This window comes from Tasmannia lanceolata, unplaced genomic scaffold, assembly GCF_043159265.1.
Source record: "Tasmannia lanceolata isolate RefF3 unplaced genomic scaffold, GAP_Taslan_0.1 ptg000016l, whole genome shotgun sequence".
NCBI lineage: Eukaryota > Viridiplantae > Streptophyta > Magnoliopsida > Canellales > Winteraceae > Tasmannia > Tasmannia lanceolata.
The window spans coordinates 7,001,633-7,145,811 of NW_027518693.1; the positions used below are offsets into that span (position 1 = coordinate 7,001,633).

General features: G+C 37.8%; 7 protein-coding genes, 3 long non-coding RNA genes and 2 pseudogenes across 13 annotated transcripts; 6 read left to right on the plus strand and 6 right to left on the minus strand.

The window, feature by feature from the left end:
- Nucleotides 1-1,419: 1,419 nt before the first annotated feature.
- Nucleotides 1,420-2,582, minus strand: LOC143849190 (uncharacterized). The gene is made up of 3 exons (XR_013235584.1): nucleotides 2,291-2,582; nucleotides 2,142-2,185; nucleotides 1,420-1,784 (listed from the first exon to the last, which is right to left on the minus strand). It is a non-coding gene; the product is annotated as an uncharacterized LOC143849190 (long non-coding RNA).
- Nucleotides 2,583-4,216: 1,634 nt separating this feature from the next.
- On the plus strand, nucleotides 4,217-39,184 carry SEC6. Its single transcript, XM_077357077.1, has 25 exons — nucleotides 4,217-4,542; nucleotides 5,035-5,073; nucleotides 8,338-8,426; nucleotides 8,674-8,764; nucleotides 10,662-10,751; nucleotides 10,880-10,959; nucleotides 13,712-13,804; nucleotides 14,807-14,833; nucleotides 18,057-18,164; nucleotides 19,305-19,443; nucleotides 19,565-19,609; nucleotides 20,971-21,026; nucleotides 23,746-23,854; nucleotides 24,021-24,161; nucleotides 24,480-24,659; nucleotides 25,802-25,885; nucleotides 26,014-26,100; nucleotides 26,279-26,323; nucleotides 31,662-31,740; nucleotides 32,736-32,805; nucleotides 35,252-35,339; nucleotides 35,456-35,545; nucleotides 37,342-37,458; nucleotides 37,690-37,752; nucleotides 38,914-39,184. The coding sequence occupies exons 1-25, from the start codon at nucleotides 4,417-4,419 to the stop codon at nucleotides 39,043-39,045; spliced, it is 2,268 nt and encodes a 755-aa protein (XP_077213192.1). The 5' UTR covers nucleotides 4,217-4,416; the 3' UTR covers nucleotides 39,046-39,184.
- Nucleotides 5,250-5,368, plus strand: LOC143849230 (5S ribosomal RNA; annotated as a pseudogene).
- A 1,754-nt stretch (nucleotides 39,185-40,938) lies between the features above and the next one.
- On the minus strand, nucleotides 40,939-42,433 carry LOC143848985 (protein MIZU-KUSSEI 1-like). The gene is made up of 2 exons (XM_077358027.1): nucleotides 41,838-42,433; nucleotides 40,939-41,637 (listed from the first exon to the last, which is right to left on the minus strand). The coding sequence occupies exons 1-2, from the start codon at nucleotides 42,350-42,352 to the stop codon at nucleotides 41,394-41,396; spliced, it is 759 nt and encodes a 252-aa protein (XP_077214142.1). The 5' UTR covers nucleotides 42,353-42,433; the 3' UTR covers nucleotides 40,939-41,393.
- A 6,440-nt stretch (nucleotides 42,434-48,873) lies between these two features.
- Nucleotides 48,874-49,487, plus strand: LOC143848016 (uncharacterized). Its single transcript, XR_013235274.1, has 2 exons — nucleotides 48,874-49,052; nucleotides 49,207-49,487. It is a non-coding gene; the product is annotated as an uncharacterized LOC143848016 (long non-coding RNA).
- A 10,588-nt stretch (nucleotides 49,488-60,075) lies between these two features.
- LOC143848783 (protein HEAT INTOLERANT 4-like) lies at nucleotides 60,076-81,595 on the plus strand. The gene is made up of 14 exons (XM_077357844.1): nucleotides 60,076-60,406; nucleotides 64,259-64,297; nucleotides 64,572-64,625; nucleotides 64,831-64,894; nucleotides 65,252-65,310; nucleotides 66,456-66,580; nucleotides 66,716-66,775; nucleotides 72,781-72,839; nucleotides 76,875-76,954; nucleotides 78,523-78,561; nucleotides 79,748-79,810; nucleotides 79,892-79,939; nucleotides 80,049-80,177; nucleotides 81,165-81,595. Exons 1-14 carry the CDS (start codon nucleotides 60,242-60,244, stop codon nucleotides 81,210-81,212), a joined length of 1,032 nt encoding a protein of 343 aa, XP_077213959.1. The 5' UTR covers nucleotides 60,076-60,241; the 3' UTR covers nucleotides 81,213-81,595.
- On the minus strand, nucleotides 76,786-86,896 carry LOC143848784 (uncharacterized). Of its 4 annotated transcripts, none has more exons than XR_013235475.1 (7): nucleotides 86,514-86,896; nucleotides 86,067-86,359; nucleotides 84,038-84,211; nucleotides 83,725-83,818; nucleotides 81,941-83,584; nucleotides 81,752-81,825; nucleotides 76,789-78,442 (listed from the first exon to the last, which is right to left on the minus strand). It is a non-coding gene; the product is annotated as an uncharacterized LOC143848784 (long non-coding RNA). The 4 variants fall into 4 exon arrangements; XR_013235473.1 differs by having other exon boundaries at nucleotides 86,067-86,400; XR_013235472.1 differs by having other exon boundaries at nucleotides 76,786-78,442; nucleotides 86,067-86,896.
- A 1,403-nt stretch (nucleotides 86,897-88,299) lies between these two features.
- Nucleotides 88,300-92,208, plus strand: LOC143848405 (phenolic glucoside malonyltransferase 2-like). The gene is made up of 3 exons (XM_077357348.1): nucleotides 88,300-88,811; nucleotides 89,725-89,952; nucleotides 91,437-92,208. Exons 1-3 carry the CDS (start codon nucleotides 88,329-88,331, stop codon nucleotides 92,088-92,090), a joined length of 1,365 nt encoding a protein of 454 aa, XP_077213463.1. The 5' UTR covers nucleotides 88,300-88,328; the 3' UTR covers nucleotides 92,091-92,208.
- Nucleotides 92,209-95,289: 3,081 nt separating this feature from the next.
- On the minus strand, nucleotides 95,290-96,224 carry LOC143848529 (nuclear transcription factor Y subunit B-3 pseudogene; annotated as a pseudogene).
- A 5,268-nt stretch (nucleotides 96,225-101,492) lies between these two features.
- Nucleotides 101,493-110,459, minus strand: CARB (carbamoyl phosphate synthetase B). Its single transcript, XM_077356824.1, has 3 exons — nucleotides 108,746-110,459; nucleotides 104,141-104,833; nucleotides 101,493-103,366 (listed from the first exon to the last, which is right to left on the minus strand). Exons 1-3 carry the CDS (start codon nucleotides 110,084-110,086, stop codon nucleotides 101,813-101,815), a joined length of 3,588 nt encoding a protein of 1,195 aa, XP_077212939.1. The 5' UTR covers nucleotides 110,087-110,459; the 3' UTR covers nucleotides 101,493-101,812.
- A 4,648-nt stretch (nucleotides 110,460-115,107) lies between these two features.
- Nucleotides 115,108-121,561, minus strand: LOC143849034 (RNA-binding CRS1 / YhbY (CRM) domain-containing protein). The gene is made up of 5 exons (XM_077358086.1): nucleotides 120,867-121,561; nucleotides 119,022-119,149; nucleotides 116,266-116,491; nucleotides 116,056-116,183; nucleotides 115,108-115,630 (listed from the first exon to the last, which is right to left on the minus strand). The coding sequence occupies exons 1-5, from the start codon at nucleotides 121,435-121,437 to the stop codon at nucleotides 115,406-115,408; spliced, it is 1,278 nt and encodes a 425-aa protein (XP_077214201.1). The 5' UTR covers nucleotides 121,438-121,561; the 3' UTR covers nucleotides 115,108-115,405.
- Nucleotides 121,562-124,356: 2,795 nt separating this feature from the next.
- On the plus strand, nucleotides 124,357-140,383 carry ATH13 (ABC2 homolog 13). The gene is made up of 20 exons (XM_077356962.1): nucleotides 124,357-124,935; nucleotides 127,671-127,806; nucleotides 131,659-131,825; nucleotides 133,508-133,628; nucleotides 133,763-133,863; nucleotides 134,365-134,463; nucleotides 136,001-136,111; nucleotides 136,203-136,282; nucleotides 136,435-136,504; nucleotides 136,864-136,937; nucleotides 137,372-137,441; nucleotides 138,162-138,250; nucleotides 138,341-138,465; nucleotides 138,869-138,949; nucleotides 139,033-139,093; nucleotides 139,176-139,230; nucleotides 139,326-139,424; nucleotides 139,547-139,636; nucleotides 139,901-139,960; nucleotides 140,062-140,383. Exons 1-20 carry the CDS (start codon nucleotides 124,474-124,476, stop codon nucleotides 140,176-140,178), a joined length of 2,268 nt encoding a protein of 755 aa, XP_077213077.1. The 5' UTR covers nucleotides 124,357-124,473; the 3' UTR covers nucleotides 140,179-140,383.
- The last annotated feature ends 3,796 nt before the right edge of the window (nucleotides 140,384-144,179 follow it).

A 144,179-nucleotide genomic window follows, 5' to 3' on the forward strand; every position in this document is an offset into this window, starting at 1 on the left:
GTTAGTGCCCTATTATGAGAATGAACTTCATCAATTAGGGGTGCAAGTTTGGCCCTGTCAGCCCTGACCCACCCTGAGCCTAAACAGGGTCAGAGCTAGATTTTTCAACCCTGAGGGCGGGTCAGGGTTCATTTTTTTATACCCTAACTCAGGTCGGGTCGGGTTCTGGGTTAATGCCTAGGGTAACCTAACTCGGCCCGACCCTAAGTTTTCTATTATAGAATTGAACAATCTCTACATGTTTCTTTTGCTAATGTTTTCTATTATCTTGGGTTGGTGTTTCTTTAGATTATTATTATTAATTGTCTCTGTTGCCTGTCATGTTGTTGAATTCATATTGTCTTATTTTGTTCACTTTCTCTTTTTATTGATCATTTTGTTCTATATGATAAGTGGTTGCTTTTTTTTTTGGCACTCTTACCAGGTATTTGCACTAGGGTCAATTAGGGCCGGCCCTACCCAATCAGGGCGGGCCAAGGCCAGCATTGAGCCCTGTAGGGCGGGCCATGATTGAGGTTTTTCGGCCCTGACTCAGGGTCAGGGCCGAGATAATGGGATCCAGGGTTGGGCTAGGGTTTTGAAAAACCCGACCCAACCGGACCTTGTTGCAGCCCTAGCATGAATCATATGAAAAAAGGGAAGCAATTTATTCGCCCCCTTCCCGCCCCCACATCTAGTGTATTCATGAATCATGATTCATGATTACCCTTTTACCCTACAAGAGGGTGGCTCATGGAAGAAAAAAAGGGTGAGTATATCATTTCCCAAAATTCATGCTGAATAGATCAGATGAAACAAGTGGGCCCACTCGCATTTTTGCAGGGCAATGTATTTCCTGTGATTATAGCCAGAAAATCACTTCTACAATCAATGATCTAGAAGGTAATTTTGCCTCAATGTTCAAGTATAAATGATTAAATAACACCAGCTCTAACATCTTAAGCTTAAGTGACCCACAAGGCCATGGCCCTCATCTCGAACAGACATCTCATGTGTAAGATAAAGGACTAAAATATCAACGGTTTAGCTTAGCTTTTCATGGTGAAACCCAAAATGAGGCTTGATGGATTATGGACCGTGGATTATCCAATCAGGGTTCACTAACGGTTGCCTTTCGGATCAACGGATCCAATCACGTAAACGAGGCAGGAGTGGGACCCAATACCTACCTTTTGGAAGAGCGTGAAATTAAGTTATTTTCTTTTTATCATTATAGTTAGAAAGGTGACTTAATTAATGGCTTTTAAAGTGGCCTTAATATCTAATTTGTAAATAAGATTAGCTTAAACAAATTTAATTGCTATTAATTAAAGATTAAACATAGTGGCCTAAGAGGCCCATACAATAATACATGTGCACTTACCGTATGCGAGTTCTAGGAAATGAAACAAATGGGAATTAGGAAATCTGAGATTTTGCAAATATCCACACATACTTTCATTTCTTATCATCCAAAACCAGATACAAATGAACAATACAAATCAAATTAAGTATCAAACAGCAAGACATAATTCATAGACCTACAAGTCTAATGACACTCCTCTGTTTATTACACTTTTTATGATGGGATGTTGGAGCTCATTGGGAACTATAACAGCCTTCAACAGGTAATTAGAAAATTATAAACTAAAGAGAGGAGTGTATTAATATATCAAATGGAGGAGTGCCAGTATCAATTCTCTGAAAGGCCAATTTAGTCACCTTCAATGGTGTTGAGGAGGAGTGCCTCGGGGTCTGCCTGCTCCCTTTAGTGCCCTAGATGCCGTGACATAAATCTCTCTATCCTGAAATCCCATAAGAAGGAGGATAACTGATCTTGGATTTGGCTCATTTATGTTACAGTAAGTCGGATCTGACGGTTGGATAGTTAGATGAGAGTGGATAAGATTAAGTAGTTAGGATTATTTTCACTAATCTGAGTTGATCACATTAACCATAGCATGTGCTTATATAAAGCACTTAAAGAGATAACAATGATAAGATAGAGATAAAATCAATGAAGAATAATCTTAACTGCTTAATCTTACCCAACTCTCATCTAATGATCCAACGGCCAGATCTGATTTACTCTAACAATTTATATCACCTGAACTAATCCCATTTACATCCATGAAAAAGAAAGAAAGAAGGAAAATTATCACCTGAACTACTGATTTCGACTTGGTTTCTCTACCATCCTTGTTACCTAAATTATAGTGTAGATGAAAATTAACAGACATAATCAAAGTATTTTTATAGTATGATCTGTGGGAACATCATGAGAGGAAGAGAAGGTTAGTTCTCTACTTACCTTTGTCTTTTGAATTGCCATTTTTGCAAGCTTTGATACCTTGGATGAAGTTGTAAAACCTTTTCTTCATCACTTTGGAGAGTGTCTCCATGGATCTGTCTGCAAAAAAGTAGAATGCTTTTTTCTTTTCTTTTAGGCATTAATATAATGGGGAGGATTGAATCAAGAGCACATGCTTACACTGTCATCATTATCTGGCCCAAAATTCCACATCTCGTTTGGATTTTGGGAATTGGTTTTGAGTCCAAAACTGATTATAGGACTCTAATTTATATTGAACACAAAATCAATTCTCAAAGAGCCCAAGAGCCCAAATAAATTTGTCCCTTAGAAGTCCCATGTTCGCCCACCTTATGCCAAATTACAGGTAGCTCTCGAAGCCTACAACCCGTACACAACCATTACCCTAGGTTGGGGCCTACAATCGAATGTTTTGAATCTTAAGGTAGGTGTCACTGTTTTTTTTTTTTTTTTTTTTTTTTAAATGTGCACCACATCAGACACCTTATAAGTGTATAACGCGCATTTTTTAAATAATCACTTGATCTTCCAACGTAAATAGGCCGTTCTACAATATTCAAAACATCTACGAATCGGAGGTTTAGGATCGTCCTATGGAGATGATTTTTGAAGAAAGCTCTATTTACGTTTGGGCCATCAAATGATCCGTTGGATCTTCGTGCAAGGTAAGCCCCAATGAATTTTCTAATAAATATGCATTATATGATGTATGTATCATGTATGTAAGTGTCTTTATTAGAAAATTTATTTGGGCCTTCCTTGTTCGGAGATCCAGACCACCAATTTGTTGAGCCCCATTATTTTTGGCCAGACTAACAGTGGAAGGAGATTCCCTCAACGTTACAAGGTGGATGGAAGATGCTTGAGCTCAGCCTAGGAGGTTGTGTTGCTAATTGATTTAAGTTTGGGATCATAGGGAGGGTTTTTGGGTTCGCCTTCAACACATGAAGTACGATGAGCCTCTCTCCCTCACATCTTTGTTCTTATTTTTCCTTTTCTTTTTGGGATTTCCTCTATATTGCGCCGGCCAACTCGGTGCATGTTCATTCCCATGCTTCAAAAGCAACCTTCTTATGTTAATTTTTGGAGAAATTTTCTATTATTTCCCGACCGATTTCATTGACTATAACAAGTGCTTAAATAAAGCAATTACAGATAAACATTGAAAGATAAAAGATAAAGGTAAGATTTGATACGATCATCCTAATCTAACCTAACTACCTAATCTTCCACCATGCAATCCAACGGTCAGATCCACTTCATATCTTAACATCTTAGCTATGCTGAAACTCATTTCTTTCGTCAAACTTCATCTATCGTTTCTTGCAAGAACAAGAAATGTCTTGAAACAATCTTTTTTCACTTTCATTAAATTCCTAATCTCGGTTACTTCGTGCCCCTTGCAAAGAACGTGTCTCTGACCAATCCAGAGAGTGCTTTCACACGGGCCCAAAATGAAAGGACTATCTACCAGCCATTGATCAAATGGACCAGGTCATCGGTCCTACCAAATGAAGAGTCTGGATCTTACTAATGTCATAGTCGCCACATATTAGACTCCTTATTTTGAGAAATTATTATACGATGAAAGGACCTATGAACACGTAAAGGTGGTACCACCCTTGATATTTGATCCAACAACACCTCCTCAAAATGTTAGCTGCCGTTGGATCAAATATGAAGGATGGAATGATGGGTACTTACATTATTTTACGGGCGATGATAAATTCGCACCCACTTTAGGATAATTCGTACCCTTTTAAACGAGGGTATGTGCCATGTGGCAGACATTAACGCTTTTAACGTCGATTCAATTCCTGTTAAAGTGGCGTGAATTATCCTACAAGGGGTGTGAATTTATCATTGTCTTATTTTATTCCCCGAGAAATAAATCCGCAATGCTCTTATTTTGATAATGGAACTCTCCTCCCTCGTTTAACTTTCCGACCCCCGCCCTCCCTGCAACGGAAGAAAAATTCCACATCTTTCACCTCCAAGATCTCCCTCTCATCTAATTACAATCTCTGTAAAAAGAACCCCCCTTTTTTCAATTCCCACCCCTTTGAAACTCTGTTTTATTCTTCATCAGATCGTGGAACGCCATAATGATGCAAGATCTTGGCATCGAAGCTAAAGAAGCCGCAGTTCGGGAAGTGGCGAAGCTTCTTCCTCTTCCTGAGCTTCTCTCATCGATCTCTTCAATAAAATCCGATTACGTTCAACGCCAACAGGTTTTGATTTAAATCTCTGCAACTTTCGTTTTAATTACATTGAACACAATGATATCTGTGATTTCTTTTTAATTCTATTCTTTTTTGAGATTTTTTTGTTGTTGTTTATGGTTTGCATTAGGGTTGTAAACTTATTCAAATTTTGTTCTAATTGTAGTAAAAAATTGTGTTCGAGAGTTTTTTTAGGTTTTTTCTTTACTCTTCCTTTAAGATTATATAGTCAGGATAGAAATCTCGTATAATTCGTTCAAATTATAGTGGGAAGAAATTGTATCAGATTTTTTTAGGGTTTATTGTAAGAGACTCTTGTACATATGGAAATACGTGCGATTTTCGTTATAATTAGAGTGAAATAAGTTGTAAATTTTCGTTCTAATTATAGGGATTTTTGTTCTTTATTTTTTTTTTTGAATTTAGTAGAGATAATGGTTGAATAGTGTTATGGATTCTAAATTTGAAACAATTTTTCATGTTATTGTTCTATGATGTCAGGCGAATGATGCACAACTCAGTACCATGGTTGCAGAGCAGGTAAGACTATCCTTATTTTTCATATAATTGCTAGTGGCTGCTTGTTTGATTAGACTCAGTCAATTTGAGGCGGGTAGACTCTTTCACCTTATTCATGAAAATTTTCTAAAGGATTCATTAGCCGACCCCAACTAGTTTGAGGGAGCAACTAGATGAAAAAGTTACAGATTAGAAAAGAATGCGATCGTAATAGCATAAATCCAATGGATCCCATTCAAACTCCAAAGTTAAACATGTTTGAGCAAGAGTAGTATTAGGATGGGTGACCTCCTGGGAAGTTCTCGTGTTGCACCCCTGCCTTCTGGGAAGTCTCTGTACTTCTCATGAATACAAATTGAAAAGAAGAGAGAATTATCCCCAAGGCCATGCTTGTTAGACTTGCCATTGTTTTGAATGGTACTGGTTAGACTTGCCATTCGAATAATAGAATAGTCCAATCCCAATTTAAGACCAGTGCAGTCTTAAGTGCAATGGAATTGTAGCAGAGTTGTGTAGGATTGAGTGAGTTACACGATTTTACAAATCCAATCACAGGAGCGAGCATAATTATAAGATTTGCTGAAAGGTACATTCGGTGGTTTTAAATTTCGACCGAAATGTTTCGGCTGAAATTTTGGATTTCCACCAAGACCGAAACAAAATTCGCATGGAATTGCTTTTTACGGGATTTTGCTGAATTTTCCTTTTTAGAAGATTTTCACTGAAATTTTGGAAAGGGAGATGATATTTTCACTCCCCCCTACATTACGCATGCGCTCCCCTTATAACGTGATTTGACGTGAAAAGTGGGCAACTTTAACATTTTTTGGCGTCCAATCACGTTATCAGGGGGGTGCATGCGTAATGCTGAGGGGGTGAAAATATCATCGCCCTTTTGGAAATTTCCACTCAAATTTTAGAGAAACCAAAATCTTCCACGAAATTTACAAGATTTTGGCCAAAATTTCCACCGAAACCGAAATATTTCGATTTCCATTGTGGCTGAACCCGAAACTGAAATTTAAAACCTTGATTCTGTGGTGTTTCTCATCTTTTATCCTATTTATTTTTTCAAATTTTTTATTCAAAGCTTATATGAGGGCATGTGAACCATAATGTTGACACATAATTCCTTTTAATTTTGTTTATGTGAGAGAGTGGTGTTTTTTATTTATTTGTAACCATTAATGGATTCCAAATTCATCTGTTTGGAGAGAGAGAGAGAGAGAGAGAGAGAGAGAGAGAGAGAGAGAGAGAGAGAGAGAGAGAGAGAGAGTTATGGGCACATCATGATTTTAATTTCTATACAAAAGTTAGTGTGTTCCCAATCCATTTGTTCAAGAAGGTGATTCTACCACTTTGTCTTGGTCTACTCATGCATTTTCTTTTTGCACAGTATGAATGCTTGTTGAAGGGACGATTGATAGATACAATGAGACACTATAATTGTAAAATTATAATAGTTGATAACTTTTATTGGGCCTGATTTCTGTATGACTGATTGAGACACTAAAATGATAACATTACTTTTGTTGGGTCTGATTTCTGTATGACTGTTGCAGACTTTTGAATTGATAAGCATGCAACTTCCTTTTGAATTTTATTCAAATATTTATAATTATTATTAATTAAATAATTGAAAAATAATTATCATTGATTTACCTTTTTAAAGCATTTCATAATTTTATCTTTTTAGTTTTATTGCATTTTTAAATTAGTCCAGCTGAATCAATAATTTCTGAGCTGATTCTATGATTCAGTTCGATTGTGGTTCTTTTTGTGACGACTGTCGCCATGATCTCATAAATCCTTTTGGAGTAAAACCCTAACCAATATATTATATACGCTTCTTGTCAGGCTAATCAGTTTGGTGTCCGGCAAGTCCTCAATCCCTTCCTTTGCCACCAAAGTAATAAGAGTAGAGTTCATACCCTTGAAAAACCTTCCTATTTTTTACAACTTTGAGACCACTTTGACCGCATACCAAAGCTCTAGATGAAAGGAAATTTGAAGCCATTGGAGCCAGGGGTTTTATCCTTTACAAGCTTGGCACCTCCCTACTTGATTTGCTTCTTCCCAAATCTACTTTCTATCCAAGAAACTTCATCTCTCGGATTTCGATGTTTAGGAAATTCCTTCATTCCTACCAAAACAAATAAAATTTTTTGAAAAAAAAACTAGTTACAATGCTTTTCTTGTTTTTCCATTTTGTCCCTAAAATATGAGTTTTTTAAATTCTTTTGAGGGGCTTTTGATGTCATTTACACTTCTTAATCAAATGGGAGGGTAAAACACATCAAAACGTCATTTACCCTTCTCAATCAAATGGAAGGGTAAAACACATCAAAACCCCCTATTTTGCACACATTTGGGTTTTCTCAACTACCTCCAATGGAACATAAATTCTATGCCACAGCTATCTTCTATGTCCATTTCTCATACCTTGGTATCATAGTGGGGGCAGTTTAGGCTATGCGTAGGCATGAAAACCCAAACAACTAGATCTGTACAAGAGACTCCAAAATTAGCTGAAATATAGCCTTGAGAGTTTCCTTCACAATGTATATGAGTGTCTTCAATAGACATCAAGATTTCTTTAATTTCCAAAAGTATCTTCTCAATCTCCAAGGTTGACAAGAGCCTTTTTTAGCCATCTAACAGTGAGGGAATAACCTCCAATCCAAACTCCAATTCTCCCCAAAGTCTCCAACTGTCTGCTATCACACCAGACAACCCTAACCTAAAATTCAATAGCATGACTAATCTCACCAGGAATTGCTAAAGTGAACACAATTTTATCATCAGGGTATGGGATAATCCATGCCAGCTTTATGGATCTAAGTATCTGACATAGTCAAGAATAGGGACTTTGCTGCTCCCAGTAAAATTGAGTTCAAGCCTATCTGAGGGAGCTATCCAAAGTCAGGAGATATCAAAATTGGTTACTTTGATTTTACTTGTTAACTTACCAACTTCTCCAAAAGCTTAAGCTGTTGGACAAAGACGTTATTTATATCTTTTATACTTTAACACTCCCCTCACGTGTGGCCCTCTTGGCAAACACATGGCACATGTGGTCCCACTTTGGGCCGACCATCGCATGTGGATTTTTGCTATCTGGGAGGTTTGAACTCGTGAGCTTTGGCTCTGACACCATGTTAACTTTCCAACTTCTCCAAAAGCTCCAAAAGCTTAAGCTGTTGGAGAAAGGCGTTATTTATCTTTTATACTTTACAATTACATAATGATTAAATCTGTATTTAGCAATTTATTACACCCATGCAGGTTGAACAGGCACAAACTGGGTTAGAAGCGCTGGCCTTATGTCAAAAGACAATAAACCATCTCCGCGAGAACTTTTTGTCCATTGAGAAGTAAGTACTAGTGCATTATGGATTGAGATTTTGTAACAAATTATAAGTAGAAAGATATATCATAACAAATCAGTTTAGATTTCTACAGTTGTCTCTGATATATAAAATGCGGAAGTGATATGATTTTCACTTAGTTTTCTTGTGATTTTAAAGTAATAATTTTTTTCGCATCCTCTTTAGACAATATCTGTTTCTTTGATTTGTTTGTACTGATTACGTTTTCTTGCATGACAACTTGATGCATCAGGTTGTGTCAGGAATGTCAAACACTGATAGAGAACCATGATCAGATAAAACTCCTTAGCAATGCAAGGAACAACTTGAACACAACTCTAAAGGTTGGTTTGGACTTCCTCTTTCGAACTTAAATATCTATCTATAAGTATTTGCTAGCGTTCATCGCAGAAGGCATTTCGCCGATGGTCTGTTGCATGTGAGCGCAGCCACCTCATGAATGAAGACAAGATCTGCTGAAAAATGAGCCTGTGTGGCTGCTCTCACATGCAACAGACCATCCGTGAAATGCCTTCTGCGATGGACGCTAGCAAATCCCCCATCTATCTATGTATAATATATTCTAAGCATGTTTCATTCTATTTTCATTCGCTTTCTTTCCAAGAAATCTTTTTTATTGGAAAACCTTTTATTCATACCGCATGTTTTGTTTTGTAGGGTGGGGCCTAACACTTTGGACCCAAGCATAGCATGGGCATGGGTGGGGGGCCACTATTTTACACTTGCTCTGGTGGGCCCACTATTGTACACCTCATGCTATGATGGCGTCGGGCCCAACATTTTATAACCATGCCATTCTACACCTCATGTTTTGATCTGGTGGGCCCACCTTCTCCACCCAAACCCATGCATAGCGTGGGGTCTACCATCTTACATCTCATGTTATTAATGGGATGGGACGAACGGTATACACCTCATGTCTTTTTTGGGATGGGGCCTACCATTCTACACCTCAAGTTTTGGTGTGTGGGGCCCACCATCAGCCCGCCATCTTTACCCTAACCTATGCATAGGGTGGAGCCCACCATGTTGCCCCTAATGTTATTCGTGATGTGGGGTCCACCATCTCTATCCAAACATATGCATTAGGGTGGGCCCCACCATTTTACACATCGTATTTTGATAGTGTGGGCCCCATCATTTTACACCATGCATAGCATGGGGCCATAATACTAGTTGTCTAATATTCAGGTTTACTCTCTGTAGAATAATGTGCTGTTTCATAGCTGTAATAACTTTTATCTAAATATTTGTTCCCGCACATGCTTTTGACAATTGTGGTTGTAGAGATCTCAAGTGTGTGCCAGTATTTTGGCTTTGCTAGGAGAGGAACCCTAGAGTTATATATCTCAATACGGATAGTGTCTTTGATACAGTAAGGATCATGTATGAGGATCACCCGAACCCCAAAATCTTAGGATATGGGTACGACAATGATTCAAAATTCTTTTATATCATATGTAGAAGGATCCCGAAAGCCTAAGGTAATGGGCATACATTTCTAATAGTAAATTAGCAAAAAAAATTTCATTGCCACTTTCAAACTTAATCTATCAAATTATAGCAAGCACTAATAAAGCCAATGAGGAATATTTAATTAATCTGACCAGGCATGAGTACTAGTATTGTAACTACGTATAATAAAAACAGTACTATAACATTCTATGACCTAAATACAAAGAACAGTAGTGTCTGCCTTAATCACAAGTGAGGTTGCAGGCTACTGCAGCCAACCAATAGGGTCGACTTAGTTATTCACTCATTAGTTTAGGGCCTTTGGGCCACTGATTTGTTTAGGTAGGAACATAGTATTCTCAAAACCATGTTGAGACTAAAAACACAATTCCTTGAGTTCCTTTTCTTTTCTTTTCTTGTTTTTTTTTTTTTTTGGAAAGAGGCAGAAGGATCTGGTGTGTCACATATACTGTCAGAATAGAAGAATCTGAAATGAGTACCCATCGGGTGACGACTTATCTAAGAATACATTTGTTCCTACAGACTTCACCCAAGCAATAAAAGTTGTCAAACTGTGAATTGAACCATATCTGAATCATCTGAAAAAGCAAAAATAAAATAGGATACAGATTAGGAGTATCCAAGTCGTATCTCATACCCTTATCCAAGTATCCTTATCTGATACTTGGATACTTAAATGTTTTTTATGGATCCAAGTATTAGCCTATGTTTTTTTTATTAAGGTAACTAGTGCATTTTATGCAGGATGTAGAGGGTATGATGTCCATTTCAGTTGAAGCAGCTGAAGCACGCGATTCTCTGAGTGACGATAAAGAACTGATCCACACATTCGAGGTATCTATTTGCTGTATAATTTTGTGTTTTAACTCTAGAAACTTATTTTTATATTTTTTCACTTTAACGGAACACACTCCTAAGTTGTATGTAGTTGCTAATTCTTTATCTTTTGATGTTTGAGATAGAGGTTAACTGCACTTGATGGGAAGAGGAGGTTTGCACTAGCGGCTGCGGCATCTCACAAGGAAGAGGTTGGCAGGCTAAGGTTAGTATATGATTTCTTGCTCACTTGTTTTTATGTCCCTCTTTGTTATGCATTCATTGTCAAACTTTTTTCAAAATGGCATTTGCAAATTTCTTAAAGTTATTTTGAAGTTGGGGCTTTTCCTTTTGCTTTTTATTATATGGTTTCTTGGTGTGTTTTGAACACCAGAATGGACATGTTATACCCAGTGGGACTAGGAACAGACTCTTCAACTGTGGGATGGTCCAGTCCCTAAACAAAACATCTACTGTTAACCTGAAAATCTAGCCAACTTGCTGAGAATTCACTCAAAACAGGATCATACACATGGTCAAAATCTTGATGCATTAAATGGACATTATACTATACTACCCCCATGACTTAAGGATTAGACCAGGTTTTAAATTGAAACAATTTTTTTAAAACTCTGTTCCTCCGTGCTTGCTTTATCACATTCAAGCCCGTGAGCGTATACTACCAAATTGAACTGTACACTTCACTATGCCTCAATACACCTTACTGTGTAAGCCTCAATTGTGCCTCATATGCCTCCAAAAATAGTGCATAATGTTTAGCCAAGAGCGCAACTTGTAAATACGTGGTCTTTTGAACACAAATTCTTCCCAAGCATATGTCAAGCAATTAATTAGAAAAACAGACAAAGTCCTGATTAACGTGAATGGTCATAATTGATGTAAATCAAGTGGGCCCGCAAATTCTGGCAGCTCCAAAAGGTCTTGGCAAAAAGAGAACAACAAAAAGAGGTGAAAACAGGGCATAGGCCCAACTAGTGAGGTCATCACGACATATATGCTAGCGTTTGGCAAGAATCTTAGGATAGAACTCTTGAACATCTCTACAAACTAGAAGTCCTAGTCAAACCCAATAGATAGGGGACCCATGGACACATATGAGCTAATTTTAATAAGGACTGATTATATTTAGTAAGTGCGAACTTACTATTTTTAGTAATCCCGAACTTACTATTTTTAATAACGAACTTCCTTTTTTTAGAAAATATGAATTTGCTAGATTTAATAAATACAAACATACTATATTTAGTAAGTTTGATAAGGACACCCGAAGAGTACTTTAATGCTCCCCCTTAATTGGTATTGACACCCCTTCTATAACTTACACTTAAAATTAAACTATAGGCCCTAGGGTGATCCCCATAAAAAATACTAATATATAAATGGAAAATCTTGAAATCCTTAACTTGACAGTTCATTTTTGGTCCAGTCCCTTTCCCTTTAGGTCTTAATCTAATGAATTCTTAATTGAGAGGAGAGGTTTCCATGGATTAGATTCTTAATTGAGATTGCTAAGAAGTCACCCTTTAATATCTTAGTGCTCCTGTCAGGGTTGAACACATGCAATATTCTCTTCAATTATTTGTAGTTAATTTTCTCTTCAATTATTGCCAGATGACTTCAAATTTTGCATTCTTCCATGGGAAATTGCTTACGAATGTTACCTCGGCACTTTCACGGATGCCAAGTTTTAGACTGAAGCCTCCTCTAGTATTGGCATGGTTAGCTCAAAAATCTAAGCACAAGTCACTTCCATACAAAGATAAATATGTTTTAATAAGTAAAATAAAAATAAGAGAAAATAAAACAGAAATACCAAGTTACACACACACACACACATAGAGAGAGAGAGAGAGAGAGAGAGAGAGAGAGAGAGAGAGAGAGAGAGAGATACATATATATAATTCCAGTCATTCTAATTCAAACCAATATCACTAAACAAATTACTATGTATAATCAACTGCAAGAAATATTAACATCTCGCTTTAAGTATGTTAAAAAAAAATACCCATCATAAAGTCATGCGATGGATATCGATTACTTCTTAGAAAATTATATGAAACTCCTAAAAAACAGAAACAAATAAGAGCAATGAGAATTGCGGTTCTTTCAAGCGCATCCTTTGGTCCCTTTAACAACAGAACAAGAAAGCAAATTAAACCAAAATTCATTTCAGAATAGTTTCTTTAGAACTAAGAGAGTGGAGATTTTTTTAACTTTGTTGTATTTGCTTTGCAGATTCAATTTTGCCTTCCTTTTTCATTCTCATAGTATGTAACTATGAGAAATTACATATAGTTCAACTCTGGGAAGGTGTGAGCTGACATTGTTTACAATCGTATCCCGCACTTACCCTTTGATTTTCTTCTGATTCTTGAACTAAGTTTGCATCTCATTACTTGTTTTTTGAGCATGCAGAAATGCAAGTACTTTTTCTTATAAAATTATTGAGTGACTTCTTGGAGGATTTTCCCCTCAATCCATTAGACCTTTAAGGAAGTATGAATTACATTTTGTATTCTTTTTCCTGGAATATGCATAATCTTCAAGATTTTTTTTAGAAAATTTCTTTTATAGGTGTTTAGTTTTCCATGGAAATTTCATCTAATCTACCAAGTCGTGCTTCTATTACTAGTGAATGAACGATTTGCTTGAGTGCTTTCTTTTCAATACCTGTTTCACCATTTGATGTTTGGTGAGAATAGTCAAACTGATATTGTCAGGATTAGATGGAGGACTTGTTAATTTTCTCGAGTATATGTCATCCATCCTTTTTGGATGCCTTTTTTTAATGGGTAATCCTTGTAGCAGCTATTATTTTGGTTTTTCAATGTGGGGAGCTTTAATATTTATTACTGTTTCATTTCATGTTGAAATCTATTGTGCACAATGCTTGCAATATCATGTTCCTTAACATAAATCTTCTATTGATAGTCCTCTATTGTGGAACCTTTTCCTAGAGAATACTTTGAAGATGTAGACCGCACGTGGGAGACATTTGAAAAGACACTGTGGGGCCATATTTCCAACTTCTTTAAACTTGCCATAGAAAGGTATTAACTGTTTACATTGAGAGTACCATTGTTGCAATTTAAGTCTTGTCATCCTGGCATGCAACTTCTTAACTTGTTTTCATGGTTCCTTTTCTGACATTATTTTGAGACACCCCTCTATTTAATCATATTAGTCGGGGAAGGACTTGAAATCAAATGAAATACTAGCATTATTCAAGTGTTCTTGTGGTGTGAAAAGGTTGCAAGCTTGGGAGGATTCATTGGAGGCGCTTATCATCTCTCTTCTGTGTCATCACCTGATTATAATTGTTTTGCACCTTCAATTATTCAAATGCTACTAAACACCTTGCACACAAGGGTTAGTGGGTCATACCTTATGTACAGTTGTACACAACCCAAAAGCTGAGTCAGGATCTTGGCTTGATGTTATGAGCCCGTTGATACCGCCGTCAATCCGGTAACGATCTTGAATTGATGCTTGCTTCCATTTACGCCCTTTGTCTCATTGTATGTCGCATGAGTGGCTAGTATAGTCGCTCTCTTTACCTTTAAAAAAAAAGTATAGTCGCTCCCTTGTTCTTCACGATCACAAATCCAAGAGCCTACGGATGATGGCTCTAGAGAGAGTCTAAAGAGAGAGGGAAGCTTGAGAGATTGAACGTCTCATTATTCTCTCTTCTAGAGAATTTGACTACATTTATAGTAATAGTAGTCTAGGAGTCTAGGATGCTAAGGCTCCCACTCGACATAGGAATCTAGGAATCCCACTCAATGGGACATATCAAATATACTTTCGTGCATGTATCTCCATACAAGCAAGATGTGTATTTTCTTACATAACATAATGGCAGCTAATCATTCCCCATAGACTTCTCTTTTGTGTAGATTATGGTGTCCATGCTGCATTTGTACACATTAATTGTTGGTTTGTTTTGCATGTACACATAAATATAGGGATTTACAACCTTTTGGTTTGTTTTCATTTCTACTGTTTATATGGTGCTTCTGATATTTGGTATTGTTGTTTGATCTGTTTTGTAGCCCACAGACATTGGTCCGTGCTATAAGGTATGTCCCCCCATCCCATAAGTGTTCAAACTATTTTCTTCTCTTGTTTGTGTCTTATATTTCTTGATTGTCTTAATTGAATTCAAGCTTTTGCTGTTTCATTTTGGCTCTGCGGGACTGTTTTTGAACCATTCGGTGTAACTTATAAGTGTCTACTGAACCTAAATTAAATCCTAACATTTATAGTTAATTGATGATCAGTCATGATAAACAACACCAATGTGGGCTAGACATTGATCCACGTTAATAGGATTCACACATCCTCCAACCCCACCAACAAAGTTCTTTTAGCAACCTTTTGAAGATTTTGGGTAGAGTTACAGTGAGTTTTTGTTCACTGTTTAATTGCAATTAGTATTTAATTTTTAAACAGCTGAACCCGAAAAAAGGTGAATAAAGCAAAAATTGAAAAAGGTTCAAAATAATTTATGTCGCTACTTTACTGTAAAATAAACTGTTCCCATTGTGATGAGAAAGTATTGCGGTGGATATTTAGTTTTTTATTAATTTGCTCAAGGGTGGTATGCAAATGTTCAAGTGCTATGCAAATATGACTATGCTTCTTTGAGGTTTAGTGGGTCTGTGGGTGTCTCAAGTAATGTGGTTTGTGTGTGGTTCTTGCTTCTCTTAGTGAGGAGGGCAAAATACTTGAGAAAATTGCTCCCTTGGCAATTTTATGGGGTATCTTGAAAGATCAGAATAATCAAATTTTCAAAGTGAAATCCTCTTCTCCTAGTATGGTCACATTGAGAATTAAGTCATGCATCATCACATGGATGTTATCTCGTATGGGTAAAGGTGGTTTATGTTTACGTGATTATTAGAGGAAGTGCTATGAGGTTGCTCCTTGCAAAACTGCAAAACTAATAAGAAGAGATGTGTGTCCAACTGGCCCAACCTCTGCCTATTTCATTAAATTAAACTCTGATGGCAGCTCTAGAAGCAGTCCGAGTCCTGTGGGCATTGATGGTATGATTATAGATGACCATCACTCCACAATCAAGGGTTTCTACTTTCCAGTACATATTGTTGTGGCAGATTCTAATGGAGTGGAGGTTTGAGCATTGCTGGAAAGATGAAGGATATTCAGTGTTAATCCAAATATTTCACTGTAGGTGGGAGGGAATGGGTTAAACTATAGGTTTGGCCTTTGATAAATGTTTAGGCCCATGGTGCCCTGATGAATGCTTTATCGCAGATTAGATATATTTATAGATTTAGCAACATATCCATTTCGCATGCCCCCTTTTCAAAAAAAAAAAATCAATTTTGCATACCAACAGTCTGTCAACGAACTTGTTGATGGCTTGGCTAGTGAGAGGGTGAATCGGGAGGTTTTATGGTGTAACCGCCCGGATTTGGGGCAAAAATTTTTTATACGATTTTTTTTTTCAAATTCCAAAATCCCAAAAATCCGAATTGTTACCCCAAAAGGGAAACAAGCGGACTAAAAAAAAACCAACACAACTCACAAAGTAAAGGTACTTTGCCTGACAAGGCCATATGGGCAAACACACTTTCCTCGATCCCTTTAAACTCCCATATTTTGTGTTCATGTCATCATGTCAACCTACAAGAACTGTAGTAACTGAGTCAGGAGCCGAGGGCGGCAGCAGACCCTTCCCAACTCCACAGGCAGTTTACAGATTATCACCCGCTGGAGTTTACTGGGATAGGAGACCCTTTGTTAGCAGATCATTGGATCGTGGAAGTAGAGCGCATCTTTGCGGTAATAGGGTGTACCAACGCGCAGAAAACTCATCTTGCTACCTTTCTGTTAAAGGAGCAAGCTGGTGCTTGGTGGAGGACAGTAGAGCGGAATTATCTAGGAGCCAGAAATGAGACTTGGGAGCAATTCAAGACACGGTTCAGCAATCACTATTTCCCTAGACATGTTAAAAACGAATTGGCATCTCAGTTTTCTTCGCTGAAGCATGGGAGATGAAGGTACTGACCAAGGGAGATAGGGGGTGTGTACATGCAAGAGTTTTTGGGCATCTTGGCATAGGTTTGATGGTGAAGATTGGAGATGAAAGAGGGTTGGTGCTGCTGTGTTATGGGCTGTTGGGGTTTAAAATGGCAGGGAGTGGAATTATCAATTGTAAAACAAGGGTTACCATTATCAATTTAATTAAAGTAAGAATTTAGGGAAAGAAAAATTAGTGGTCGTTACATATGGGCTTGGGAAACAGTATACCTGCTATGTAATATGTGCATTGGTCATCTTTTTTCCTTTGTTTTTCCTGTTTGAGGGATCAGCTCGATGCCCATAATGCTCTTTTTATTTACGGATTTGCTAGCATCCATCGCAGAAGGCATTTCACGGATGGCCTGTTGCATGTGAGAGAACTAGGGGTGTAAACGAGCCGAGCCGAGCCGAGCCGAGCTTGGCCAAGCTCGGCTCGGGTCGTTAAGCTCGGCTTGGGCTCGAACCAGGCTCAGGCTTGCAAGCCTTATTGAGCTTGGGTTATATTAAGTTTACACCCCTTATCTTCCCTCGACAGCCCTATCTAGTGTAATTTGACTACTCTTTTTACACTACGGGGGGTGGTCCAAGTAACAAATGTGGTCCAAAAAAGAAGTGACATATTTTGCCTCCCCCTTTCACTCCCTAGACAACCCTTTTAGTGTATATATTAATATATAATATATATTTTTAAATATATTAAACTCTTAACGAGCCAAGTCGAGCCGAGCCTGGCCTAGCTCGGGCTCAGCTCGTTAAGCTTAACGAGCCTGGCCAGCCGGCTCGGCTCGGCTCGTTAAGGATTCGAGCCGAGCATTTTCCGAGCTGAGCTCGAGCGAGCTTCCGAGCCCGAGCCAAAATTGACACCCTTAGAGAGAACCCACACCGGATCACTTTTCAGCAGATTTTGTCTTCATTCATGATGTGGCTGCTCACACACTCAACAGGCCATTCGCGAAATGGCTTCTGCGATGGACCCTAGCAAATCCCTTTTATTTAAGAATAAAAATATAATATTAACCTAATTTGTTGTTTAGGCATGACCTTGTCAAACTAAGTTGAAAGTATTGATTTCATGGTCGGTTTTTCTTCGACACGATTTTGATATTTACACATTCTTGCCAATGCTTCATGTTAACATCCTACATATAGTAATATTTGCATTCCTGGAATTAGATCCAATTGTTAAGGCAGGTTCAGTCATTCTGGTTTAATTGTTAAGCTGTTGATCTAATATTTGAGACTTCTTTCTGGCAGGGTAATTGAAATGCAAGAGATCCTTGATCAACAACTGGCTGAGGAAGCAGCCGAGGCGGAGGGAGGTGGTGCCATGGCATCGATCGCAAATCCTCGTAGATCTGCCAAGTAATTCTCTATAAGCGATTTTCATTATACATACATATGTATTCATGTATGTGCATATGCCGAGATTTGATGCTCGTCTTCTTCTTCTTCTTTTGCCACTCTGGATACATCTGATAACAGAGCATCATATCAGATGAATCATTATCTTTAATTATCATCAATTCACATGAACTTGCAACTGTCCTGGAAACAAGGTTTGAAATTTCGGTGGCAATTTCGGTTTCAGTGGAAATTTCAGTAAAAATCTTATAATTTCGGTCCTGGCAGAAAGCCGAAATTTTGGTCAAAATTTTGGTATTTTGGCCGAAATTTAAACCATGCCTGGAAATTAGAGTTAGAGGACACAATAGAAAGCTTTCAATCGTTATGTATGATCTGCACTATTCATCCGATGAAATTCTATAGGACCTCTCGGCCTCCAGTGAAAATATTTGCAACATACTTTGAATGTGACTCTTACATTAACTAAATTTACTTGTCATTCTATGTGTTTCTCAGTAGTGCCTGTAAAATAGCTAATAATGACCCTGAATGATTACTAAATGAGAGAAACCTTTGATGCATGGAGGGATCATAGAGGGCTAATATATACTGCCTTGAACAGTTTTTGCCGTTGTATCAGAATATATCTTCCATTATTCATGGACCAAGTCCTCATTTGTTAGTTCTTATGTAATTTGACATATCATGATTTTTTGGAATTTAATCATCCTCATAGAGTCTCATATCTTTTACTCATTTGGAATTCTTCCTAATAATGGTAGGGAAATTGATCCCTGATCATACTTGAACCACTACATGTCTGTACCATGAACGGGAGGGTATAGTTTACCAATGAATGAGCCCTCTAGGCTATGCAAAGAAGTCTTGCGTATTTTAGATTCTCTGGATATGTAGCTACTTTTTACATCTTTATGTTTTACATGTCATAAGTTTTTGACTCTTTACTCCCTGACTGGTGATTTCAAAAATTGTGATCCATCTGTTCATGGGATAAATCTAGTATTATTTGTTTCTCTGTTTGTACCTTTTCCCTATGACGTCTTAACCTTTTTATGATCGCTGAGTTTGGGCTTCTTGTTATTTAAGTCTCTGAAGTGTTGCATCATATGTTGGTGAATGGTCTGCTACAATCTGCAGAAAATCTCCAGTTTCAACGGCTTCTCCTACATACTTAAGAGAAGAAAAATCGAAGGGTCACGGGAAAGGTTATAAAGACAAATGCTATGAGCAAATTAGGAAAACAGTTGAAGGGAAGTTCGATAAGCTGTTGTCAGAGGTAATTTCTTTTTGTCAATAGGATGGATCGTTGTCTTTTGTGCTGTTATAGAGTCGAGAGTAGTCAATATGATTGAATTTTTTATTACATGTCATTTTCAAACAGTAATCTGTTTATGCAGCTTGTTTTAGAAGATCTAAAAGCTGCTTTAGAGGAAGCCCGAACGGTATGCATAGTTGTTATCTACAAGCAATTAGATTTCCTTTGTTGGATGTTGGCATGCACAGTTCTCTACAAGCAATCCACTTTCCTTTGTTGGACGTTCTTTACTTGGATTATGGATAGGAAATTCTGTTGATTTCGTTTAATGTTTATTTTCAAGGTTTAGAACCCACGACTCAGATTTGACTCAATATGGTTTCAGGTCCAAATAGACTCGATACTTGACCAAATTTTAATTTGTTTTCCAGGAAGCTCTATAAATAATCCCCAAAAGGATAATCATAGATAAATGATATGGTAATTTATGTTTAAAACAATATATACACATTTCCGATAATGACTTGAAAGGTAACTGTGTTACTTGGATGTGACCATGTGCGTTGATGGACACGGGCCTTAGGTGTTTGATGGTAACACCAGGAAATTTGGTTCAACTTCATTCAATCAACTGCCTTGAATGCAATGTATCCCCGATTTTGAAAACGAATGAAAGAAAGTCAAAAAGATGTCCTCAGCTACAAACACTATCTAATTTCAGAAAAAAGATAGTGTTTGTAGCATCTACTTTACTGCATAACCTGATCTCCGAAAACATAGACCAACTAGCATGTGATAAAAATGACGCTAACCTTCCTTAACAGCAAGGCTACATTATTTCTGTTTTACTTTTCTATAAAATTAATGCAAGATACATCGTGACACATTAATATAATTTAAGTAAATAGGATTTTAAACAATGTCCAATGAATGTAAACCAACGTCCAATAACTCTGTCCACATGCTTTTCTGGATAGCTAGTAGTTCCTGACAGGCTTCCCTGTGTTATGGTGAATCAGAAATTCTTTGGTATACTGAGAATTCGGAGTTTCACCATCCTAAGAACGTAAAACTTATAATGGGATTCCCATTTTGTTGATTTGATGTTTCACTTGGATGGAACGATTGTTAGCACATTATTATTCCCATCAATTACAAACAGCTGCTGTTTTCTTGTTTCAACTTGACACAGCTAGACATTCAGATTAAACACAATGCTCATATTTGCTCTGTAAAAAAAAAAGAAATCATATTATGTCAGAGACTGTATGGGTAAAGAAATATTGCAAAGAACTAATAAAGGCCTTCCTTGTCCTTTGATACTTCCAATTTGGTTATCAGGATTTAGTTTGCTACTTTTTTTTTTGAATGGTAATCATTTCTCTACTTTGCTAATAATGTTAATTTGGATGATTATATCTTTGTTTCTCCAAATATTTGATTTGAAATTTGTTACGTAGCTCTATTGTGAACTAATATTAATAGAATTCTTCATGGGAAATAATTTATAGTCCCCTTTAATGTCCTGATCTTGGATTTTTTTTTTAGATTGGTGAAGAGCTTGGGGATATTTATGACTATGTGGCTCCTTGTTTTCCACCAAGGTTAGTCCTTTAGATCATGACTAGTGGATACTTTTGATGCTAAAATTAAGTTGGTTTCTTCACTCTTTAAGCGATTCTTTCTACTTAAGTTGGTTTCATAACTGTAGTAGCTACTCTTTCTATTCTATTTAAAATCTCTAACTGTCTCTCTGATTTGAATTTGAAAGCTGAAATGTTTCACATGGTTTCAATTATCATCTATTTATGAAATTTGTATGCATTTGTGCTCTCTTCCATGTATGTTATATTGGGCCCAAATCTTTCATCTCATCACTCGTGTCTTCCCTAGTTTGCTTTTGGATATTTTCTTGTACCCATTCCAGATATCAAAACTCAAAAGGCATGAAAATTTTTTATAGCGTTGTTGGGTGAACCAAGGCAGCTTCTTTAGCTTTTATTAGTGATATTTTTTATGGCTCTAGATGTTGTGCCCTTAAAATATGTTCTGTGTTATCTTTTGTTCTCTCCACAAGTTTATAAATATCATTTGTTTAATTTTGTTTAGTGACACCATTTATTGAATTCTAAAACAATGTAAAACCAAATTAGGACCCGAGGAATAAGGTTTTAGGTTACTGTTTCGATATGTGTTTCGGTCATTATGGAAATGGAAATATGTTGGTTTCGGATGGAAATCTTGTCAATTTACAGAAACGTAACATATGAAAATGATGAAAATTTAAGATTAAACTTCAAAAAAGCATCTCAAGGAGGATATCTGAAATGGAAAATAAAAACCTGTTGAAGCTGGTAACAGAAGAAATTGAAAATGCATTGTTCGGTATGTCTGTTGATATCGCTCCTGGGCCTGATGGATTTTATGGGATATTTTTCACTCACTGTTGAGTTGGGATATAATCAAAAGAGATGTGGTTAACATTATCAAAGAATTCTTTTGGTTCTCTTCCCAAATCCTTCTCCTCCACCTTCATCACCATTTTTTCCTAAGGAGAATCCTCGAGGAATGTGGGACTATCACCCTATAAAAATAAGTTATAAAATCATGTCCAAGTTGACAACTAATCACATGACTGAAATTATCCAAAAAGTTTATTTCCATGGAACAAAGTGCTTTTGTTCAGGGCAGGAATATTATAGAAGATGTCAACATTGTGCAAGAGATGGTTCAAAACATGGATAGAAAGGCTAAAGGGGTAATATCATGTTGAAGCTATATATGTCCAAAGCATATGACTAAGTCAGATGGGATTTTCTCTTTGAAGCTCTTGGTAAGTTCAGTTTTTGTAGCTCGACTGAGTCAGATGGGATTTTCACTTTGAAGTTCTTGGTAAGTTCAGTTTTTGTAGCACTTTTAGACACTTGATTAAAAATAATATTTCAAACAATTGGTTCCCTATATGTATTCATGGAGAACCGAAAAACTTTTTCAAATCTACGAGGCGTCTTTTCCAAGGAGTAGCCTCTATCCCCATATCTCTTAATAATTGCTGAAGAGGTGTTGAGCAGGGGCCTTACAATGTTGTTCCAGGATAAGGTGACTCGTTCCAAATTGATGGTGTAAAAAGAGGTAGGGGCAGACCGAAAACAACTTGGGTAGAAACAGTGAGGAAAGACTTGATAGCTAGGAACATAACAGAGAACATGACCTTGGATAGGATAGAATTGAAGAAAATGATCCACGTAGAAGAACCCAACTAGAGCCATGATTAGAACCGGGTAGATTCCTTTCACCACCTTCATGAAATTTTTCTAAAGGATTCATTTAGCCGACCCCAACTAGTTTGGGACAAAGGCTTTGTTGAGTTGAGTTGAGTTGAGGTTGTATTCCCATTTCACATTCTTTTTGAAGATGATGCAATTATTTTTTCTAATGTCAGAAAGAGATCGGTTGACAATATTATGAGTTTTTTGGTGTCTTATGAATTAGCTTTTGGCCAATTGATTAATAAGGACAAAAATAGCTTCTTTTGCTTTGATAATACTTTGTTTGCTAGAAGGTCTAATAAAGACAACAACGACTTTTCAATTTAAAAGATTTCCTATGGAGTTCCTGGATGCACCCATGTGTAAAGGAGACCTTAACACGAAGTTTTTGAAGGATTTCTGTAGTACTTTCAGAGTCTTCCCTAGTTTGCTTTTGGATCTTTTCTTGTACCCATTTTATGTGTGATTTTTCCTTCTATTTTCTTGATTTCATTTCTAAACTTTTGACGAATTTCACATAATTTCTCAACTCATTCAACTGAATTATGAATTGACTAATTAACTTTGCGCCCCCCCCCCCCCCCCCCCCGCTCTCTTTCCTTGTTAGGCATGGATCTTAACACAACTTAATGTGCAGATCCTTTCTACCTAAAATGTGTTCAACGATATCGGTCTAAATTTTTGGTTGCAGTTCGCATCTCAAGAATTGGGACTAGATGCCTGCAGAGTCACTAGAGCTTATTGAGAGATACATATCCCTAGCAAATAAGCCCTTTGCGCACAAAATCTATTAGTGAAACAGTCAGTGTGATTTATCATCTCCATTCATGATACACTAGACAGAAAATATATTATCTTATAATCAAAATGGCTGGAGATTACTTAGTTCTTGGATAATATTTGAATGTTTTTTCCATCTTCTCAGTTGAGCTTCTCTGACTCGATGTTGCTATCTGTGCTACAGTTTAAACCTGGTAGTTATGTCGAACTGTAAATGTTTCTTCTTGGTTTATTATGTTTCTATGCCTTAACCATCCATTTCTCTTGTGCACAGATACGAAATTTTCCAGCTCATGGTTAATCTCTATACTGAGAGGTTTATTCAGATGCTTAGATTGCTCAGTGACAGGGCAAATGCGCTGTCTAATATCGAAATTCTAAAGGTATAGTTGTCTAGGTTATTTTCCAATCATTCTCATCGTAAGAAATTCTGTTAAATATATTCTCTTGAGCATGTGGTCATGATTGAATGTAGATTATTGGTTGAGTATTTGAATACCTAGCTAGTGTTGATTTGTTCTCTTTATTATTCTTATTTTTTTAATGTAGGTTACTGGTTGGGTAGTTGAATACCAAGAAAATTTGATTGGGCTTGGTGTTGATGAGTCTTTAGCTCAAGTTTGTTCAGAGAGTGGCGCAATGGATCCTCTTATGAATGCATATGTTGAACGGATGCAAGCAACAACACAGGTAACTTTGACATTGTTATGACTTATCATATGCTCCTACTTGATGACAAGCAAAGTTTAAAATTTCGGTTTGAGTTTCAGACATAGCCGAAACTGAAATGTTGGCCGAAATTCGGTAAAAAAAAAGAAGCGAATTCCCGAAATTTCGGAAAAAAATTTAAAAAATTACATTTTCCCGAAATTTCGGCCAAAATTTTGGTGGTTTCAGTGTCGGTCCCAACCGAAATCCTTCGGTATTTCAGCCGGAAATTAAAACCATGATGACAAGAAACTAGTATTTAAATTAGTTGTTCCCCCCTTGATGTTTTCTTTTTTCTAGAAATGGTACACAAATATTCTGGAGGCTGATAAGGTACAACCGCCAAAGAAAACAGATGATGGAAAGCTATATACACCGGCTGCTGTTGATTTATTTAGGATTTTGGGGGAGCAAGTACAAATTGTCAGGGATAATAGCACTGATGTCATGCTATACCGAATAGCTCTAGCTATTATTCAGGCAGGTGCTATTTTATTATGGTTGATGGATATTGTTAAATGACGATGCTCCGACTTTATGCCATCTCTTTTGCTGTTGAAGTGTTTTTACCTTCCTTCAAATATTCATACTTGATTGTAAATATATCAATACAATCTATTTTTATTTTCTTAATTGGTTGCATCCCATACTGTATATGGTTGTTTTTTTGTTCTGTAACGAGTTCATTCCTTCAAGTGAATTAGAAATTGATGCATGGAATGTGGGACGAGCCTTCTATTTTTTGTGATGAGTCCTATGAATCTTTGGATGATGAAATTTTGTATATTTATATCCCTCAGGATTTCTTGTGACAAAGAAAGTTGATGGTCGTATATATTCGTTACTAAGTTTCAACAGATGTGTGGAGGATGAAGTTTACCGGTGGCTAGCTATTGTGTTTTCGTACCGTAATGAAATTGATGCATTCACTCACCCATATCGAACAATTTTGGATAATTCGCCAATAATCAGTGATTACCTAGTGAGACAGCTCTTTTTTTTGTTGTTGTTGTTGAAATGGGCCTAGTGTGACAGTTTAGGAAAGATTTCTTCACTTTTGTAGATTTGAAGCAACCATTTTTTGTTGTTTTATTACTAAAAATGTGATCCAAATCGATAGGATGTTTTGTTAAGAATATCTTTTCTTTATGAAAACAACTTGATTGGTAATGCAAATAAACCTAGTTTTGCATTTTTTTTTGTCACGGAGCTGTTCCTTCTCCATGGGTGAGTTGGATTGAATGTGCCTCCTGACAATAAGGATGCTTGGCTGATAATCTGTCAAGTGTCGACAATATGCTTTGACATTGGGTTGTCCGTCGTGGCTTAGTTTTTAGTCGAAACAAAGTGCTAGACAGCAGACAATTCCTTCAAAAATATAATTTATTTATTTACTTGATAAATCAGAGATACTTATAATTAACTTTTTAACATTTTTAACCTTTTTGTCAGGCTTAAAAATTTGAGTGCCATTGGTCTATTTTACCATCTCTTAATATTGTAATCTCTTTTTTTTAAGCTGTTCACTGACTGGTATATATGTTTTTCTAGTTTAAATGTCTTTCTTATCATTTTAGGTTTACCATGTAATTTTATATCTCTCATTCCTTATATTTCTCCAGGTAATGGTCGATTTTCAAGCAGCTGAAAGACAGAGACTCGAGGAGCCAGCTTCTGACATTGGCTTGGAACCTTTGTGTGCAATGGTTTGTGGCTCTTCGGAACTATAGGAAAGATGCAAAAGATTTTTTGCAATCATATTTATTTATATCACTATTTTTTTTAATGATATTTATTTATATTGCTATTGTTTGTTCACATTCTTTCATATTAGGTCAACAACAATCTGCGCTGCTATGAGCTTGCAATGGAACTTAGTAACAGCACCATTGAAGCTCTTCCACCAAACTATGCTGAGCAGGTTGTGCTATATAAGTTCCCTTTTCTAAAATTTCTTGTAGTTCGATGGTGGAATTCATATATCTTAAAGGCTTACTTTTTTTTGTCCATTCTCTTGTTTGGGGATACGTAGATACTCCTTGAAGTGTAAACCATTTGCATCCCTTGTTGTTTTAAATCGATTTTTATTTATTTTTCAGGTTAATTTTGAGGATACTTGCAAAGGTTTCCTTGAGGTTGCAAAGGTTTGTAAGATTTCTATATTTTTTTCTGTTTTGCTGGGTAACCAAGTAGCTGTCTTGAGAAAGGCGACCAATTATTAATAAGGAAAGAAATTGCAACACGTGCACACGTTCCATTTGCATCATGTACCAAGGCTTTAAATTTTGGTTTCAGTTTTGGTTTTGACCCCACGAAAACGGAAACATTTTAGTTTCGGTTGGAAATTTCTATGGAAATCCTGTAAAATTACGGAATTGTATAGAAACATATGCCTAATGATAGAGTTTTAAGATACCATTAAAAAATGCTAGAAATTTAAGATGAAACTTAAGTAATACTAGAATAAGCACAATCACACACTTATAAACCATCACACAAGCAAAACAACCATCCATAATGGTTTGATAACATCGGACACCTAGTGACATGCATTGTAGCACATGTCTAATAATTTAGCACATACCACATTTTACATGCATTCATATAAATATTTATACATAATGCATACCCCACCTTTCATATTCAATTTATATAGATATAATTTAGTAAAATCGACTGATATAGTATACCACTAATCCATTTACAATTTTGGTTTCAATCGTAAAAGAAAAATCCTATCGTTGATCATTGTGCACTTTGCTTTGAGGCAGGGGAATTTGTGGGTCATCTTCTCATTCATTGTAAAATGTCAAGGGATATATGGACTAAAGTGCTGAGTAGGTTTGGCTTCGGTTGGGCCTTTCCCGCTAATCTCTTGGACCTCCTTCAAGGCTGGTCAGCAGCGCCGTGGAAGAGAAGATGAAAAGTTTTATGGAATGTTTGTTTCCTAGCTATTATTTGGGTGATATGGAAGGAAAGAAATGTGAGAGTATTTAAAGGGAACCCTAAAAACTCAGCTTTCCTCTTTACCAAAGTTATTGCATTAATGATTTCATGGGTCAAATCTCTTCCTTGCTTCAGGTTTGTTTCTACCGGTGCGAAAGGTGGAAGGACGTTTGTGATAGTATAGAGGTCAAGCAGAAAATTGTTCTAGTATGGACCCCACCCGTGGCTGGTTTTGTAGAACTCAACTTTGATGGATCTAGCTTGGGGAATCTGGGCCCGAGATTGGCGGAGTTCTGAAAAATGAAAGTGGGGAAGTTGTATGGGCTTTTGCGGGTCTTATTGGAGTAGCGAATACCTATGAAGCAGAGGTGCATGATGTACATCGAGGTTTGAGGCTCTTACCAAGTGATGGCATTTATAACGCCGTGGTAGAAGGGGTGTCATTGAATATGATTCGTTGGCTCAATGGTCTCCAAAAGTCTCCATGGTGATTTGATAGTTTGTTCGCTGAAATGTTTGATTTGATGAGATCTTCCACAGTAGCATTTCAGCTTGTGCGCCGCTCCACTAATAAAGTGGCGGATAGTCTTACTCATGGTTACCAGGGTGGGAAACGAAACGTGAAACGGAAACAGGAAATGCATGAAAAAAAATATAGGGGAAACGAGAAACAAGAAAACGATAGAAAATCATAGAAAAACACACATGAATCACAAGGAAAACACGAAATATGTGGTTTTGTAGATTTAGATTTTGTTAATTTCCAATTTCAATTTCAATTTTTCTTATTTTTATTTTTATGAATATAAATGCTATTGCTTTCTTTTTTAATATCTATTCCACAATTTTTTATGTGTTTTTTCCAAAATGATTTTCGTAAGTTCCACACATGTTTCCTACATATTTCACATGCATTTTCTACAAGTGTTGCATACGTTCGTCATGCGTTTCACACATGATTTACATAAGTTTCTCATATATTTCCCATGCATTTTGGAAACATTTGTCCATTTTTTTATCATGTTTCGGAAACATTTCCGAAACACGTGAAATGTGTTTTAGGGGAAACAAGCTTTCCACCCGCGAGAAACGCTTTTTAGGGGAAACGGGTTTCCCACCCGCCCAAGGAGTTTCCGGCAACTATGGTCTTGCTGGAGCGGGTGTCTCCATGCCTTCCATGGAGTCTCTGGCTCTTTATGACTTCCTCCATGATTATCCCCACTTTGTATTTCCTTATTATTTTTGTTTTGTCTATCCTTGTACAGACCATCTCGGTCTTCTTCACTTTTCTTAATAAAATTGGCTACCTCTTTAAAAAAAAAAACACATTTCTGTGGAGATATAAATAGAAACATTTTGGTTGTTTCATGTGGGTTTCGGTGAAATTTTGAAACCGTGTCCTGGAGTACATGATAGAAGGAAACATCAATAGTGGTGCAAAGATTGAAAATCTCTTTCATGCACTTATCTCAATGCTACCATTGCTCCTGCTACGAGCTCACTCTTTCATGTTCACAGAATCACCTTCCACCCACAGTTCCCACAACTCAGCTTTGAACACGTGCACGCAACTCAAAAGCACACTTGCCTCCACCCCAGTCGAATCACAAAATCCCAGTAGACCTAGAAAAATTAAAAAGTCCCATCCCCCGCCCCTGCCCCCAACCCCCACCCCTCAGCTCCAGAAAACAGTAAAGCTAAGCATTAATATGGGACTTTGAGAATTAATATAATCTTGTGTCTTTTATTATTTGGAGCATAAATTTGGATGAGAAATAGAAGATTAGTATGTGACAGTTTGTTAGCAAACAATTCGTATTATGATATTGAATAGCTAATCATGTTAGTTTCTATTTAAATTAATGACTTTTGATGAAAAATGAATAATTTTCGATTTTATTATTCTCTAATTTGTTTATGATTTGTTTATATTATTTATATTTCTATCGCTATACATAAATCCGAATGAATCTTACGATTTACGATCTGATACGATTTGACCCCTATTAAGATTTATAATTTAATCTGGGTCTCCCTTTGGGGCTGAGGAGACCAAATAAATCTTTGTGGGAACCTGTGGTAGAGAGAATTGAAAGGAGGTTGGAGTCGTGGAAAAGGAATCTTGTTTCTAGACGTGGTACACTTGTGTTGGTTAAGGTGGTTTTGGCCAATATTCTCATATATTTTTTGTCGTTGTTCAAATGCCCGGAAAGTGTAGTATTGCGTATTGAACAAATTCAACGTAGGTTCTTATGGGGAGGCAATGATAAGAAGAAGAGCATTCCTTTGGTGAGCTGGCAGAAAGTGTGCCTTCCTATAAAGAAAGGTGGTTTGGGTATTAGGAGAGTGAAAGAATTTAACCATGCCTTGTTGGGAAAATGGCTATGGAGGTTTGGGGAGGATCAATCTCATATGTGGGTTAGGGTGATTGGGAGTAAATGTGGGTACAAACCGGGGAAGTGGGAATCTGATAACCATTTCAAGTTTAAAGGTATGACCGTTTGGCGTGACATATTGAAAATGTCACATGCATTTGACATGAGTGTTAGGTTTAGAGTTTATTTGGGGGATTAGATTAAATTTTGATGTGTGGTGTGCAGATGAGCCTCTTATGTATTTATTCCCGGACTTATATAATGTAGCTGTTGAGAAAGAGAGTTTTGTTTGTGATTGTTTTGACCGAAATGGGGGTAGTTTAGCTTGGTACCCTAAGTTTAAAAGGATTTCCTTTAATCAGGAGTTAGAGTCGGTTTTTCAATTTCTTAAGCTTTTAGAGGGATGTTATATTAAGAGGAACAGTATGGATAAAGATTACGGACTGCGGAATCTTCTGGTATTTTCTCAAACAAATCTTTCTATTTCAGCTTGTTGCCTTGTGGTGTATCCTCTATCTCAGCCAAGGTATGGAAATTTTATTGCCCGCCTAGAGTTGGTATCTTCGGGTGGGCGGTTTGTCGCAATCGGATTCAAACGATTAACTTCCTTTGAAAGCGTGGTATGATGCTTATTGACTATTGCCCTTTATGCTTGGATGATGGTGAATCTGTGGGTCATCTTTTCATGCATGGATCCTTCTTGCATCAGATATGGAGTTTTATATTTCTAAGATTTGGTATTAGTTGGATTTTTTCATTTTCTATTCCGGAGTTGATGCATCATTGGGACTTTGTGCCGTGGAAGAAGAAAGGCAAAGTCTTGTGGAATATTTGTCTACTTGCAATATGGTGGGTGATTTGGAAAGAGAGAAACTCTCGAGTCTTTGAGGGGGTTGCAAAATCTCCGCATTGGCTATATATGAAAATTATTGCTCTATCTATTTTATGGGAGAGAAGTCTTCCGGCTTTCCGTTTTGTCTCGGCCTTTGACTTATGGGAGGGTTGGAAGGAAGTTTGCTTTAGTAGGGAGATTCGGCCTTGGATCGCCCAGAGATGGGAGGCCCCGCCTAATGTTTAAAATTAACTTTGATGGGTCAAGTTTTGGGAACCCGGGCCCGGCCGGGGTTGGTGGATTGTGTCGAGATGCTTGTAGCGATGTTGTTTGGGCTTATTCCGGCCCTCTTAGAGTATGTGATGCCTTGGAGGCCGAGGTGAAGGCGGTATATCATGGCATAAAAAGGCTTAATAAAGATAGCTTAATAGCATCATGGCATAAAAAGGCTTAATAAAGATAGCTTAATAGCACTATAGTGGAGGGTGATTGAATGAATGTGATTCGATGGTCGAGGGCGTTGGTGTTGCCTCCTTGGAGATTTTCTTCTATTTTTGATGAAATAGGTGATTTAATCGCGAGCTCTTCTATAGTTTTCAACCATGTGAGGAGATCTCCAAATGGGGAGGCTGACTCTTTGGCTAAGGTTGGGGTTTGTCGGTTTGAGTTGGAGTGGTTCGATTTTCTTCCTCCTTGAGAGTTGTCTTGTTTATATTGTTGTACTTGGTTGTTTTGTTTCTTTTAATTTTGGAAGTGGTCCATCTCAGACCGCTCCTTTCTTAATGAAATTATCCTGCCATTTCAAAAAAAAAAGATTTATAATTTAATTTGGATTTCCCAAACATTCCCCAATTATGATTTATAATTTAACTCGAATTTTCCAAACATTGCCCATGGTACGTGGAAACTAGCCAATGGGGTTTTCAAATAATTGAGCTTAATAGAGATTAAAAATGTAGGTCAGAGTCTTCAGACATATTCCTAGAGGTGCAATAGGGTTAGCAATAAAGAGTCAGGTTTCCTCTTTTATAGAACAACTATTATAGAACAACTATTATAGAATAATGTAATTTGTAGTATTTGACTTGTTTATGATTGTTTGTGAGTGTGGCTGGGTCTATATCGATTGCCATGTGATCACTTTGAACCAGACATTGTTATTGTATGAATAAAGTCTGGCTAAAAAAGATTGCTTTCATAACTGGGTGGTTTGTTACATTTCATGTGCAAAGATGTTATTGATGGACATTTTTATCATTTAGCATCTCCTTGTCACCTTTGAGGTTGTGAGTCTTGTTTTCATTTGTTCGATTTGTTTCTCCATGGCAGGAAGCTGTTTTCCTAACTGTTAATCTTATCTTTGAAGATCCCGGAGTGCAAGAGTTACTTGCCAAACTTTACCTTAAAGGTAGTTTTTTACTTTTATCACCTCGTATGTGTTGAGATGCTTTGTTTTTATTATCTCTTATTCTAGGGAGAAAACTTCTCTTGCACAAGTATCTCATGGCACCTTAGATGATGGATAATATACGGGAAGGTACCTAATGCATTAGAAATTTTGTACATAAGGGCATGCGTGGTTTGGCAAGAAAATGGCGGACAGGAAAAAAAAATTTAATGGCAGTGGAAAGGAAAATATTTTCCAAATTTTTACTATTTTCTGTTGTTTGGTTTACGAAGAAAAGGATTTTTGAGTAGATAGATTTTCCAAGCTGGAAAGAAGCCGCCATATTTTCATCAATTGAATTCCATACTAAGAAATTTAAACGCTTTCCATTTTTCGTCATATACCATTGGTAGGAAAAAAGTTGAAATATTTAATCAGAGAAATAGCAACAATTTATTCATAAATAAAAATAAAATAAAATCTATACATTTCTAGTCTTTGTGGACTATTTATTGTGGGTGAAAGGGGATTCTACAATACCGTTGCTTAGGAAGCTAACAAATGCCTGGGACCGTGGTGCCTTTCCAGTATGCTGTCACGAAATAGAGACCTCCCTAGGAACTTATTACCCTTCTCACACATCCCACATAATGCTAATGGGATTGCATATGAGTTGGCTAGAAAGGGTATTGATGGCGAGGTGGTGATTGTAGGGTTAAAACCTCCCTTTATTGTAATTTTGTATAGTTTGTTGGTGTTTTATTTTTATTTTTAAAATTGTGTTTGTTGACATTTTGATCCGTGCATGCAACATTTGGTCATTCTATTTTGTGATTTTCCTTTTCTTTTTTGAAATTCATTGCACCTGGTTATAGGTTTACCCGCCATCCCCCATATCATAGTAGTTGGTTGCGAATTTGTATTAGCTATTGTCAAATTGATTCTAAGTTCATAATTTTGTTACCAGCTCAATTTTATTGGCTTCTGAGTGGGGCTTTCTCTTTTATAAATTTCAGAATGGTATGAAGGATTGGTTACTGAGTATCTAGTTGCTACATTTGGTGATTATTTCGGCGATGTGAAGATGTAAGTTTTTATGTCCTTCATAATCAATGAGGACAAGACATTGGATTGTCAATTCTTTTGACTCTTGTGCAATATCAAGTTAATGCATGTCATTTCTTGGTAAGCTACTGAATATGTTTTCAGTCATTATTTTGAGTTCATATCCCACCCTGAATGTTCTAAATAAGTTCTTCTATTTTTATTTATTATTGCTTGGTGAGTTCTCTCTATTTGATCTCTTATAATCCAGGATGTTTCTACCCTTTGACTTCATTAGGAGTTAATTGTAGTCTTTATAGAAGCATTTTATGAGTTGAAACTACGCTTGGTCTACAAGATTAGTAATGGAAATGTCTTATTATCTCGTTATTGCAACCAGTTTTAAATTTCTACCAAAACCGACATGAAACAAAGGGAATGTTTCTGTTTCCATCCCCACTGAAACCAAAACGACCGAAATGCATAAACCCAAACGGTAAGTTTAATAGTGTTATACTATATTAGTATGTATTACATAATTATATTTATATGAATTGCATGCAGAATGTGGTGCATGTATTATGTATAAATATTTATATGAATTACATGTGAAATTTCGTGTCCACTAAATTATTAGACTTGTGCGACAGTGCATTTCACTAGGTGTTCAATGCTTTTTAACCAGTATGCATGGTTGTCTTGCTTATGTTTATGGTTTCTAAGTGTGTATTTGTGCTTATTCTAGCATTTCCTGAAGTTCCATCTTTCGATTCTATGACTTGCATATGTTTTCTTGATTTTACAGTTTTTTCACTGAAATTTCCAACCGAAACCAAAACTTTTTTGTTTCTGTGGCAATCGAAACCAAAACTGAAACCAAAATTTAGAATACTGATCGCAACCACATTCAAATAGCCTGAAACTTCCTAATTGTCCCAATGCTATTCTTTGTTCTGTTTATAATCTTTTATAATCATTTTACATTTCTCAATTTGTGTGTGTCAGGGGGCCATGCTCATATTTCTCATTTTTACATGATTTCTAATATTTCATTCATGTACTAAGTCAATATTGTCGCCTATAAATTGGTGAATACATTCTTCTGCAAATTTATGAGTAGATACTATGTCCTATCTCATTAGTGAAGCATGGCATTTTCGTAGGTAAGCTAGGACCGAACCTCTGACTTCAAGGTGGAAGGCCAAAGCCTTTACCATTGAGCTAGAGGCTCAGTCACATTATCAATATTTCCTTGTCCTAAATGTTAAAGCCTTTCATTTCACCCGCTTTCGTTTTCCAGCCTCCACTAAAAAACTATTAACATTTTTGCCTCCAGTCAAAAGCTTTCAACATTTCTCACCAAGGTTTTGGTTTCAGTTTCGTTCGCCATGGAAATGGAAACATTTCAGTTTCGGTTAGAAATTTTGGTGGAAATCCTATAAAATATCGAAAACATATGGAAACATATGTAAATGATAGAATTCAAAGATGAAATTTTATGAAATGTTAGAATAAGCACAAATACAAGCATAGAAACCATCACATAAGCTGTTTTCCAAAAAAAAAACATCACATAAGCAAGAAAACCATCCATAATGGTTTAAAAACATCCAACACCTAGTTACATGTACTGTCGCGCATTTCTGATAATGATAATTCATATAAATATTCATGCATAATACATGGTTTAAAAACATCGAACGCCTAGTGACATGTACTGTTGCGCATGTCCGATAATTTAGTGCATACGAAATTTCACATGTTATTCATATAAATATTCATACATAATACATGCACCATATTTCTCTTGCAATTCATATAAATATATTTATGTCGCACATACTACTATAGTATACCATTATTACACTTATGATTTTGGTTTATGCATTTCAGTCGTTTTGGAATGGAAGCGGAAACATTTCAGTCGTTTTGTGTCAATTTCAGTGGAAATTTAAAACCATGTTTCCCACCAATATCAATACTTTGCCAAGCATCTCATCTTTCTTTGCGTGAGGTTTCTGCCTACGAGCTCCATATAAATCATAAGATATTTCACATTTCAGTTGCACCTAAAATATCCTTCCTCATATTTAACTTAATATTTAAGTTAAAAACTGTTGATGTTCCAAATCATATCCATTGGTGTAGGCTGACAAAATAAAATGTTTATCGAGTTGAAATGAATCAATCAATCGATAATAACCCAACGAAAGGCTCCAACATGATGCATTCTCCAATTGGTTTCATTTCATGGAACGCAATGTCCTTTCCTACATGTCCTATGAGTTTCGTTATTACAAATTGAAATTAACAGATATCAGTTAACTTGTGTTAAACTTCTTAATGGTGTACTGTATAATCATTGCATATTTACTATGGAGCCATAAGTGCTACTTAGATATTGCATGCAGTTTAGCCTTATTTTATGTTAAACTTATCGCAACTACATATTTGTTTATTGATGCTTGCCTACTGATATTTCCTCAAGGTACATTGAAGAAAGATCATTCAGAAGGTTTGTTGAAGCTTGCCTAGAGGAAACAGTTGTTCTTTATGTTGACCATCTCCTTTCTCAGGTTTATTTTTTAATGATTCCCTACAGTTCTTTTCTGGTAAAATATTCCTTCTGAGCATCTTTTATAACTGTGTATTTCTTTTATGACACATTCATGTCTTTAACTCCTATTGTTAGAGGAACTACATCAAAGAAGAAACCATTGAACGGATGAGGCTTGACGAAGAGGTTGTCATGGATTTTTTTAGGGAGTATATCAATGTATCAGTAAGTGACACTCCTTGCTTTAGAGAACTGTCTTCAAGAGCGTGTTGTTGCGTTCAAATGTTTGTAATGTTGTAAATATTGATCAATATTGCTAAAAAATTGCTAGTTTACATGAACCAATATGTTTTAATGTGTATTGGTTCAGAGGCAATATGTTTTAATTGATATTGGTTCAGAGCAAATATGTTCTATTGCATCTAAGTATTTATCAGCCCATATGGAAACTTGTGTTTCAGCCTCCTGATCTCATTTAATGTGGGTTATGTTTATTTATTCCTTGTGCATGTAATTTGGCATCATCATAAATTGATGAAAGGAACCAAATATGATTTCCTTTTCTCATAACTCATAACCTATTGATTAATACTTCTATTGGTTTATTTTAGAAGCAGGCTACTGAGCACTGGGCCACTTGTTGTAGAGTCCAACATGAGTTGCTTAAGGAGGCCTAAAATGAAGTCCTAATGGTTCTGAACTAACATTGCTTGGACCTAACCAATTTATCTCGGTCTTTCAAATGAAATAAGTTATGGTGGCTTCTAGTATTGTAAATTTTGCAACAAAAAGTTGTTTCATCACCAAATATTTCTCTTTTTTTATAATGAATTGGCACAATCAGTGTACATATATCAATTAATCTTCAAACTATGAGGTCATGTGCATTGGGAGTTGTTGTGTGTGTGTGTGTCTATATATATATATATATATATATATATATATATATATATATATATATATATATATATATATATATATATATATATATATATATATACGGCTAAAATGTAGCCCATGTGTTGTACTTTGTCACTATGTCATTCAAGTCCAAACATGTCATCGAGTTAGCAGCGGACAAGATGAAAGAACAAATCTTATCTAAACACGCAAGCATTGCCAAAACAACACGAATGGAAAATAAATACAATAGATTGAGAATGTTGTGGGGGAGATCATTAGAAGATTACTGTAGTATGAACGAAAATACTACTGCTTGGTAGTAAGTCACAAAAGAACCACAAAATATTTCTGTGCACAACGAGTATTTTGGTAGTTATTTACTTTTTTTTACTAAAGGTAGCCTATATTTTCTTAGGCTCTTGAATAATTTTACTCGAGTGCTATCACTATGTTTTAGGTGCACATTATTCCATGTGGTTTAAGTGTATTTTGTCAGTTAAGTTGTAGGGAATTTTTATTGATTTTATGGGGGCTTTAGGGTCACGGTAAAAAAAAAAATTTACATTTTTTCCTTTTTTTTTTTTTTTTTTTTTATGAACTGGCAAGAATTGTTATTAACAAAATCAAACAATGATAAGGGCTAGGATCAAGATGGTTCGATGAAAGAAACAAAAAGATTTGTTTTACTGATACATATATGTCTGTCTATTTGTTTTACATTTGTAGTAGAGAATGTGTCAAAAGGAAGAGTGTTGATCTATATGTTGTTGTAGGAAATAAAAAAAGGTGGCCTCATAAATAAATAAAAATTGAGCATTAAAAATCTGCAGAAAACTAATAAAAATGGAGCTAAAATTGTCCTTGATCCTCGTGAACAAACATATAATGTGTCAAATGCTTTATATGAATTTTTTTTCAAGATTATATAACTCTTTGCCTATACTGAACATGACTAACATCTTTCCCTTTTCATCTTTTTTATTGTGATCATTCTTGTTTAGACCTCAGTGTAAATTTTACTGCAGAAATTTGAACAGCGTAGCTTGTTTCCTTTTTCGTCCATTTTGTTTGTCATGGTTTTTATTTAGAACCTAACTTTGTCAGAATTTTTACTTCAGAAAGTTGAAAACAGAGTGAGGGTTCTGAGTGATTTAAGGGAGCTCGCCTCGGCCGAGAGCCTGGACACCTTCACACTCATCTACACAAATATTCTAGAGCATCATCCCGACTGCCCGGTGAGTAGAGCATCAGCTAATACAATTGTTCATTAATGTTCCTTGTGGCCTTGAGCTGAAATAGTGACTGTTTACCATAGTTTAGAATATCAATCAATATGAATCACATTAGGATTTCGTTAGTTTTTTACAACTTTGTCTTGTATGGTCATGGCATAGCTCATCATTAAGTTGATTGTACCATACTGTGGACTAATCATTTTAAGTTCTGACTTATACCTTGATATACAGCCTGAGGTTGTCGAGAAACTTGTGGGATTGCGAGAAGGCATTCCGCGAAAAGATGCCAAGGAGGTAATTACATCTTTCATTTTCTATTTAAAATTATGATAAGAACTCCATTTATTCAAAATTTACTGAAGCAACCCAACAGAATGACAGATACACTCCTGAAATTCTCCGGTTTTTTGTCATTTTTAAGGGGCACATACCACCCTGAATTTTATAATAACAGCCATCGGCCATTACAATGGTTTCGGTTTTTGCTGTTCGATGGTTAAATTGCTTTCGTTGTCTTTTAAGTTGTTCCTAGAAAATGACCATTAAAGGTTACATTACCTTTAAAGAGGGGCTACTGTTCAATGGTGAAATTGCTGGTATAATGACAGTCAACATAATACATTAAGAAGTCATCCAATGGCTGCAATTTTGGGCATTGGCTCATCAACATGGTCACTCACCAGATCAACGGTCTCTGTCACCTTATTCATCAGTCATTCTTGTCATGGGGATGGTGTCTCAGTGCACTATGACTCACTCAAGTCATAGTAACATTTTCCTTTGAAAATCTTTTAAAAGAAAGAAAAAATAGAACATAGTGGTTGACACATTGTTTTGAAACAGGGAGATATGGGTAAATTCACCCTTCTCTCACCTTCTCAATTTAATTCATTTTTTCCCTGATACAAATGGCGTCTCTTTCTGTTTTGGGGTGATCATCAGACATTGGCCTGTTGAATTTGGATTGTTGTTATTTTTGAGTGATTGTACCGGCTTTCCTTTAAATTTTTAAAACTAGAAAAAATTTAAAATAATATTTCAACATTTCCAATGGTTCACTATGACTGAGGAGATTACATCTGCCTTCTCTTATTTTAATACCGGCAATCCTCCCTCCATGTTGAACTTCCCTGATTGGCTGTTGTTTATTTTTTTTTATTTTTTGAATTGCAACAACTAATGAGAACAGTGTTAAGATAAAGAGAAGAATGTCAATATAAAAAAAACAAGGGAGTGTCGATATCATCTATCCTATGACATATTTTCCATTCTAAAGGTCATGTTTCCAAACTTTCCCATCTGTGTTTATTTCACTTCCCTATTATTATTCTTATTAGTTACAAATTGGAACTGTTTTGTCATGTTTTTTTCGTTTTGTTTTTTGAATGGCAGAAATTGGGACTGTTTGGAGAAGGTTTTCAATGTTAAATTTGTTTTCTTGTTGTTTCGCAACAGGTTGTGCTGGAGTGCAAGGAAATATACGAGAATTCTCTTGTAGGTGGGAACCCCACCAAGGGAGGTTTTGTCTTTGGAAAACTGAAATGTATCTCACAATCCAAAGCCTCTTTATGGAGGAAGCTGACTTAACTTCACCTGAGAATTTTTACTGCAAGAAAAAAAGAACTGAAGGACTGTACCATCTTTTAATATTTTCTTAAGTGATCTTTTTGCCTTGTATTTGCATAAATATATATTTCATTTTAGGCAATTTATTGTAATTTTTCTACGTATTATCTAAGGGTCTCTTTGGTACCTCTAAAGATTATCTACATATAATTTTAAAGAAAAGTGTTCCTGCGCAGCTGCGCAGGGAATTACCTGCACATTAGTAGCTTTTCGATTGGTTCGTATGGCGGGTGCACCTTTGCGGGGTCCACAAAAAGCGACCAATCGGTGACTTTTTAAGCCACTAATGAGCAGGTAAGTCCCTCTGCGCAGGAACACTTATCTCATAATTTTATTTGAAAATGATTTTGAACTTAAAATGTGATTGGAGTTGATAATCTGCAAACCCTTTTTCCAATAAAGGTACTCTTGATTTTATGCTTTTGTTGTTAGCTTTGAAAGGTTGTTTAAATTCCCAAGATCTAATTAGTGCAGTGGTTTGGATCATCACATCAGAGAATTTTTTGGCTGCCTTTGATTTGAAAGATCCATCTATAATGGAACTGACTTTGGATTGACAACTTGAGTATTGATGATTGAATGATCTTAATCACAAGATGAATGGAGATTTTGTTTATTTTGCTGAAGACCATCCAAGTAATGGAGATTTTGTTTATTTTGGTCATTGTCACTTCGTCTCCTACCTGCCCATCTTTTTCCAAGGCAAATTATGTTCATGCATAGTATAATGATTGTTGTTCAATGATCCAAACCATTTATCTGCTGGCCCTTTCTTATGAATGGTCATGCCCTTAAAATCTCCTCCATCAAATTACTACAACATTTCACCCCATTTAGATTAATCAATAAAATATGATTGATGGTCCCTAATAAATCCCTTGTAAAGTAATCCTTCTGAAATCTGCGAACCCTAGATTGCTTTTTAACCCTCTCATTAACCATGAATTACAAATGATCGATATTTCTTATTCTCGTTATTCTTTCTCCACCAATTGATGATTATGATCACCTTGGCCCATGCATGGCCGATCACAATCTCTAACATAAATTCGTCTGTCAAAGGTGACCAATATTCATGTCGAAAAAGTGAAGAAAAATAAATCTAAAACAAACTTATGCAGAACATGATCTATCTCCGGCCATGACCACAGGATTCAATATTCTCAATAATAAACTCAATCTCCCTGTTGAAACGCTCTCGTCATGCAATCACCATCCATAGATGGAAGGATCATCTAATCTAAGCGAAAGGTATGCACATATTAATGGAATCACAAGCTCACTCTTGTTAGATCTGAGCCTCCAGTTAAACTAATTAAACTAGAATTTCTTAATGGGATTAATAAAATTGATTATTTAAACACCAGTTAACTAAAACCCTAAATATGACCCTTAAGAGACTAAAGTGACAATGTGAGCCATGCCCAGTCGAGAGAGAGAGGCGAGAACAATGCAGAATGAAATGGGAGCAGACACTTGTTTTGCTAGGCTGTGTTAAGAACTGTTATATGATGGATGCGTGCAGAAGTACCAGTGAGAGCAACTTGTTTAATGATCCAAACCATTTTTTGCTAGGCCTTGCTAAGGATCGGCCATGCAGCTAACTTCTTTTCCACCCATAGCAAGGCATAGAAGATCAACTATTTGGAACATTGAATATATAACCCTCACTTGATACTTCTGCCAATGTATATTTTTCCCATGGGAAAGCATATCCATTGTGTAATAGCCCTAAATCTAAAAGTCTAAGATGTAATGAAATGGGTAAGCATTCAATACTTAAATCCCACCTCTCATTGCCGAAGTATAGGTTGTTAACACCTTCATCATTGATTAAATGGATCGAAACATCAATAGAAGAAGAAACCATACATGTTTAGGGGTGGAGGTTTTATTACAAACGGTTCGAGAGGGTTCCCCTCTTCCCTTTCTCATAAAGGAACTCAATCCCCATGAGAAATTAGGGGTCGAGAGGGATCTTGTCATTCATGAATGTCAAATAACTTTCAGTTGAAATGAAACATGAAATTGTGATGCTACCCATGTCCCTATTTCTACTAGATCACAAAAGAGAATTCATCTGTACATTTTAGAGGAAAATGCTGCATTCAAAGGACTAAAGCACCATATTGTTATGTCTAGAGTACACTTAACTGGATTCCTTGAGGCAAGGCATCACTCTCTCCTCCCACAAAATTACCCCACTTTGGATATCCCATCTCCATGAGGCAAGATGCAAGATATCATAAATTCCATGAACTTGTTTGCAGGACGCAGATGATCGCCATTTGTCAAGCATTTTACACAAATTATAACCTTACAAAAAAGATGCTGAGCTCAGGTCCATTGTTCCCATCCGGGCTAAGCATGTAGAGAGTCTCGGAGTCTCTCGAACCTATGACGCGTTCGAAATGCGCCCTCATGTATGCCAATTCGCCATCTGCTCCCTCGGCATCGGAATTCCCTGGGAGAACACCGGCACCCATAGAGACCGCCTTGAGAAGCTCCATGACACCGAGATCCTCCTCTGTTGCATCCCTTTTAACTCCGTACCTGTTGAAGTATAAATAATTAAATAACACCATATCTAACATCTTAATCTTTTGGAGTAATGGTTGTTTCACATAGTATTAGAACTATTGCCTCACGGCAGGTCCTGGGTTCAAAACCCAACGACTCCTTGGTATTAAATAATTAAATAACATCAACTTTAACAGTTTAAGCTTTTGGAGTAATTGGTTGTTTTACAGTACCCGCTCTTCTTCCCATTGCAATACATTGTCCATAGGGGCTCGTCTAAGAGCTTCATCCTCTCTTTCTCTGATCTCTTCTCGCACTCTAGTGCAATTCTAACCATGCCACTCCCCATCTCCTTTTGCAAAACATTGGTTTGCATTGCTAGCTCCACCACCACTGTTGGTTGGCACCGCGGGTTCTCTTGGATTGACAAGCTCACCCTCCCCTTTCTGTAGCCGAATAAAGTTCCGGTCACCTTAGACCCCGTCAAGTTCCGTCGGCTTTCAGGCACGCCACTTGGCAGCGTCGGGAGCTTACATGGGGGCGTCAAAATGGGGAAAGATCGGAAAACAGATCGAAATAGCCGAAAAACCTTGGTAGATTTCCCTTTCTTCCTTTGGGAAGGCTGAATGAGGGACACTGGTGGGCGGGGGAGCGGTGGTGGTGAGGGAGATTGTGTCGGTTCTTCTGATGTGGCCACGGGCCCGCTTGCTGTTGGCTCTCCCATGTTAGGATTCTCACAACCTACCATGGGAAGAAGCCATGAGAGAGAGGGACGAAGAGGGAGAATTGGTTCAAAAGTCGTTAAGTTAGTTCGGCATATTTTTAGAGTATTTGGGAATTTGGAGTTTTGTTAAATTGGTGCATGACCTTAGTTTTCGGGCCCTATTTTTGTGGGTTACCTATGGTCTATGTTTTATGAGGAATGAATGAAGGGCGCCCCTTGTAAGTTACTATTTACGCATCCATTTTCTTCCATGTCTCTCGGCTCAGTTTTAGGTCAACCCTCTCATGGTTCTCTGACTAAGGAACTCCAGTACTCTTATATTCCTCTGCTTCTTGAAAGGAAACCCTCATAAGAAAAACCAAAGCCTTTGGAAAATTTTAGTTATAAATTCCAGCAAACCCATATATTTCTTTGTATCTGCATTTTGATTTTTGAGTCTTAGGCTCTGTTCACTTGCGTTTCCGGGAAAGCAAATCCTTGGAAAACAACCTCTTTTTTCCTTGACAAGACAGAATTCTGGTGTTCACTTGCTTTCCTGAGAAAGTAACAAGTCTAGGTGGAAAATGTCAAATAAAGACATGAAAATTACCAAAAATGATGTGGAAATGTCTCTTTTCTCACAAGTGTGGGAAACCAAATCCCACTATTTTGGTCGGATTTGCTTTCTCGGGAAAACTAGTGAAAAAATGTGGGCAAGTAGTTTCTCGGGAAACCTTTTCCTGCGCAGTTCTTACGCACGTGAACAGACGCGGGAAACCTTTTCCTACACAGTTTCCGTGGATTTCTTTTCCTAATGCCACGTCAGATTCCCGGGAAACCTTTTCTTTTCCTTTCCCGGGAAAACAAGTGAGCAGAGCCTTAGGGAGTAGGGCTGATGATTCACAGCTCCATCCTCAGAATTTAGGCTTTGAACCCGTTTCTGACCATACCTAATAGGCCCCACCAGTACTTTTTCACAAGTACTCTCTCTCCTTTCTATTTATGAACAGGAACCCTTGGTGGGGCCAAGAATGAATTGTAAATCTTTGAAGAAGGCGAACGCCATAAAAAGTGTATTTTTTTTTTTTTAAATCACTTGAACCCAACTGGCTCAAAGATCTACACCATAGAATTATTGGGGCCCAACATTAATAGGCTTTGCCACTAAAATCATCTCTGTAGGATGATCCAAACCCTCTGATCAGTCTCTACAGAGTGTACAGTTAAGATCATCCTATGGGGATGATTTTTGGAGAAAGGCGGGCCTAACAAATGAAGAGTCTGGATATTGGGATATTGGAATAAGGTGCACCGCAATGAATTTTTTAATACATATGCGTTATGTGTTGTCCGGGCACATAATTTAAAAAATAGAGCGGGGTCAACTTGTAGAATGATCTAAACCATTTACTTGTTAGGCCTCAATGTAAATATGTTGCTATAGGCAAGGTTTTAATTTTTTGGTTTCGGTTCCAATTTCGGACCCCACCGAAATCCGAAATTTGGTATTTTAGACCAAATTTCTGAAATTTTGTCACAATTCTTTTCTTCTTTTTTTTAAATAATGACATTTTCTCGAAATTTCAGACCGAAATTTTGAAAAAAGGGCTCTAGGGTTAGGATCATCCGATGGAGATGATTTTTGGGGCACAGGCTAGTGACATTGGGCCCGACAACTAAACGGTTTGGATCTTCGAATTAGATGAGCTTCAATATATTTTTTTTAATTATATGTTCCCCCACGCACGGACACTATATGCAGTGGGGCCCACCTATTGTATGGCATCTATGTGCATACATCATGTAATGTATATATTTTAGATTATTCACCTAGGCAACTTTGTTAGAAGATCCAAACCATTCATTTGTTTAGGCTCAATGTAAACAGGCTGTGCCTCAAAAATCATATACATTGGATGATCCTAATCCTCCGATCTATAGATATTTAAATATTGTGTCATAGTATTAGATTAGATAGCTAGGATCATGTAGGGAGATGATTTTAGAGGCAAGGTCTATTTACGTTGGATCACAACAAATGAACGGTTTGGATCTTCGAACAAAGTGGGCTCAAGTGACTTTTTTCCAAAGATCTTAACCATTCATTGTTGGCCCTACAAAAGGTTCATGGGGAGAGAGAGAGAAAGAGAGAGACTTGTACCGGTTGTGAGTACATGAACCGGTTGTGGCTTCACAACCCATAAAGATGGGGTGAATTTATCCTTGAATGGGGCGCGAATTTATCAACCCCCTTCTAAGAATTCTCATTCAAACATGAAGAAGATCCATCTCCATCAGTAGAAATCTCACCTTAGGTACGCTCGAGTGCCAAATCACATGGGTCCCACATTTTTTGTGGTCATCTAAACCATTCATTTGCAAGGCCTCATCATAGATAGATTGATTAGGATACTATTCACCGTTGAATTGGGTGTGTGGTAGATTACATAGTTTGGATAGATTAGCGACTAAGTTAGATTTGGTCTACCCTAACAAGTAAACTTGATAACGAAGGATATTGCACTAGTTTTTGGTAATTCAGGTTGGAATTGTTGGACTTTTTAATCCAGTTAAGTTTCAAATATTAAATATGGGCTGTGGCTTTTAAGGTGGCTTTTTTATATTCCTTGAACACTCCAAAAGTCATTACTTAGATAAGTGAATGAGTTAGACTAATGGATCTATTTAATGGTTTACATTAATAGATTCATGATAAGCTTTGACTCTTTGTGAGACTCTTCATGTTCAATTTAACGTGACTCTTTAGTTTTCTCATTAGTGGTGTGCCTTGAGTGCTCTCATTAAGGGTGATTCTAGAAGATGAAGAGACTCATGGCTTGCTTCTATAATGAGAGAAAAAGTACAGCTTTTCTTATATCGAGACAAGAGAGAATATAAAAGTTCTCTAGCATTGTTGAGGTGTGAGAAGGGAAAAGCCAACCAAGGGTGTGTTCCATAATTTTAGTGTGATTTGTTCCACTATTTCTGTGTGAAATTAAGGTCCATATAAGAAGCCTCAAAGTGCTGTGTGATATTGGTCCACCGTAAGATCTTGTGAGATTACGTTCCATAAGAAGATTGTAGAGCCTGATTTGCTTAACCAGAGAGACTCGAAGGTTTGCCTTTTTTCGATAGGTGCACACCAACACTTAGTTGATATTCTGGAGACGGTTCAGTCGTTAAATCTTGCACCAGAATAGGGCCGAATAACATCTTAAGCGAAGTGTTCGAGACGTACAACATTATCTATTCTCGGTTTGGTCTTTTCACTTTTCTCTAAATTCTTGTTATTGTAGTTCAGTGTTCTATAGTTTTTTCCCCTAAGTGTTCCAACAGGAACTAAGATAGTGTTAGCTTGTGATGGGAAAAAGGGGGAAAGGTGGTACATTATTTGAAGGTATGATTGTCCCAAGCGAAGCAAATACTTGATTCTTGTCCAATATTCTCAGAGATATTGTGGGCATGCTACACACTAGGTACCTTTTTATATTCGTTTAATTAGTAACAAAACCATTCCTAGTTACACTAGGTACCTATTAGGAGTAGAAGCCCACATGGAGTGAGAAACAAAACAAAACGCAATACCGGACAACCCTATTGGGGCTGCTCTTACTTGTCTACTTGAAGATAGGACAGCAAGCCAATCCAATCCGTATTGTCCTCTTAGAATGGAAAGGGTAACTCCATAAAAAAAAACCCTTCATTGAAAAAGGGCGACTCCATGCTAAAGCCCCTTTATTTTTTATCAAGTCACACCAAAGGTTCTTTCAGTCACTTACTTGCCTATAATAGACAAGTTATCTCATCTCTCACTATCTTCTTTAGGGTGATGTCTTCATCTAGTCGCGTCTATCTCAATCTTTTATTCCTTTCTCCAGTTTCTAGGGCTGCAACTCGGGTCGGGCTTTGGAGAACCCAACCCTACCCAAGAAATATCTCGGGTCGGGTCGGGTAGGGTTTTTTTTTCGGAAAACCCACGATTCCCAAACCCGGCCCTACTCATGATAAATCTCGGGTCGGTTCAGGTTGGTTCGGGTTTTTTCACGTTGACGCAAATTTTTAAGGAAAATTCTTGTTTGGCAAGGCAACTCAACTCATAGAAGCAGAAATTACACTCACATTACACTTGAATCAAACAATGATGTAATTACACTCACATTATACTTGAATCAAACAATGCTGTAATCAAACAATGTTGTAATTACAATCAAACAATGCTGAATCAAACACTTGAATCAACTCAACTCATAGAAGCAGAAATTACACTCACATACAGTAACAGTGGATGCGTGGGTTTTCACTTTTAACTTTGGGATAATCACATTTACACCCCCTCTAGTTTCTGACACATCCACTTCCACCCCTATAGTTTAAAACGTGACAAATACACCCCTGTAGTTTCAATTTGTTTAAGGTTTGCCCCCTCAGCTGAAGGTTCGTCCATAGATTGAAGGGTTAGGATGATCCGATGGAGCTGATTTTTTGGGCACACCATATCTATGTCAGGACCCATCAAATGAACGCTTTGGATCATCCAAATAATGTGGGCCCCTACCCGAATCCAAACACTACCAAAAAATCATCCAAATAATGTGGGCCCACATTGTTTGGATGATCCAAAGCGTTCATTTGATGGGTCCTGACATAGTTAGGGTGTGCCCAAAAAATCAGCTCCATCGGATCATCCTAACCCTTCAATCTATGGACGAACCTTCCGCTGAGGGGGCCTACCTTAAACAAATTGAAACTACAAGGGTGTATTTGTCACGTTTTAAACTATAGGGGTGGAAATGGATGCGTCAGAAACTAGAGGGGGTGTAAATGTAATTATCCCTTTAACTTTTAACTAACAATAGAAAAAAATATACATACTATAACTTATGTAACTCGGGTCGGGCCCCTTCAAACCCGGCTCGACCCGAGATTCATGCGGGCTTTTGAATGCTGAACCCGGCTCGACCCAAAACCCATGAAACCTGAACCCGACCCAGGCTATTTTCGGGTCGGGTCGATGCGGGTCGGGTTTTACCCGGCTCGAGTTGCAGCCCTACCAGTTTCTGTCTGCCATAATCTAACTAATACATTCAATAGCTGGAGTGATTTCAGTTTCTTTGAAGGTCCAATGTGATTTTCAAAATTTTGAAGAGGCATTTTAGTAAAAGTACATGCGAGAAGCTTAGCATGTGAAACACATGAGTTGCTAGATCTAGTCCACCTAAGAGTCAGTGGCTGTTAGGATCCATCCTAACAGCCATCTTTTGGGCCCTGATTGTGCCACATGTACATGATCAGATCCACTGATCTGACCGGCGAGCAAATATCCGGTCAAATTCTGTTGAGAAATCCTTGATTGGATGATTCCAGACCCTTGATCGAACACTCCTTGTTGGGGTTCCACCAAGAAAAGCTACATCATTCTTTTTTTTTTTTTTTTGGTAGTCTTTTATCTTGTGCATGTAATGTCTATCCAGCATGTGACCTATGATCATATGGGTCGTCACACGATGTTCTACAAATAAACGGTCCCGATTGCAGATACATGTCTCGTATGGGTCTCAAAAAATTAACTGCTAGCTAGCATTGATTATTTGTTCCTACATTTTTACCATTTCCATTGTAAAAAAAATTTCATTCTCTCTTTACCATTCAATTTCTAAGAAAGTGAGGAATTGGTAAGTTTGTCAATATCTATCTGTACATGGTGCTAGAGATACCGATTCTGCTTCATTCCAACGTTTGGTTAAAAAAATTGAATGGAATATTCAATGGGGCAGAAATGACACCGAGGCAGACTTAAAGAGTGTGTGTGGTGGTTGTGGTGGGAGGGGGATCAAACGTAGCCTAAGGTCCCACATGGGACAACGTATCTACAATCGAGACCATTGTGATATTGAGATCAACTCTAGGGTCCTACATGAGGGACATGTTATGTGTTAAGATTAATTACTACAAAAATGAAGAGTTTAGCTTTGGTTGACAGAACCCTAAAAGAGGCTTATGGATTAAATAATTAGGGTCATCCTATCAAAGTGTTCTCAACTGGCCCCACTAAAGGATCCGATCACACATGTGGGTATATGCTGTACGCGCGTACACTCACTTAAAGCCATTGGGTCCACATGAATGGATGATCTAAGCCATTAATTATTTTGGAACGTTATTGATAGGCCATGCCCAAAAAATGAGGGTCATTGGATAAAGTTTTCATTACTGCTCCTGTCAAAAAAAAAATTGGAGTCCACAAATTTAAGGATTAAGATCATCCAACGACACCCATTTTAGGAACACTGCCTGTCCACCACGGGTACAAAAATGAATGGTTAAGATCATTTTTAATAAGTAGTCTTCACATATTGTTTTGTATGCCCTTTTTTTTTTATTCTTGAAAATATACTCAGATATAATTTTCTTCAAAATGTAGGGATAAAATAGGCATTTTTGAATTTCTATAACACCTTAGGAGTGGATCAAAATTCATTTCAAAAAAAGGAGTAAAAGACACAAAGAACCACTGCATTAAATAAAGGGTAGACTCACAGACCAACACCTCAACAAGAATTATTAAAAGAAGGAGAAGAAGACGAAGAAGAATAGAGAGAGAGAGAGAGAGAGAGAGATATGGAAGGCACATCTGCATCTTCAAACCCATGTCATTGCTTTGAGGGGGCTATAAAAGCCCTTCTAGGGCTTCTGGGTCTTTCCTTTGAAAATTCTTCGGAAAAAGAGGAGCAAAACCTCAATGCAAGTGTCTTAAACTCAGCCTCTAATTGGGTGTTTGGCTTCCTTTTTTCTTTTTTTTTCTTATTATCTTTTGTTTTTGTTAGCTAGGCTCCTCTTACTTTTCTCTGAAAGCTCAAAAGAGAGTGATATTGAGTCTTTGTTGTTCTTCTTTCAGGAAGATGCAGGTAGAACGCCAAACCCGCCAGTAGTAGACAATGGCGGAGGTGGGCAGACCAACTAATGTAAAATTCTAAGTAAAGGTGGATAGAGAGAATCAGATGGGGTTTCAGTGTGTTCTAGGGCGAGTTTTTCCTTTTTAGTGTGTATATATGGCCATGCGTGCAATGTAGCAAACATTCTGATATACTCAGGTTCTTCTAATTATTCTTCTTTCTCATAACTCATTTTTTTAGAGTTGGACCCCTTTTTTATTTTAAGACTAATTAAGGGTGTGGATATATATATATCAAGTCGTACATTTCCGCCCTCATAGGCAAACCAGGGTTACCACGCTCTGATACTAGAGAATTTAACCGGGTAGAACTCACGGTTAAAAGCTAGCCATAAAGGGGAGGGTACCCATTCCCTTATAATCCATCCCCATCCATATTTTACTTATCTGATGTGTGGGAATATTTGTTTTTGTGCGGAACCCCAACATCATGTTACTATTGAAGAAGATACAATGGCTTACTCATAATCTAAAGTTTTCTAAGCAACAAACTACACCGTTCTCGAAATGCAAAAAAAAAGAAACAAGCCAATATTAAATGCTACCAAAAGATATTTTTAAAAGAATTAGTCAACGAAACTGCCTATGTTTCTAAAATCCAGGTTTCGGCTTGTAAAATCCATGTATCCAAACGGCCCTTTTGGGTGGAGGGATAAAAAATAACTGCTTTTAGGTCTGTATGAAGGTAATCTCATATTTGACATTTTATATGGTGTAAGCCCTTATAGTCCCGTATTTTATAAAAGTACTATATGGACCGCATCATGGGATGATCCAAACCATCCATAAGATGGAACACAGCGTAAACAAAAATCATTTCCACAGGATAATCCTAGCCCTCCAATCTATAGAGGTTTCCATAATATGTGGTTCCTCATATTTGCCCACAAAATGTTGCTTTTAGGCATTGCTTTTCATAAGAGGACCAAAATATTGCTTTTAGGCATTGCTTTTCATACTAGAACCAAAATAGAATGCAGACCCACATTTTGTATATATTAATAGCAGTTGGTGATCAATGTGGACCGTAAACCAAGTTGGGCTCACTTTGGATCCTCAATGATTCCAAGCACAGACTGGTCATATGGATTATAAGTTGGAATGAAACCAACTTGATAGAGGGAGGGATGAAGAATGAGATTCAAGAGAAGAATGTTATTCTCTTGATGCCAAAAAATACAGAAATAAAGGCAAGGCCGTGTTCGTTTAAGATTATGACAACCGATTGTGAGTGCAACCAATTATAGCACTCAAAATTTTGTTTAAATTTGAGTTCAATAATCGGTTTGACACAATCGGCTGTCATAATCTTAAATGAACAGGGCCTCACTTGGTGTACTAAAAATGACTTGGAATTTACTAAAACAATTTAGGAAAATGATAAATTCGCCCCATTTCTTTACATGGGACAACCACCTCCATTGTATGTGACAATCAGGCCCATTGAATCCTTCCCAGGTGAAGTACACCAGCGCTTTTGCAGCCATAGACACACTGGAGCGGGCTGTCCCAAGTAAAAAAGGGGTTGTATATATCACTTCGCAACAATTTATAGTTGAAGAAGATACAGTGCCTTACTTATTGCTTACACCACTAATCCGAATTCAACACATTTGATTGCCCATATATTTCCTAGGGACTTGCCTAGCAATTTCTCATAAAGGCATTTTGAGGCTGACTTTTTCAAGAGAGAACTGCCACCTCAGATGAATTAAAGGAATAAAACAAAATCTGCTACTAGGTGGCTGTTCTCTAATGAAAATTTGAGCCTCAAATTGCATGCTTTCTTGTGAAATTACCTAGCAAGTCTCTGTTTCCTAAGCAAACAAATGTACCCTCCGAAGGTCGAAAGGATCCGGATCTTGCCCAAGAGTTAAATGGATCCCATCCGAAGTGGATCCATTGAGACCCCTAAAGACCATGTATGGTATAATAAGGATAGAATACTTTAAGGGGACACATAATAATGAGAAGGAGAGGACAAAAGTGATTGATGTGAATGTGTTTGGATTTAGAGACAAATTTTAAAAAGTGCCTTTATCATTTTGAAGAACACATGAGAATCAGATATTTAACAATCATGAGCTAAATTGGGTCGTCCATTGCTCTTAGCCTCCAATTGAAATGATTTGAGGGTTAATTTGAAAATCAAGACCATCATCTCAAGGCGATTGAGGGGAATAATCCATCTCTAAGGTTTGATTGAAGCAATTTGCTGCTCTTAAGTCCTTTATGAAGTACTTGTGATGTGATGAATTTGCAATGCATGTCCAATTCTGATATCAATATTTTTGAGAGCTCTCTCATCATAACATTTCCATCCATTTACATCTCATATTTACAGAGTAATGCCTTCAAACTTTCTCTACAAAATTTCTTACCAGCCCATACTGCCCACATTCCTCCAAGTAGACATTACCCTCAGAACCTTTTTAACGTCCCTGCACATACATATCTACACATATACCACTCCAGTATATAAAAATGACAGCTATGTCCCAAAAATCAGCTACTAGACCCTCTCTCTTCCCCTGCCTTTGTTCTACTTCTAGGACAGCTGGAGAATTTCTTCAGTTGCCTGAGAAGTGAAGCTTCACCTCCTCCCAAAACACCGCCCTGTGAATTGTAACAGAAAGTAAATGAAATTTACTACAACATGAATCTCAGAAAGATCATTAAATAAGATCATCATTAAGGACTTTCTTCCAACTTTTTTTTTTTGAATGACAACTTCAATTTTCCAAAAAAAGGGCAAAGCGAAGGGTGTTGAGGCGATCAGAAACAAAGTAAAAACAAAGGAAAAAGAAACAAAGGTTGTACAAAGGAACACCGGCCTCAAGGAGAAGACAATAATAATAAAAACTCAAAATTAGGCTCATTGACACCCTCGCTAGGTAGGCGATCAGCCTCGCCATTGGCTTATTGATATACAACGATGGCCTTAGGGCCGCTTTGGATACTTCTTAAAATTATTTGCATATAAGAAAATTATTTTCATATATTCTTATATGCAAATCATTTTGAAGTTAAATATGATTATTTCCAAATAATGGTTACAATAGCTTAAAATGCTGAATGACCTGATGAGGAGATCTCATTATTTCACTAATATCTCTATAAGATTCCTAAAAGTATAACTTTGTTTGATCCAAAGCTTCATAGACATGGTGTGCATGTACTTCAATTTGATTAAAACCCTAACTTTTCTCAAATTGATCTCCAATCTTCTGATTTAATATTAGTATATTCTCAAGCTTGAGAAGTATGTGTGTGCCTTTTCTTCACATTATATAACCCTTTGGATACCCCTAAATTTTAAAATGATGAAGTTAATGATCCGACGAGGATATTTCGTTATATCACTAACATATCTATATAAGTTTGTATAATAAGATCCCTATAAGTATAACTCTGTTTGATCTGATATAAACCTTGTGTGCATCTACTTTAGTCTGATAAAACCCTAACTTTTCCCAATCTGATGATCGATCTTCTTATTTAATATTAATATCAAGTGTGAGAATTATGGTTCTATGCCTCTACTTCTCATGTTATAACCCTTTGGATAGACCTAAAAATAACTTATATATAAACTTAGGGATTTGCTAGGGACCATGTCGCAGAAAGCATTTCGCGGACTGGCTGTTGCATGAGAAAGCAACCAACTCAGATAAATTAAACGAATGAGGCAAAATCTAAGCCTATGTGGCTGCTTTCTCATGCAACAGCCGGTCCGCGAAATGGTTTATGCGATGGTCCCTAGCAAATTCTTAAATGCAATTAATCTCATATGGAAATAATTGTTATAATACTTATTTCTTTCTTAGTTAATGTTTTCAAAAGTAGGATTAATGTTCTATTTTCAAATCAGATTAAGTGAAAACTATTTTTATTTGCAAATAAGGATCGATTTTACGTGTTGCATACCTCTCAAAAATCATTTCATAGTTTCTAATATCCAAATCGTTTGGATGTTACATGTGATTGTTTGCAAATAATGATAACAATAACTTTAAAAATGATGAAGTTAATAATGATTCCCAAAGAGGTCTTAATGTCCCATTTATAAGTAAACTAACATAATCTTATTTACCAATAAGAACTAAGTTTGGTGGCATCAAAAGAGGCCCTTTGTTTACTTCATTAGCAATATGTTACAAAAATGAGCCATTCGCGAGCTCGCAAAATGCTTGCACTCACACACACGCATCTTATGTTTTCCTTAATGCTAAGGAACAATAACACTAGAGACAACTGTGCACATCCCACTTCTTAACAACTTCCTTGCAACTTTCATTCAGTGATAAGTAGACTGTAGGGCACTAAGGCATTGAAGTACCTTGCTATTTTGAAGTCCAATCCTTGCTAAACCTAACCCTTCTCTAACCATTTCACAAACATACATAGACTAAGACCTTATAGCACCAAACCAGAAGAGAAGGTCTGGGAATGGTGGAAACTCTGTAGAATGGCAGCAATTGTCATGGATTCATCATCATCATCATTAGAAGGACACTCTTGAAAATGGTCACTCTCTTCTAACAATGGTGTTGGTGGTGGTGGTGGTGGTGGCGGCGGCGGAGGTGGTGGAGATGGAGGAACCAAGAAAGGGTAACAAAAATTGGTCCGAGCCATGCCGAGCCCACTGAAAGAGATGGAAGACAAATCATAAGCTAGTGCGGCTTCCTCAGCCGTATCAAAGGTTCCTAGCCAGTGTCTCTCTTTAGTATACGGGTTTCGGATCTCTGCCGCATAGCGCCCCCATGGCCTTCGTCGGACTCCAAGGTAACCACTCGATTCTCTGGACCGCCGGCCGCGATTCCTAAGTCTAGGGAGATCTGCCATGGCTTATAGGGATGTAAGGACTTGGTTACTAGGTTGAATGATGCAAAATGGAAGAGGGACAAGATGTCAATATATAGACAGAAAGCTAGGTGGATGGAAATAGTAAAATAGGTACCCCTTGATATTTACATAGAAACGACATGTGATATATGGTGTTGAAGTTTCAATGAATAGAAGACTAGGACTTTTGTCATATTAGGAAAGGTATGTCTTATTTAGAAATAAAGGACTTATTTTAAGTTTAGTTAAGTGGGGCAGGTGAGTGGCACCACCCACTATAAGCTTAAATACTATAAGAAATGCAGTAATTTGTTCCTCATGTGGTTGTTTATGTACTTTTCTTCCATGTTTTCCTCAACATGATAAGACTAAGATGGGCATTTTGCACAAATCCCTCCAAAAATATACATTGCTCTCTCTCTCTCTCTCTCTCTCTCTCTCTCTCTCTCTCTCTCTCTCACGTGGCTTTTTATTTTATTTTTTCATTCCCTTCTATTAGACCCTTTTATGATGTCGCAAGTTAACATCAATATATCCTTGCAACTTAGAACTAAGTAAGAAGTGCTGCTCACATATGACAAGGTTCTACACACTGAAATTTCCTATAAACTAGTGTTCCCCACTCAGACTACAATTAGGGAAAGGTCCACTTCCACTTAATATTGTAGAGTAATGTTTTTAGGTTTGTTTTGGTCTTCTTCTTGTTCTCTCGGCTGTATTTGGGCTTCTGCAAGCAAAACACTAGCTGTTATTGGGCTTCGTCAAGCAAATTAAACAGCAATTGTAGATTGTCTCTTTAGTGGAATGAATTAGTGGGCAATACTAATATATTAAGAGTTATGTGATTTGTTATGGCCTTATGGGGGTATCTTCAACTTCCACATGCACTTACATTGTTTTGATAATTGCAGTCTCACTTTTCTTACAACTTTCTTATCAGAACATCCTTGACAACAATTAAATGAACAAATGAGTGGCGTTATGAAAACAAGGGAGTGCGGATATCATTTCTCCCACGTTGGTAACGTCATTATGGGCTTATTTTGGACCAGACAATGAGCACAAAACATGCTAATATGCATATAGAAGACAAAACAGAAGTGAGGTGAGCGCTTTAATTACCTTCTCCATTATAGATAAGCTGCAGCTAAGAGCTAAAGAACCTTCTTATAACTATTTGAAAGTAAGGTGGATAAGGGCACCCTAGTCCCTAGTTCAGATAGAAATATTCTAAATTTCTAATATTGTGCTCGGTTCTATTTATCCAAGAAAGGAGATTAAGAGAGCCTAAGCTTTTGTTTTTCATCAACTTTTATACTGCACGCATGTATAGAACTCATGCAGCCCAAAAGGGATAGTGGGCCCAAATGAATGAATGATCTGAACCATTTATTTTTGTTATCCCTTGATAGGTCGTGTCCCAAAATGGGGGCTGTGGGATGCTCTTAAACCCATCTCAATTTGAAGGGTTTTCATTACTATGTGGTCCTAAATGGGGCCATAAATCAAAGGGTCATGATCAACCATCGGCTCACATTTTTGGGGCATAGACTACCAATTATGGGCCCAAAAAATGAATGATACAGATCATACACTTCATCGGAGACAACTCCATAAAAGAATTATTAAAGAATGATGTGATTACAGTTGATTCTGAAAGGGCTATAGACAAGATATAGTGCTTCAGGGGGGGTGAGCCTAAAGCTCTGTTTTTAAATCAGTACTAACGGAAATCCAACCTACTTAACTGGAGATCCGAAGAAGTTCAATGGGAACAACAAGTTACTTGAACTGTTTGTTTTGTACCATGATGTTAGTGAATTAAATTCAACTAGGCTGTCCATATGGCATGCCTGAGTACCACCTGGAAGGTGAGAATGATGAATTATTAAACTCTTAATATTATTTATAGCCAAAATTTCAGTGGGGTGTGCAATTGCAAGGTGATCTTGATATATGCACCTATGTGAGTGGAAGTTTGATCGCTTCCTATGAGAATTGGGCTGATAGAACCTATTTGAAACATTTTTAAGAGAAACTGTATAATGGCAGAGCTTCTCTTCAAGTGAACATTCATGAAAGATAGAACCTATTTTGAAGCATGGCATCAAGCAAGTGTCTCCAATATTTTTATGTTTCCGTCTGTGGCTATCAAAGAATTATGTATCAAAATATCTGAAATTAAAACCTAGTTACATTGCATAGATATGAAATCATTTCCCTCTCTTTTTTGTGTCTTAAGGAGATGTATCCATTTAGACAGGTAGGTAAGGTGAAATGGATCAACTTAAGATTGGCCCTAACTATGCTAATAAAGAGATAAAATGCTTTGCCTCCAAGTCTAGTTTTTCAGGCATTTGATTAAAAGCACTAACGTACTGCCATTGTCTATCGACCATGTTGTGGTCATTAATCTCATTGAAAACTTCATACGCATCTACCAAGAAGGGGTGCATGTGATCTCTACATGATTTCCCAGACTAGCTATGGGATAGGTTGAAAGGGCCTAGCCTAATACGTTCCATCAGTCTTGAGTCTTTTACGTATTGGTTAGGTACCTAATAGTTGGTGCCAGAGTAGCCAGCGTATCTTGTGTTACAGTTATGGCAGGGGCGACTTGTGAAGAGGACTACTTGGAAAGGGTAAAAAAAAAGCTGGAGTGACGTCACCATAGAGTTGTGCCGCTACAAAAGGGGCTACTTGTAGAAAGGGCTACCTGAGGGGAGAAAAAAGCCAAAGTGAAAGCCACCATAGAGTAGGCCACTGAGGACGGGCAGATGCAAGAGAATGGTGGAATGATGTCCTAAGCATTGGTATGGGACTAGGTGGCACACAAACTCCTAGTATGGGATAGGTTGAAAGGTCCCAACATAACATGTTCCATCAATCCTGGGGCCTTTGGCATATTGGTTAGGTACCCAATAATATGAACAAGAATGTAGGAACCAATCACAAAGAGAATAAGAGAATAATCTCCAATATGGAGACAAAACTTCTATAATCGTTCTTCATCTTAGGTCAGACTTGCTAAAAATAAAATTGATGAACCCATTTAGCCGAACCACTATAATAAAACCCTAATCATCCTTGGAATATTTCAAAGTATATTGACTTAGGTCCAATCAATTCTTAACATATGCAAGTTCCAACACTTGAACTTTGAGAATCCTTATAAGGCCATAGCTTCCTTTCATGTGAACCTTCTTCCAAATTGGATGTAAATTTCTCTTTGGACCAATCTTCTTATGATTTTCATCTCCAATCATTTTATTATTCACAATGTGCTCATATGTTTTCTTCATTCTTTTTAACAACCTCTTCTTTCTCATTATTATCAACATTTTGTTGGTCGTAGCTAGTCAATAGGCTTATTGCGTTCTCTTCATTGCTCTTAGGAATTTAAGTTTTCTGAGCAGTTCATATTACATCCAATATAGATTGGCGGGTTAGAATCATCCTCCAAAGATGAAGAAGATTTATGGGACATGACTTATGTAATTATGGCCGGGACCAATGTACTACAAGAAATATAGGGTTTGGTATTTTAAAAAATAATTTATTTAGCGACGGACAAAAACATCGCTAATATGCATTTTTAAAATAAAAAATAAAAGTGACAGAAAAATACTTCCACCAATAATCCTTTTTTTAAAAAAAACTTTTTCCTAATAAAAGGGGGTTGGTTTCTTGTAGTGATAGATGAAAGGTTCACACCATTCAAAGATGTGAGCCCCATTGTATTTTTCTCTTCACACGATCACCCTATAAAAAAAGGGAGCTGATATTTCCGCTCCACTTTTAGACTAATCCAGGTCTAAAAGTGGAGTGGAAATATCCAAAGCATAGGGGAGCGGAAATATCAATTCCTAAAAAAAAACCTTCTATTATTTTTAAAGGAAAACACTTATCAAACTGGACCTCGTTCAGAAAATAAAGAAGATGGTGAAATTGACCAATCTTCTTGATCTTCTTGCATAAAGTCTGCATCGGTAGAATCAATATAATTGAAATGATGAGCAATTGAATTGGAGTAAATGATTTGGTCAATTTCAACTTGATTTTTGGCATTTGTGAGGATTCGTGCCCCCTTATTCTGTCTTCTGGCGCACATGTCACGAGAGAGGCTCTCATCTTTTTCTTTCCCAAATGGTATCCCTGTTTTGCTAGGAACCCTCTTTTTTTAATCACCTCGTAGTCCATTTTACAAATTGCATGTCTAGCTCATTGTTGTGATCTTTGGGAAGTTGGGGCAGAGCCCATCCTCATATCAACGGTCCTTACCAAATGTGTCATCTTAAAGCTCCTTTATTTTTTTTGGAATTATCTTAATTAGTCAAATATACTCTCCATTCAATAATTAATTCTTTGCCTTGTATAACAGCTAAACTTAAAATTCAAAATCTCTCATTTTTTGGCAATTCAAAATCCATGTAGACGAACCCAACTAGTGTCATGAGTAGACTAAGTCAATTTGAGCCGGGTAGATCCCTTCACCTTGTTCATGAAAATTTTCTAAGGGATTCATTAGCGGACCCCAGCTAGTTTGGGACAAAGGCTTAGTTGAGTCGAGTTGAGTTGAGCTAGTAGCTTTCGCCCAATTGGTGAATGAAAATCACGTCTATGGTAATTGAGGCTGTTCATCTGGCGGGCCATAGTGAATGGTTACCAAAATGTAGTGCAATTGAAGGCAAAGAATAGCATGTTTTGCTGGAGTTTCTGAGTAAGACTATCAGCACAGGATGCGTCTGAATCAGAATGCCTACATATAGTCATGTCTGAATCAGAATGCAACATATATAGCCATGCAGCTGGATTTTTTTTCAAAGGCACCCTTCCGTTTAACACTCCTCTTTGCTTATTTAGAAGTTTAAATTAGTTATAAATAAGAGATAAATTTAAATGAATAAATTAAGGGAAATGATTTATGCGGTCTAGTGTTTTGATAAACATGCGCTCCATTTGTTTGTCGTGTAGCATTTAAAGGGATGTAAGAGGATATTATGGTTCTCAAAAAGCTCTTAAAACTCTTTAAATACTACACGACAAAAAGTGGATCGCATGTTTATCAAAACATTGGAGTGCTGAAATCATTTCCCTAAACTAAATGGAAAGATATTATTAGTGAGCATAATATTCTAATTTATTCCCATACATTAACTGTGTTGAGGTAAAATTCACCACCAATCAGGAGTGGCAATGTGCATCCATTCAGAAGCGGACAGATGGCCAACACCCGAGCAATGGCAAGTAAATGGCTCTAATCATTCTTATAACTAGAGGCACAATCTCCATATATGAGGCTTTAACCACGCTTTGCATTCAATCAATTCTAGAGTTCCTATCGGAGAGCTCATATTTCTTTCGCTGGTTTATGACTCAAGTATCAGAGAGCCTCTCTGGACAGGGGTGGAGCCACAAATAGCGTGGGGGTGGCCACGGCCCCCCAAAGCGTTGCAAAATCCCTTTTGTAAGTACCAAAAAAAGGGTTTTACCGGCGTTCATCAACGTCGCTAAAATAAATTTACCGGTAATGGTAAGTGGCCCCCAAACCCCCCCAAGTGTAAATTCCTGGCTCCGCCCTGGCTCTCGAGTCCAGACTCCAGATGGTTGACTACTGTTTGCTCGTGAGCGCAGGTCATCTCCCCGGCAGTGCTTCCATCCATTCTACTTTAGGTCAGATTTTAGGGCGACAAATTGTACACAATGTAGGTAGGATCAAGGATAGTCTGGTCCATTGTGACCCATGTCTAAAACCCAAAAATAGGTGGGTCATATCCAATTTCGATCCGTTGGCCTACACAAGACACTGCCATAGTGGCCCACCCACCCATATGCATGATCCCAATCACGCATAAAAGTGCCACCTGTACCAAGTAGGTAGGACCCACCATAAAAAAATTACCATAAAAGTGCAAGTTCAAGTGAAGTAGCAAAATCGGAAGCAATTTCCAACCCTCCTTTTATCGGCTTACTAGTAACGCATTGTCCATAGAATAATTTTCGAAAATCTCCACCTAAGTGAGACTATAAATAATTAAATATCCCTTCCTTCTTTCTCTTTCTTTCTTCAAACCCGCACCTCCCTCTTTTCCTCTGCCATTTCTTCTTCTTCTTCTTCTTCTTCTTCTGTTTTTACGATGAGGAAACCTAGGGCATCATCTAAGAGAAAAGCAGAACAGAGAGAAGAAAGCAAATCTCCAGTTGAAGGTACAAAGGCATCAAGCAGAGGAAAGCGAGTGAAGGCTCCAGCAGCTCCAAAACCTCATCAAGAACCTGAACTCTTTGCTGATAAGAGGAACCTGGTATCATTTTTAACTATGTTCGATTTTTTCTATTATTCACAGTAGATCCGGTGAAATCTTATGTAGGATTTGCTGTTCAAGGGTTTCTGTTTGTCAAGATCCTGTGAAATTTCATGTAGGATTTGCTGTGCGAGGGTTTCTGTTTGTGGATATGTATTTACCTAATTTTCTCTCTCAAAAATCTCAAATGCTAGTGTTTTTTTGGTGATCTGTTGAAGAAATGAGATTTTATTGTTTTTTTTTTCCCTGTTTTTTTTCGGGATGATTTTCACACTTGAGATCGATTTGTGCTTTTTTCGCTGTGAGATTTATCAGACATGTTTCGGTGTTGCATTATGATTCAATTTTAGTTCTTATTTTTGTGTTTAGTTCCTGAACAAATTTTTAGTATAATTGTTCGGAGTGGCATTTGATTTTTTGTTATTTTCGAAAGTTGTACAGTGAAAAAAGTTTGGAATTTGATTAATCTCGGTTGTTCTTCATTAACAATGATATGTGCTTATATAAAGCACTCACAGATAAACATGGTAAGATAAAGATAAGATGATAAGATGAAGATAATCCTAATCAAAACCAGTTCCCTTATCTATTCTATCCACTTCGCCTCTCATTTAATACTTGGTGATCCAACAGTGAGATCTACTCTAACATGCCCCCTCAAACGTATGTGGATTGAAAAATCGACATGCGTTTGATATTACAATAAAAATTCCCAATTTGATGCACAATGTCAAACGACCAATTGCTCGAAAAGCTTAAGCTGTAGGAGATGGCTGTTAAGATAGCATAGATATTATGAGATCCGATCTTTTATATTGGTGGTAGATTAGGCAACCTACTTAGTTTAGGTAACTAATTAGATTAGAGTTATCAATTCCCCAATTAAAATTCCCATTTTGATGCACAATGTCAAACGACCAATTGCTCGAAAAGCTTAAGCTGTAGGATATGGTTGTTAAGATATCATGTGATATGATGAGATCCGATCTTTGATGTTGGTGGTAGATTAGGCAACCTACTTAGTTTAGGTAACTAATTAAATTAGAGTTATCCCTTTCCTAGATTCTATGATTTGTGGACACGGACACGAGTGTCACGTGTCGACAAAGACACAGAGCGTCGGACACGGTGAACTCCCAAAATTTAGAAACGGGGACAGCCTAAAATAGAAAGTACATATAATCATAGTTTGTGGACACGGATTTGTTTGCCGAGTTTCAACACATATATGAGGTATCTAACATGGCAACCCCTAAAAATCTAGAAATAGTGTCACACTCATACACATACATGCATATAAAGTTACTGACACTTCTAGCAGTACAGTTAAAAGTGTCTAAAGGAGTGTCGATACATGTGGACACATGTGTCGTGTCGGACATGACACGACACGTGTGTCGGCCATAAATTCAAAGTGTCGGCCAAATCATAGTCTAGATTCCATTCTATGTTTATCTTTATATACTCTATATAAGCACTTGCTGTGATTAATGAAATCATCCAAGTTTACTGAAATTCCTAAAACTTATCATGGTATCAGAGTAGCCGATTTCCCTGGCCTGAGCACAACTCGTCTAATGTATTTCTCCAGCGGACGGCTGATCTAGCCGTCCGCCCGGCCCGTTCCATGCAACAATCCCTTTCCGTTTTCATTTATTTCCTCCATTTTGTTTTCGGAATTGGGCTGTGATGCTGCTCTTCTCTGATCTGAGTTCTATCTGAGATCTGTGTGTTCTATAATATGTTGTTTTATGCGGTTTCTTATGGAACGGTTTTGCCAACGGCCGGTTTCATAAAATCAGCCATATCTTCAATCGGAACCTCATCTTTGTGGACCTGAGTGACGGCAATGAGAAGCACCGGGAGGAAGACCAGACACTAGATCCACGCACCATTCCCATCGTTTCTGCTCAACATATTCAAACCTGAAGGGTTAGAGCGTAGCTATCATTACTCTGGAGAAGATAGAGTAATGAGAGCAGATCCAATTCAAAAACATAAAAAAATAAAAAATAAAAAAAACAAAAGAAGGGTCTAGACTCTAGATATTTGGAGTCTAACACCTTTGGTTTTCAGGATCGAATGATGCCAATCGGTGGGCTCGCAAGACATAGATGGCTTCGGAACACGTCTTGCGTCATTCCCCATATGCATCCCTTGCTCAAACCTGTGTTTTGATTCTTTTCATGATTCCAGCGGAGTGATTTCAGCAAGACTGTGCTATTGTTAAAAGGTTATATGCTGCCCTTTCGTTTTACAGTAGCTGATAACTCTCCCTGTTGCATCATGCCTTGTAAAGGAGCAATTAGCAAATTCAAGGACATGCACATGCGCTTTGGAAAAGTATTATTAAGACAAGTGGGGTATGGGGCAGATCCGGAAATGCCTCTTCCTGTGATGTGAGTAGAGGTGGGGCAATTACTACCCTTCATTTTAATAGCTACACCCTTTCCTTTGTCTTTTGCTCTATACTCAACTCCAGATTTGGTAAGCACACCCTTCCTTTCCATTTATTCCCAAGTTTCCACTTATATCATATTTAGGACTCCTCGTTTTACGCTAGACACCCTTTTCTTCTTTACCCACCTAATCACCTCCAAATCACCAATCACACCCCTTTGCTTTTACCCAAATATCTTAACCCCAAACTTGGGAAGTAAACCCTCATATTTGATATATGCACCTCTAATTCTTTTTTGTTTGCAAATAATTATTATCCTTAAGCTGCTAGTTGTCGCTCTTCTCTATATCTTTTTTCTTTCTCAAATCTTCATTCTCCAAACTATTTCAGTTGAGGTGCCTCTGCTTAAGGTGCGTGCCTGAAATAGTAGCTACTCTAGTCAGTTGAGGTGCTTCAGTCCATTGAGGTATATGCCTTGGACCATTCGGGTGCGTGCCTGAGGGAGTTGTAGCCCATGATGTCTTGCCCCTCGAGGCTTATTTTCGTCAATTACGGCATTGGTTCACAGTGACCCATTTCATGTAGACTTGCCCATCGAGGCCTTGAGTCTCTCTTTGCTACTCATCTTTTAAGCGGCGACCGGCATCCATGGAAATTCGGCAAGAAGCATCAAACCTTTATCAACAGCTTGGGTGTGAATTCAGCATTATGTTGATTATTTGGGGACATTTTGTATTGTAATCAATTTGGGAAGTTTTTATTGTAATCAAACGCATATAGATTTTCAATCAATATAAGTTTGAGGGGATGTGTTAAGATATCATATGATATGATGAGATCCGATCTTTGATATTGGCGGTAGATTAGGCAACCTACTTAGTTTAGGTAACTAATTAGATTAGAGTTATCTCTTTCCATTGTCGTCTAAATTCCATTCTATGTTTATCTTTATGTACTCTATACAAGCACTTGCTGTGATTAATGGAAATCATCCAAGTTTAGTGAAATTCCTAAAACTTATCAATTGCGTTATTTAATCTTTTATACTTTAACACTCCTCCTCACATGTGGCCCCTTTTTAGGGTTGGCCTACACGTGACACATGTGGCCCCTCTTTTGGGTTTGGCCATTACATGTTGAATTTTAATATCAAGGAGTTTTGGACCCAGGACCTTTGCTCTGATACCATGTCAAACAACCAATTACTCCAAAAGCTTAAGCACTTGGAGATGGTGTTATTAATCTTTTACACTTTAATATACGTAAGTGTTTTTGAAATGTGGCGCACTTTCTGTTTATCTTCTGTCATTCTCTTTACTGTTCCTGTCAGATGGTTTATCCTTTAAGCTATAGACTTTTTCCCTGGAAGCTTGAATATACTAATACTGCATTAGTGTTTTATATAACAACAGTGACCTTTTTCTTTTCACTTTGCGGTTTCTATTTTGCAGGAAGATTTATGGCAAGCTGCATTTCCTGTTGGCACTGAGGTTTGTTTTGATGTTCTTTATTTCTCCCGTCTTTTACTTCAAATGAGAAATTTGAGTTATATATATGACTTTGGCCGGGCTACTTCATATGTATTTCACATGGTTCATGACTCATGCAAATGTACATACTGAGAGGCAATATTATGAGTTTATCTATAAATTCATAAAAGGCAGTTGTACATGCATTAATATAGTTTTATTCTGCACCATATATTATTGATTATGACTTTGTATTCTATTTTCTTCTGTTATCTTATGTATGTACTAATGGCAGTGGCACCAAATGGATTCAGTTTATAAGATCAAGTGGAATTTCTCAAACTTGGAGGTTTGTTACATTTTATTATGCTCATATGTCTATTATTTGATGTTGTGCAATTTTGTCATTCTTTTGTTCAAACTTCAAACATCCATCTATGGATCAAATACATGCTTAAAGATTTATTGGGCATCTAAGAGGAAACCTGAAATAATTTTTTGTTGATTTTACCATTCAAAAAAAATTTGTTGATTTTTTACCAATTTCTCATCAGAATGCCTTTGAGGAGGGGGGAGAGCTCTATGGGAAGAAGGTCTACCTTTTTGGATGCACAGAACGTAAGTTTCTATTAAAGTGTTCGCCATTTATCTCTCTGCATTAGACCATATTTGCATTTTTGAATATTAGTGATAATTGCCTTGCAAACGAAATTTCTCAATTCCCATCACACATCTGTTGACAATCTGTTCACCCTTAAAATTGTTTATGCATATTTTTAATGAATTTTCTCCACTTTTGCATCATCAAGGTTAAATTTGCACAGGGGTCCAGTTGATACACGATGATATCTCTAATATTTCTTTATCTCCTTGTTTATCTTTTATCTATTTTTGTGTTGGCAAGCACTACCCAAGGAATATTTGTGTTCGTATGTATCTTCAAGCTTCATGTTTATGTTTTTCTTCCTTTTGCAGCCCAATTGGTTTCCTTTAATGGTGAAAGTGACGTACGTTGTATCCCTGCTGTGGTTGCAGTAAGTTCACTAAACTAATATTACTTCTGCAAAATGTTTTTTTCCTTCATTTTTAGGTCTCTTGAATTGCTTGGAAAAATTCAGGTTCCAAGTCAACTGTCTTAGTTTATGTATGCACAAGTCTAATTTGTAATATACTTACACGCATTTAGTTTGCATCTTTTTGGTTTTGAACATTTTTGCACATCCTTGCATGTCTATATCTGCGAAAAAACCCCGTCGGACAACAAATCCGATCCAAGAACACAATCAAAGGCAAAATAGAACCAATTACAAATATCACAAGAGAGCAATCCACAAAGATAACACACGAATTTACGTTGTTCGGCACAACGGCCTACTCCAGGGGTGAGATCATGTCTTCCACTATAAGAGAAAAGATAACAAGATTAAAAAAGGGATTGACAGAATCCCATCAACCTGTAACCCCCCCTCCTTTGCCCTTCCATGGATATCCTTTTCTCTCAAACCCCTTTATTTACACAAGAAAGAAAAAACCCCTTTTATCTCTACAAAAGGAAACCACAAGAGAGAAAATCAATAACTCACTCAACTTCTTCCTTCTTCTCCGTGCAAGAAGAATATCAAACAACCGCTCCACCACACGTTTTCAAGAGATGAGACTTATCTCTAATCTCTTTCCTTCTCTTCTAACTCAGGAGAAAATCCAGAAAAAATCCATGGGTGCACCGCTTCGCCAAGAGATCAAACCGAACAACACTTATGTTCTTCTTTTCCACCGCTTTTCCAAGAGATTAACATTCACCCTCTTTTCCCAAGAGAGAAACCTTGATCTCTTTACCTCTCTTCCAAAGAGATAAACATTCTCTACATTTTTCTCATGCTTTAAGAAAACCCATGTTGCCAGAGAATAACTACCCACTCTTTCTTTCTTTTTTGAAATTCAAAACTCAAACTTCCATGTCTCATTTCCACTCACAAAACAGTTTTGTAACTGTTTAAAACTGTTCGGGAAACAAGACATATCACAACAGTATACACCTCCAATGCATCTTTCATTTCTTTCTTTTGTGAACAACTTCCAAATTTTTTAATAAAGTGGCTTGATATTGTTTTAGATCACTCAGCTGCTGTATTTTAATCTTTGAGACATTAATGCTATATTAGCCTATGCTCTTGAGCAGGTTGTGTCCCCTTTTCCGCCTTCTGATAAGATTGGCTTAAAATCCGTTCAAAAGGAAGTTGAAGAAATAGTACCAATGAAGGAAATGAAAATGGCTTGGGTTCCGTATATCCCACTAGAGGATAGGTATCTTCTGTTCTTTCTTTTTCTCTTTCAAAAAGAAAAATAGTTTTGTATCCATTCTTTTAGCTGCTGTTATTAAATTCTCAGCAGCAGCTGTTTCTTATATGATGCCATTTAAGTTTGAGTGCTGTTTCACAGAGACAGTCAAGTAGATCGATTGAAGTTTCAGATTTTTACAATGAGCTGCACCCAAAGAAGGTATTGAAGTCTTATTTTTCGACTTTTTGGTTCTGTCATGTGAACTGCTTTGATGGATAATAGTTGTTCTACGCAAGGCCTGCTGAAGCTGGTTTGAACTTGTGGTGTATGATACACTCAAATTTGCTCTGTTTGTTATGGTTATTTGGAATGTATTGTCTCTTGGCATGTGCGCTCCCTATTTAGTTTGCTCAAGTTGCTAGTGAATTGAGTCGGGCATAAAGTTAAAAGGGAGTCATGTTGGTCATGCCAACTGGGATTCATAATGTGCATTGTGATTGACTTCCGTGAGCCCATATAATTGAAAATTTGATTTTTTCTTTTATGCAGTGATAAATTCACCTCCTTCTAGGATGAATTCACCCCGTACTTTTCAAAATGGACTGTACAGCCCACACCATAGGATGATCCAAACCACCCATTTGATGGGCCACAACGTAAATAGGTTGTGCGCCAAAAATAATTTCCATAGGATAATCCCAACCGTCCGATCTATAGAAGTTTCCATAATGTGATTCTCTCTTTAGCTTGGAGGGTTAGAATCATCCTACGGAAATGATTTTATGGGCACAACCTATTTACGTTGTGGCTCATCAAATGGGCAGTTTGGATCATCCTATGGTATGGGCTATACAGTTCATTTTGAAAAATACGGGGTGAATTCATCCTAGAAGGGGGTGAATTTATCACCGCCCTTTCTTTTTGGTATTTTGTTTTTATGTCATTGTTTTTGGTTTATTCTACCAAGTCAATGCTATGTCAACTTGACTTGGGCATTACCATGTTATAACCCAAGCTTGACTTTTGATCTTTGCTAGCATGTGTGCGTGTACATGTGCACATATATTAGGATAAGCTCCTCTTGATTTAAGAGCACAGCTCCGAGTTAATTCAAAAGTGAAAATTCAGTTTAGCACTCAAATCTTTTTTTCTAGTATTCAATCCAGTTTTTAGGGTTTAGAACTTCGTAACTCCTAAATTGACTAAAATCTTTTTTGTCCAAGTCAATTAGCCTATTTTCAATTATTTGATTAAGTCTGAATACTGATTGAGAAGCACTATATGTGTGTGTGTGTGTGTGTGTGTAATGTTTTGATAAACATGCGCTCCACATGTTTGTTGTGTAGTATTTAAAGGGCTTTAAAGCTTTTTGAGAACCGTAATATTCCTCTGACAGCCCTTTATCAAAACATTGGGGCACAGAAATCATTTCCCTATATATATATATATATATATATATATATATACACACACACACACACACACACACACACACACACACTAGTAAAAAACCCCGTGCGATGCACGGGCCGACAAAGAACTGCACGGACCACATCATAGGTTGATCCAAACCGTCCATGTGATGGAACACAACATCGACAGGTTGTGCCTGTAAAATCATTTCCATAGGTTGATCCTAGCCCTCCAATCTATAGAGGATTCCATAATTAAAAAAGCATCAAGGAGGGGGGTAGGATTGAAATTATGTGGCTTTAATGGGTGCCTTTGTTAAAAAGCATAAAGGAGGAGGTAGGATTGAAAATATGTGGGTTGAATGGCTGCCTGTGTTAAAAAAAGTCAAAAAAAGTTATGTGTAATTCTCATAGAATTTTGGGAGAAATTCAAATAATTCTCTCCTTTTCTCTTCTGCTATATAGTGTGCGTGTGTGTGTCTATATATATATATATATATATATATATATATATATATATATATATATAGAGAGAGAGAGAGAGAGAGAGAGAGAGAGAGAGAGAGAGAGATTGGAAGGCTTGCATTTATGAGAGGATGTCCTCTTTCTTCTATACTGTGTTGGAATTGATAGGGTACCACTTATATCAACCTATTCGGTGTACATGTAAGGCATCATTTGCTATACATTTAACGATCTGAAATCACCACAACAATCAATTAAATTTGAGATCGATTCTAGCTTGATAGAGTTGGTGACCATATATATGTATATGTACATACATATATACATATATATTATATATGTATATATGTATGTACACACACACACACACACACACACACACACACACACACATATATATATATATCTATATATATATATATATATATAAGGTCATTGATCTTTGACTTGAATACGATAGGATACTTGTGAAGGGAGTGATTTTTGGGATGCACAAGGTGCTGCATGCTAATCAGGTTTCCTGGCCTTCAAATAATTGAGAGTGATCTTTGGGATGCACAATGTAGCACAAGGTGCTACATTTAACGATCTGAAATCACCACAACAATCAATTAAATTTGGGATCGATTCTAGCTTGATAGAGTTGGTGACCATATATATATATAGAGGAAACTGTTGGTGAGCTTAAGCTCACCAAACTTATGGTGAGCTAGCTTGCCCAATCACATGGGGGCCCACTTTGTTAGGATGATCCAAAGCATTCATTTGAAAGTCCCTTACATAGATGGGGGGTGTACCAAAAATCAGTTCCATAGGATCATCCTAACCCCTCCATTTGTGGAGGACAAAAATGGACAGACACAAATCTGCCCCATTTTTGTCCTCCACAAATGGAGGGGTTAGGATGATCCTATGGAGCTGATTTTTGGTACACCCCCTATCTATGATAAGGCCTTGCAAATGAATGGTTTGGATCACTCCCCAAAATGTGGGACCCATGTGATTGGGCAAGCTAGCTCACCAACAGTTTCCTCATATATATATATATATATATATATATATATATATATATATATAGAGAGAGAGAGAGAGAGAGAGAGAGAGAGAGAGAGAGTGAGAGTGAGAGAGAGAGAGTTAAGTGAAGCTACACATACATGTAGCTAACTTAGCTACACCGACGGCTTAAAATACAGTGGGCCCACGTTGTTTGGGTGATCCGAACCATTCATTTGATAGGGTGTGATAAAAAAATCAGCCCCATTAGATGATCCCAACCCTTCAAACTGTGGAGGCAAAAATGGATAGATTTGTGAAGGTTTTTACACGTCCATTTTTGCCTCCACAAATCGTAGGGTTGGGATGAACCAATGGAGCTGATTTTTTGGGCACACCCTATCTATGTGAGGGCCCATCAAATGAATGGTTTGCATCACCCAAACAATGTGGGGCCCACTGTATTTTAAGCCGTCGGTGTAGCTAAGTTAGCTACACGTATATGTAGCTTCACTTAACTCTCTCTCTCTCTCTATATATATGTGTAGCTAACTTAGCTACACCGACGGCTTAAAATACAGTGGGCCCCACATTGTTTGGGTGATGCAAACCATTCATTTGATGGGCCCTCACATAGATAGGGTGTGCCCAAAAAATCAGCTCCATTGGATGATCCCAACCCTTCAAACTATGGAGGCAAAAATCGACAGATTTGTGAAGGTTTTTACACGTCCATTTTTGCCTCCACAAATCGTAGGGTTGGGATGATCCTATAGAGCTGATTTTTTTGGCACACCCTATCTATGTGAGGGCCCATCAAATGAATGGTTTGCATCACCCAAACAATGTGGGGCCCACTGTATTTTAAGCCGTCGGTGTAGCTAAGTTAGCTACACGTATGTGTAGCTACACTTTTCTCATATATATATATATATATATATAGAGAGAGAGAGAGAGAGAGAGAGAGAGAGAGAGAGAGAGAGGAAAGTGTTGGTGAGCTTAAGCTCACCAAACTTATGGTGAGCTTAAGCGCCCCAATCACATGGGTCCCACATTTTCTGTGGTGATCCAAACCATTCATTTGCAAGGCCCTATCATAGATAGGGTGTGTACCAAAAATCAGCTCCATAGGACAGAAAATGTGGGACCCATGTGATTGGGGCGCTTAAGCTCACCAACACTTTCCTCATATATATATATATATATATATATATATATATAAGGTCATTGATCTTTGACTTGAATACGATAGGATTCTTGTGAAGGGTGTGATCTTTGGGATGCACAAGGTGCTGCATGCTAATCAGGTTTCCTGGCCTTCTAGGAAAAATATCTAGGTGAAATCTCATAATCTACATTGTAGGGACTTTTGTTAATTGTTTTTTATTGAAATACTGGTTCACCTCTCTCCCTAGGAATGCCATCATTAGGCAATCCTAGCTGAATGTTACACTATCCAAGACCTTTGCAGAACTTAATAATCTTACTAACATGAACGTGTAATGTGCATGCTATGGCACACATGATAATTAAGTCCCACTCTCTTTTAATAAAATTTGTGTCACCATTTGAAAAAAGAGGGAAAAAAAAAGTGTACATGCTACTTGAAACTCGTGGTTCAAGCACACAGACACCCAAATGTTTGCACCTCTATGTGACCTTGATACTTAGCTACTTTCCAACATTAGTATCTTTTTCTTGCTGAGAATACGGATATTCAACCAGGCGGAAACCTGATTGAATGTCATTAGGCTATTTTTTCATACGTGAAGGAATGGAAGATTATTTTTTTTTTTTGGGCGGGGGTGGGACATAACTACCAAAATTGCGTGGTGCGGACTAGGTGGGACAGTGAGTGTTCACCAACGCCATGTGTGTAATTTCTGTATCTCACCAAGGAAGTGGATTTTTCAGTACCTGATGGCACTAGCACTATTACCAAAATTGACTAGAAACTAGGAAGCTACCTAAACCACCTCATACATGATTTTGGGTCTGAAGCATCGAATATTTGTGAGATAAATAAGAGGGCATCCAAATTTGTAGATTCCGGGATTTGGGAACTATTGGTGTGATCCGTGTAATACATAGTGGAAACAAAACATGATTACTATTGATTTGCACTATCCAGTTGTTAATGCTTAACCTTACTTGATTTTTTCTTAGCATATCTAACCAATATACCACCATTATGATTTATGATGCTTTGATGAATGTTTTAGAAACAGCACATGTGGGATAATTATATGGTAATCAGAGACATGGATCTGGTGGGCCAAAAAAAAAAAAATTTAGATCCCTGTAGGTCCCAATCCAAATTTAGTGTTTGGGACTTAGGATGTTGCCAATGCTGGACCGGTTTGCTATACCCCATGAGATCAATGGCTTGGATGATCACACACTTGCTCGTGTATGGTGGGATGGCCGTGCTCCAGCTGGTATGGGATGATAATATGTATAGAACTTATTATATTACATGTGGGATAAGTATATGGTAATCATATCGATTGATCTGTTGGGCCACCAACGAACATACTTCTTGGTCCCATGCCAAATGTAGTGGGTAGGAGTAGTAGTAGGACCATAGTCGCAAATATTTGCCCCTATGAATTTCTCGGGGAGTGTACATCTCGAGAGATTTTAATTTTTTTTGTTATTTTCGGATTTATAATGGGAAATTTGAAAAAAAAAAAAATTATATTTTTAAAAATATAAAATATAAGATTTCGTAAAAATATCACGATATTATCTCGATGTTTTTCACGGTAAATGTTATAAATGAAAATATTGTAATATTGTTTAAAATCTTGGGATTATTTCAGGATTTTGTCGTTTTATCAAAATGTTGCGATAAAATCATGATATTTTGAAAAAAATCGGAGATATTTGTTACTATGACTTGCTCTTCTGGCAATGCTGGACTGGTTTACTTTGATCTAGCTCATAAGATCAATGGCTTGGATGACCAAACACATGCTCATCATGAATGGAGCGATGGCAATGCCCCAAATGCTTGGGGATGATAACCCATATGAAGCCTCTTATAGTTAACTTGTTTATTACTGTGGTCTGAACCATTAAAAAAAAAACAATTAATGTGGTCTGATTCCAAAGGACTGCTATATCTTCTTTGCTATTGTTGTTTGGTTGCATTTAACTTATATTGAATGTCTCTTTTTGAATATTTTCAGCTCTTTAGTTAGGACTTAGGACTGTTTCATCAATTTACTCATTCTAGCTTGAAACTCTTGTGTTGTTGTGGATGAAGGATCTATACTATATTGGTTACATTCCATTTGAACTTTTGTGTCATTATGTTCTTTCCAGATGTACTGATATATCTGTTTCATTCAGGGCCGCTCTAAGACATCTGAAGGAAGAACGTGTCAGGAGATTTGACTACTGCCTACCTTGTGAGTTCTCTTAAAATTTTTATTTAGACTTGTTATTTGTATTGTATTATCTTTCTTTATTGTATTCATTGCATGTTGTTTATGCCATATCAACTCTTTCATTTTATCCTGGAGTCATCATCATAAAAACACATCCAAAGCAAGTGTTCGGGTTTTGATTCTAACTAAACCTTTTTCTTAGAAAATTCCTTATATCACGTTTCAGCATTGGTTTTGGATAATCAATTTGAAGTTAGAAGCTTTGGACAGGTTGCATCTGGCTTTGGTAGTATTGTGGCCCACATGGTTCATATTCTCTCTTTTCTACTTTTTGACATGTCGGCATGCAGCAAATGTTTCATGTTGTTGTTAGTTCTGCATGACATCTGATAACATAAAAATTGATGATGAGTTGGTTGCTTGATTTGCTAACGTATAGAAGCCCTGGAGCAACACTTTACTCCCTGTTCATTTAAGATTATGACAACCGATTGTGATTGCCGAACTGATTATTGGACTCAAATTTAAACGTAATTTTGAGTCCAATAATCGGTTGGCAATCACAATCGGTTGTCATAATCTTAAACAAACAGGGCCTCAGGATGAAATGGACAATTCTGCAGATGGGACATTCCCCCACCTCCATGACATCTGATAATGTAAAAATGTATAATGAGTTGGTTGATTTGCTCATGTATAGAAGCCCTGTAGCAACCAAGGTTATAAATTTCGGTTTTGGTCGGCACAGAAACGGAAACATTTCGGTTTTTGGTGGAAATTTCGGTGGAAATATAACATCTTTCCATTTTTTTGTTGTTCCGACCATTTCGGTCGAATTTGAGGAATTTCGTGGAAATAATGACAAAAGGAAATCGTGTTGATTTTGTTACCGTGGGGGATGGAAGTGGAAACATTTCCGGTCGTTTCCGGCAAATTTTGGGGAAATTTAAAACCATGGTAGCAACCTCTTTTTTAGGCAGTAACAAGAAGCTTTAGCTAGGATGAAGAAACCAATTCTGCAGTTGGGACAAGCTGTCCCTAAAGAGAAGAGGAAACTATTACATTTCCCCACCTACACCTGAAATATGGAGATGACAGAAGAAATTCTACGGCAGGATTGAGTGACCAATGGTAATATTCTCCCTTTCCAACCCTCTCTAATTAATCCATTTGCCATTTCATTGTCTGATCTTGATTTGTGCACGACGAAGAAGTAATCCGTAAGATACCAAGCATTTCTAATATGTACGTTGCCAATCTCCATGGCTCCAAGTATCCATTTAGTCCATCTAAACACGTTCTTGAAATCAAAACTATTTTTAGCAAATTTCAGAACACGTAAAGGGGGTTCTATTAGATTTTTCATACATAAGGGGATTTCTATTAGTTGTTCTATGTTACTCTGTGATGGGCATGTGTCTATGCCAGTCAGAACAAAACCTTTGAAATGTGCATTAACATTCTGACTTATAAGTATTAGTTCTTGAAATAGATCTAAAGTTGTACCTAAGATGAATAAAAACATGTGCTGACAGTCTAGAAATAGCAGCCACAAATGTCGTTTTAAGTTTTGAAAGCCTCATGATATTTTGCGTTTTTTTAATAAATTGATAAAATCCAATTTTTTCCAAGATTTTGAAAAAATCATCGAGATATCTTCATATTTTATTTTTTATCGTGAGAATATCAAAAAATATTGTGAGAAATTTACGATATTTATTTTTGTCCTTATTTTCTTCTTAAATTTTTATTGTATTTTTCTACTTTTTTCATGATATAAACCCGAAAAAAATAGCCGTAGATACACCCTTCCAAGAAATATTTGTGAGTGATAAATATTACCATAAATAGGAAAAATAGTATCTTCATTCCTACTAGCGGTGTTGATGCGTGTTTGACTCGGCATTTTTTATTCCCCCTCAAATAGCATTCACATGACATGTAGACTGTAGACTAGTTCATTGCATTGTTCTCTCTCTCTCTCTCTCTCTCTCTCTCTCTCTCTCTCTCTCTCTCTCTCTCGCACACACGCACACACACACACATTGACGGGGCTATCTTTCAAAATGATCGAGGAACTAGGTATGATGATGGGGTTCATCATTAGTGTTAGAGTGTCTTTTCTATTTCAATCATGGGGTTTATATTGAGTCTTTTATAATGTTTTAAGATATGGGGGTATAATAGGTATTTTTTTTAAAGTTCCACTTAAGTCACTTAAGTGAATTAGAATAAAAGATAGCTCACTCTACTCCCACGACACTATTCACGACTCATGACAGTATTCACATCACTATTTTGCGGGGTTTTAAAATTCTCTAGAACCTCAACTCACCCTACTCCCACTGCACTGTTCATGAGACTGAGAGTATTCACATCACTATTTTACAGTGTTTTAAAATTCTCTAGAACCTCTTCTTTTCTCTATGTATGTGGGCCTAACATGACTTATTATGTTATGAATAATTAAGCTTTGCTTATCCAGAAATTATATTCTCTTCTCGAATTTGATGCCTTTTAGTATGAGTCACTTGGTTCCAGATGTGTGATACCTTGTGTTTACCCGTCTTTCTTCCTAATCAAAGAAGCCTTATGTAATAATTGAAATCAGATTTTAAGTTTCCTGTGGATGCTAAAGTTTTACCGTTGTCATTAAAAGAAACAACCTGAATGAATCAGATCATAAGTTCAATAGTTGGTTTGAGGTGATTTCAACCATCGGATTTATAGATTAAGTTGATCTCAAGATCCAACGACCAGATTAGATTTATTTCAACTTAGGTTGAAAGAAATAACTTTAATTGTGAATTTCAAAGCATTTAGAGGGGTTGGACTGATTTATTTCTGGAAAGTTAAAAGTTACCTAAACCCTAAAAATTGATCATATTTTTGGTGTGTGTTTGTACAAGTTAAAGATTGACTTGCACTTCATCTGAATCCTACACTACACACTCTGTATGCTATGTTTCTCCTGCATTTTTTTTTTGCTGGTGTTCTTTGGTGTTTATTTAGGGTAAAAAAAAGTCATACATAAGGGGGCTTCCAATTACATTGTGCTATGTTACTCTGAGGCGGGCATGTGTAAATGCCAATCACAACAAAACCCTTGAGATGTGTGCACCAAGGATTTAAATGACAGTTTCGGCCGTGGAAATTTAGGCCAAAATCATGTAAAACCTTGATAAAATTTTCGTTTTTTTTTTAAATTTCCACTGAAATGTATAAAATTTTGGTGGAAATTTATGTGGAAATCATTAACATTTCGGTGGAAATCTTGTAAATAAGGGTGAAAGACGAAATTTTGGGGAAATTTCGGAACTTCGGCAAAAAATTGCTGAAATTTTGGTGAAATCCTGTATTTTTTTCGATTCAATGTACTTTCAGTTTCGGTCCAAACTGACACCGAAATTTTTCGTCTGAAATTTAAAACTATGGTGCACACCGACATTCTGACTTCCAAGTAATAGTTCTTGAAATAGTGATCTACACTGTATCTGACTTACAAGAAATAGGAACCCATGTTGACAATGTACAAATAGTACCATGAACAAGAAGATTTGTAATTTCATTGCTACAAGCAGTGCCAATGTGTTTTTGACATGGCATTTTTATTCTCACTCCCCTCTCAAAGTGTCCATGTTACATGGTGGATTATTTCATTGCATCTCTCTCTCTCTCTCTCTCTCTCTCTCTCTCTCTCTCTCTCTCTCTCTCTCTCTCTCTCTCTCTCTCACACACACACACACACACACACACACACACTTTCTATGCTAGGTTGCTGCATATTTTTGTTGTTTTGCTGTTGTTGTTTGGTGTTTGTTTATAAATTTAGTCTTTCATTATAAGTTCCTGTACTCACCCTTGCAGTCCCGAGTCTCAAAACCTGGACAAGGGACCAACTCCATGAAAAATGTGGTATTTTGTGAAATTGTATCTCATAGCACGGTGAGTAAGCTGAGTTGGTTTATTGAAGTAACCATCATTATCATTATGATCATGCATGCATGCAATTATGTTCTGAATTCATTGCTAAAACACTATACATTGTTCTGACAGATTTCTACAACCCTATGAAAGAAGAGGATCAAGTAGAACAGGAGACGGTTGTTCAAATATTTTTTCCTACGGAACCTCCGGTAAGCTAGTAAAATACAACACAGGAATAATGCTCACTGTCTAATAAACAGTTCTTTCTCAACATGATTTGCCAAGTTTTGCTGCTATTGAATTCTCTTTGCTGAGATGTTTATTGCACAGAAGATCCTTGCAAAGAGTCTACATCATACTGAAGATCAGCCAAAAAAAATAAATTGCAATAGAACTCTTTTATTTGGTTCCCCTACGATTCACGTTAACTTATATGAAGTCTTAAACTAATCATTTCACACTTAATTCAAAGAGGGATGGGGTGGTTTCCCAGCATGGTACTCTTCAATTGAATCTTTTATCCCTATTTTCTTTCATGGAACTGTTTTTTCAAATAAAGCAGGCAATGTAAACAAAAAACACCACCAGTAAGGACCAAAAACCTAGTCAGATCTTACAGGATCAAGCATAAAGTCTAATTACAAGATTTCCACTAGAGACACCTATGCTGTAAGTCTATCAGCATTGAAGTTGGCTTCCTTCTTTTGATGTGAAAAAAATGAATTTGATATCCTTCGAGTCTATCAAGCAGCCTTGGAGCTCATCTGCAAGTTTCCAAGGAAAGCCCGTCCCTTCTCTAATCCATCTGATCACACCGTCTAACTTCAAAAATGTCATAAAGAGCCTAATCCATCTGATATAAAATGTAAAAAATGTCTCTAATCCATCTGATCACACTTTAATAAACAATTTTTTTTTGAATGGCCACACTTTAATAAACAATTCATCACTAAAAAATGTCATAAAGAGCCTAACTTCATTCCTAACAGCCAATGCTTCTGCTTTAGCAGCACAAGTGAGACTGACATCTTGATTTCCATCTCTAATAATACCCCCTATACCTTCATTTTCAAAAATAAAAATAAAATATAAATACACCTCCTATACCTTCTATTCCCAGGTTCCCCCAACATGAGCCATCGAAATTCATTTATATACTTACCTTTGGTGGTGGTTTCCACCTAGGACCAATCTTTCTTTATGGGATAGCAAAGTGCAGAAAAATATCTCTACTTTCTTCTCATCTCTGATGCTTGCACGCCCTTAAATTGATTTGCCATCACAGCCCATTCCACCAATCTACTAATCACCCTCGTCAACTTCTCTACAAATATTATTTTTCTTTCTTTTGAAGGCTCACTTATTTCTATCCATAAATGAGAACATGGTACATATATCTGATAGAAAAACTCCATTTGCTGTTTAGTCCAAATCCTCCTATCTGTGCTATGCTGTCAAATGAAGGTCTAAAACCTCCAGAACAACAGCTGCTGTGTCTATTTCCTAATCTTAGAAAGTTCTCCTAAAATATAAGAGTCCAATCAAGCTATATCACCGTTTCTTCTAAATTGAGGCTCAAACGAACCATCTCTTGCTTCAGCTTGTCTCCATAGTAAGGTAACATTGCCTTTAGGGGTTTATCTCTGCACCAAAAATCTTGCCAAAACTTCACTCAATTTCATGCTCCAACTCTGAATCTGATCCATTTAAGAAAGTTGTCAGCAATACCATCTATGATTTTTGGTGGTTTGATTTTGGTATTCTTAATTTTGTGCAGGTTGTATGTGATTTTGATTGGGATCTTGATGACCTTGAGGTACAAGTTTACTTCTCTGTCTCTATCATGCAGTTTACTTCTGCTTGCACTGCTAATTTAGCTCTCCCGTGATCTTTATTATTCTCAATATAATGACTGCCAATTTGAGCAAAAATAACATGTTCAAAAATAAAAAATCAGCGAAAATAAAAGGAGGGGTTCATTTTCAATAGGTTATCTGCTCCCCACAGATGTAAAATTATGGTATGGTTGTGAATGTTATTGCTGCATGAAGATATTGCATCTTTGTCGCAAAGCACTTATTATGTGCATTTTTAGCAGCCGTATGGGCCATAAACTCGCATGGCTCTTGATTGCAATGTGCAAGAACTCACTGATCCACTTACTTTCTACTTTCCAGGCTAATAGACTCGGTACATCTGGGCTTGAAATATGGCTTCTAGTTCGTAATTTCATGAAATTTGTGAATCCTCTATTGCTGAGGATGGTCGAATTTTCTTTTTGAAAAGATAACAGATTAGATTAAAAAATAATTACAAAAGGGGCAGAGGTTGCCTCTCTCATACATCACAGCCTATGGATGCTCGGTTTATCATGTAAATCGGCTAAGTTATTTGCTGATCTGGGATTACAAGAAAAGAACTCCTAATATCCTTACACCACAGCAATCTGATCGATATAAGATGCTAATCATCATAGGGCTGCATTTTGAAATATAACCAATTTCTGAGTCATGTTAGATTTTATAACACACAGATTCTTGAAATACACTAGGTGTACTCTTGCTGGTAACAAGATATCCTGTATTCCAAGAATTTGATTTGGAAGACTTTGCATGATTTGATTTGCTAGCAAACCAAAATGTTTGATGATTGGTTACTATGCAATATTCAGCATGTTATTCTAGGTGAATAACCAATGAACATTAAAAACCACATTTTCTATGTTTGATTTTGGAATCATTCCCATGATTCCTTGTTGCTTGTGTTCGACAAACTCATCCCTCTGTTTCTCAATATCCCAACTTTCGAGTGGCAAAAATGAGCTGAAAACTCAAAGTGAAACAGAGTCGCTTCTTGCGATTCTGTTCCACCCGTTTTTTCCACTTCGAAAGTCTGAGAATGAGGTGTGTTGCCAAACCGGTACTGAATTACATATGTTGAACCTATATTTCCTCTTTTTTTTATTTGCGTTGAGTGTTAAATATTGTTTTTGCAATCTCCAGGACTTTACAAATGAAAAAATTCAGGACGAGGTTTTACCTGAAGATCAGAAAGATGCTTTTAAGGTATTTCTACATGAAAAGTAGCATTTTCTTGAACTTGACATGTTCTGCAGACATCTTTAAAACGTGTCATCTATTTCCCAGGAGTTTATCAAAGAGAAGGTGAGAGAAGCAAAGAAAACACAAAGAGAGGTATCTAAACCGAATATTTTCTAAGTCTGTAGCATCGATTGGCAATCCTTAGCAATCCTGGCATTTTACACGGCCTAACATTAGTACCATTTCTGGCTCCTTATTGCAGGCAAGGGAAGCTCGAAAAAGAGCGATTGAAGCAATGGATCAGGATGCTAAAGCTGCATACGAGAGCATGCGGTTTTACAAGTTTTATCCAGTGCAGACACCGGGCACTCCTGACATATCTCAATGGAAGGTGAGTTTTATTAACAATGTTCTGTCTCTGAAGAAAGTTTAAGGGCCTCTCTGGATGCCTCTAGAAATTATTTGGATATGATCTTATACGCAAGGGTATTGCTAATGAGTGCCCAGAGTTTTATTAACAATGTTCTCCGTCTCTGAAGAAAGTTTAAGGGCCTCTTTGGATACCTCTAGAAATTATTTGGATATGATCTTATATGCAAGGGTATTGCTAATGAGTGCCCTTAGGGAACTCATTAAGGTGCACTGGAAACATAATTTTACACATGTTTTGAGATTTTTACAAACGTTTCAAGACTTTTTCATTGGAAACATATGTAACATTATGTTTCCAATGCACCTTAACGTTTAGGGCACTCATTAGCAAAACCTTGTTTTCAAATGCCATTGAAGTTAAATATGGTTATTTTCAAATATTGGTTAGAACAGTTATAGTAATGATATAGTTAATGGCTTCCAAAGAGGCCTTAAATATACTCAACTCAACTCAACAAAGCCTTTGTCCCAGACTAGTTGGGGTCGGCTAAATGAATCCTTTAGAAAAATTTCATGAAAAAGGTGAAAGGAATCTACCCGACCTTAAATATCCCATTGCAAATAAGATTAAGTAGTTTTATTTGTATATAAAGACTGATATTTGTAGCATCCAAAGAGGCCTTACATCACATGAATTATTGATACTGGAAATGATATCCGCACTCCCTTGTTTTTAGTCACTCGTCACATTATTGAGCACTTTTCTGATTAGCTGTTGATTGCCTATTGGGAATTGTAGCAATCTGTTTAAAAACTAATTAGAAAAGTTAAATAAGGAGAGTAGAGTCATTGTTAAAACCAGGGAGTGTGTGTATGATTTTCTCTATTGGTATTGTTTTACTGCTTTCTGTCAAATCTGGTAAAGGACCCAGATTTTCTGTTACTTGAAATATTGTATCTTCTCACTTTTTTAACACATTGTGTTCCTTGTGGTTTTGTGAAACAGTCCTCATACATAAATAGGTACTATGGCAAGGCTCACAAGGTATTGTGATTAAAGTGAAGGAGACCAAAAATGCTCTCCAATCTATAGCTGTAAAATGATCTCAAGCAAATAACTATATATTCGAGAGCTGACAAGGCTATTTGCACTCGCCATTCCTTGGAAAAACTACTGGCAAGTGCTGGCCTTTGATCTCGATTCTTCATGAGAAAGCTCTGTTTTTCTCCTTCATAAGCTTTATTTAATTTCCGAGATGAAAATTTTGAGATTCATGAGGGGTGTTCAGTTCTTAAGCTCCATTTTGGATGGAGTTCGTTCTCTAAGCAGGTATTATCTTTCTTCCTAATTTCGGCTGTACCCTATGAAGCTTCATAGATATTGAATAATGAACACTGTTTTGAAAGGAAAATACAAAAATGGCAGAATTGTGGGCACTCCTTTTTTTTAACAAAATTCTCATTTGTGCTGTTTTATGCCTTTGGTGCCTTTTTTTAAATGAAAAATGGGTGGGCAGAAACAAAGAAGGGGAATCTATGGATGAAAACCATAAGAGAATAGAAACTTTTGAAAGAGGAATATTGAAAACTTACTGATTTTAGGATGCACTAATTAGTCCATTGTTGCAAGAACAAGCACTCATGGTTGGTAGAAAAGAACAAAGTTCCTACACAAACCCAGTCATAAGAAACATAATCACATCATTATTGGCATGCAAAATAGGAAAATAACTTACAAAAAAAGAGAAACATGCACAATAAGACTAAAACAAAGTAGAACACCTAAGTGAGCGACCATCATCCAAGGAAGGCCATCATCCAAGGAAACAAAGGGGAAAAAGCAGTCCACATCTAGTACCAAAGATTGAGAAAGAGAGAAGAAAACTGGAAATAATTTTGTCAACTTTCTTGTTAATCACCAACCCTAATCGTGCAAGCCAATGCACATCAAAATCTGTTACAACTGGAAATAATTTTCACAGCATTATAAGGTAACATAATTTTCACAGCATCAAAATCAACATTACAAGGAAGTAATTTTCAAGTCATGCAATCACCACTTGAAACATCTAAATAGGGGAAAAATCACCCAACATGAATTAATAAATGACCAAAATACAAATACTATAGAAAGATAAAAAGGGATGACAGTGCCACTTAAAAAAGGATGACAGCTTCTAAATCCAAATTACCATGATTTAAAGCTTTCATATAGAAATCCAACCAATCAATTGAAATTCAAAAGAGTTCATGTTTTAAATACAAAGCAACTAATATTATTTTTCAATTTCCAAGAAATGTCTAGATCTGACATGCCAATCATGTAAATCATACAGGATTGTTACTGAAAAATGTTTAATGTATAGTCCACAAATTGCTAGATAAAGAGATTTACAAAAAATCCTAAATATGAAATAAAATAATTGAAAGAATGATTTGAAAAAGTAACATTTTTTTTAAAATTGATGTGAAAATGGGGTAATCCTATTTAAATACAACTGGAAACGGGAAAGGTTGAGATCTCTATAAACAAATACTGAAGAATAATAGATTTCTACATAGAAATGATTCAATTGAACATTAAATCTCTATAAATCTCTATAAACAAAATAACAGTGCCTACTTAAACCTGGCCAAAAGCACGAGCATTACAAAACTTTAGGGGAGGTATATCTTGAAACCAGAATAACAGAACATAGTCTAGGGTCTAAAGCATAATTGTAGAAATGCTGAAAGCCTAAAATTGAACAAAGAACATGAATGTAAAGACATGAAAATGTTGAAAATGTCTCATGGATGAGTAAATTTTCCAAAATCCTAGAGCTAGAAATCATTGAAGACCTACTTTTGCATTATTCATACTTTCAATCTCTGTTACAATGGATGCTAAACCTCCTATGAATATCTTCTTTGTGCGAGCAGGACCAGGTGATCTATGGACATTACTATTGTCTCTACTCTAAATGTGCTAATCATCCCTAAAGACAGCCTTCTTCACCTCAACCTAACAATTTGTTGATGTTTAAATTCAGATAATGAAAACCAATTTCTAGAAATGATGCTTTAACATTCACAATTCCCAAGAAAATTGAATCTTTTAAAATTCATATAATTCAAAACCAGATAATAAAATACAAATGTAGAACTCTGTTTTGACATTCATAATGGCAAAAGAAAGAATATTTTCGATTGAACACTCACAGTCCGACCATCAATTTTATGTTTCTCCATAACAATTCTCTCTACAACAGCTGGGTCTGCAAATACGACAACACAAAAGCCACGGGCACGACCTGTAGTTCGATACTTCATGATGAAAGTTTGCACCACTTACCCGTATGTCTTGAAATACTCCTCGAGATGATCTTCATTGGTGTCCATGAAATTCCACCGATGAACATCTTTCTAAGATCTGATTCCAATTTCCTACAATCGCTATGTGGAATTACATCAAGAACTAAATTTTCAATATAATAAACTCAAACACCGAAATGAAAATACCCAATTCAAAGGATAGAAAAAGAAACCTAATCACCCGCAAAACACCACTAAGTTCAAGAAGTTACCCCAAATCAGTCGATCTGTACTAATGGATTAACTTGAATTCAATCCAGTAGCTTCAGATCCTTCATGGATCAACTAAATCGGCATACAAGAATCCTTTAAAGTGCAACAAGACAAGAAAAATGAGAATCCAAAAAAGAACATATTTCAAAATCACCATAACATCTCAAAACCAATAAATCAAACACTAAAAAATTAGGGACGAATGAAAGCCAAAACATAAAAGATAAACATCAGTACAGGTATAGAATAGAGAGTGAAACAAAAAACAAAAAAAGGTAAAGAAAATAGCTGAAAACAAGAAAAGAATGGTACCTGCGTCATCTTTCTCTCTGGGTTGGGTTTTCGACAGAGAATGAGCATTTGTTTGTGCCCACCAAGAGCAAGAGATAAGCAAGAGTTCTTTCAGGCGACAAGTGTTGCCCTTTGGATGACAGGTGGAGAAGAGAAGCCACGACCATAGAACCATAGAACATACCTTTTTGTGCTCTGCCATACAAGGATTCGCTTCAGTGGAATACCATGAAGGATATTATTGGCTTCGGGTGGGCCACTTGATAAATGCAATGAAGCATTAGCATTTCAGCTTTAATAAAAGCCCACACGGATGCCGTCCATTCCCTCTTAAGAGTTTCAACCATGAATGTTAATAACAACAGATATTGGATGATGAATGAAACCTATATTCTTTTAATTTTGTTGAGTGGTATAAAATAAAACCAACAGAGGAACAGACTGCAATATTCTTTGACATAAACAACCAAATTTGTACCTTTATAGGATTCCAATTTCAAAGTAGAAAACAAACGTCAAACACTATACTGAAGATAATCAATGGGTAACTATTAGTATATTTTGTGAAATGTGAAATTTTTTAAAGTAACATTTATTTATTATAGTAAGCATATTACAAAGCAGGGGAAAAAAATCTAGCCCTACTCAGACCCCGCAATGGCAGGAGCCTCGTGCATTGGGTCACCCTTAGTAAGCATATTACAAAGCAGGGAAAAAAATCCAGAGCAATGGATCACATTAAAAAAAATCCAAATGCCTCAAAATTGGGGTTGAAAGGCGATCCTCCTAAAAGTGAACTTGCCATGATTAAAACACCATTTCCATCAAATAAATTCAGTTCTTTGCTGGTATTGCTACATTGATCACAAACAGGTTCGTGGTTTACTACATGCTCATCAGAATTGAGAACGGAATTAGCCTAACTTTGCTTTCGTTAGCTAAAAGTCATGTCCTTAAATTTCAGCTTGGCAGAAGTGGTTGTGAGGGAATGAAGGGTATTGCCTTGTATTAAACCATATGTACCTTAAATTACCCCTCGTAAATCAATTCTTATATACAACACCCTCCCCATATTGTCTGTGAGATGTTGCTAGACTGGATTACCCAAATTCTTTGTGAGATATTGCTAGTCTGGATTATGAAATGGATTTAGTTATATAGTTGCTTTTATGTCTTAGTTTAGACTGAGATAGGCCATCAAATAAAGAGATTCTGCCCTCACATTTTTGCTGTGAATTTATGTCCTTATGCTGCTTAAAGAAAAAAATATGTATGTCTGAAAGAAATTTCTTATGATCGGTAGGCTCAGCTCACAACCATTAATATATTTTAAAAAAGTACTGCGTTGAAGAGCAACATTGCATCAAAAATCTAAAGCCAATCACCAAACAAATAATAAGAAAAACCACAAAAAGAAAATACTTATATGCAGCTGGGGTTGAAAAGCAACAATGCATAAAAACGCTAAAGCCAATCTCCAAACAAAGAATAAGGAGCTTTCAGAAAAATGATTGATTTAACATTACTAATTTCCTCCAAACAGGATTTATTTCTAAACTGGGTTTCCTCCAAACAGATTTTGAAGCATCATATGTTTGTAGGAGATGAAGACAAAATGAATAAGTTTGTAAGTACGCTATCCATCTATCACAGAAGTAACAAGAAAGAGTAATTTTAGTTCATGCATTGCAAATAGCATCTAGTCCAGGATACTATAGGGTACACTGAAATTATAGACTCGAGTGTGGTATTATCATTTCCCAATGTGAAAAGATCATTTCCCAATGTGAAAAGGGTACGGGGGAGAGAAAAACTGGAAAATGATATATATTTTTTAAAATAAGTTAGAGAAACCACAAAAAGGAAAATCCCAACATGCAGGTGGCATTGAAGAGCAACAATGCATAAAAATTTCAAGCAACAAAGAATAAGAAAAACCACAGAAAGGAAAATCCCAATATGTAGGTGGTGTTGAAGAACAACAATGCATCAAAAATTTTAAGCCAATCTCCAAACAAAGAGACAAAAATCACAGAAGGAAAATCCCTACATGCAAATGGGCGATTGCTCACTGGTTTGGGAAGAAATTGCTTCGCGGTTATGACCTGTGCAGCAACAAATGCTGATATCAATAGTTACAATGCAACTAATTAGAATACAAATAGAAAATAAAAAAGGGCTACGAATAGAAAATAAAAAAGGAAAGGGAACAAAAAAACGAAAAGAAGACTTCAAAAATTCAAAACCCTAACATTGCAGCAGAAATAACACAGAACTTAGTGATCATAACCTGTAGAAACGGAAATGTCGTGAGAGGTAGTCAATAAAGATAGAGAACAAACCCTAGATACATAAAGAAAGACAAAAAAATCTAATACAAGAACCTGGAGAACAATATTGCCAAAGAAAAATGAGAAGTTAAAGATTTATCAAGAAGAACCGAAGGTAGAGGAGGGATAGATGGTTTGGATTTTGTGGAAATTAGAAGAGGCGATACCGTCTGCGAGAAGTGAAGATGAACAGGTGTTCAGAGAAGGAACTGCATGCATTGGGTAGAGGGAACGGTGGTTCTTGGACGCATATCTCCAAGGCTGCGATAACGGACGAACAGGATTACTTTGATGGAAGAAATAGGGGAATCAAAGGTGTTCATGAATCATGAGAAACTATTGGTGGAGGGAGCGACCAGGAGACGTGATTAAGGAGGGAAACACATGCGATTGGCTGAGAAACGGTGAGTTTTTGGATTGTAGGGAGGGGTAGTTGTAAAGAGGAAAAGATGAAAATAGGATTAGGTTTTAACAGATGAGATTGTTTTTAAGAAATAAGAGGGAGAATCTAAGGCCACGAGAGCAGGACACAGTGTCGAAATTTAGTGTCGAAATTTAGCAGAAGATGATTGACGAAATTTATGTGGTTTAGGCTTTTAGAATAGTAAGGATAAGGATTGTGTGGCCATGCTTAGTTCACCATCCAAAAAATATGACTCATTCAGATTGTGACCATATCCTGTCCATTAACATTTGGATCTTTTGGATCCATCTGAAAGTCGGGGTCCATTCACACCCCTATTTGTTATTTGTGATGGGAAGGAGCCTCTTGCTAGTACAGCATTCTCATATAAACCCTTTCTTTTAGAGAGAATTTCCAACAATACGTTGAAACATGTACTAATGGTACAAACCCCTACATTTATAATTGGAATCTCAATGTTAATATTCAGTTCTGTAAATAGGGGTGCTAGTAGGACACTGTGGAGGGCAGCGTCCCTCGGACTCCCAATCCCTATGTACTGGTAGTGGCAATCACAGGGACAGCGCCCTCTATTCATTCTTCTTTTGCAATCTCGAGGGTGCTGCCCTATAGGGTAATAAGATTGATTTTGTCTTACTAACATCTCACTAATGACGTGAATTCATGTCACTAATGACGTGAATCACTAGTGACATGTCAGGTAAGAAATGTGTAAGATGACGGGGCAATCCAGGATAGTTAAGTGCCTTGCCTCGCCAACTATACAATCTCTATTATTCAATTAGTGACCCGAGAAAAAAAAAAAGGTAAGTGATACATTCTCCCCCTTTTCTTCCCCAGCCAACCCCCTCTTGTCTGTTTAAGACGCCACTTTTTACACTAGAAGGGGATTGACCATGGAGAAAAAGAGGTGAATAGGATTGGTGACACAGAGAATTTTATTTTCAGGTTGAGTCTCCAGCTCAATTGATCAGGGCTTTGTTATTCAACCTTGAGGTCGGATTATAAATCCTAGTTTTACTTAGAAAAAAAAAGGAAACATTGACACCATCAGATGAAAAGTAAATGGGACTAAACAGCTTCTAGATCGAGGTCCTTAAGGCTGAACTTTTAAAAGTTGAGTGTAGCTCAATCGGTCAAGGCTTTGTTCTTCAACCTTGAGGCTGAACTTTAACCCCCAGTTTTACTTTGAAACAATGGAAATATAGAAGGTGGCTCACATCAGACTAAAAGTAAATGAGACAAACAGCTTCCTGAAGACTTTGGTACCATGATTTATCCATTTTATTTTAATGTTGAGTCTCTAGCTCAATTGGTTGAAGCTTTGTTCTTTCAACCTTGAGGTCGGACTTTATATCCCAACTTGACTTTAAAAAACAAGGAATTATCGGTGGCCGTTCATATCAGACGAAATCGGCGGTGGGGACTACCCGATCATTTTTATCCATAGTGGGGTCCACCATATCATTTTTCCACTGTTTTCACCATCTCGGCCTGGCCCATTTCTTTGTTTAAAACCCTCTCTTTTTACTTGTTATTCTTAAACCAAGTGAATCATATGTTCCTTAACTTCTACAATTTTCCGATGAGTCCGATTGTTAACCGAGTTCCACTCCCAGTCCGAGTCATTGCCGAGTCGACCGTCTCTCCTCCTCCAGAGCCCGCCATGCTCGAAACTTCTTATAGTATAAAGCTCTCTTTCTTCGACCTTCATTGGATCCCCCTCCAACCAGTCAAAAGACTTCTCTTCTATGAAACGAGCTCGTCTTTCTCGCCTTTACTCATTCAAAACATGAAGAATTCTCTCTCGTCAGCACTCGGACGTTACCGCCCACTCGCAGGGAAACTCGTCTACTCGCCCGAGTCAACCGAGTTAGAGATCGAATGCCGAGAAGGTGACGGTGTCGTCTTTCTCGAGGCCGAGTCCGAAGGAGATTTCCACCGTTTGGCCAGAGATGATGTGCATGACGCGGCCACGTTTGGAGCTTTGGTGCCAAACTTGGAGACAACAAAACTGCCTTCACGGCTGCTGTCCGTACAGGTGACCATAGACATAGTTAGCAAAACACCAGCTCGGGTTTTTTTTGAGGAAACTTTTTAAACACTCACTCACTTTGTTAAAAAAGTACGGTATGGCCCCCACCATAGGATTATCCAAACCGTTCATTAGATGGGCCACATCCTAAATACGTTGTGACCCAACAATCATCTCCATAGGTTGATCCTAACCCTCCGATCTATAGAGGGACTGGATATTAGAGGGTTGATCCTAACCCTCCGATCTATAGAGGGACTGGATATTAGAGGGTTGATCCTAACCCTCTATAGATTGGAAGGTTAGGATCGACCTATGGAAATGATTTTTGAGGCACAACCTATCTAAGTGTGGCCCATCTAATGGACGGTTTGGATATGGTGCGGTCCATACCGTATTTTTTAATAAAGTGAGGAGTGTGATCATCAAAATGCGGTAGTGGTGATATCATTTCCCTATTTAAAATTGGGAAGTGATAAATACACCCCTTTTGATTATTTGGGACACCCAGCTGCAATGTATTTATAACTGCAAAGGGGCTGTTGTACTTCACATGGGAAGGATTCAACGGACTTTGATTGCCAACTTACACTGCAGCTGGGTGTCCCAAGCATGGTTTAGAATTTCGATTTCGGTACCGGTTTCGGACTTCCCAAAAATCAAAACTTCGGTCGAAATTTGGTAATAATTTAAAAAGAAGATTTAATTGATTTCGAAATTTTCGACCGAAAATTGGTAAGGGCGGAAATTCGGAATTTCGGGAAATTTCGGTTTCGGTCTCTAACCATGGTCCCAAGAACTGAAAAGGGGCGGATATATCATTTCCCCTTTGTTTTTTTCCATTATTTTACTACCTTTTTTTATATAATAACATAATAAACTCGAATTTTTGCTGAATCACGTTTTGCTAACTATGCAGGTGACCCGCTTCGTCGGTGTCGGAGTGGCCGTCGGATTATGTGTCCATCACTGTGCAGTAGATGGGAACGCCATGTGGCGTTTCGTGAAGTCATGGGCGGATATCTGCAAGAGTGGGGATCATACAGTGGGCCCCAGGGTGTTGTGGGACCGGTCCCCTATTAGGGGCTCTTTCGGGCTTATGATCTCCAAGTTTTATCTGGAGATGCTTGCTCCATCTTTACCGAAGGTACGTCGCTGGGCCCACAATGCATCATGTTAACATACGGTCGAATGCCCACCAAGGTGGGCCCTATTGTGGAGATGGCATAACCTAAATATCATGTCGATCGAACGGCAATAGCTCTGATAGCATGTGAAACAAACAAGTACTGCAAAAGCTTAAATAACACCAACTCTAAGTCTCTAACTTTTAGAGTAACTGGTTGTTTCACCAGAGGGAGAGAATTGAGAGGGCATAGAGAGGGTGAGAAGGTTCCGAAAAATAAGGAAAACAAAAACTTTATTTTGCTCTATTTTAGTTGCCAATCCCAATCCCTAGGGAATAGTCCCGCCCTACAAAGTGGGGTGGGGATACCCTATGGCTAAAAATAAATAAAAAATCCCAATCCCACCCTCACTCTTAGTTCTCTCCCTCTTCCACTCTCTCTACCCTTGTATCAACACTTGGGGCACGTTTGGCTAGCTGCCATGATTTTTTTTAATGATAAATCAGTGTCTCAAGTGAGGGTGAAGCGGCTAAATTCTATAAGGAAACAAAAATCAGGAAAGTAGTGTCTCAAGTGATGAGAAGTGGCTAAAAATCACGAAACAAAAAACTCTACTCCAATGAGGGTAGACTTTTTCTTGATTTTCAGCCGATTCTCAAACTTATCTCAATCGTGTCCTCTCAAATGTCTCTTCTCCTACCGCCCTACCACTTGAGGCACTGATTTATCACCAAAAAAAAAAATGCGGCATCCTACTTCACCTTAGTAAGCTAATATTCCATAGCTAATATTCTATGAAAAAAAAAAATTATGGTTGTCAAAACATGGCCTAAAACTTATCCAAGCAGCACAGCCAATCCCAAGAACAGATTATCCAAGGATTTCTACCCCCATCGTGAGCAGCCCATCACATAATTGCCATGCCAGTTTGATGGTGCATTCGAATTGAATTTTAGGTATAATTAATTGAGATTTTATATGGCGTAAGCCCTTATAGTCCCTTATTTTTCAAAATGTACTTTATAGACCACACTATAGGATGATCCAAACCGTCCATGTGATAGGCCATAACGTAGGTCATTTCCATAGGATGATCCTAGCCCTCCGATCTGTAGAGAGGTTTCCATAATATGCAGTTCCTCTACAGATCGGAGGGTTGGTATCATCCTATAGAAATGATTTTTTGGTTTCAACCTATTTACAGTATGGCCCATCACATGGACGGTTTGGATCATCCTATAGTGTGGTCCGTAAAGTATTTTTTGGAAAATAAGGGACTATAAGGGCTTACACCGTATAAAATCTCTATTTGATGTGTATATTTTCAAATATTTCCTATTTTCTGATCGAAAGCTTACACACAAATTTCACCGGAATTCCAATTAGATTTCGCACCCAAATCAGACTTACTAGTCTTCTTCTTTTTTTTGTTTGAATTGCAAGACTTACTAATCTTCATTACTCTATTACTAGCATTATGTCATTAAACTGATCAAATCAACAGTTGACACTCACGACCTTTAGTGATCATGATCCAACCCAACTAATGCGAAGAACATTCATCCTAACTCCGGCCAACATTCGCTCATTGAAAGCACGAGTTTCACATAGCAACAATCATAACATCTCTACAGTCTCAACATTTGTGGCCGTGTCCACGCACGCTTGGATATGTAGCAATCGGGCGAGAAGATTGGAAGATAACGAAGAAAGTTGCCTCCTCTTTCTAGTTGATTGTCGACCGCATCTTGATCCTCCATTGGAAGAAGGATTCTTTGCTAATTGTGTAAGGCCATGTCTCCTTCGAGCCAAGGGCTTCCAGTTATTAGGCGAAGATGGGTTCATTTACTCTACCATGGCGATCCAACGGGCTGTCCATGAGGTTATATCAGATCCTCTAAGAGATTGTAAGAATTGGATAGACTATCCTTTTGGACTTCCACCATCCTTTATGACTGTATCCTCTTCGCCGAGGTTTAAGATTTATGAGACGGATTTTGGGTCTGGAAGGCCTAGGAGGGTGGAGTTGGTTTCGATGAACAGCGAAGGATCTGTGGTTCTAGCAGATGCGAGAGACGAAGAAGGGGGACTTCAGGTTTCCATAGCTCTTTCTCCTACTCACATGGACATGTTTACCTCCCTCTTCCTAGATGTTTAGAAGTAACTGTTGTTTTATTAAAGGAATTAGTAAATAACCAATACAACCTACTTCATCTGTTCACTAAACGTTATAAATGGTTGAAAGGAAATCACGCCCATCATTGGACGTTTGGTCACTGGATAGATGAGATGTAAGACAAAGTTACAAGATCATCCATCTCTTTGCACCATGTTAGAAGGTAGGCCAACAGTGAGGCTGATAGGCTACAGATAGCTTGGGAGGGTAGCTGGAGGGTAAAACATGAAAATCTTTGATTTTCTTCCACCTTGATAGTTTTGTGTGTTGTATTGTTTCTCTTTCATTTCCCCTTTGTTGTGTTCTTGTATTGATAATCTTGATCTTCGAGGTTCTTTTCTTCATTCATTAATTCAACTCTTTGCCATTAAAATAAATTAGGGTGCCACACTTGATATTCGATCCAACAGCCAATTTTATGATGCTGTCCTTGGATCAAACTCCAACGGTGAGGACTATGTCGTACCCCCATTATACGCAGCTATGTGCGTACGTATGTCATATAAGATATTAGAGAGTATTAATTATCAGATAGGTATTTTCGATTACGCCTACCTTTAGTCATGTAGAAGTGTAGAACTTCCTTCGTTCAACTCTTTGTCATTGCTCTGCCCTTGTTAAGTACAACTTCTATACCAGTTTGTCTGGAAAGAAAAAAATCTGGCAACCTCCTATTGCTATTGTCAGGGCGAGAGTGTGCTACTGCTGCCCTACCTACATCTGTCATTAGAGCCGTTGCCACTGCCATGCCGAATTCCATGACGGTTTGAACCACATTACTGATGCCGAATTCCATGACGGTTTGAACCACATTACTGTAGGGACTGAAGAATTTTTCTCATGTGATTAGATATAGTACGTACTTTGAACAACATTATTGTTCTCCTATATGTACTTAGAACAACATTTCTTAAGAAGGTGCTTATATTTTATAGGAAGATGGTAAATTCGCACCCCCTATAGGATAATCCACACCCCTTATGATGTGAATTGTGGCAGACTTGAACAATTTTTGACGTCAAATTACGTTAAAAGGGGTGCGAATTATCCTATGGGGGTGCAAATTTATCATCACCCTATTTTATATCACGGATTTTTATATAAAGTACTAAAAATAATAGAGTAAATTATCAGCATAGGAGTAGCGTTGGTTAGCAATAAGATATGGGCTTTGTTAACATGTTCCCAATGCACTCGTTAAGGTGCATTGGGAACATGTTTTTACTCACGTTCCGACGATGTTTTGAGATTTTCATAACCCTTTTAAGACTTTTTGGATGGAAGATTATAGGAATGGAGGCTGATGTTGGGGGAAATTACGGATTACGGGAGCCTTTTAAAACAAGAACAAAACACTGGCTAATCTTCAAAATCAGGTGGTCAAAAGACCCTGATACCCTTCCTCCTTTTTCATTACTGCCTATTAAATTGACACGCTTCACGAGGATTCTTTTGGTTCTTTTGAATGCATATTTAAACCGAAAGAACCTTGGTCCGTTTCTATCTTGGCCGTCGGGAATAGCTAGAGATTGATGGATGCTCGACACGTGTTGAAAAACTTAAACTTTTTGGAATGCTAACGTTATTGAATACTTTAGTGAGCAGCATTATCTTTTCCCACTTCTCTTTTGGCTTAGAACAGTAACGTTATTGAATACATCTCTTTTGGCTTAGAATCTTTTCCCTTCTCTGTTGGTCTCCATTATTTACACCAGCGTACCCCATTATTTACACCGGCGTACCCATTATTTCTCTTTTGGCTTAGAATCTTTTCCCTTCTCATTTGGTCCTCATTATTTACGCCGACTTACCCCATTATCTACGCTTTCTGCCGGCGTACTCCATTATTTCCGCCTGCGTAGCCATTATTTCTCTTTTGGCTTAGAATCTTTTCTCTTCTCTGTTGGTCTCCATTATTTATGTCGGCGTACCCTATTATTTACGCCGGCATACCCATGAATTCCACCGGCGTACACCCTATTTTCGCCGGCGTACTCCATTATTTCCGCTGGCGTACCCATTATTTCTCTTTTGGCTTAGAATCTTTTCCCTTATCTGTTGGTCTCCATTATTTCTGCTGGCGTACCCATTATTTCTCTTTTGGCTTAGAATCTTTTTCCTTCTCTGTTGGTCCTCATTATTTACGTCGGCTTACTCCATTATTTACGCTTTCAGCCAGCGTACCCCTTTATTTCCGCCGGCGTACACCCTATTTTCGTCGGTGTACCCCTTAATATTCTACCGACGTACTCCTGAATCCGGCGGCGTTCTCAGCCAAAAGAGACGTGAGAAAAAATAAAATATTCAATAATGTCTCCGTTCTAAGCTAAAAGAGGCGTATTCAATAACGTTACTGTTAAAAATCAAAACAGAAGTTAGGACCAAAAGAGAAGTGAAAAGATAGAAACGAACCAAAGCCAAAAGAGATGTATTCAATAACGTTACCATTCTAAGCCAAAAGAGAAGTGAGAAAAGATAATGATTGACATTTGGTTGTCGGCGTTCCAAAAATTTTTTTAACACGTGTCAAGCATCCATCCTTCTCTAGTTATTTTCGATGGCCAAGATAGAAACGAACACAATGTTCTTTCGGTTCAAATACGCATTCAAACAAACCAAAAGAAGCCTCGTGAAGTGTGCCAATTTAATAGGCAGTAATGAAAAAGGAAGTTGAATGACGTTTATGTCGATGTCAGAAGGATATCAGGGTCTTTTTCCAACCCGATTTTGAATATTAGCCCTTTTTTGTTCTTGTTTTCTTATTTTAAAAGGTGCCCGCAATCTATAATTACTCCAAACATCAGCCCAAGTTCCGTACTTTTCTCTTATAAATTTGCATACCGTTAATTATTAGAGCCCAAATTGACCATATATTTTGGCAATTCTAACATTTTAACATGGCTCTAAAAATGCACGCGTGGGAATATTCACCGGGAAATGCTCGGGAATGCTGCAACTAATTCCGTATGAAATTTACACCAAGCTCTAGAAAGTGGAATGGTAGGGAAAAGCAAAAAGCACAAGCACTTGTGGATTGTGGAGTAAGTATTCTCCATACATAACATGAAAGCTCTCTCAACTAGAGAATGTCCAATTAATATTCTATTATTAGTGGAAAGATAAACAAGCTTAGAAAAATTCCAAGGAGAAATGAAGCATAAACCTATAAAAGCATTCTCTCTAATTTAACATCAGAGGTCTTCATGTTATAGAATCTGGAAGTAGTACTCTATATTTAGGAAGCTTAACAATTCAAGAAAATTCAGCATAAAATGGAGGAAAAGGAAACATTAAATATTTCCTTCAGTCACTACCATTGAACCCCATGGTGAGTACTAGCTATACTCCTAGCACTATTTCCATCTCCATTTTCATTAAATCCAACCATACGAAATCCTCCCATTTGCTGGTTCTCTCCATAGCCCATGACCCTTCCTCCTTTCCCTCCGAAACTCGGCGGAATTACAGAATAAAATCCGCTATTAGAGCTCAAAAGACCCATCTTACTTGTGGTGGGATTTGTAACTGAATTAACACCATTAACACCAAGATTAGGATTGCTATTACTCTCCTCAATTGGAGATTGTTCTCCTTGTCTTGCCATGGAACTCTTCTCCCCTTCAGTCTCTCTATACTTACTCAGATAAACCTTCAACGGCCCGACATAATTCTCGAACCCGAGAGTTGTCATGGCCCATAAAAGATCATCTCCGTTGATCGTCTTTCTCTTCTCTCTTTGGCATTTGTCAGACGCTTCGCCGGTGATGAAGCTAATGAATTCCGAGACGCACTCTTGGACGGTTTCTTTAGCTTCTTTCGATATTTTGGCATTTGCAGGGAGAGATTTCTTCATGATTCGGCTTACGTTGGCGATGGGGAGGAACCGGTCTTGCTCTTTGGTGGAGATATCAGAGGCGGCCCTCGACTCAGAGTCCGACGGAGGGCTTCCGACGGGACTAACATGGCGTCTTCTTCCCATCATGGAGAAAGGGGAGAGGGTGTAAGAAGGAGAATGAAGGGCAGGAAAATATAATTTAGAGGGAGGTGTGAATGAAGTGAGGGAATTAGAGCAACTTGGTTGGGTTTTTAAGCTAAGAAGAGAAGGGGAGAAAGAGAAGAAAAGTGGACAGACGGTTTGATGCTGACTTTAAACATAAAAAATCACTGGTTTATAGGGACAGCGTTCACAAAAAGAGGGGGACAATAAGTTTCAGAATATTGGATAGTAGAAAAGGAAAAATTGACCATCTTGCAATAGTTGTTGAATACTATTTCATTTGGCTAAAAAAGTTCATTAACTCGTTCGAATTGGCTCGAGACTGGCTGAGTCAACTCGGATGATAATTGACTCTGCAGTGTAGCGCTAATTCAAACTATGAACCGGGTCAACTCGCGTGTGAGCCCGCTTGTAACTCATCTCCAAAGATCACCATGAGGCAACCCGTATGGTCTTGGTCCAATCGGATGGACATCCTATGTGTAATATAAAGGACTACAAAACTTAATGGCTTAGCTTTTCTTAGCACAATCTTAAATAAGGGTTGATTGACGCTTGATGGATCAAGGACCTAGGATTATCATATCAATGTGATTTCCCCGTGTTATGTGAGTCAGACCAACGGTCTTGATCTCACATTCATGTAGGTCCCAAAACTACGTACATTTTACCATTAATCACAAAAATGACTTCCTTTATGGTTGTTCTTTCAAAAAAAAAAGAGTCAACTCACCGAGTTGTGTGAGTCCGACCAGCAACATGAGTAAGGTAGACTCAGCTGAATAACTGGGACCCCGGGTCTCATTGTTTTCTAAATAGTGCAAGTCACTTTCACTTCATAACCAACATTTTCATCCAAAAATTTAGGGTTCTCATCAATCTTAACCTCCGCCACTTCCATGAATTTCTTACCATCCAACAAAGAGGTATCTACAACATTTAATTAAAAAAAAAAAAAAAAGTAAAAAAGGGGGAGGCAAAGATGCCTGTCCTTCTCTTCTTTTGCTTGTTCTGCCTCACAAAGATTCTCACCCATAACATCCTTGAAATTTAAAGAATATATCAAGGGCAGAAATTGGTAAGAGCTCCTTCAAAACTTTTAGCTAAAATCTTCACTCATCTAAAACAAAACATATGATAAAATGGTGAAACATGGTGATGACAAATGGCTTGTTTTGGAACTGATCTCACACAACACAAGTGCATCTATTTAAATGTTTAAATGTCCTTGACTTGCTGTCTTCTCATTATAATAGGCAAAAAGTCTCAAGATTCATGTACAAACATGACATTTTTTACATGGGTTTTCCACCATTCATCAAGGGATTACAAGAAAAAGAAATTTATTGGATGTTAGGGTTTGAAATGGCTAGAAGATTCTAGGTCAAATCTAGTGTTAGACAAATATTTTTGGTATGATATATTGATTTTGCATAACTAGACATGGGTTTATGTTGGGAAGGAAGATAAAAATATGGAATAGAGATAATCACATGGATCCAAGAGAAAAAATCTGATAGCTTAAGACAAGCTTAGATTCCAGGCATAGAAAGATAGTGTCATGTGATGAGAATAATAGCTTTTTCTTCCCTTCTCCCTATTAAAATTGTAATCTAATTCTCCTGATCCAACGGTTGGGATCCTACGGTTGGAGCAATTTTCGACTATAGCCTATCTATTATAGGACTCTCATGCACTAAATTAGACCCAATTGGTCTGATATTTTTATCACCAATCATCACGATTTGAAGATCATAGAAGATTTAATGGCGGGCGGTCTAGATCAAGCATAGACAAATCAGTATGCATCTATTTTTTCATATAATTAGCAAATTTGATGCAATAAATTATAGAGATTCCAACATCGAGGTTCATTGTTTGGCTGTTGTATCTTTCAAAAGAGAAAAATGTGTGTGGGAGTGGTTTCAAAAGACAGTACCTGATCACTTTTGGCACGACTTAGGCGAAAATCCATGAACTCTAGGTTAAATATTTGCACAATACATGCCATTGTCAAAAAGGATTATTGTTTTGTATAGATTAGTAAGACAACTTCATAAAGTCAAATAATATCATGTTTAATTATTTTAAGATTCGAATTAGCTGAATTTTTTAAGCCTAGATAGAAGCCCTTGTTTTTATATTTATGTTTACATCCTTAAACTGCCGTTCTTAGGGCTCGTTGACTCCTTGCATTGAGCACTAGGTTTAGAAAAAATGAGTGATGACACCCTCGTTTATAATATTATCACATGGCCCTATTTCTCTAGTTTCTTGTGCGTCACTTCGTCTAGATATTAAATGATTTTTAGCTATTACGTAGTTTATTGTTGAAGATCTTGAGAGGTAGGTGAGCTACTTATCCAGGGTTCTTTTCATATTAGTCTAATGTTGTAACTTGTTAAGCTAGGTGTAAAACATAAGAATCTATATGCAATATGTCTTTTAAGATATATCAAATCGGATATGGTAAGATCCTACCGTTGATCATCTTAGTGGTAGATGTAAGAAGAGGAAATTAACCTGGATAGGTTAGGAAAGTACATTGGATTAGGATAGTCTTATCTAAATCTTAGCTTTATCCCTTCCTAGGTTTATCCGTAAGTGTAAGCGCGCCCTGTTTGTTTTAGATTATGACAACCGATTGTAGAGTCCCCAACCGATTATTGGACTGAAAATTGCATTAGATTTGAGTCCAATAATCGGTTGGGGACTCCACAATCGGTTGACATAATCTAAAACGAACAGTAGTGTTAATGAAAATTAATAGATTAATCAAATCTATAATCTTATCTGTGTGTGTAAATGAGAAAATGTTGGAGATATCTTGTATTCTGGTAGGTAAACTAATATGTGTGGTGCTGGCACTGGTAAGTGTCTGGTATACAATTCAGGAATTTTGAGAATTTTTGATGCAGCAACATTTATATGTGAGCCACATATTAGATTTTAGGGTTACAAGATATAGAGTTTTTTTTTTTTTTTTTTTAATTTAATGAGAGAAAAAGCTAGAAAAGAGGTAATCCTAATAATCGAGATCTCTCCTCCTTGAGAAAGGCATACTATTGAAACACTTAAACCCACAATTTTTTTTTTCTTGTTATGTGTGAGATTTTATATGGTGTAAGGCCTTACAACAATAAGGTAGGGGTACCGCCCTTGATATTTGATCCAACGGCAGCTCACCTTTTGAGGAGCTGTTGTTGGATCAAATGTCAAGGGTGGTACTTCCACCGTACAAATGCCTTGTTGTTGTTGTAAGGCCTTGCACCATATAATTTCTCGGTTATGTGTTTGTGTTTCTTGTATCTTGTCATTGGCTGCACATCAAGTTTGATACTATTCTTTAGGGTGATTGATCTCATGAATAGGGAATGATATTAGGAGAAGTCTTACTACGAGAAGTTTATGAGAAGCCTAATTAGGTTTCGCCCTCACGATGTTAGCATGATCTAGACACTTCATTTGGTAGGCCTTGTCTTGGAGATGACATTGACCAAAAAAATCCCACAGATTGGATGATCCCAACTGTTCAATCAATGGCTTGCACATGGATGGTTATAAAGAATGATCGATGCCTCAGATTGAAGAATTCTATGATCAAATGGTTAGAAATGTTCGAATAATAGAGTGATTTCTAATTCATATCATCTGGGGGCATTAGATAAATGGTTTACAACATGCCACAACATGTTAGTACTAGGACTATTTCTAACTTCTCATGCGCTTCTCATTGTATCATTATCCTACATGGATACATTTACCAGTTTCACCTGCATGTGATCTGAGAAAGGAAGGTGGCATGCATGTTTTAGTCATACTGCAGTACTCTAAACACGAAAGATATATTATGGGGAATCTAGCATCCTCTTTTGATATTTGGCTATTTAGGATCTTGCCAAAACATTTCTATAGAAAAATGAGGTCGAGTCTAAATGGGTTTTCAAGTTGGTGTTTCTATTTGGCTAATACTTCTTGAGTTTTAGTAGTGATAAGGAGCATAATTTAATAGAATAGTTGTTTTAGGGATGCTAGAATAGAGAGTAGAGGCTGGTTTTGTGCGCTTGTAGGTAGCATAAGAGAATATTTTAGGGCATGCTTGGCAACAGTGGAAAAAAATTCATGGAATCTTGATTTAGGTACCTAGTGTGAGAAAGGGGCAAAGAGGCAGGAGAGAAAGAGGGTTGAGGGGGGGATGAGTGAGGAGAGATATGTGATGATGCTGGTAAATGAGGGAAATGCATAGGTGTGTCTTCCAACTATTTTGGCTGACGGTGTGCATGTGGGCGTCTCAGAACCAGTCGAGGTTCACGAGTTCGTTGGCTGGTATGGTCATTTGCCCAAATCATGCAATTACAAATGTCTTGGTAGCCCTTCTATGGGGCCCCCTCTTGGTAGCACTCTCTTCCTTCAAATTTGGATCTGACCTCAACAGATGTTAGAAGGAGATTTGCTTTGCATTGGAGAGAGAGAGAGGTTACTCCCAATTGGGTTTCGACTGACCCCAATTGGTACAAGCTTAATTTTGATGGATCTAGTTTTGAAAATCCAAAGCCGACTGGAGTGTGTGGTATGCTTAGAGATGAGGAGGGAGGGGGACTAGATGAGCGTACTTGGGACTCATTGGCATCTAGGATTCCCATGGACAGAGATTAGAGCGGCATTGCAGGGTATATGTTGAACAGGCTAATGCCTACCATTAGATGGCTGAATGGTAGTATCATTAGATACTAGGCTCATTGATTGATGAGATCAGTAATCATATGTGGGTGGTTTGCTTAGAGATAAAAGGAGGGAGAGACTAGATGGGCGTACTCGGGACCCAAATAAGGGATTTGCTAGAGTCCAAAATAAGGGATTTGAAAATGAAAGATCTTATGTGAGGATTTATATATCTAAGATCGACGGTCAAGATTGATGAAGGAGATTAAGAGTGGAATTTCTAGAGTTACCTATTGACGAAGGCGATCAGTAAAGGGTATAAGAGTAATTAGCTCATCTCATTCTCATGAATGATTAGTGTAGTCCTAAGTTCAACTACATCAAGTAGGTCTGGATAATGTAGTCGATTAAGGGGAGTAAGCCCATTAGAGTGCTATTGTGAGTGGAATTCTAGGTCTTCATAATAAAGGAATTGGTCTCTGATGCAGTTTAAATGAGACATGATGTCTTCATTTGCATGGTTAGAACTTAGAACATTTTAGATGAATGTGTGATATTGTATCGTTCAGATCTATTGTATTTGTGATCTGGCTTATTCTAGATGTACATTGATCAAATAACATTATCCTAGTTTTTTTTTTTCAAAAATTAAAAAGGTGGTGTAAATATCAATCTCATTTCAGTTTTAAAGTGAATATCGGATGTAAATATCAATCTCCTTCAACTTTTAAAAGTGAATATCTTATTTTATTCCCACTTAAAATCTAGAAAGCAACATTATACTCTCTTTAAAGACTACAAAAGGCAAAGATATCAACTTCCTTGGACTAAAACAAGGGCCTATAAATATCAACCTCCTCAGAATCTCTTTATCCAAAGCTCAAAAACTCTAGAAAGCTATATAATACTCTTTTTATCCAAGAACTTGTCCATGACTATCAATACTAACAAACTTAAAGAAACACACGCTCACAACAGGAATGCAGAAGGAAAGAAAGAAAGCTGGTTGTATGCATGCATGCAAGCAAAACCCGGAGAGGGTTCATCATAAACTCGACGACGACGCAGTTTGCAAGTTCCGGCGACTTTCCGGATCAGCTGAAACATCGAAGAAATCCTGCAAAGCAATCATTTTAACAGAGCTGCCCTTCATGCTCCTTATAGCTTCCACACTCGCCAGGGCCCCGGCCACAGTTGTTATGATAGGGACCTTATAAGCGAGCGCCATCCTCCTCAGAAGCCGTCCATCTATCTGATCAAGCAGATCATCGGAGCTCGTGATTATCATAAGCTGAATCTGACCATTGGCAATCATATCGGCCGCATGGGGCCGTCCCTCGTGCATCTTCAAAACCCGCTCCACAGAGATACCCTCTAATTCTAGCATATGTGCAGTTCCTGACGTTGAGACAACCCGAAATCCAAGACCCAGAAAGGCTCTCGCAATTGAGGGAAGGTGTGGCTTTGTAAGATCATTTAAGCTGAGGAACACAGTGCCGGAGATAGGAAGTTTCTGCCCTGCGGCAATCTGGGCTTTTGCGAAAGCAACTGGGAATTCAAAGTCGATTCCCATTACCTCACCTGTGCTTCGCATCTCAGGCCCGAGAAGCACATCGCAGCCCTGGAACTTCTCGAATGGCAGCACGGCCTCCTTGACCGAAACATGGGCTGGAATCACTTCTTTAGTAAAACCAAGATCATCGAGGGACTTCCCTGACATGACAAGAGAGGCGTACTTGGCCAACGGGTGCCCGATCGCCTTTGACACAAATGGAACAGTGCGAGATGCTCTAGGGTTTGCTTCTAGTAGGAAGACATCCCCCGATGCTGTGATTGCATATTGGCAATTCATGAGCCCACACACACCCAACCTCTTTGCCAGCTTCGAAGTCCATGATCGAATCGTGGTCAAGCAAGATTTTGACACAGTCTTTGTGGGAAGCAAACAGGCTGAGTCACCGGAATGAACACCGGCCTGTTCTATGTGCTCCATGATCCCACCAATGACCACATTCCCATAAGAATCCGTAAGTGAATCCACGTCAATCTCACAGGCATCAGAGAGATATTTGTCGACCAAAACGGGACGCTCGGGATCCACTTCAACTGCGTTTTCAAGATAAGTCACGAGCTTCTCGTCACTGTATACTATCTCCATAGCTCGTCCTCCCAACACATACGAAGGTCGGACCACAACAGGGTAGCCTATGTCCATGGCAATCGCTAAGGCGTCGGCTTCGCTCTTTGCTATCCCACCCTTGGGTTGTTTGATCTTTAGTTCATTGAGGATTGCATTGAATCTCTCTCTATCCTCGGCAGCATCGATGGAATCCGGTGAGGTACCCCATATTTGAACAGGCCCGGCTCCACTGGCACTCATAGGATTGTGCTTATCCAAGTAACGTTGTATTGGGAGTGCAAGCTTAAGAGGCGTTTGCCCTCCAAACTGTACTATTATCCCAGCCGGTCGCTCTAAGTCAATGATGTTCAAGACATCCTCGACTGTGAGTGGTTCAAAGTACAGACGGTCACTTGTATCGTAATCTGTTGAAACAGTCTCTGGGTTTGAGTTCATCATGATGGTTTCGTATCCAGCCTCCTAGAAACAACCACCAGACGGTTAATGAGACCCAAAAATTTTACATCAGAAAGAACAAGATCATTAATAACAAGGTGTACCATTCAAAAAATAATAATAACATGGTTATTAACTACTCATCAGAACAGTAATAAGACTAAAGTAAGGTCATCTTGCAGTTCTGGGGGAACTGTATTTCTTAAGGATGCACCTTGGGTCAGGTTTTACCCAACCCGCATCAACCCGACCCAAAAATAACATGGGTCGGGTTTCGAAATCATGGGTCTTGGGGGGTTGGGTTGGGTTTTAGGTTGAAAAATCCGACCCGATCTCGGGTCGGGTTGGGTTTAAAGAAAAAAAACCCTGAAACATGACCCGACTCTTATAGAGTTATAGGTGTGCTATGATTTTCATAAATATCCCTTAAATAACATGCCAAATTATTTTCAAGTATATTGACATAATTGTTTTCGTTGAGGTGATCGGGTTTGTGATGTGAAAAAGTAGTTTCCTTCTTAAATCTATGCACTTGACAACTTAAATTTAGAAATTTTCGGTGCGAAGAATTGCTGTTTTCTACCATCTTTAAAATTAATCACTATAGTAAGCTAAACATTAAAACCTGACCCGACCCAAGAAACTATCTCGGGTTGGATCGGGTTTATGAATCTCGGGTTTTCCCATAAAGACTCAACCCGATCCGTCCAACCTGAGTTGCAACCCTAGTACTATTTCTGTGTGCATGAAGACAAGAAAATGAAGCCAAATAAAACTTCAGAAAGAATGGAAACAAACCCGAAGAGCAAAGGAAGCGTGGCAGCAGCAGTAGTCAAACTCGATACCCTGACCAATTCTGTTTGGTCCTCCACCCAAAATCAACACTTTTTCCTTCTGCGTGGGAGCTGATTCACATTCATAATCATAAGATGAGTACAAGTATGGAGTGTTTGCCTCAAACTCGGCAGCACAAGTATCAACCCTCTTATATGCCGGAGCAACGCCCAATGATAAACGCTTTGAGCGCACTTCACTTTCAGTAGATGAAGTCGCAAACGCTATCTGTTTATCACTAAAGCCTCTTCTCTTCACTTCATAGAAGTCACCCTTTGTCAATTGGGACACGCTCCGCGATAAGAGAAATTGTTCAACATCTATAAGTTCTTTTAGCTGAGAAAGAAACCACTTGTCGATAAAGCTCAACTCGTGAATTTCATCCACTTTCATTCCTTTCTTCATTGCTGCATATATTGAGTGGATGCGATCTGGACTTGGGACCCGGAGATTGTATTTCAACTGGTCCCAATCCCAGTTAAGTTCCTTAATTTGTGCACAACCCCAGCCAGCAAAACCACATTCCAATGAGCGGACCGCTTTTTGGAAGGATTCTTGGAATGTGCGTCCCAATGCCATCGATTCACCTACTGATTTCATCTGGGTTGTCAATATCGGTTGAGAACCGGGGAATTTCTCGAATGCAAATCGAGGTATCTGCATGTTGAATGGAAAAATGGATATTATTACTAATGTATAACCATGATCCAGAGTTAAAAATTAAAAGCAAAATTGATGACAACAAGGAATCTACAATATTGAGCAGATGCATGGAAGGCAATATGCAAGCATCTATGCTTCTTGGTTTAAAAAATTAAAATCATAGGTCAGTAGTCAGCACGTCTATTAAAAACCCCAGAACTCAACTCAACTCAAATAAGCCTTTGTCCCAAAAAAACCCCATAACTCCCAAAAAAAATACAAATATGCATCCTCCAATGTCGATGCAAAAGATGACAACTTATAGTTTGGTTCGGATATGTACTATTGTTTCAGGGGTTTTGCTAGGGAGCATAGCAGAAGGCATTTCTGGATAGGCTGTTGCATGTGAGAGCAGCCATACAGGCTCGGATTTTGTCTTATTCAATTAATTCGCCTGAGGTGGCTGCTCTCACATGCAACAGCCCATCCGCGAAATGCCTTCTGCGATGGTCGCTAGCAAATCCCTTGTTTCAGAAAAGAGATTATATTTTATGTCAAACAAGAATGGTTAGACAAAGTAGTAAGATAACACATCAAATGGAGAGATAAATACAAAGTAAAAAGATACAAACATGTCAGTTCTTCAGAGATGTCAAGCCAGTTGGGAAGAGCAATTTTGAGTGTAACATCCAGCATTAGATATTGATAAACATGAATTTTCTAGGGAATGGAATAAAAAAATAGAAGGAAAACAAACTCAAACTAAGAAAAGAAAAAAAAAACCTTTATGTGGCTTCCAAGTACCCACTAGAATCTAGACGATATCCTTGAATCAGGTCTCTGTCAATTAGCGCATACTGTAGTTGACAATCTGGGAGAAGAAGACCAAGTGGTTCCCATCTTTCTCACCAAGTGGTTCCCATCTTTCTCAGTAGCACTTTCTTCTCCCATTTCCTTCTGACACATTTTTCAATAACTACAGTTTCCAGGACAGATTCCAAGGAAAAACTTGAATTATCCAGTACTTTTCTATAAAAGAATATTGGTCTGTCTACTTGAGAAAAGAAGGTATGTGGATCATCTATACCATCAAGTCTAAGAATGACTACAAAATTATGGCTACTTTAGTAGAAGAATCTCAAAGGCCCTTTTCTCTATTTCAATGGAAACTTGTTTTGTACTGAGCTGCACTATTATGCTTCACGTGTTTCAGGTCAAACCAATCATCTCCATCATACACGTGTTACATTAGACGGCACATAGACTAAAACATCTAGCTTAGGAATCTGATCAATACCCTGCAAGCGGATGGTTCAAAATACGTTAAGCAAAAAATAATGAGCAACAGTAAACATTGAACATAAAAAATTTCAGCGATCAGGATCATCTGATTGCAGCAGTTTTCAGGGTGTAGCTCATCCACACAGTAGCCCACCAGATCCACGATTGCCGCTTGTAAGGAGGACATAGCATTTCATACAGTTCTATGAGAGCATGTCTCATAGTAATATGCTCCTACATTTCCTTTCTTTTGACCCTAAGCAGATTTTAAAAATAATGTCTAAATTCATGTTCTGTATTGGAAAAACTGGTGAACATCAATTTTCTTATTTTTCTTTCTGAATGTGTTTCTTTTCCTGAATCTTCTAAAGCATTTCACAGTTCGAATCATTTGCAGCAGTCTCATTTGTTGATGGATGGCAGAAGAGTAACCACCAAGGTTTGAAATTTCGGTTTCGGCCTCAGCCGAAAAAGAAATTTCGGTGGAAATTTCGGTTTCAGTGAAAATCTTATAATTTCGGCCGAAAATTTTAAATTCCGGTTTCGGTTTTAAATTTCGGTCCCAGATTTCAGGCAAAATTTAAAACCATGGTTACCATTTACCATCAGACTGTCACATAAAATGGATTGATCTAATAAACAAGTACTAAAGAAGATAAGTCATGATGAAGAAGAAGACAGCAACATGGAAAACAATTGACAATCTGATGAAGAGAGAAATATATGTGCAACATACAAGGGATGAACATTGGATAAATAAGAAGAGAGAGAGAGAGAGAGAGAGAGAGAGAGAGATTCCAAATCCGGGAAGTCCAAAGGTAAGAGGACATTCCTGGATTGTGTGAAAGGACCTGTGAAATAGATCTATTACTTGAGAGGATTTTATTCAAAAGACGATAAGATTGCCTTTGTATAAAGGATAGGGTTTTTAAGAGACTTTGAGGCCTACAAGTCTCCAACTGGATGTACTAGATGTCCCTAGAAACTTAAGTGTGTTAAAATAGGCATCAAGGCGTAGACTGAAGCAACAAAATGCCCAAGTTGTACTCCTCAGATGCCCTAGGCGATTGAGGCATTCGCAGAAAGCACAAGGCCTGGGTCAAAGTCAGTCTAGATACTGAAGAGTGATTGCTCCACGGAACATGTTGATCAATATTTCAGTATACTGACACGGGCTACTTGCAAAACACCTTTAGGCTTTGGTGGAGTCAACATATTTTGTATAATAATTAATAGCTGAACAGGAGCATCTTGTGAATCAATAGGGAGGCGATCAGCCATATGATTCTCTTCTCTATTATAAAGTTCAGCCATTCTTAAAAAGTGAATGGCTGAATGTAGTGCAACGGAGCTCTGACGTGACAGAGCCACCTCTCAATAGGGATCGATAGGAAAAGGAAAATCCCATAGAAATCACAGACATTTCTTAGATGTGGGAAGGGCAGAAGCTATCTCACTCCCAAACATTCTACACGGATGTAACGTTGACATCATCCAACATCACATCCCGATTGCAGAATCATGTTTAGGCACAACATTTGGAAGCGCAAGAGAAGAAGACCACAATTTGGCAGTATCAACCTCCAAAAGTACCACATGAAGGCTTCAAGAAAAAGCTTCTAAGAGAACCGTCCAGGCTCCAATCGGGAGTAAATTATGAAGGAACTACACAAAGAAATTCAAAATCAAGGGGAACAGAGATGGTAGGAAGAGGATCCACTAGGGTGAAGTTATCTTGTCAAAGTCTGTGTCCATGAAGATTATGTCATGGAATGTAAACGGTCTGGGCTCCCTCGAAGAAAAAAAGGCCCATGTTAAAGAGCTAGTGAAAAAGTACAAGCTAGAGGCGATCTGCATACAGGACACTAAGATGTCAGATAGAAATAGGGTTGTTCTGAAAGGGTTGGGACTCCAATCTCATTGGGGTTTTATAGCTTTGGAGGCAATAGGAGCACGGGGATCTTGGGATGAGACTAAGTTTTATCTAATTGATTCATGGGTGGGAAGATTCTCAGTCTCGGTTGCAATAAAAAAAAGTGGCTGACAAATTTGGCTTTACCTTCATGGGAGTTTACAGACAGAATGTCCGAATGGTCTTAAAGTTTAGTTTTTTTATCCTCAGTTCCTGACTGTTAATCTGCCCGTCCATTCCTGGGTGTATCCATATCCTATAAGTGTTATTATTCATCCCAATCACTGCTCGTCAATTCATGGGTATATCCATCATTCCATATCCTATTAAGTGTTATTATTCATCCCAATCACTCTCCTCATCCATTCCTGAGTTTGAACCGTACTTTTAAATGTTAGTCAAACTGAACCTAGGTAGTTGTTTTTTTTAATGGAAAATCTAGTCTATTGTTCATGACCAGTTTATCTTCTAGGTTCCAATTCTGCAACATTTCGATTAAACTTTCCTCCCATAGTGGGTCACATACATCACAAAGCGAGGAAAAAGGACTTAAAAGCAACTACATCCATGATAGTCAAGATTAAAGTAACTATCTCGAATAAATACAAGATATGGTCAGTTCAGAACAATAAATTCAAAGAGAAGAAAGAGATGATAAAGCTACGGCAGAAAACATGAACAAATAACAGCACAAAACATAGCAGTAATATCAGAGAGAAAGAAAGAGAACTTGCCTTTGTCACCACATAATCTATAGAAGGCTCGAAACTAGCTGGCGTTTTCTTCGTGATGTCATTTGGGATCTGATCCAACGTATACCCAACAGACAACATGGCAGCCATCTTGGCTATAGGAAATCCAGTTGCCTTAGAAGCCAGTGCGGAGGACCTCGACACTCTAGGATTCATCTCTATCACCATCACCTCACCGTCTTTTGGATTGACAGCAAACTGAACATTCGAACCACCACATTCAACCCCAATTTCCCTTATTATAGCAATCGAATAGTCCCTGAGCCGCTGATACTCTTTGTCCGTTAACGTCTGAGCAGGAGCAACCGTAATTGAGTCCCCCGTATGGACACCCATTGGATCAAGATTCTCAATAGAGCATATAATCACCACATTGTCCGCCAAGTCTCTCATAACCTCGAGCTCATACTCTTTCCATCCTAATAGAGATTTTTCTACTAGAACCTGTGAAGTCAAGCTAGCCGTAATACCCGATTTGCAAATCGATTCAAATTCCTCCTTGTTATAAGCAATCCCGCCACCCGTACCACCCAATGTAAAACCTGGCCTTATTATCAAAGGGAACTCACCAATTGAATTCGCAATCTCAAGACACTCATCTAAAGTAGTCCCAATCCCCGAAGGGGGTGTTTTGATCCCAATATTCTTCATTGCTTGCTTAAACAAATCTCGATCCTCCGCCTTCTTGATCGCCTCAAGCTTCGCTCCAATCAACTCGACATTATACCTCTCCAAAGCTCCACTCTCGGCCAATGCAACTGCTAGGTTGAGAGCGGTCTGACCGCCCATTGTAGGCAAGAGGGCGTCGGGTCTCTCCTTCTCGATTACTTGCTCGACGAGGTCTGGTGTGAGGGGAGTGATATAAGTTTTGTGTGCCATATCAGGATCAGTCATGATTGTGGCAGGATTCGAGTTTATGAGGACTACTTCATAGCCCTCTTCTTTTAGGGCCTTACAAGCTTGAGTCCCCGAATAATCGAATTCGCAAGCTTGCCCTATGACAATGGGACCAGCGCCGAGAATCATGATCTTCTTCAGATCAGTCCTCTTCGCGGTCTTAATCCCATTAACGGGCGCCTTGTCCGAATCGCAACAACGGACGGGACCAAGTTGATATCTAGACTTACTAGAATGGGAGAGAAGAATATGCTTCAAATGAGGGCTTAAAGATGAACCATTTTTCTTAGTCCAGTGTCGATTTGAGTAGACGAAAAATGGAATACCATAGGATTTTGGTAAGGATGGTTTGAATGATTTGAAAATGGAATGAGAGGGAGTTAAAGTACTGGAGAAGTTCTCACAAGGGGTCATGCAAAAAACCATTTTTCCCTCTTTGTTTTTGGTCTTCTTTTTCCGTCTCTTATTCTTTCTCCTATCAAAGGAGAGGAAAAAACCCAAAAGAGGAAAAACCCAGAAAAGATCAGAGTTCAGACAGATGGGTTTTTATTTTTGCTCTGTTTTGAGCTCATAATGCAAGAGTATTCAATAGAATTGGTAGAAAGAAATCTAGGCTAAGTTCAGAAACACTGTATGTAAAATCTATGTAGTTGCAAGAAAAAAAATAGAGAGTCAAGAGAGGAAGAAACTTTTCTTTCACCTGAAAGGAGAAGAGAATGAAAACCCAAAGATCCCAAAGAGATTTCCTAAAGAGAGACTCGCTCTTGCTGGTTTCTGCAATGTAGAAACGAGGTCAAGAGGTGTGTATATACCGAAGCAACGTGTTAAAGATAGTAAAATACCGAATTTTAGCGAAAAGTGGGGTAGGGGGAGAATAGAAGAGATGCTCTAGTGGGGACCAGAGGTGGGCCATGGTCCATTAAACTTACCATTAGCCATCTGATCAAGGAATTCTCAATAGACGGTTTTATAAAAATGTTCAGTACTTTAAAAGTACCAAAGTTGGCAGTCTATGGGTCCCTCACTCTCCACCGTACATTTGGCATGTATAAAATAATGACCGGGGATACAACAATAATGGCCCATGGTGTGAAAATTTCACTGATCAGTTGATCTTAGCCGTCTGATCAAGGGAGTTGAGGTATGATCAAGGGGGGTTGCAACAATCCATGATTCCTTAATATTGGAGGAACATTTAAGTAGTGGCATAGATGGACGGTTAGATGAAAACGATGGATGATGTGGGCCCATTGACAATCAGCATGGATTAGTGGAGATTAGGGCAAACTACTAATTTTGGTACTACCAAGGACTACCATATGGTATCAATTTATTAAATTTTATAGGAGAAATCTCACTCGTGGCCTTCATGCCGAGGCCCAAATCAAAGACTCAAAATACTAGTCAATTTTAACTCGAAGAATATTCAATGGTGAAAAGAAAGATATTTGTCGACAATAGAGTAGTCCTTTTATTATACATGTACTGATGTACTGATGATGTACACAAGTGGAATGGTGTTTGAACCGAACGCTCTCATCTCTTCAGGACACCAGTTTGGGTAGGGTCTGCACATATATGCACGTGTTTTTAACACAGGGCCCACTATGATCCAAACCATTCATTTGTTTTGGTGGGTCCTAACGTAAATAGGTTGTCCCTCTACATATGGGACGGTTAGGATCACCCTATTGAGATGATTTTTGGGGAAGGGTGGGCACAACAAATGAATTGTTTGGATGATTAAATTACGTGGGCCCCATTGTATTTTCTTAAAAATATGGGCACGTACGCTCGGACACCGCATAAAAACTCCTCCAACACATAGAGGCACCATGGAATATGGGCCCAGATTGTGGAGTCATGAATTTCCTTGTATATTGATGGATAGGTGGGACCCACATCCCATATTAAGATTTCTGAGATCATTAACCTATCTTCCGTAATACGGTAACAGGGGTATCTTACTATCTTACGTTACTGAGTCTGCCAAGGTGCATGCCGTATCTTACGTTACTGAGTTTGACTAGGTGCCGTTACTGAGTTTGACTAGGTGCCATGCGGCAGATTATCCGACGAATCAATTTGTGGGCTCCACAAAGGAACATAGACACCGTTGATCTTGCAGATCATCATGAGATGACCCATGTGATCCTATTCCTATACAATCGGTGTTGAGAAAATCCGTCGGACAAATCCGATCCGATTGTGCGTAAATTAACGGAAAAGTAAAATAAGAAGCAAACCAGGTGATGAACACTAAGATTTTGCATGGTTTGGCTAATATGCTTACGTCCGGGTTATAACACAAGCTACAAGATTTTACCCCAAACGCACAACCCTTTTCACCCACAGACCCACAACCCTTTTCCTCTGCTTCTCAACCAAGATTTTACCAGAGAGTAACCTGAGAGAAAACCCACGAGAATACGCAAGAGGAACCCGAGAAAAACCCAAGAAGAGACTTTCTTTCTCTTTTTCTTTAATTCCCTGTCTTCATCTCTCCTTCTCTCTCCTTTTTCTCTTCCTTCTCTCTCACATTCTCACCTCCCAGCCCTAGCTGCCCCCTTCAAGAGAGAAAACGGCTCTCTTTTATTTCCCCACTTATCCTTCCACCACAACTAGATAACCTAGTTAATTTAGGAAAGAGGGAAACAAGGCAACTTTCCCAATAATACCCACCTTGCTTATTTCCCGGCTACTTGAAGATTTTCTGTTGATATCGCCACCAGTCCGCTGACATCGCAAACCACCATTGGCTTTTTGAAATGCCAGCTACACACCATTGAATCATCCTAGTTCTAACTCCTCTAACTCGACCAACACGGCCAGTGCACATGTGTAGCTGTCAACCCGTTAACTTACCGAGTCAACCTTAGAGAGGGATCTCGATCCATCCTCCCCAACGCAGGTACCGTCTCCTTCTCACCGTCGTTTGCAACCTGGAAACCCTTCTCTCTACTAACTGCAAAAGAGACACTGCACGTGCTACCACTCTATTTCCAACTATCCATCGAGATCTTAGGAACACTAGTAATTGCGTCCCAAACTAGACAATATAATCTTCCACACTTCTCTCCTTTTATCAAAACCATATAGTCGCATGTGATTTTCATGGCTCCACCTGCAGCTGAATACCCTGCAACGCCTAGAGTTCAACTGATCAAGTGACACTAGATTCTGTTGTATCTTTAGGACATGCACCACACTACCCAAAGTATGAATCACTCAATCGAACATCGCGATCTTCACCGTCCTAATTCTCATGATGTCACAAGTAGACCCGTCACCCAAGGACACTACACCTGCCCTTATCACATGGAACATATCAAAATATGCTCTCCTGGAGCATACATGAATAAATCACCCTGAATCTATAATACACTCATCATGATGAAAAGTGTGATTACCTATGGAGACTGTGAGAACGTCTCCAACAAGTTCGATATGCTCATCCGTTACGACCACTACCGTATTCGTAACACCAATGTCCGACTAGTTAGATCGCTTCGACAATCCCACTTGATGTGACTTTATTCCTTGTAATGATAACATTGCATGCCTTTTCCGCTGACTCTAGATTTTGACCCGTATTTTCTTTATCCCCTGTCAGACGACCTTCCTCTTTGATTCTCCCAAAGAACAATCAACCATACTCTTGACCAACATCTTCATTAGGCCTCCCCCTAGTCTCATTTGATAAAAGTGTCATCGTGACATCTTCTAGCATCACAATATCCTTACCGAATAATAACGTAGTCACCAAATTGTCGTTTGAATCAAAAAGTGAAGTAAGAAGTAATAGGGCCTTGTCTTGTTCATTCATCTTTTTCACCAACCATGTGGAGTTGATCCACAAACCCATTTGAATATTGTCATATGTTTTAGAAGTTCTTCGCCTTCCTGCATCTTCATCCCGAACAATTGCTACTTCAGATACAATTGGTTGGCGAAGCCTTTTGACATGTAAAACTTTTTCAACTTCTCCCTTAACTTAAGCTCTTCTTCTTCCTCTGTAACTTTAAACATAACTTTATCTGCTAGACATAGTCGAATTGTATTGATCGCCTTCAACCCAATGTCTTCTCACTCTGCATCCATCATCTTCTATGGCTTCTCATCATTTCCCTTCAACGCCTTAGCCACGCCTTGTTGAACTAGGATGTCATTTACCCTTGTCTGTCATAGGGTGAAACTGCCATTTCTGTTGAACCTGAACATTTTGAATTGGGTAAAACTCAATTGCCGCCATTTCAAACACTCCGCACTTCTCGTTGTAGGTATCCACCTCGAACGAGAGTCTCTCGAATAATCTTCCTACCATTTGATCATTGAAACCGCGATACAATCCCAACACCAACTATCACTTCGCCCAGCCTTTACGATCGATCAAACCTTAGCTCTAATGCCACTTGTTGAGAAAATCTGTTGGGCAAATCCGATCCGTTCGTGTACAAATTAATGAAAAAAGTAAAATAAAAGGCAAACCACAAGATGAAAACTGAGAATTTACATGGTTAGGCCAAGATGCCTACATCTCGGGCAAGAACACATCTTGGCTCATCCTATGTCGCTTGCTGTCAATCACTTCTTCTTGAACAAAGACCAAGCTAAGCCTTTCCCCTTGGGTTGTCTAGGCGGAAGGATCTTACATCGCTAAAGAAGAAGTGGAAGACAGAATTCGAGACTAGCAAGATAAAGTCTAGCCACATAATTTAGTGAGCGGCGCCAAATCTTTCTACAGATTGCTTCTTCCACTATGAGAAAAACAAAATTACAAGGATTACAATGAATTTAACCCAAACCCACAAACCCATAACCCTTTCCCTTCTCAACCAAGATTGTATCCAGAGAGTAATATGAGAGAAAACCCAAGAGAATACATAGGAGGAACCCAAGAAAAACCAAAGATGGGCCTTCTTCCTCTTTCTCCTTTCCTATCTTTCCTCTCTCGCGTTCTCACCTCACAGCCCTAGCTGCTCCCTTCAAGAGAGAAAACGGCTCTCTTTTTCATCTCCCCTCTTAGCCTCCCACCACAACTAGGTAACCTAGTTAATTTGGAAAAGAGGGAAACAAGACGACTTTCCCAAAAATTCTCCTAGACTACAAACATCAACAACTTTTACTTTTTATTGGCTAAACCCTAAACTATACTAGATGGATCATAGAGCTAATGGATCAAAGATCTAATGGACCAAAGAGCTAAGCCGTACAGTCATCCAATCAAGGTGAAGCCAACGCCGTAGGCCTGGGGTTTTTTAAGTCCGATCAAATAGACCCAATCATGTACATATGGACACTGGCCTGCAAAGTCGTCTATTGTTCTTTTTTTCCTTTTTTCTTTTTTTGTAAATGGTAAAGGAATGAACTCTTCATTGTTCTGTATCCCATAATTGTTTGTATGAACCAACGAAAAGAAAATCTAAACAAAATGATAGGTAGAAATGTATCAAAATAAGGGGGCTTATTTACTAAGATCAATGCCTATACTGTTTTTCCATTTATGCTGTATACAATTCTATGAAAAGATGGAGTGAAAAACAGAGCTGCATGGATTTGCTAAGAGCATTGAAACTGAACTAAGATAAAAATATGGCTTGATACAACTGCCTGTGTAAGACTAAAAGCTCTCTCAAACAAAATCACACCTACAAGCCCATGTTGTCCTCCTCTTCACCACTAAATGCATAACTATGCACATCTCCAGTAGAATAGTGAAATGTCATCATTTGTGCCTGCAATTTATCAAACTGGTGTTGGCATTTCATCACCAGAAGAAATAAATTCATCATCAGAGCTTTGTTGGATGAAACCACTGCAGCTCTTCCCCTCTTCACCACTATCTGATTCCATAACCAGAGCAAATGGATCATCATTAGAGATCTCTTGGTCTGTACTGGTATAGTTCTTCCCCCTCCAGACTACAATTTGTTCCTTATCGAACGTCACGAGAACACAAGGAACCAAGTCCTGCATAAACACCCAAATGGAACAATTTAAATTCTATTTGCCTCCATTTAATGCTCGAAAATAAAGAAAATAAATAATAGAAAGATGAAAGACCAAAACCATTACTGCCTATGGTTTCAAACAAACATAACAGTGTACAAAAAAGAGCTCAACTTCTTCAATCTTTCAATAAAAGGGTGAATTGCAACTAGAATTAGTTGAAAAATTCAGAAACCAATGTAACATGCTCTATTAGCGGGTTAATAATGTACAATTTTGCACCCCATCAATCCACTTTTAATAATATTTGGTCAGGGAGACTTCATTTCCAAGATACAACATAGGGGACATTGTAATTATCAAAAGCCGGGAACAAAAGTTTTATTTCCGACATTCCATATTTATTGTGCCAGTTCAAAGAAAAGTACAATCCAATAAAATCTCACCCTGAGCTTACAGCCTATTTTCCTATAGTCACTCTTTTCCAGGCCTTGGCAGTCTATACGAACCAGCTCATCAGTTAGAAAAGCATCTCGAACCATCGGAACAAGACTACCATAGAATCCATTCTTCGCTGCAATTTTGGTTTATTGAATTAGAAGTGCTATAAACAGATTAAGTGCTGGATACTGCTGAGTTTTGAAAAGAAATATTACCAAGTTTTGTCAAGGCAGGAACGGCAAGGCCTCTCTTCCTCATTTCCTTTGTTTCTTCAATAGTTAGGCCCTCAATTACTGTTTTGATCAACCTAGGATAAATAGGTTCATGGGGTTTCCACAGCATCAATGGAATCACAGGCCTTTTCTTGGGATTATATTGTCTACCTCTGTACAGCACAACAACTCCCCCTTGTCTGTTGATGATCTGGCCACCAGTTTTCTCCTGAAAACATATATGATATATGTACAATTTCAATCAAAATTTTATGTAATAGTTTCAAGTAAATAGTAGAGAGGGGAAGCATCTTTGAAACTTTCAATATTGATAAATGGAGAATAAGCAATTGATAATAATGGAGTCAAATAAAAGTTACAAAAGCATTTGAAAAAATCGTAACACAAAATAAGGGTGAAAAGGAAGTGCTTATTAAGTAAAACATGACCAGAGCTTTATTTGTTTATTTAGTTACTGAACGAGTTAAAAGATACATTATGGACGAGTGATATATCAAACAACGGGATGAAAAAGCTGGTCACCAAACAAAAACAACCAAGCACATGGAAAAACAGAAAATTTGTTCGGGAAGCCGAAGTTACACATTATTTTCCTCATTAAGAAGAGGAAATCCATCATCGATCAGCATTCAACACCCAATTTCTTCCCACTTGCCTCTTCGTAATCTCATTTGCCTTCTCAACGGCCTCTCAATTAAGTGCTGGAGAAGTGATCAAAGCGTTTGTGGCCAGATTCAGTGGAGTCCTTCACATCAATGACACACGAGAAACCCAATCACACTTAGGCCTGTGTGATGTCCAATGATTCTATTAATAGCTGCTAGCCATGGGTTACTAAAGCAAGAACTGTCGAAATTGAATTTGTTAAACTCTGAAGCGGAGCCCATCTGGTTCTGGATATCTCCACATGCATCCTGCTACTCCCACGATCTGCACAAATCAGATTGGTAGCCCACAACAAAATCTTGTTCAAATCAATTCTTTTCAGAGCCATAATACCTTTGTTTTAGCCTTTAAAGACATGATAGTTTCCCTCTTTCCAGACCAACCAGAAAATAGACAAAGGCATCATCTAAGTACATCCAACAAATGAAAAGATTAAGTGGCATGACGAAAATGCAAGAGAGAAATGATTGGATCTGCCGAGAGGTGATGAGCTTGTCGAACCCGGGAAGGTCTAAATCCTATTGGATGGTGTTATTCTGGTGGATGAGAAGGAGAAGGAGAGAAGAAGTGAGGGAGAAGATGGAGTCCCCTTAAAGTAGCTCCCATGTAAAATGATACACACACACTTAAAAGAGAAGAGATACATAGACAAAGACCAAAATTGGTGTCACCACGTCTCTGCCAACAAGGGTCAAATAAAAAGATATATGGTAAAATCCCAATTTGAGATCACCTCCATAATCTTCATCTTGAAGTTCGTTTTTATTGATAAATGACAAATAAATACAAATAAAACCACAATTACAATAGGAGCAGTGCTCCGAATACAAACGAGCCAGTCTTGACACTCCTTTAGAAAGATTATTAGCAATCTCATTAGCCTCGCACAAAATATAGCTAACAAAGACCTCCAGTCCCCTAAAGAAAATGAAAGGCTCACTGGAAATATGCACTCAATTTTGAATTTTGGAGAGAGAGAGAGAGAAGGGGGGGGCGGGGGGGGTGATGGGGTTTGTTATAGATCATTTTAGATTATACGCATAGAGGCTCATACAAGTTATTTTGGAGAAATGGAGATTGTTATAGATCATTTTAAACTATACCCGTATGAGGCAAATGAAAGTACTACCAACTTCGCAAAAAATTGAGCTGCTAGATTGATCAGAGAAGTACAGGGGCTTTAGGTAAGATGGAGCATGATGTTCAAGGAAAGCAATGATGTATAAGGGAAGCAGGGATCTCAAACCTCCTCATAGTACACTTCTAAGAAGTAGCATCATCCTTCCTCGTGAGAGGGAGAAAAGAAAAGATTGGTAAAGAAAATTGGGAAATTTCTATCCAAAACGAAAATTGAAAATAACTCCTAGTCACACCAATCTCCTACATTCTCTAGTGGTAGAGGCCATAAGTACTTTGTTGCCATGAGGTGTAGGGTTCAAGACTGGTAAAGGAAGAGAGTAAAGCCCTTTAAAAAAATTTAAAAAAAAACTCCCAGTCGCATCCAATGAAAATTCAAAACACAAAATTATAATTGACTGCAGCTCTTTGTTTCATGCAGTGTTTCAAAACTCAGACTCAGACATGAACACGACCAAAGCGACTTGGGTGAGTCAATGAATGACGCAGTCAAGTTTTCATTAGCTCTAGCGATTCAAGGAGTTTCGATCGACTTGGTAGGGCACAACTCGAACTCGGATGAGAACTAAACAAGGTAAATGGGAGCCAACTTGGAAGATTTGATGATTGGCTTGGGGAGTTTTTAAACAGTGGTTTCATACCAAACACTAATCATTAATAATTTTCATCATAACAGTACGTATTGTCCAACAAACTCTAAATGGTGAGCAACATTTAGTCATATCCGCCCCCTCCTTACTTCCATGATTAAATCCAAAGGGTCATCGATCATTCCATCATATCAATACATAGTTTTTGAGAAAGTCGAATAGAAGACAGCAATTACAATACAATGACAAGCAATAATCAGGGTCCATATGTAGTATGAAGTTCCTTAACTCATCATCCCACATAAATGAGTAAAAGGAAGAAAAGAGAATAGGGAAGAGAAATACCTCGAGCTGTGTGCATACATTTTTCATATCAACAGTAGGCACACCAAGACACTTCACTCGAATAGCCTCAACATGCTTCCAGTTGTTGTGAATATCATTCAACATGTTATGAGTCAGGCCATCTCTCCCTGAAAAATAAGCCATCAACACCACAGTGCTAGCAATAAAAAAGAGAAAAGAAAGGAAAAGAAAAAGGAAATATTCCATTTGTGTTGAGTTTGAGTAATTTCTTTTACTGGTCTACTACAACACTTATCACTCAAAAACTAGAGAAGATAAATGATCCAAATACATAACCATGCACTCTACAAATTGGACCGAAATATCAACATTCTTGGATGACTTCCTCCCTTCAAAATGATAATACGGGGCCCCAATTCAATAAGAATTCCTTAGACACCCCCATGTTCCCAACCACCACTACCGCCACCACCAACATGACATCAACCAAGGAAGCGAAGGCTCTCGGGAAGGTGGGAAGCGAGAAGCGGGAAGCGTGAACGGTCGGAGAACTTTTTTTAAAAGTTAAATATTTTAAAAAAAAATTAAAAATAAAAAATTACTAAAAAAATAAAAATAAAAATTTATGAACCAAATATTTTACAATACATTTTATTAAAAGATCCAACATTTTCACTATCAGCTGAAATGCCTGAGTTGACCAGTGTGTTTGACAAGAAGAAAAAAATTTAGAAACCAAATTATGAGATTTTTTTATTGGACTTTTGAGATTTAATAATGTTTGGACATGATAGAATTTATGAATTTTTACAATTGAAAAAATACCCCATCATTTGGAAGTTAAGATTTTTACAAAACCCATTTTTTTCGAATTTTGTACTAGAATTGGAAAGTTGACTTTTTATCCTTTTAGATTTGGGTCTTGAAACTATTTTTAATAGATTCAAATGGGGGTTATTCCCTTATTTACCTGTAAATATTAAGCACTTAAATGACTTTACATGTAAATACTAAGAAGAGGAAGAGAAGAGGACTAGGGTGGATAGGAAACGCAGTTCCCTTAGAGTGGGATACGAGTTTCCCATAGAGTGGGAATTGAATTTCCCACGGAGTGGGAATCACATTTCCCACGTTTTTTAAATGGGATTCCCAAAAATCGAGGAATTGAGAAGATTCCTATTTCCGAATCGATTTTCGGGGAATCGAGATTCCCCATTCTGAGTGGAGATTCGTGCTTCCATGACATCAACTATCATTGGGCTTTTATAAAGAAGTTCATGAATTGACACCTCATACCATCGTTACACACTTCCTTCCAGTTACTCAACAAAAAGGAACAACCTTTCTTCCCTCATCGTTACATAGCCAATAAGGTCATTTTTTTTTTAATGATTGACGAAGGGTCCATTTGGATGCACATAATATAGTAGTAGAAGGATAGATTCCTATTTCTTTAATATCCTTTTTCTATTGATTTGAGAGGAAAGTCAAACAGTGCAAAATGGATTGCATCTGGAAAATTTGCAGCCAAACAAGTACTGCAATGTGAATAGTAAATGACACCCAAACAACAAAAGGAAATGGAAAATGTACCCTGCTTTAATTTTCCAAATTTTTTGGTGCATCCAAATGGAACCCAAAAGAAACTGAAAATTAAGGAAAAGAACCCCAAATTCATTTAGCACTTTGTTCTTCAGTCTCTAACATAATCTGCAGTAAAATTCAGTGTTTCGCCCTCTTTCCCACCAAAGACGAAGAAACACATAATTCAAAAGAATTTGGCGCTTGTTTTTATTCAAATTCTTTCATTTTCAAACATAATCTGCAAAAAAAAAAAAAAAAAATTCTTTCTATTTCATTCCTATGAAGGAGTAACTGCATTACCCAAATTAACTTGGCGCTTGTTCTTATTCCTCTGACAACTCTCCACAAGAATCTTCCTCTCCGCATTAGAGAGTGGCACCCCAAGAATCGCCTCCCTCGATTTCCTCATCTTTCCCACCGCCGCGGAATCCCCATTCCTCTCAACAGACTTCACAGTCGGATCCACGGAAGGAGCGCAGACCCCGGTCCATACACGGTCGACCCGGCCCGGCCCGAACGGTGAGTACTTGGGCTCACGCAGTCCGATGGGCCTCGTTGATGAATTGCTCTCTGTGTAGCTGTATCTGAATTCGAATGGGAGGTCCGAATGTAGGGGCTTTAAACCCGTCCGATCGAGCGAGGATGGAGGACGGTATGGGGGTTTTTGCTTCTTGGTGTTGGGAGTTTTGTTTTGGCTGTTGAAATTAGGGTTAGGGTTTTGGTGGGGAGTGTCATTGGTGAGGGAACGAGGAGGTTTGAAATTGTAATGTTTGAGTTTTGAGGAAGGAGGGAGAGATGAAGAGAAGAGACGACGAGAGATGAGAGAGAAAAGGTATGGTTGATTGTGGCGGGAAATGGGTTTGAAGAACATGAGGAATAAGAGAGTCTTATGTTCTCTGAGGTTGGAGGAGGGAGAAAGGGGGTTAGGGTTTAGCAGGTCATGGAAATGGCCACATTAGCCCTACAACGTATTTGGAGATGGAGCTATCAAGGCTGGGTTGTAAGTGGGTTGGGTCACGGGCCAACCTAATGGGACGGTGCCTGATACAATAAGGATCAATTACCAATGGCGGACAAAAATTAGGTGAAATTATCAACAAGACCCATGCTTTTCAGAAATTATCAACGGGGGACAAAATATGTCTTGTCATTAAAAGCTGGACGAAAATGCCCTTTTCTTAAGTAACACGTTTTGCTTTTCCACTTTTTCCTTTTCTCTCTTCTTTCCCTCTTTTTTTTTTTTCACTTTTTCATTTTGAACTTTGTTTTTTTCTACATTACCTGTCATCTTCTTCATCATTTAGCCAATATTGGAGGTGAGAAAACTCAAAATTTTGAAACGTGAGTTCATTCCCATCTATCTTTCAATATCTAGGTTTTATTTTTCATTTGTTTTAGGGTTTTGCATTTCTCCTTCTCCCTTTCAATGGAGGATGAGGAAGATGAATCGTACGGTAGAAAGAAAAAAACGTGAAAATGAACGAGTGAAAAAAAGAGGAAGTAAAAGCGTGTTCATAAGAGACTTGATAAGCCCATTCGGAATTTGGTAACCCCATTTTGATACTCGATAACCCCAACCCTAGAGACTTGAAAACCCCCTTCCAAAACTCCAGTACCCTTGGGCAATTTTAAGGGACTTGATAAGCCCATTCGTAAATTGGTAACCCCATTTTGATACTAGATAACCCCAATCCCAAATACTTGAAAACCCCCTTCCAAAACTCTAGTACCCTCGGCCAATTTTCAGAGACTTGATAAGCCCATTCTGAAATTGGTAACCCCATTTTGACACCTGATAACGCCAATCCTAGAGACTTGAAAACCCCCTTCCAAAACTCCAGTATCCTCGGCCAATTTTCAAGGACTTGATAAGCCCATTCGGAAATTGGTAACCCCATTTTTATGCTAGATAACCCCAATCCCAGAGACTTGAAAACCCCATTCCAAAACTCTAGTACGCTTGGCCAATTTTTAGGGACTTGATCTCCCCATTCGGAAATTGGTGACCCCATTTTTTATACTAGATAACTCCAATCTTAGAAACTTGAAAACCCTCTTCCAAAACTTTAGTACCCTATGCCAATTTTCAAGCACTTGATAAGCCCATTTTGATACTAAATAACCCCAATCCCAAATACTTGAAAACCCCATTCCAAAACTCTAGTACACTCGACCAATTTTGAGGGACTTGATAAGCCCATTCTGAAATTGGTAACCCCATTTTGATACCTGATAACCCCAATCGTAGAGACTTGAAAACCCCCTTCCAAAGTCAAAATGTGTTGTATATGCCAAAGGGTATTTTCGTCCAGCTTTTATTGACAAGACCTCTTTCGTCCCCCGTTGATAATTTTTGAAGAGCATGGGTCCTGTTGATAATTTTGCCTAATGTTTGTCCCCCATTGTTAATTGACCCATACAATAATATGGGTCAGGCTGTAGGGACTTTCTAGGATATGTTTGGATGCGCACCGTAGAGTCGGAGAGCAGTGGAATAAGCAGTCAATAGACATTGGACTTGCCTGTAATTACCTCGGAGAATAGTGGTAAGTGGTGTTTCCTTTCGCATCATAGACTTGCAGAGTAGGGGAACACGTAGGAGTTACTAACATAGATGATAGGGGGGACGCATTATTCACAAGATTTCTCAAGCAAATTCCTACCTTTTGGAGGAATTTGTTTTGAAAGCTACAAGAGGGAATAAATATGAGGGCCCGACCCAACCAATAGCATGGGTCAGGTTTAGAAATCATGGCCCTTGGATAGGGTTAGGTCTTATATTTGAAAACCTGACTCAATCTTGGTTAGGGCCAGGTTTAAAAGAAAAAAAACTCCCGACCCGACTCATACGAGTGTATTGTGACTTTCTTAAATATCGCTTGAATAACATATTAAATTATTTTCCAATATATTGATAAAGTTGTTTTCATGGAGGTGGTTATGTCTGTTATGTGAAAATATAGTGTCCTTAAATTTACACTCTTGATGACATAAATTTAGAGATTTTTGGTGTGAAAATTTGTTTTTTTTCTTACCATCTTTAAAATTAGTCACTACTCCTATGCTAAAAAATGAATACCCAACCCAATAAACTATTTTGCGTAGGGTTGGGTTTACTAATCTCGTGTTTTCCTGTAAAAAATTGGACCCGACCTGACATTCACCACTGACAAATATTCTACTAAGCATGGTTGCAATAATTACTTAGGAAACATGCAAATAAGTCTACTTGAAATTTGAAATTTCTTCAAAATCCGGAGCTATCGAGATTTAATGAGGCTGGAGAGTTCAATGGCTAGGTAACCCAATCCCGCTTCATATTGCCCTCCATCTCACCCTCATCTGATGATTCTAGACCTTTGATCAATCATGATGAGTTTAAGCCCTTCAATTATGCGGATGAGACCTTCATTTTATATCAAACCTATACCCACTGGGCCGTTCTATGATGGCCCATGATCAACAGGATCATGAAGCACATATGCCACATATGCACTACATCACGGGCCATTCTAGATCTAATCTATGAACCATCATATGAACGATCTGGATTAATCATATTCCCAGGCCCCACCATACAACAGTGGCCATGTACTACAAAGAAGTCGCACCACACAAAAAATGCGTCCAATAGTTGCACTATTTTGGCTCTTGTCGTGACTCGTGCCAACCGGAGAGACTCTCATTCTCACCAATCAAAATCTCCGAAAATACAAAACTCATCCTCCGAGCGCCACGTGTCCTCACCAGAGCCACCCCCTTACCCGACCTTTTGTTTCTCTTCTGCCTCGTCTCAAACTTCTCCTCTCTACTGAAATTTCACTCTCATCGCTTCCCACTCTCTCTTTTTTTTTCCTCTAGGGTTTGAATTCTAGGGTTTGATCAAACACCTCCCAAAACCCTAGCAATGGCCGCTTCTTTAGCTGCCTCTTCCCCACTACTACCAGAACTCTCATTTCTCAGTCCAAAAACCGGCCAAAAAATCCGAATTCCACTCATCAAATTCCAATTCCAGAACCGAAAGTATAGATCGATTTCGAATTTCGGATCCAAAGCGGTCCCGGACGAACAGATTGCAATTGTTGAAGTAAAAGGAGAAGAGAAAGAATCATCGAATTCATATAATTGGAATGGTAATGAAAGTGGCTACGAGTATAATGGATCAAAAGGGAGTTCTAATGGCAGTGTAAGAGAGGTTTTGAGTGGGAATGGATTGAGTAATGGGAGCTTGGCAAAGTACATTAATGGGAACGGTGCCGCAACGAAAGAAGTTTCGGAGGCCGAGTCAGAGGTGAAGAGGAAGAAGAAAGTTGAAGAGATAGGGCAGGAAGACGCCTGGTTTAAGCGCAACAAAACAAAAGGGATAGAGGTAGAAATAATACTATCATATTTGTTTTGTTTTATTGTGTTTGTGAAACGTCGTTGTTTTTTTCCCCCTTTGTCAATTCAGTTTTATCATTGAAACTGTAATTGATGTAAAAAGGTGACTGGTGGCAACATAAAGAAATTAGTAGTTAACAATGGCTGACAAGTATGAAGCAAAGCTCTGGTTGAAGGTTTGCCTGAGAAATGGGGCATACGTTTTTTTTTTAACCTGGAATTTATCTAGGAACTTGGGGCGGCGCCTTGAATTTTAGTAATAAGAAAATAGAATTACAAGAGGAGGACATAAAACGTTGCCTCTTACCCACTACAATGCAAGAAGATAATAAAAAAAAAGAGAAACCCCCCTTCACAAGAAAAAGCACTACATTATTTGCTACAAATATAGGGAATTCAAACTTGATCACATCTAACAGCTCCTCTACAATCCTTAGGGAGACTAATTCTCCAGTTCCAAAAGACTGCATTAATGCTGGTGTCGCAAGCATAAATGGGGCATAAATTGGTGCCTACCTTTGAAGTTTGAATTGAAAGTTCATAAACAAAGTGAAACTTCAGATATATTTCTCATTTGCGGAGAATCACAGAGGTTTGCCTTGGACTCTTCTTGACCCCCACGCTTCCCCGCCTCCGCCTCTGCACCCGCTTTGTACTTCTAAGGTCCAACTTACAACCGCACCAACTTGATTAAATCGGGAGCTTACCACTGCTTCCTTATCAACTAATCTGAAAAGCGATGGAAGGAATCTTTAGTGGGGATTCACTACACTATCCTCCCCAAACCTCACCCTATGACCTCTCCCTACTTGTTATCTAGTCCATATGACGAAATTTTCTGCAATAACATCCATATGCCTCCATATTCTTATACTTTTTCCTTTTGCTAACCTTTGCAGAAACCATCCATTTCCTTCCAAGCCCTACTTCCTTACAATGATTTCTCTTCAATGAACTGACTTCACCCAAACATCAACATCCATTTGCGTCAAAAAGCTTGGTTCATCTCTGCAGTCGAAGAAAATCCTAGTCGACTTGGCACTACCTGGCCGAGTTCTCGGTTGATGCGGTCATAATTCGGAAGGTTCAAAGGAGTTTTTATTGACTGTGTAGCGTAAAATGCGGAACGCGGCCAAGGTAAAAGGGAGTCGACTCGGGGGAGTCCGTGATGATGCATGGGAATTTTAAAACTATGCTTTCCTCCCTATGACTCCATAGAAACCTCTTTTGAATGATCTTCATTTGCTCTATGACACTATATAGGCAAGAAAACAAAGACATCTAGTAAATCAAAAGATTGGATATGGATGATTTGATCTAAGCTATCTTACCACCAAGAGATAATATCCCCTTTTCCAATATGAGAGCTTCCTCTCAAACCTTTCCATTACTGGATTCCAAAGAGTCTTGTTTGGCTTTCTTACGTTCAAATGGAGGCCAAGATATGAGCTAGGGAGATCAGATCTGAAACAGCCAAGGATATTAGCAACATCTTCCACTAACCGGTTACTGATCTTCTCTCTTCACCGCCATAACTACTGACTTGGTAAAATTAACCTGCTGGATAGAAGCTATCTCATAGCACCAAAGGACAGCTTTTAGTTTTCTTGATGGCTCTATTTTTGCTTAATGCCTCAGCCACTATAGTGAAAATAAATGATAATGGGTCACTTTGCTTTAAATCTCTCGTACTCTTGAAGAAAACCCTTTGGACTTTTGTTAATGAGGGCTGAGAACCAAGCTGATGATATGCAAACTTTCATCAATTGCGGCCAACAATCCCCAAAGCCAAGTCTCCCCAACATAGAATCTAGAAATTCCACCCCACCATATTGTACACGTTTTCCATATCTGGTTTGCAAATGATCCCACTTGTCACGGTCTTGTGGTGAGCATCAATACATTCGCTTGCTATCAATTCTCCATCTAGAATTTGTCTTCCATTGACGAATGAACCTTGGACACTAACTCTAGTGGCAAGTACCTTTACATTTATCATGTAAAGACACTCTTTCTGATGCTAATCAGTTGATAACCCTTAAGCTCCTCTGTCTCTTTCTTCTTGAAGATTAAGGTTAGAAATGACGCATCACTACCTCTGCCCAATCTAGCACTCTGGTGAAACTTCCGAGCATAAATTTTATCACAATGTATATGGATGCAAAAAACTCTAAAGTTTACTCACTTATGATGTGCCCATTTGGATAAACTTATACAGCATCTTGAGAATTTCATGTCCAACATGATGCAAGTTATATGCTGCCAGTGAAATATGTAGTTTGAGTTTTAGTTTTCAATAATTTGCGATGATCACAAAAATTTACAAAATATAGTTAATTTTGTAAGCTACACATTTTTATGAATAGTTTTAGTGGTTTAACATTCTTAGAATCCATAATTGGCAGATCATCTTGCAGGAACATTTTCGTTACCCACTTTTAGAATTTAGTGCAATAACTTGTGATGTTACTACAATTGATATGCTAACTTGTTCTATTGAGAGTTTTATGGGTGCTTATTTTTGTTTGCAGTGCCATTTATTTCTTAGTGTTACAAAGGAAATCACCCCTTGTTTCTTTTGTCATTGTAGAGGTTTTTAGGTTCTTGTTTCCTTTATGCATTCAAATTGCACGGATCCAATTATCAAAGAATGCATGCGATTTCCTTTTCTCACTTCTTTACAGTCAAGCGCCCTTATAGTTCAGTATTTATGGACATGCGCAGGTTTCCGTTTCTCCGGGTGGGCGATGGAACAGATTCAAAACTTATTCAACAATACAAAGGACCTTGGAAATATGGGGATCTGTTCTAACTTTTCTTTTTAAAGCTTGGCTTGTCAACCAGAAGTTCTCTTATCGAGGTCAGTCTCATGTTCCCAAACATCAGAATTATCAAAACACATTAACCTGGGTTTTTATTAAGGATTTCAGAATGAAATCTTTAGTTTTTCCTAACTAGTCATGAATGTTCTTACTTTGGAAATTGAACTATAGTATGCGGAGTTTCTTCTCTCTGATTCTAACTTTGAAATCCAGCAGCATATTTTTACATTGATCTTTTGAACGAACTGTTTCCTTTTACTTCTGTATGATATCTGACTGTAGTATATTTTGCGATGCATGAAAATGACCTCTGTGTTATAAAGTTTCTCATAAATACCTTGCAACATGTTCTAGGTATTCAAGTTTCCATGGGAGAAAGAGAAAGAAGAGAAGTGGGAGAGAAAGAGAGAGTGAGAAAAAGGATCCTCTCCCTCTCATAAGATATATTATATTAATGTATGTGTTATTAGGGTTACATGTGAAAAAACAAGAATACCCCTGGCCGGGTATGTAAATTACACCACTCTTCTAACACTCCCCCTCAAGCCGGAGTGTATATGTCATACAACCCCAGCTTGCCCATCACATTCAACTTAGCTCTGCCCAGTGGTTTGATAAATATATCGGCTACCTAGTCTCCTGATCTAGTGAAAATAGTACATACTTCCCCTTTCAAAATCTTCTCATGAATGAAATGTCAATCCTCCTCGATGTGCTTCGTCCGCTCATGAAAAACTGGATTTGAAGCAATATTAACAACAACCTTATTATCTCAAATCGCAATATAATGAAGCTGGAGACGAGGAAGGTAAGCCAATCTCACTCTGGAAAGACTTCAACCAGGTCAACTCCCCACACGAATGAGCCATAGCTCGATATTCTACTTCGGCACAGGATCTAGCCACCACATCCTGCTTTTTGCTTTTCCAAGACACTAAGTTTCGTCTAACAAAAGTGAAGTATCTTGTAGTCAACCTTCTATGTGTATGAGATCTAGCCTAGTTTGCATCAGTGAACCCTTCCAAGTTCATGTGATTATGTCTTTTTAAGAATAAACCTTTACCAAGGGCCCTCTTCAAGTACCTAACTATTTGAAGAACTTCTGTCCAATGAGAAGAGAGTAAGCGCTTGACTGGGATTATCTCGTCTTGCTCTAACGTATACTTAGGCTCGACTTGTCGATAGATTTATTGTATTACCACCATGGTTTTAAATTTCGACCGAAATCCGAAATTTCGTCAAAATTTAAAATAAAATAATACTTTTTTATTCCGTTAAAGAATTTCGAACGAAATTGCCCGAAATTTCGGTAATTTCGATTGAAATTTCTTCCCAAAAAATCCGGGATTTTATGCGCAATACCAAATTTCGCCCGAAATTTCGGGATTTCGGCTGAAATTTCAGCTTCGGATAAGTCCAAAATTTTAGCCGAAACCGAAATTTAAAACCATGATTACCACTACGCTCAAGTATTAGCTATTAGGTAAGTTTCCCGATCAGTGACCTAAGCCCTAATTCCTTTGATATAAGGTAACTTACCAATCTGAGTTAAAACTTCATTTCCCTTGATACTTTACTAAAGTACTTTAACCATTTTTTATAGGAAATAAGTTGCAAATGGGAAAGACATCTTGGAATTAGTTTTTTTTCCAAGTTACAAATCATAGAACTAACTTGTATAAAGGTAACATCGGCTCGGACTTGATTTTAAATTTCCACCGAAACCAACACGAAATGGCAGTAATGTTTATGTCTCCATCCCCATTGAAATGCATACTGAAACCAAAATACATACGAAATAAAAATCGTAAGTGTGTTAGTGGTACACTATATCACTGTGTTATATAATTATATTTATATGAAATGCATATGAAATTTGGTCTATGTATTATGTATAAATATTTGGATTTGCTAGGGACTACCGCAAAAGGCATTTCGCGGACCGGCTGTTGCATGATAGAGCAGCCACCTCAGATAAATGCACGCTATATCACTGTGTTATATAATTATATTTATATGAAGTGCATATGAAATGTGGTCTATGTATTATGTATAAATATTTGGGATTTGCTGGGGACTACCGCAAAAGGCCTTTTGCGGACCGGCTGTTGCATGAGAGAGCAGCCACCTCAGATAAATTAATGAATGAGACAAAATCTGTGCCTATGTGGCTGCTTTCTCATGCAACAGCCGGTCCGCGAAATGCCTTCTGCGATGGTTCCTAGCAAATCCCTAAATAGTCACATCACTTACATCATTACATGTGAAATGTGGTTTGTACTGAATCATTAGTTCAATTCTCTCCCTCCTTAGCCCTCTCTCCATTTTGTTCTTTGTTTCTATGTTTCTTTATCTCCACCTTGTATCTTGACCACTTCGGTCTTTTTATCAATAAAATTTGGCTACCATTTTCAAAATAAATAAAATAAAATCAGTTATCGTGCATGTTATTAGGTGTTCGATGTTGTTAAACCGTTATGGATGGTTGTCTTGCTTATGTGATGGATTCTAAGAGCATCTTTGTTCTTATTCTAGCATTTCCCGAAGTTTCATATTAAAATGCTATCAATTGCATATGTTTCCATACGTTTCCATGATTTTACAAGGTTTCTACCAAAAATTTCAAATGGATCCGAAACGTTTCCATCTCTCTGACGATCGAAACCGAAATTTAAAACCTTGGGCTCGGAAGGTAAGACGTTAAATATTACATCTTGGGGAAATCATAGGAAAACACGACGTCGTTTAAATTCACGTTTTCTTTTAAAGAAGTGTGGTCCACCATACAACACTTAATAATGATTAGGTCCATTGATCTGATTGGCCATTATTATCCGGCCTTGCCCTTTTTTCTATTACTATTTATCGATCAAGAAAGTATCATTTAGAATCTTATAAACTGTTTTATTTAGTGGATGCATTTCCTGTGAAATGGTTAGTCAGTATTGGCTGCCTGGAAATGGAAATTGGGCCATGTTTTCTTCTCATGGTTTTAGTATCCGACCTACGCTTCCTAGTCCTGAAAGCAAAAGGACCTGGAGCAGAGTGCACTTCCTATTTGAGAGAAAAGAACCACCTGTGGCACACAAAACAACAAACCTAAAGGTGGGTTCACTTACTCCATGGTCATCTGTCCCGAATTCAAGTTGATTATGTTTTGCTTCTTCCTCGGAGAAAGACGATCAAAGAATTCCCGATCATGGTCCTTGCGGATCGGATCATCCGTATAGGATTCAAAAAGAAACTCTAGATATTTTATTTCTCTCTCTCTGAATGAGATCTCAATTTCAGCTATGGTTTCATTAGATATCTTACAACTAGAATCCCTCTTTTTTAGGCCTCACTATGGATCAACACTTCTCGAAACCCAGTCTGTTTCGTAAGTGCTATACAGTGAGGATGGGCCCATCATGATTCATTTCACAAGTGTGGCACACCAAGGGTGGGCCCACGATGCATTTTGTCTCACAAGTGCTACATACTGAGGGTGGGACTACCATGATTTTATTTCTCTCCATTGTTTTTATTAAATCAAATTTGTGTTTCTATTATCTTGGCGTCATATATTTTATTTTGTCTAATCCTAAATTTCTTTACATTATTTTGTATTTTAATAGTTTTCATGCATTTTCTGTTAGAAATTATGACCCGTCTAAGCCACGTCAAGCAAGTACTCGTTTTAGTCTGCATTTACATTTTGAAACACTAATTCTTATGCCTTTCCTTAGTTCTTCATCCTATTCATACAAGTTTAAATATGGCAGTCAATGGTCTCTTAGAAGGTTTGACCAATGTAGCACTTTCCTCCATTTATTTTAGACTACTAATTAAGCTACATTATCTACACTTTTCCATTTCTTTGTTTTAATGAACCATTTTGAAATATGCAGGAGGAATGACTGAAGAAAAAAAGAAGGCGAGACGAAAATCCCTTGCAAAGTGGTTAAAGGAAAGTATTTTGAGACTAGGGCCGACGTTCATCAAAATTGGGCAGCAGTTCTCCACGAGGGTGGACATTCTTTCTCAGGAATATGTTGATCAATTGTCTGAACTTCAGGTAAAAAACAACCTTTGATGGAAATACCATTATGCTTCTACAATTGCTTGTCCTACCCAGTTCTCCAGTCGAAATGGAATTGGTTGAAAATAGCATTCTCACACGAGGTTGACATAAATAACTTATCAGCATGTTGACATAAATAAAGATCTTCCTTTGTATTACGTTTGGTAGTTATTCTGCATTATATATGGTGCACAAGTTCCATTTTAGATTGTTGGGCATCCATTTATTTAAACTTCAAATTAAGTTTAGGTTACTGATATTGGCACAACCATGTTTTGATAATTGCACTAATTCACTTTTTCTGGGAGCTTTTTGAGAATTGGAATAAATCTTTGACAGCTGGTTAATTAATACAACTGGTTGGATACTCTAAATTTTTTTGGAATGTCATGGGTATTACCCAACAGCATCTCAGAATTATTAACATTTTGGGGCAGTGGCTTTAATGGATGCATAGGGGAGAAGATGTGGCGCTCTATCCCTGTGCTGTTATTTGGCATTTATGGATTGAAAGGAATAATTGAATTTTTAGAAGAAAAAACAGGGTTGCATCCCGCATTTCGCTATCAGTCAAAATTGCAATAATTAGATGGATTACTTGCAATGGGGGAGTACCATACTCTGTAAACCAGATCTTAAGACATGGCATGACGGTTCTCACGGAGAGAAGGGCCTCAATGAGTATCAAACAGCGATGGTGTGCTCCGGCCGAAGGCTTTCTTAAATTCAATTTCGATGGAAGTTCGTTGGGCAACCCGTGGCTGGGAGGAATTGGGGGTGTGATCTGTGACTCGAAAGGTACTATTTGTATGACCTTTTCTGGGCCAGTGGGTTTTTGTGATTCAGATGAAGCGGAGGCAAAAGCTTTGTTATTTGGCTTGAGATAGTACCATGCACATAACCTGGGCCTCTCATTGTCAAGGGGGATTCCACAAATGTCATTGCGTGGGCTGAAAATCGTTCTGCTGGTCCTTGGCGTCTAGCGAACACGGTGGACGAGATCCGGGATCTCATTCAGGAAATTTGCCCTTCATTAGTGCACAGGAGGCGGATGGCAAATTCTAAGGCATATCCTAGCAAAGGACGGGGCGAGACGATCAGATATGGTGGTTATCATCGCTGATCAGACGTTGGAGAATTTTTAAATTTTGATGCTGGGATTATCTGTATACCACAGGGACATCTTGTCCCTTGTGCTATTTTTGTAATCTCTGCATTTTATGGAATATAATTGTTACCTTTCAAAAAAAAATATACAAGACAAGGTGAGTTAGTGCAATTATCAAAAGGTGGTAGTGCAAATATCAATAGCCTATTTTTATCTTCATCTAATATAGTTTCATTTGTAGGCTGGTTTTCTTGTCTGGTTTTTTAACGAATACTCCCAAGGTTCTATGTCTATAGTATAGGTCATGATTTTTGTTTTTGCTTGGTGTCCTTTTGGTGATGCCCAATTCCTTTGTGCCATATTTTTTTATGGATGATACTTGGGGATTTGGGTCCAATGGCACTGAGGTTTGGTTTATTTTCCATGTTACATTTGGGTGGTTTGAGACGGATTTCTTAGTTGATTCAAACAAGGCAGAAGATGTTGGTCTTCTTCCCAGTCATGGACCTTTTCCGCTTCCTTTTTGGTCCATTGGTCATTGCAATGAAAATGTTTATCTTTAATGTAGGATCAAGTTCCTCCATTTCCATCGGAAACTGCGGTGTCTATAATTGAAGAAGAACTCGGAGCCCGCTTGGATGATATTTTTGAACGATTTGACTATGAGCCAATAGCTGCTGCTAGTCTTGGTAATCTTATTTTACTTTTCTACTTTTGATGTGACAGGATTTTGATCAGTTGTCAATTCTTCCCTCTTGCTTAATGGTGGCAATATCAGGTTCACGAATGAACTTTCTGGAAATACTAATTTTTCTCTACGCAGGCCAGGTGCACCGTGCAAGATTGAAGGGCGAGGAAGTTGTGATTAAAGTACAGAGGCCTGGTCTCAAGGATCTTTTTGATATTGATCTGAAGAACCTGAGGGTTAGTATTTTAAATAGGAAAGTATTTTATGTACTCTCCTCTTTACTTCTCTGCAGATTTCTAAGAAATCATATAAAGCTGTGTCATTATTTCTTTAAATTCATATTTCACCTTTTCTTCAGCCCCCAAGTTCATGCTATTATGTCTGCCAGACATGTTGGCATGCTTACTTTTTCTACTTCTTCCCTAGAATGATTTGAGAGTTATAACCCGTACGGGTATGACTCTTTGGCTTAAAGTCATGGTTATCTCCCCATTGACGCAAGTTCGAATCCCCCTGGGCTTACCCGATGCGCGTGGTGTACGGGTGATTGCGTGCATCCGTAGGGATTAGTCACGGCCTAAAAATTGGGGTGGGCATACCCTGTCATAAAAAATTGATTTGAGAGTTATGCCCATACACTATTGTCTAAATTTCAATAATTTCATTCTAATATGCCTGATTCTTAAATGGATGAGAACAGTCATGGTTTGAATGCATACTATTTGTGGTCTCTCCAGGTAATTGCCGAATATCTTCAGAAGATTGATCCGAAGTCAGATGGAGCTAAAAGGGATTGGGTTGCTATTTATGACGAGTGTGCAAGTGTTCTATATCAGGTTGTGATTCCCCCCTTGAATGTTTCATTACATTGTTCTTCATGCAAACAACTATATATGACGGCTGAAATCTTGTCAACTTGAAATGGTTTTTAAAAAGTACATATGTAGTTAGGATTTGTTGTTCTCATATGTCTAGTTCCCCTGTATCCATTATCTGGACACCATATATTCAAACAGGAACTCAAGAATAAATAGCAATCTTTCACTCTACCAACCTCAGATAGAAGGTTTAAATGGCATTTAAAGAAAAACCATGACTTGAGGACCATTTTAAATGAACAGTTAGAGACAAGTCAACTATCTATGCTGGTGTTGGGAATTTATGTGATTTCAATATGTGCCTGTCCTCCTCAGATGAATCCACACATGTGCATCCTTCAATTTTTGGACAATAATGTCGATGCATTTACTTTTGCTGCCTGATAAAACCTATTATTTCTGGTTCTAAGCATTAGTGTTCCCTTTCCTCTTAATTTTGTTCTAAGCATTAGAGTTATATGGCCGTCCATTGGATGTAAAGAGAGAGATCTCTGATTGATGTTATCTTTCATAAATTTGCTAATATTGGCATGATGTAGCTTCATTTCCATTTTCTTTTTTGTCCCATATACTCATTGGGGCAGAACTGAATCTTAAGCTGTAGCATGACATCAAATTGATCTTGCCTCAATGCCAATATAGGTTTTGTCAAAATTAATGTATTTTTTGCTAGGAGACATGGAATGGCTGATGTAATGTATATGTGTGAGTGTTCTATCCTTGATGTTTATGTTTTTCTTTTTCTTTATTCTGAGGTAACCATATCTGGTTCCTTTTTGTTCCTCTGTTCGACCATCTCGGTCTTTTTTCTTGAATGAAATTGCTACCATTCAAAAAAAAAAAGTGTGAGCATTCTATCATGAGGAGCACTCTGAAACTAGATCTTGGGCGAATCACTTTGAGAAAATCTGTTGTTTACCACTCTTATGTAATAAAGATAAACACTACATACCGGTTGCCGTTTGATGGATTTCCTGTGATCGTCCCTTCTTCATTTGCCTCTGTTCTAATCCTCTGAAGATCCTGGGAGCACAAGAAACATGTCAAAGCCACAGTATACTCACTTCACGCTCGATGGCGATGGGGGCCGTGAGTGCCAGTCGTTTGCCGTGGATTGCAAACATTGCTCGTCTCTCCTTTTGTTTGGACGTGCGTGATCAGGGACCAGAGGGCAACGTTTATGGAGTTTAAACGAGAGAACACTCCCATCATGATTCTGTCCTAAAAACTCTCCTTTTACATTTCCTGATAGATGTTTATCTCTTTATGGACCAGTCAATTGGACATGGCCCCACCATGAATGATCAACGATCTTTACTATGGCCACCTTTAGTTTATGCGTAATCCTAACAATATGTTCTAGTGAAGAATCTTTAGATGAGCAGATGCCAATTTCACTTTGATGCTCTGCCTTACTTTTTGCCCTTAAATCTTAGGAGTCTACGGCTTTTACTTATTAGCTTTTAGAGCTGATCATATCCATAGCTGTTTTCAGGAGATTGATTATATCAAAGAAGCTGCTAATGCCGAACTATTCGCAAATAACTTCAAAGACATGGATTATGTGAAAGTCCCGACAATATTCTGGGAATACACCACACCACAGGTTCAATGATTGCTGAATTTCAACTGGTAGACACTGTATGCTTGATGCCTATTTATTTATTTGTTTAATAGATCTTTATATTGTGTTGTAGGTTTTGACAATGGAATATGTCCCAGGGATAAAAATAAATAGAATAAGAGCATTAGATCAGCTCGGTGTTGATCGCCAAAGGTAAGGAATACCTTGTGCCGTCCGCCTTGATGGATTCATGCAGAAAATTTAACATTTCATTCTTTATTTCTTGTTATATTGTGAGTATGAATTGCTATTCTCATGTCATGTGGTGAAAATACTGTTTAATCTTGGCATTGCTGTCTCCACAGGCTGGGTCGATATGCTGTAGAGTCTTACTTGGAGCAGATCTTATCACATGGTTTTTTCCATGCTGATCCCGTGAGTTTCCTTTTAGATCTCTGCTTAAATTTTTGGTGTGCTGGAGTGCAATGAAAAAAAATAGCGGAACTAATAGGGAAACTTTCCCGAGTTGTGAACTTAGAAAGCGAAATCAAATTCCATTGATGTTTATTACTTATCGCAAATATACATCTCGACTAAATGTAAAATGTCTAAAATTAAAATGTCATTCAGTAAGTCTGGAAAAGTGGAAAGAAAGAATAGATTATGAAATATATTTTAAGAAATTCACAACGTTAAGGGATTGTAGTATATTAGGTGAAGCTCTGTCCTCAGGGCTATTCAAGTTTTAAACTGGTTACTTCAATTTACCTTTTGCCATCTTTTATCCTTTTCAGCATCCTGGAAATATTGCCGTAGATGATGTGAATGGTGGAAGGCTTATCTTCTATGATTTTGGCATGATGGGAAGGTATTTAATGTCTAACTGGACTTATGTCACAAATATCATTCTTGGGAATTTCTCAGTAAGGGACAATCTCGGGATATATTAATTTTATTTTTATTTTTTGGGTTTATACTAGGAAAAAAGCAATAAAAAAATATTTAAAAAATATATAAATATATAAAATTTAAGAAAAAAAATAAAATAAAATATCGGGATAATATTGTGATATTATCGCGATATTTTATGATAAAAAAGAAAATATCGCTATATTTTTTAAATCTCTGAATTATTTTGGGATTTTGTCGTTTTATCAAATTGTCACGATAAAAACCCGATATTTTGGAAATATCGGAGATATGTGTGGCATAAAACTGGACAGTGTCTCCTTTCTGGAGTTTCATCCTACTATTATTATGCTGTCCATGTAACAATAACTATCTATTTTGGAATGTTTGCAGTATCAGTCCAAATATCAGAGAAGGCTTACTTGAAACATTCTACGGTGTTTATGAGAAGAATGCAGATAAGGTGAGTTTCTTCTATTTTCCTCTGGATTCGTGGATATGACGCAATAAGTGGCATTGCCTCATTCAGAGTATTCAAATAAATGTCAATTTTTTTTTAAATTGCCATTTATTCATGCCTAGGTGACATGCCCATCCTTTATGGTTTCCCTGTGAATTATAACCTGGTTACAAGACTTCTCGTAAAATTATCCCTGATTTGTTTTCTACAGACTTCAGAAGCATTAGTATTTGCTTATGTCTTTATGAACTCAGCCCTGTAGATCCTTGAGCATTTGTTGAATGTGATTTCCTTCACGTAATTTTGTATCTGGAAGACTAGTGTTTTTTTTCTGCTTAGATCTAAATATATAAGAAGAAAAATATGCTTCCAAATATTATTGAATGTTCAAATTTGGAACTCACCAGAGTATTCAACCATGCCACAATTGCAGGAACACTTCATACCTGAGGTGTGTTAGTTATAATGCTACCGGTATTTGTAGTTTTGTACACTATGAACTATCCAATTCTATCGAGAAGCAAATGTATGGGATTTCGTTTATATGTTGAGGATACAAATAAGTTGACAGCTCAGTATTTGTACACTATGAACTGTCCAATTCTACCGAGAAGCAAATATTTAACTTTATATATATATGTGTGTGTGTGTGTGTGTGTGTGTGTGGAATTTCATTTATATTTTTGAGGACACGACTGGTTTGACAGCTCAGTATTTGTACAGGTGCTTCAATCAATGATTAGAATGGGTGTTCTTGTCCCTACTGGAGATATGACAGCAGTCAGAAGGACGGCACAGTTCTTTCTGAATAGGTGCTTTAGAAAAAAGAAAAGAAAAAGATACTGAGTTAATTATTGTGTTTGACTGTTTGTATTGACCTATGGACCATTAACCAACCGCAGCTTTGAAGAGCGGCTTGCAGCTCAGAGGAGAGAGCGAGAGGCAGCAACAGCTGAACTAGGATTCAAGAAGCAGTTGAGCAGGGAGGAAAGAATAGAAAAAAAGAAGGAACGACTAGCGGCAATTGGTAATACATGTGACATTGCTATTATTCATGTAAAATTATAAATGTGTGTCATGCCACTATGCCCTTACATACACATTGAAGCAATTCCAAATCATGGTTTTAAATTTCAGCCGAAATATTTAAATTTCAGTTGGGACCGACACCGAAAGTAGATAAATCCGAAATCGGCCAAAATCCAAAATTTCTGCCGAAATTTCGGCACAATAATGATTTTTTTTTTCTTTACTGAATTTCGGTATTTCGGCAGTTTAAACCTTGTTCCGAATATAAGAACTCAACATGTATGTCAGATAATTGTGCAATTCTAATAGTGTCTAGTTAAGGATGCACGCTGGTAGATATTTCAGTTTTCCAAATTTTGGAATGGGGTGCTTGTTATTAAGTATTATTTATTTTATTACAGGAGAAGATCTACTGGCCATTGCTGCCGATCAACCTTTCCGCTTCCCTGCCACCTTCACTTTTGTTGTTAGAGCATTTTCAGGTCTGCTAACAAAACCAAGCTAGTTCATTTCCATGTATTGATATTTGCAAAATTTTCCTCAGAAAAGTATCGTCACCGTGCAGTATTAGATGGCATAGGGAAGGGCCTTGACCCTCGATTCGATATTACGGAGATTGCTAAACCGTGAGTGTGATTTTAAGATGTGCAAACCTCTTGGTGGTACACAAGTTTCTTGGGACTGAATTGTATTAACTTTGTATTGTAGCTATGCAATGGAATTGCTAAGGTTTCGCGAAGCAGGATTTGAAGTTATCGTGAAGGCAAGCTTCTTGAATTAATTTTAACTGTATTGTGATCACGTCCCTTGCGATTATGTGGTTCTCATTTTTCGTAGCAAATATTGTATATTTTACAGGACTTCAAAAATAGATGGAAACGGCAGTCCCGTGCATTCTACAACTTATTTAGACAGGCCGACAGAGTTGAAAAGCTTGCTGACATTATTCAACGCTTGGTAGAGAACTAAAAAAACTCCTTACTCTGCTTTGGTCTTGGTGGTTTAAATCAATGTGGTACTCCATGAATATTTTTTTTACACTTTACTTCCCTAACCGCATTTTCATCTCTTTTACACAGGAGCAAGGTGATCTGAAGCTTCGGGTGCGTACTCTGGAGTCTGAGAGGGCTTTCAAACGAGTTGCAACTGTTCAGAAGACGATCGGAAATGTGAGTTTTCATGACATCTCACTTTGAGATATTTAGGGCCTGTTCGTTTGAGAATGTGACAACCGATTGTGAGCCCAAACCCTATTATTGGACTCAAAATTACATTTAAATTTGAGTCCAATAATAGGTTTGGGGCTCACAATCGATTGTCACAATCTCAAATGAACAGGGCCTTAATAAGTTTCTATGAAGAATCGTTTATGTAGTCTTATTACACTGAGTATTTCCTCCATAACTAAGAAATTCTCTTTGATAAAATGACAGGTGGTAGTTGCCGGAAGCCTGATAAACCTTGCTACAATTTTGTACTTCAATTCTATTCGTGTAAGCAATTCCATTGTGTCACGTTTCTTGTAAGTCATGATAATATCTTGCTCATACTTGATTTTATTTGCTTTTGCTGATTAAAGTTTGACTTGACTTAGGTGCCTGCCATGGCTGCATACACAATGTGTGCATTCTTCACTGCTCAAGTTCTCTTTGGCATTCTCAAGGTAAAAAAATTAGATCAACAGGAGAGGCTTATAACAGGCACTGCTTGAACCATTGGTGAGTGAATCTTGTTATCATTATTGTTATTTCTATATGTCTTCTCTGTATTTTATTTTACCTTTTCCTTTTGTAGTATGCAATTTTTTTTATGATAGCTTCATGATCAAGCGGGAATTTGTAAATTTCAGGTTGATGTATATATTTATGCATAGTTTCTTGTTTCATGTTGGCTTATATATATTTGATCTTTTAGCATCTAGAAAGCTCATTGTAAACGCTGCTTATATATTGGACCTTTCATCATCTAGAAAGCTCATTCTAAACACAAATCGTTGTTTTTTTTTTAAAAAAAAAGAAGGGGCTGTTTGGATACGTGTGTGTTTTAGAGTCCAGGTTCTAGTTTGAAAACAGTCTGAAAGAGAGTTCATGATCAGGCTGCTGTATCCTGTCCGGACAGTGTTTCTTGGATTTTAAGTAAGAAATCAAGGTTTTAGAAATCTCTCTCCCATCCTGAGATTTAGAGAGATTTCTAAAACCTGGAAGCGGAACGATCTCTTGCCCTCTTGACCAAAAGAAGGGTGAAACATTCAATCTCCTCATCTTCCATCCAGGATTCTAAAATCCGTTTATCCAAATGACCCCAAAAGCTCATTGTAAACCGTTTTCTAAGTGATACCGACATTAAGATTTCCGTGTATGTGTTGTGTGAGGGTTGATATACCAAGAAATAAAGTATGAAGTGAAGAGCAAGGAACTTCATTAGCCTTGAAATGAGAACTATAACAAGGGAAATGATATCAGCACTGCAATGTTTTTGTAGTTGCACGGTCCTAGCTTGTCTTTTCTTTTTTAATAGGCTTGTAAGAGCTTTTGGGAACTACAATATCCTTTTGACAGCTCTTTAAATACGACCGTGCAGCTATAAAACCATTGCAGTGCTGATCATTTCTACGTTCCATTAAACAGAATACAGAATTATGTAAGTTTTTTAGGGCAATGTCTGCCCTTTGTAACGACCATTTTTTCAGAGCAAGGCCTCTTAACTGGTTACATAGGAAAGTCAGATGAAGGCTTGACAAACTTCATTTGGAGTGCTGTTTTTTTTCTCTGGATCAACGATTATTCTGCATCTTGAGATCTTGAAATAATAGATAACAGTTTAAGAAGCTCAAATAAGCCTGTCATCATAATAAACATGACATGTCAAAGATTGTACATATCATAAGATTGGATACTCAACTCAACTAAGCCTTTGTCCCAAACTAGTTGGGACTGGCTAATGAATCCTTTGGAAAATTTTCATGAAGAAGGTGAAAGTTAAAAAATGTCAAAATGATAAAGCTGAATGACTGAATACTAACTTATTTCATGACTTAGTGGGTATATTCTAGGAAAAAGGAACATGCTAGAATCCTCTCTCTCTCTCTCACACACACACGCGCGCGCACACATACACAATCATTCACTCTAAAAGATGTTTACAGCTTCAATGGGATGTCAAGAACCAGAGTTCCCCTTGGACTTCACTTCTCTCTACTTGCTTTGTCTCTGCTTCTTTGTCCTCCTTCCTACTGCTGTCCCCTTTTCTGCTTGCTCTTACTGATGGCCTGTTTCTAGTCTTGCTTTTATAGATTAGGTCCTGCGCTAAGGAAATTATCACTAAGATAATAGGTTCTTGAGCGGGTCTTGCACTAGTCTTGCTTTTGTCCTCCTTCCTACTGCTGTCCCCTTTTCTGCTTGCTCTTACTGATGGCCTGTTTCTAGTCTTGCTTTTATAGATTAGGTCCTGCGCTAAGGAAATTATCACTAAGATAATAGGTTCTTGAGCGGGTGAGTGTGAGTATTCTTCTTTTCATTCTTCTTTTATAAATTGGTACCACTTTGGTCCTCATGCCTACTTCTCCAGCCCACCTTTGTAAATTCTCTACTCATGTAAGTCGTCTTATAGTGTAGTGCTTTTTATCACATGAAATTCTAAGCCGGGTCATGAGTACAATGAGTCAAGAGTAAATCATTATTAGCATAACCTTCAACATTTGCCAGTGGACTCTACTTCATCAAGCTTCCAACTCCTGCCTCCATCTCTTCGGTCAACATTTTCTATGGTCCGACTGTAATAAATTTCATAAAGAAATCAAGTTACCGGCTGTTTGGTTGGAAAAAAATTTCCATACATTTCCTACTTATTTTCACAAAAAAAATCACTGTTTTCAAAGTAAATTGCAAGCTTATTAGACCCTTACATATTTTTTCCATGATCATTATTTCCATTGAATTTTCCCATATTCTCTCTCTCCCCCCCCCCCCCCCCCCCCTTTTATTTTTTTTCAATAGAATAATTTTTTCTACGAAAAATATTTTTTTCCATGATTCATTTTTCCCAATATCCAAATGGCCCCTCAATAGTCAATATATTGCATGAAAAGATATTACAATAAAGAATGTGAAATGTTATCAGCACAACCATATTTTGATACATTTCCCAAAAAGGTCTCACTAGTAAACTAAAGAAAAGACAAGATAGGTTAGCGAAAATATCAAAATCTAGTTGTGCTGATATCATTTCCCAACTGTATAATACTCTGTGACAAGAAATTCTCTAATTATAAAGAGAAAAAAGAAACCTTTTTTGGTAGATAGAAAAAGAAACTTTGTTCCCTCTTGTTGCAAATTGTATTTTGTTGCATTGATGAGAAGTGGCTGAAAAACAAGGAAAACAAAAAAACTCTATTTTGAGTATAGTTTTGTTGTTTCCATGTTTTTCAGCAACTTCTCATCCTCTCCTCACTCATGCCCTTCTATTTCTCTCCCTCTCACACCCTCCTTACTGATAAACTAATATTCCATGGAAAAACTTTCATGGCTTCCAAACATGGCCTTATATGTATCTTGTGCACTTGTTCACGTTAGTTGGATCCATATTATTTTCTTCGGTGGATCTCATTCATTTTCACGAGGAGTGGATTAGTTCCACCAATAATAATAGTTGGACTATAGTTTGTAGTGAATGATAGTATGAGAAGCAGATTAAAAGCCTTCTTCTCCCCAAAAAATGAATTAATGTGATGGAATCCTTCTATTTTGTAAGCTATTGTGAAGATGTCACTTATGTAAAGTTGTACTTAATGAAATGATATCAGTGGTTCAATCAGTGGGTTGCAGATAGAGGGCTACAAAGAATGAGCATATGGCAACATACCCATAGCATCCAAGGTCCTAAATTGACATTTGATTGCACCATTTTACGGTTAGGACATGTGAAAACAATTGGGCTCCAACTTAGCATGACGGAGTCAATTCTATTAGTGTGATTGATCAAACACTAGAATATTTTCTCTATTCTATTCATTCACACCATGGGAGCCAAGATAGAGTTGAGAAGGTATAAGTAGGCCAACAAAACTTCTTATTTTCTATCATAGAGTTGATGAACTTCAATTTGTTTTCTCTTATAAGATTTTCTAACTATAGATAGGTAGAGGCGTCATCTTCAATACACTTTAAAAAAGTAATTTCCATTAAATCATTCATATTTTTTGAACATAGCTTTCTAATCTTTTATATTATTTGGTGTTATCAGCACTACTGTATTCTTAAGCTCCTGGCAACCCTCCCTCCAACTCCAATGCAAATTGAAACCTTCATCCCCAACTCGAAATGGAAATGGGTTCTTAAGGCACTGGCAACCCTCGCACTCCAATTTGAAATGGAAATAGGTTTGAAGCAATGGAAATAGAAGATAAAGAGGGAAATGTTATCAGCACTACTGTATTTTGATGAGGGCACTCATTTTATTAAAAGTACGGTATGGCCCGCACCATAAGATGATCCAACCCATCCGTTAGATGGGTCACAGCCTGAATAGTTTGTGCCCCAAAAATTATCTCCATAGGTTAATCCTAACGCTCCGATTTCTAAAGGGTTAGGATCAAACCTCTAATATTCAGATTGGAGGGTTAGGGTCAACCTATGGAAATGATTTTTGGGCCACAACCTATTTAGGCGGTGGCCCATCTAATGGACAGTCTCCTATGGTGCGGGCCATACCGTA

Excerpts from the sequence above, each read along its gene's own strand:
- SEC6 (XM_077357077.1), top strand. The coding sequence starts at position 4,417 with ATGATGCAAGATCTTGGCATCGAAGCTAAAGAAGCCGCAGTTCGGGAA. Across the intron at positions 23,855-24,020 it reads CTAATATCGAAATTCTAAAG|GTTACTGGTTGGGTAGTTGA; the intron begins GTATAGTTGTCT and ends TTTTTAATGTAG. Across the intron at positions 37,459-37,689 it reads AGCATCATCCCGACTGCCCG|CCTGAGGTTGTCGAGAAACT; the intron begins GTGAGTAGAGCA and ends CTTGATATACAG.
- LOC143848985 (XM_077358027.1), bottom strand. The coding sequence starts at position 42,352 with ATGGTAGGTTGTGAGAATCCTAACATGGGAGAGCCAACAGCAAGCGGG. Across the intron at positions 41,638-41,837 it reads TGCAATGGGAAGAAGAGCGG|GTACGGAGTTAAAAGGGATG; the intron begins GTACTGTAAAAC and ends ATACTTCAACAG.
- LOC143848783 (XM_077357844.1), top strand. The coding sequence starts at position 60,242 with ATGAGGAAACCTAGGGCATCATCTAAGAGAAAAGCAGAACAGAGAGAA. Across the intron at positions 66,581-66,715 it reads TATATCCCACTAGAGGATAG|AGACAGTCAAGTAGATCGAT; the intron begins GTATCTTCTGTT and ends GCTGTTTCACAG. Across the intron at positions 78,562-79,747 it reads GGGATCTTGATGACCTTGAG|GACTTTACAAATGAAAAAAT; the intron begins GTACAAGTTTAC and ends TGCAATCTCCAG.
- LOC143848405 (XM_077357348.1), top strand. The coding sequence starts at position 88,329 with ATGTTCCTTAACTTCTACAATTTTCCGATGAGTCCGATTGTTAACCGA. Across the intron at positions 88,812-89,724 it reads CACGGCTGCTGTCCGTACAG|GTGACCCGCTTCGTCGGTGT; the intron begins GTGACCATAGAC and ends CTAACTATGCAG. Across the intron at positions 89,953-91,436 it reads TTGCTCCATCTTTACCGAAG|TTGACACTCACGACCTTTAG; the intron begins GTACGTCGCTGG and ends TCAAATCAACAG.
- CARB (XM_077356824.1), bottom strand. The coding sequence starts at position 110,086 with ATGGTTTTTTGCATGACCCCTTGTGAGAACTTCTCCAGTACTTTAACT. Across the intron at positions 104,834-108,745 it reads TAGATTATGTGGTGACAAAG|ATACCTCGATTTGCATTCGA; the intron begins GCAAGTTCTCTT and ends TTCAACATGCAG. Across the intron at positions 103,367-104,140 it reads ACGCTTCCTTTGCTCTTCGG|GAGGCTGGATACGAAACCAT; the intron begins GTTTGTTTCCAT and ends GGTTGTTTCTAG.
- LOC143849034 (XM_077358086.1), bottom strand. The coding sequence starts at position 121,437 with ATGTTCTTCAAACCCATTTCCCGCCACAATCAACCATACCTTTTCTCT. Across the intron at positions 116,492-119,021 it reads ATGTATGCACACAGCTCGAG|GAGAAAACTGGTGGCCAGAT; the intron begins GTATTTCTCTTC and ends ATATGTTTTCAG. Across the intron at positions 116,184-116,265 it reads TCCTGCCTTGACAAAACTTG|CGAAGAATGGATTCTATGGT; the intron begins GTAATATTTCTT and ends CCAAAATTGCAG.
- ATH13 (XM_077356962.1), top strand. The coding sequence starts at position 124,474 with ATGGCCGCTTCTTTAGCTGCCTCTTCCCCACTACTACCAGAACTCTCA. Across the intron at positions 131,826-133,507 it reads ATCAATTGTCTGAACTTCAG|GATCAAGTTCCTCCATTTCC; the intron begins GTAAAAAACAAC and ends TCTTTAATGTAG. Across the intron at positions 139,961-140,061 it reads TGTACTTCAATTCTATTCGT|GTGCCTGCCATGGCTGCATA; the intron begins GTAAGCAATTCC and ends GACTTGACTTAG.